Below are 144,179 nucleotides of genomic sequence, written 5' to 3' on the forward strand. Positions count from 1 at the left end.
AACCAAGGCAGAACAGGCTTGTAGCTGCAGCCAGTGCAGCTCTGTGTAGTTTGGCCTCTTTCCCAAGACACAGTGCTCTACCTCATGGTGGGCAATGACCTGCAATGACCTGCATCTCCAGGGAAGTTGTCAGATGCTTCCTCTGCCCCACTGAAGGAGACTACCATGGCTAAAGTGCTGGAGGATGGTGCATGCTTATAAAACAGTGTTATGCCACTGCTTATTTGTGTTTATGGATTCTAGCTGTACCCCATGCATAATGCTCACTCTTCTTCCTCTGCCACTCTATTATTGCAGAGCATGCACCCAACTGGACACACCTTACATCATACAATCCCCTCAGGCTTAGGTAAATACTGTGAAGAATTAGTCCACTCATGTTATTCATCGCCAAGTACATCCAGACCCTCCAGTCACGGGATACTACCCTTGTTGAGAATGTGCAAGTTGTAAATTTACCAGTCCCATATAATTCTTTCTAATTGAGGACAGACAATAGAACCAGTGTGGACAGACTAATTGTAAAAATAAGGGGGTCATTTACTACATAGAATGCCATGCAGACTTTGTTATACTGGCCAAACCTCACGTAAAGCCAACCAATGAATCTCCGAGCACAGGTACAGAATCAGATGCAACAATATGTCTGCTTCACGGGTCCAATGTTACTTGAAAAATGGCCACACTGAAAATTACCTTTTTGTAGTGGCTTGTTCATCATGTTTATCCAGGCATAATTATGGGAAGTAATCGTAACTATAAATAATCAATTTGGATTTTTAGAATGAAATCCGACCAGTTTGGCCTCATTGAACAAATGGAATGGTCAGTTAGTGCTGCACTGGGGTGTCTGGTGTTTGTGATTTCACAAATCACTTAACTGCCAATAGATAAAGATTTCTATGACACACTACTAGGTATCATTGTGATAGGTCAAGAAGGAAGCCAATGGATATGGCTGTAGTTTGTTTTGTTTTTTCATGGGTAAGGGTATGTATTTACCAACTGATCAATTGTGAATCAACAAAGATTGTTATTTAGGAAGGTGTTACTAACAATCAGAAAATGTCAATTGTATGTACATTATGAATGTGATTTTTTTGTAGAAATTGTTCAAATTAAAAAATGACATATTTTTTCAAGATGTTGTGCCCGCAAGGAGAAAATAAGAAAGAAGATATTCATTAAACAACACGAAGATATTCATTAAACAACACAGAGTTTAGGGACAGGAAGCTGTTTTTGTTGGAACCTTTATCTTTTAGATTGTCAGTTCTGGGACAATAAGAATAAGACTTCCAGATATCTACCTATCGGTTTAGTGGAGCGCAACATCTAAGTGTATAAACATATAGTTAAAGTGACATTCTGGTCCTTAGGATGATCCTCCTTCTTTTTCATAAGCAGGATGATAGGCTAGAAGACTAGACTGTAACACCACTGTGCTCAATGGGAACACAGCCTAATTGATAATGTGGACCTGCTTACACGACGGCCAACCTTTCACGTCATCAAATTAATAAATCACTAGCATGTAATGATGTCATTAACACGCCACATTTATTGTTGCAGAAATTTCAGGATGGCTCATGCATTTTTGAGGAAGCCAGAAGCATGCTGTCTCATGGGTAAGTCTCAGAGTGTTTCCATTATTTTGCGCAAACTAAAAGAGGCCACCTTGACTAATTAGGACTCAAATTAGGACATGCATTTTTTTTTACTTAGATTGATGCCAGTGCACAAACAGCATGTTCACTAATTAATTGACCAACCTCACACTATACATTCTGATGGGAAAATATATCAATCAAGTGAAGAACATAAGCCATGTATCTGCATTAATTTAACTTATCTAGTATTTGCAGATTTTTTTAAGTTTTAAAAGTTGACATTCTCTTCTTTCTGTCATATATTATTAATTTCACTGCCACAATAAACCATGTGGAAGCAAACACTATTTTATATTTACAACAATCAATTGATTTTTCAGGCAGAAAATCCTTCTTGCACATATCTTGGAGAGTGATCCACATCAAATTATTTGTACAACTTGAATTACAGTTAGCTGAGTGTTATGGGTCCTGAGGAAGGCTAGTTAGTTCATTGCCAAATGCTTAAACGTAGCTAGGCGACATTCATGTGAGGCTATGCCGACCAGAATTATGCATTGCTTTGTTTCTTTGTCCTATCTCTTTTCATAAGTGAGCACGTTGTACTGACCCTTATTAAGGATTCACTGCAACTTCAATGGTTGATCCATAATTCAGTTATAGGTTTTCAGATCATAATCAAACATATGCCTTTTTGATACAAATATTTGCTTTGAACTATTTGCCAAATAATTTCTTTTTAATTCATCACCCTTTCGGTTTGTATGTAAATTGTGCATTTCTGACCATGATGATTCTCTGTGATTTATGTATGTCTTTCATTTATTTTCTTGTAATTTGTAGGTATTAACATATGAAGTACCTTTTACCTAATGCTTCCATGACAATAGTGAGAATAGTTAATTTATTGTTCAGGTTAGTCTCTATCTGACTGCCGTACTAACACTGCATGCATTGCTCATTGCTTGCTGGAATCGAAATCACTTACTATGGAGTAGAAAAATCTTCCAACTAGGACAAAACCCACGTTTTGCAAAATACAGGAATCTATAAAATGTTGGGAACACCTCCTCTTCCCCCTCCCCTGGCACCTGCCCCTCTTCACACTGCCCCATGTCCTTATCTTCCTCATGCCATTCTTCCAACGCCTGCTGGGACTCCTTCTCTTGATACTCATCTGTGCAAAGCTTGCCATGATTTAACTATGCGTATGGATTTACCACACGTTTGTGCTGTGTATGGGTATCGTGAATCTCTAGTATTTAGCATTTATGTATTACCTGTGATAGAGGGCTTTGTAAGCCATATTAATGATGTTAGATACTCCATCACTGGTCAGGATCTCTTTGAAATGTTACTATTTATAAGACTTGCGTAAGTGTGTTGTTTAATGTGGCAATTAGGAGGGTCTAAAGAGTGAGCCAGAAAGCTATATCACTTTCAGTGTAGAGCTGATAGGTTTCTGTCATTTTGTTGGTAATACAATTTGGTTCAAGAAGTCAAGTTGCATTCAAAACGATATCTTTAAGTTCTACCCTCCTGACTTGGAGTGTGGGTGTGTGTGTTAAGTTATTTTGTCAAGTTGGGGGATGGCTATCGGTTGAACATGGAGAGAGTGTTAACCGTGAGTGGTCCAGGGTGTGGGCATGGTAAGGCCAACAACATTTGACTACTGACATTGTGGGAAACCAAAGGTCGAGATCCTCAGAGGGATGCTTTTGGACCAATGTGATGGTGCTTGTTTTTAAATGCTCTATGATAGCATGGTGGTCTTAACAGTTGGTATTTTCGTGAGCCGTTGTGAAGAATGATATCTTAACAAGGAGGTGCCACCACAGATGAGTGTAGATAGCTATGTGGTTAGTGGTTTCAGAATATTCAAAGATGGATACAGCGTGCCACATCCTCAGACTAATGCTGCAACTCCTAAAACACCTAGCCGATTGAATGATTATATATTTTATCTAAGAGAACTTCATGTTTGCCTCTTTAGAAAACTCCTGAAGACACACCTGTTTAGGTAAATCAGGAGTCCCCAGCTACTGTCTTAGGTTACTTAGTTAGACACAGGAGGTCTTTTATTTAGCTTTGTGTTTGTCTTGTGGTAGGAATGCCCTCCAGGACCGAAGCTCAAGTATGGCCAAACTTCTAAAATGCTTTGTGCCTTTGACCCAAATTTGGATTTAGGAGGGCTGGCTACACTCCAGTAAGCAGCCCAAGAGATCAGGTACATGGGTGGGTGCTGAGGGTGGTGATGAGAGAGCACTAGTGCAGGAGAACCAGGTGTACCCAGCTAGACCGAATTTGTCATAGATTGGTGCTGTATTTGAATGCCATAGGTGTTGAGGCAAGTTTGGTGCTTCTGTGCAAATAGTGATGTGGCCTGCTACACCGGATTTTTCATAGCTATAGTTACATTTTAGAGTGCGTGGATGGAAAGCAGTGGCTAGGAAATTGTCCACAAAAGTGGCGTGTTTATACAAACCTTAATCTCGGAAGGAGTTTATCTTTGATGTCGCTGTGTTAGATTGTTTTTTTTGTTTTTTTTTTAGGGCATTGTGGCGTTGTGACACTAGTTCCTAATGCACCCAGTGTATGTATTTATGAATTATAGAGGATATATTATGTGTCTGTTTTAATTGTATAAAGGCAACAAAATACTGTAATGTGGGTTCTGCGGAACATAAAATATAAAGCAGCAGTACATGGAGGTGAGGATGGCTGATGTGCGGCACAGCAGATGGCTGTCACAACGGTCTTAACGGTGTGGCTGTTGAATCTTGGATTGTACTGTTTCTTTTTCTCTTCGTCATTGTCACTTGACAAATACAAACCAACGAAAGATAAAAAAAAAGTTTGAAAGCTTTCAGTTTTTAAAGCTTCTTCAACTTCAGAAGGTTTTGAACTCCCTCCCAGAGTCATGCTGCCATTTACTGACACTCTGACAAAGTGTTTCTTACACCCAATATAATATTGATTACACAAGCTGTGGCTTGCTTTTTCTCGGCTCTTACATTTAAAAGCTGACACTACAGTGACTGATCATCTGAAATTATTGTACACATCTGGGTTCACAGAGCCACTTCAATGGATCATTTAATGTTCTTTGTGAAATGATCAAATGGCAACAAAAGGACATACGAGAAAAGGATTGGAAAACGGGGTAAATGGAAAGGCGGTGCCACTATAACATTCTCTGGAACATCTCTTTCTCGCTGTAATTTTGCTTTCAGCAACTTCTTGATACTATGAAATCCGTCTCCACTTTCCTTTGGTACAATCTTCAAAAATATCATGTTTGTTCCTTCAGCACTTGGATATTGTGTGGCAATCTTTGAAAGTATGACAAGAAATATGAACATGTATTATTCTCCCAAAAATTAAATGTACTATTTAAAATGCCAGGAATGAAGGATCCCTGGAGATGTGTGTAAGCGCACCTTTGCAAAACATGAGTTTGCAATATACAAAATGCAAGAAATCCCAGAAACTATTATGTGACAGACCTCTCACTGCTTAAAATGCATGTCAGAAAGCATATTACAGCCCCAGTAAGATGAGGATGTGACAATGCACATTCATATTCACTGTTACTAAGATAAATAAATACATAAATGCATAAAACACAAATGAATAAATGCATCACTGATCGAGAAGGCGATTCTGATGAAAGACATCAGGTTCATGGTTCATGGCAGTCAGTTTTCTGATGCTTTCACGGCACAGGAAGTGCCCTAATCGATTTACAGACACAGATGCTGACCATGTTGGAAAGAAGTAGATCGAGGCTGCTGGTTTTACTCGATCTATAGGCAGCCTTCGATTTACTAGACCACAAGATCCTATTGGAGAGACTGGCTACTACGGGGGCCTCTCAGAGGAGGTGGTCAGAAGGATGAAATCATTTTTGGAGGGCTGTAGATTTAGGGTTCCCTGGGAAGATACCTTTTCCAGGGCAGAAATTACCATTTGTGGAGTCCTCCAGGGGGCATGCTTGTCGCCATTACTCTTAAAAAAAATAATTATATATATATATATATATATATATATATATATATATATATATATATATATATATATATATATATATATATATACACACAGGGTAATTCATAGAATTTCGTAGAAAAGTGTCGCAAGCGGCTGGCGCAGTGTCCGCGTGCGATTGTCTGCGCCAGGCACGTGCGCTAAAACCGATTTCCGCGCACAGCGTATTCATGGATTTCAGGCTCCCAAACCAGCCGTGGCGCAGAGTATCGCAGCGACCCTGCAGCAGCGCCAGTAACGCCCCCAAGAACGCCCTCGCGCAAGGAAAAGCCATCAAAATCGCTAAATCATCGCAAAGGGCTGCGCTAACCCTGGACCAGTCTACAGGGCTGCCAAACAAGGAACGCAAAGCGGGTAACGTGCATATCAGGGGTATGCGTGAAGTTATACACGCGATTAGCCAGGGTACGTGTATTACAGGGGTACGGGAAGTTCTACACGCGATTGGCCAGGGTACGTGTATTACAGGGGTACGCGTGAAGTTTTACACGCGATTAGCCAGGGCACGTGTATCACAGGGGTACGCAGGAATTATCACACACGATTTGGCTGGGTACGTGTATTACAGGGGTACACGGGAAGTTCTACACGCGATTCGGCTGGGTACGTGTATTACAGGGGTGCGCGGGAATTCTCACATGCGATTTGGCCAGGTACGTGTATTACAGGGGTGCGCGGGAATTATCACACGCGATTTGGCTTGGTACGTGTATTACAGGGGTGCGTGGGAAGTTCTACACGCGATTGGCCAGGGTACGTGTATTACAGGGGTACGTGGGAATTATCACATGCGATTTGGCTGGGTACGTGTATTACAGGGGTACACGGGAAGTTCTACACGCGATTCGGCTGGGTACGTGTATTACAGGGGTGCGCGGGAATTCTCACAGGCGATTTGGCTTGGTACGTGTATTACAGGGGTGCGCGGGAATTATCACACGCGATTTGGCTTGGTACGTGTATTACAGGGGTGCGTGGGAAGTTCTACACGTGATTGGCCAGGGTACGTGTATTACAGGGGTACGTGGGAATTATCACATGCGATTTGGCTGGGTACGTGTATTACAGGGGAACACGGGAAGTTCTACACGCGATTCGGCTGGGTACGTGTATTACAGGGGTGCGTGGGAAGTTCTACACGCGATTCGGCTGGGTACGTGTATTACAGGGGTGCGCGGGAATTCTCACATGCGATTTGGCCAGGTACGTGTATTACAGGGGTGTGCGGGAATTATCACACGCGATTAGGCTGGGTGGGTCCTCACAGGTGTTCCCTGTACACCCTCCACGGCCCCTGCAGGCAGCCCACAAAACAGGGGACTACCCTGCACACCTGCTCATGTCCCCCTGCACCCCCACCCCCCAGCAGTGCAGGGGCAGCCTCCACCAGGCCCCCACCCATGTCTCCCAACACCCCCACCCCCCAGCAGTGCAGGGGCAGCCTCCACCAGGCCCCCACTCATGTCTCCAACCACCCCCACCCCCCAGCATCCAGGGGCACCCTCCACCAGGCCCCCACCCATGTCTCCCACCACCCCCAACCCCCAGCCACCAGGGGCACCCTCCACCAGGCCCCCACTCATGTCTCCCACCACCCCCACACCCCAGCATCCAGGGGCACCCTCCACCAGGCCGCCACCCATGTCTCCCACCACCCCCACCCCCCAGCATCCAGGGGCACCCTCCACCAGGCTCCCACCCATGTCTCCCACCACCCCCACCCCCCAGCAGTGCAGGGGCACTCTCCACCAGGCCCCCACCCATGTCCCCTATCACCCCCACCCCTCAGCAGTGCAGGGGCACCCACCATCAGGCCCCCACCCATGTCCCCTATCACCCCCACCCCCCTGCCACCAGGGGCACCCTCCACCAGGCCCCCATCCATGTCTCCCACCACCCCCACCCCCCAGCAGTGCAGGGGCACCCTCCACCAGGCCCCCACTCATGTCCCCTATCACCCCCACCCCCCAGCATCCAGGGGCACCCTCCACCAGGCCCCCACCCATGTCTCTCACCACCCCCACCCCCCAGCCACCAGGGGCAACCTCCACCAGCCCCCATCCATGTCTCCTACCACCCCCACCCCCCAGCAGTGCAGGGGCACCCTCCACCAGGCCCCCACCAATGTCCGCTATCACCCCCACCCCCCTGCCACCAGGGGCACCCTCCACCAGGCCCCCATCCATGTCTCCCACCACCCCCACCCCCCAGCCACCAGGGGCAACCTCCACCAGGCCCCCACCCATGTCCCCTATCACCCCCACCCCCCAGCAGTGCAGGGGCACCCTCCACCAGGCCCCCACTCATGTCCCCTATCACCCCCACCCCCCTGCCACCAGGGGCACCCTCCACGTGCAGGGGCACCCTCCACCAGGCCCCCACTCATGTCTCCCAGCGTGCTACGTGTATTTCAGGGGTGCGCGGGAAGTCCCACTCGCGAATAGCCTGGGCGCGTGTATTTCAGGGGTGCGCGGGAAGTTCCACACGCGAATAGCCTGGTCGCATGCATTTCAGGGGTGCGCGGGAAGTTTTACACGCGACTTCAGCAGGGTACGTGTATTTCAGGTATGCGCGGGAATTCTCACACGCGATTTGGCTTGGTACGTGTATTACAGGGGTGCGTGGGAAGTTACACACGCGATTAGGCTGGGTGGGTCCTCACAGGTGTTCCCTGTACACCCTCCACGGCCCCTGCAGGCAGCCCACAAAACAGGGGACTACCCTGCACACCTGCTCATGTCCCCCTGCACCCCCACCCCCCAGCCACCAGGGGCAGCCTCCACCAGGCCCCCACCCATGTCTACCACCACCCCCGCCCCCCAGCCACCAGGGGCAGCCTCCACCAGGCCCCCACTCATGTCACCCTGCACCCCCATACCCCAGCCACCAGGGGCAGCCTCCACCAGGCCCCCACTCATGTCTCCCACCACCCCCACACCCCAGCCACCAGGGGCACCCTCCACCATGCCCCCACTCATGTCTCCCACCACCCCCACCCCCCAGCAGTGCAGGGGCACCAGGCAGTCGGGCAGCAGCAGGTGGGAGCGTGCTCGGGCTCTGGGGGGCAGTAGTTCGGCCTTCCGGGCAGGAGCGTGGAATTCCGTGTGCGTACGGAGTGATTTTGCACGTGAAAATCCTGCACGTCAGCGTGAAAACTGAGGAAAGGCCCTCAGCGCGTAAACGCGTCTGTGACGTGACCCGCACAGGTGTTTCCCACACAGCACGTGATGACAGAGCACACGTGGAAAGACTGCACGTCAGAGTGTAATCGCGTGTGATTGGTGGAAATGGCCCTACACGCAGAAGTGACAAAGCGTGTAATTGGTGGAAATGGCCCTAGCGCGTACACGCTGCGTAAGTGACGCTGGACGTGTGGGCCTGTATAAAAGGTACGTGTAGAACACGTTTTCCTTGTACGTGCTTTTCGTGGAGAGCGAGTGGGTGAATTCTGTACTTCTTGTCGTTTCACACGCGATTTACTTCACGGCGTTTCTAGTTCGTATTCCCTGTTACCTCTGACAGCTTTTTCTCTTTTTTCTCCTTTACTGGTTTACCTGGGCCTGTTCCCTCAAACAGTGTTCCCTTCTACTGTTGTCCTGTCTCCTCAGACAGCGGACAAATCTTCTTTTGGCGGGGGTGTTGCCAACCAAACGTGCTCCTTTTACACGCTCGTTTACCTGGCAGACGGTGAGTCACGCACGTATCTAACATCTGTGCTAGCCCCGTGTGTAGCCTACCCCTTCAGAGGTCATTCTAGGCTGCGTGTGACATGCATACGTTCATTCTTGTGTTTCTGGGTGCCACAGCGTAGTGCAGGTTTTTCTTTCTGCACACGTGGTCTAGGAGGGGTTGCGTGCACGTCATCTCCCTTTTTTGGGCCTCCTGTGCGTTGCGTGACCCGTCATCTTTCCCCAGGGGTTACATTCAGCCTTGCTAGAGCACTAGGGTACAATTACCATCTCGTACCCAACCCCTTTGACCCCCAATTGCCCAGGACAATAGTCTACATCCACTCCCATACGCACATTAACATCAGTGCCATGGCTGGGAGGCGAGGATTCCGTAAGGGTGGCAAAGGTGGAAGAGCCACAAGTGGTGGCCGTGGTGGATCCGGTAGGGGACGTGGTCGTAACTTGCAGGGTGAGCCTGTCCCCCCATGTGTGGAGGACCAGTCACGGGCACCCATAATCCGCCCCCCCCTCCCATTGAGGCTGATGTGGCTGACACCATCCATGCTCAGCCCTTGTTGGACCAGCCCATTGTGGCACCAGACCTGGCTGACTCCATGGCTGACTTCCAGGTCAGCAGGGCTACGACACGTGCGCTGGTGCATGTTGATGCCATCATGCCACGTGGATCTGGGGCAGCAAGGTCATCTGCTGCACCAAGTAGGCAGGGCGGAGAGGCTGCAGGGGCAGCTGCGGCTCCATCCACCCCAGCCCCCACACACCCATCCAGGACAGTGTCGGTCCTAGTCCATGCTGCTGACATTCCCCCTGACACCATCACACTAGAGCTAATGCCTGCACCAACTCCCATGCTGAGTGTGCAATCCCACACTCCTGATACACCTACCACCCCTAACACCAACCAGGGATTCACCTTCGAAAACGTAACCGCACTAGAAGTGCAAAAAATCATAACTTCCCTCAAACCATCAAACTGCAAAGGGGACAGCTGCCCTGCACAGATCATAAAAGATGCTGCTAGAGACCTCGCCCCCTTCATTTCCAAGCTCATAAACGCATCCTTCTCCACTAATTCGGTACCCAACAATCTGAAACAATCATGGGTCCTCCCGCTACTAAAAAAACAGACTCTGGATCCCTCCATCCCCACAAATTACAGGCCCATTACAACTGTTCCCTTCTTGCTAAAAATACTCGATAGAGTTGCTTACCTGCAAATTCAGCATTACCTAGAGTCTAACCAATTACTCGGATTGCGTCAGTCTGGCTTCCGGCCTCAGCATGGAACCGAAACTGCTCTTGTCGACCTTAAAAGTCAGATTGACGAAATCAAAGATAAGGGTAAGGCTGCCATCCTACTCCTATTAGATCTCTCAGCGGCCTTCGACCTGGTTGACCATAAAATACTCTGTAACCACCTCTCCTCTGCCGCCCACTTCTCCCCCTCTGCTGTCTCGTGGATACAGTCCTTCCTAGCCAACAGAACTATGAGGGTCTTCTCTCTGGAGGCAGCAGCAGACCCTATCCCCATATCCTGTGGTGTCCCACAAGGATCATGTGTCTCACCCACCCTCTACAATATCTTTACAAAGCCCCTCTTCGATAAACTAGACCGCCTGGGTGTCATTTATACAAATTACGCGGATGACACCCAGATACTCCTCACTATCTCGGGCAACTACGATACTGATGTAGCTAGGATCAATGAAATCTTCTCCGTCATCCAGGCATGGATGGCCACACATGGCCTCTGCCTCAATGACGAGAAGACCGAACTGCTCATTGTTGGCTCACCGAATAACCTACAAAAATTAAGTCCTAACTACTCGAACATCATAATCGATGGCAACACCATCCCGGTCGCCAAAAATGTGAAAACACTTGGCTTCTATCTCGATGCCAACGTTAACTTCACCAAACAAATTAATGCTACTGCCTCTGCCACGGCATATACCGGAAAACTCATTAGAGCCTGTAGACCATTTCTCTCCCCTAACAGTTGCCTCATACTATCCAGAGGCCTTATACAATCTAAACTAGACTATTGCAATAGTCTCTACCTAGGTGCCAATCAAGCGTCAATTAACAAGCTCCAAGTCCTTCAAAACAATGCACTTCGGGCAGCGCTAAATATCCCCAGACGTGAGCACATCTCAGCCACCAGAACGGCATGCAGATGGCTCACTATCCAACATAAAATCGACCTAAAAACACTTTGCCTGACGTATAAAGCTCTCAACAATCTAGCACCCCCATACCTGACCGACAAACTCACCATGAAACCGTCCGTTAGAACCACGAGATCTTCTAACACCTTATGCCTTGCAGTGCCTAGATTTAACTCCAAAAGAGCCGGAGGCTCGAGTTTTACTGTCCTCGCCCCCCAACTCTGGAACTCCTTGCCACTGAGCATTAAAGCATCCAACTCCTTCCAGTCATTTAGGAAACTGGTCATTGGGTGGCTACTGACAAATAGCCAACTTTGAAGTCAGACCTAGTTCTAGAATGTATTGACTGTTTATTCCTCACTTATGTCACTACCGCGTGCTCTCACCCTCACTGCCTGTATATAACTGTTATTTAAATTGTTCTAGCTTCACTGTTTATTACCCTGTACCGTGCCTTGTAACCTTGTACTAAGCGCCCCTATACTCCTGGGTCCGGAGCGCTATAGAAATAAATAAACAAACAAAACAAACAAACAGAGTCCACCAGGGCTCCTGCCCCTAGTGTCCAGAGCGGCGCAGGACACTCAGGATCACCACCACCTTCCAAGCGGAAGAGGAAGAGTGCTCGTCCGGCACAGGCTGATGCCCCAGACACGGCTACACAGTCCGGCCCGTCCAGGAAGCCCAGCTTCACGGATGACGAACTGAATGCACTTGTCGAGTATGTGTCCGGACATGACAACGAGATGGTCATTGTTGCAGGATCCAAGACCACACCTGCACAACGCCAGGCACACTGGCAGACCGTTGCGGACATCGTAAGTGCCCTTGGAATTGTGAGGCGCACAGCCAATGATTGCTATAAGCGCTGGAATAACCTAAAGCGCAGGGCAAAGAGTAAGCTGGCCTCAAGTCATGCCGCAACTCTAGTGACTGGAGGTGGGTCTCCAGTAGTAGACATGGAACTCACTCCACATGAGTCAGTCGCTGGGACCTACGTCACGGAGGAACAGATCCAAGGCGTGGGAGATCTGGCTGATTACGAGGCATTGTCCGGTGAGTGCACATGCATGTGTGTGTCATCCATGTGCATGGTGTGTGTGTGAGGGCTTCTGTTCGGGTGCCAGGTGAGAGTGTGTGCGCCTGAGTCGTATGGGTCAGCCATGTGCTTCATGCAATCCTTCCTGCGCAGCTGCAATCCTTCCTGCGCAGCTGCACTTGGCCATAGCAGTATCCCTTCTGCCAACAGTAGACATCTAGCCCAACTGCACGCCAGTTGCCCTTGAAGTGTCACCTTGCCACAACATATTTGCTTCTTCTTCACTGTTCATTCAGTCAGTTTGTTTGCATTCCACCACTTTCACTAGGCATGTCGCTGTCCACTAGTCACATGTCTGACATGGGTATGGTAAAGTGGAGTGACTTTGTTACCTGGATATCATTTGTACACACATGTCCCTGTGCAATTGGACCATTTCAGACTGGCAGCTCCAGGTGAAAAATCTGACCTGTTAGAAATAGAAAAGCTATTACATGCGGGAACTGGACTGAATGAATAGGTGCAGCCCTCCTCTCCATCTTCACTCAATAGCAATGGTACATGCCATCTGTGTGATGGCATGTGTGTTTCACCTGCCAATCACAGGCCAATGTGTGATGCCACTGCCAGGCAGCATGCAGAAAATGTGTTCATCTTCCATCTTGGTGTCATCAGTGTGTGCCATTTGCCTGGACTTCATACGCAGTGAGGGTGCATGCATGGGAGGGTTTTAGTCATGTGGGACATGTGTCAATCAAGTACTGGTTCTCTTGCTTCTCAGCCCTCAATGTGTGCCATGGTGCTAATGCCTGTTTCCATTTCTTTGTTTTCATGTCTTTGCAGGGGAAGACGCACCTGATACTGCTGGGGTTGTGGAGGTGGTGCAGACCCAGGAGGGGTCCGAGGGCCGACCAACCACCAGTGAGGGACGTGGTGTGGTGGTGGGGGAGAACCCACAAGTGCTGCAGGTCGTGCTCTCAAGGGGTGTCTCTGGCTGCACCTCCCCCGAGCTGTACTCAGGTGTTGATTCGGATGAGACCTACGTGCCGTCGCAGGTGAGTGTTCCAGGGAGGGATTCTGTTCTGTCTCACCCACCTGCACCAGGGTCAGAACCCTCCATGGGGATGTCAGTGTTGGCAGCTACGCCTTCGGTGGTTACGGATGCAGGGTCACACTCCGCGACATCTGATCCTGTTCCTGGGCCAGCAGATCAGAGGGGGAATGCAGCCCTGCAGCCTCAGGCAGTGCCGGCACAGCAAGGCGCAGTTCGCCTTGCCCCAGACAGGTGTGGTGCCCGCCGACGTGGTGGCCGTACGCCACCCGGCAATACCGCATGGGAGCAATCCATTTACGGTATGGCAACCCAACAGGCTGCATCATCCGAGATGATGGCTCAGGCCATGGATAGGGTGGCCACTTCCATTGTCCCCCCAGAAAGGCTGATGGAGCGACTAGAGCAGGCAACCGACTCCATCTGCCAGTCACACAGGGAGGACATGTTGGGGTCCAACAGGGACAGGCGGGCGGCACTGGCGACTCTGCAGGAGGCCATCTCCATTGAGTCCCAGGGCCACAGGGAAGCCCTGAGGCAGGAGCTCCTTCACCTCAGGACGACTCTTGTTGAGCTTGAGGCTTCAACACACCAAAGGACAGAACAGCAGCTGGAGCGTCTCACCCGTACGCTCTCAGCTGAGATGCAGGCAACGAGGGCGGAGGTCCGGGCATCCCGTGAGTTGTTGCATGGGGACCTCCGCACACTCATCCTCCAGAACCAGACCTACCACACCCGCATGCTTGCAGCCATGGAGGAGCAGACTAGGGCCTTGCGTGGGCTGCCTCCCATAGTGCAACCACCTCCGGATGCAGCTGCACAGGGTGATAATAGCGACAGCAGTGATACTCCCACAATAGGGTAGCCGTGTGGGCCATGAGCCCATGGAGGTGTTTTATCTTCCCAGGATCCACGCAGGTGGGTTCTGGTGTGCATCCTGTCCTCGGACCTCCTGGGTGGCCTCCCCAACCCCCCCGGGCCCATCAATGGCCATTTTTGATTGTTTCTTATTTTTATTTTTATTTTGATTTCTTTTATTCCCAATTTTTTTGGGACGATCTGTTGGCTTCCGTGGTTCCTGTGGGCATACGCTGCATTGTGGCTGGGCACATGCAGGCTTGTAATGTATTTGGTTCAGATGCTTGGGTTTGAGTCACACACACCCCTCCTGCTTCCCGTTTCCATGGGCTTGTAAAGGGTGTGCCCAAGTGACAGTGAATTACACAGTGACGTTGGACTCCCATGAGCTGTGTGGGCAGTCTGTAGTCAATACTGTGTATACATTCCTAGTGCATATTGCTGTTGTGTTGTACACTGCATGTTGCATTGATGTGTAACTCTTCTTCTGTGTCTACCTCCCAATTTGCAGGTCCCTTCCTCATGTCCACACAAGGACCTCTAGTCTGGAGATGGGGTCCATGTTGGCAGCAGTGCACCTACAACACTGCACAGTTGGTAGTGGTGGGAGTGCAGGCATTTCCAGGTGGTGAGACTACTAATATGTAACATTTGTGATGTCATGTTAATGGTACTACGTGCTCAAGTATGTTGTTGGTCCGGCATTGCTGTGAGCATTTCAGGTGTTGCAGGTTTCTAATAGTGCCACTGTACATAGTGAGACTGATGTCATGTTGTGGGGATTACTTTGTTTACCTGCAATTAGCATGACATGGCACGGTGTGTCGTGTGGCGGTGCTGGGGTTGGGTTGGCTGACATGGCACTGTCCTCTTGTTGCATTTTGCAAGTGGGTATTCATTTTAGCTGCTTCAATGTGTAACTTCACAAAACTGCATTGGTGGTGTCTGTGTGGGTAGGGATGCACACATTGTGACACTTCCAGGTGAACAATCTCAGGCTGATATGGTTTTGACGGTTCATTCTCCAGACATTCAGGATCAGTGTCAGGTTGAGTCATCATTGATTGTCAGATGGAATGTGCCAGGGCAGTGTGCACTCCACAGGGGTGTGATTTCTATGTGAAGTAATTAGCCACTAGCTGTGTACGGGCTGCCTCCCCCCGTGCCCTTTCCCCTCCCATGCGCAGCGGCTGTGCATGTGGTTGGGGATGTGGGGCCACCACCATGTCCACGGCCAGGCCCCGGCGTGTTGCAACGTTGTGCAGGACACATGCTGCCACTATGATCCTGCACACTACTGGGGGAGCCTATAACAGCTGCCCGCCAGAACGGTCAAGGGAGCGAAAGCGTGACTTTAGCACTCCGAATGTGCGCTCCACTATGCCCCTGGTTGTAATGTGGGCTGTGTTATATCTTACCTGGGGTGGCGTGGTGGGGTTCCGAATTGGCGTCATCATGTGGGGGCTGAGAGGGTAGGCACTGTCCCCTGTGGAGGTGGTGATTGGTATCATTGGTGGGGTTGTGACCTTGCTCAGTATCCAACATGCATGCATGTGCAGTGGCATACATACTCACCAAGCAGCCATGTATCGCCATGCCGCCCAGCTTCTAGGTCCCGGCTTAGGGTGGACATTCGGTAAATGAAGCTGTCGTGGGTGGAGCCGGGATAGTTGGCATATACTGAGGTGATGATTCCCTTGGCATTACATGCTACCTGCACGTTGATGGAATGCCAGTGCTTGCGGTTCCTATAGATGTGCTCAGATGCCCTGGGGGGACGTAGAGCCACATGGGTGCAGTCGATGGCACCTAGCACTTTGGGGAATCGTGCCACAGCGTAAAAATCCAGGGCGGCAGCATGCCTTTCTGCAGGTGTTCTGGGCAGGTATATGTGCCTGCGGACTGATGGCCGTGCAGTGATGATGTTCAAGACCTGGTGTAGGCAGCGTGACTGGGTGGCCTGTGACACCCCACCCACTATGGCACTTGTCCGCTGAAATGATCCAGTGGCTAAGAAGTGCAGTACATTGAGGACCTTCTCCAGGGGGCTGAGTGCTTGGGAGCACAGGGTGGGTGATGTGAGGTCATCCTCCCACTCACTCACCAGGTCCAGTATAATGTGTGGTGGAAACCTGTACCTCCCATACACCTGGTCATCAGGCATCCCGAAAAGGCTGGTTCTGGGTGTGAATATTCTGGCCCTGACTATCCTCCTCCTCCTCCTTTGGTAGCCCACTGCCACTGCTGCTAGGAACGGTATGTTCATCCTGGCGTCTGAGCTTGTTATTGTTAAAGTGCGCAAATTTATGCTTTGCGCGTGTTCTAGGCGAGCGTGTGACCCGCGCACCCCTGGAATCCAGTTCCCAGTCCAATAGCGTGTGGAAATTCACACGCACCACGGGATACAGCGTGTGACCCCCGCACCCCTGGAATCCAGTTCCCAGTCCAATAGCGTGTGGAAATTCACACGCACCACGGGATACAGGTTCGCTGACGTACTTGCGTATGTAAGTGCCCGCGCACCCATTAAATACACGTACATAGGCCAATCGCGTGTACGCGCACTTTTGTCCAATTACACGCGATGACACTCTGACGTGCAGTATCTCCACGTGTGCCCCATCATCACGTGCTGAGTGGGGAACACCCGTGCGGGTCACGTCACAGACGCGCTTACGCGCTGAGGGACTCTGGTCCAATAGAATCGCGTATGCGTGCTGACGCGCTTACGCGCTAAGGGCCTTTCCTCGGATTTCACGCTGACGTGCAGGATTTTCACGTGCCAAATCACTCCGTATCAAGCTGGCCATGCGAAAACACACGGAAAGACCACGCTCCTGCCCAGAAGGCCGAGTTACTGCCCCCCGTGCCCCGAGCAGCCTCCCACGTGCCATCTGCTGCTGCCTGCCTGCCTGCCTGCCTGCTGCCACCGTGCCCTGCCATTTGGTGCCTGCACATCAGCCATCTGCAGGGGTCCAGTTGCTGTGTCCACCCCTGCTGGAACTGAAGACTCCCGACTGGGATTACATCGCTCCACAGCCCAGCCCCAGGACCCAGTTGCCCACCCACACCTGCCTCTGGGGTTGCCATGTCGGGCACTTCCACATCTGGCACCAGTGGCAACCCCAGGCCAGAGGGGCACCAGCTTCACTGTCACCGAAGTTGGTGTCCTGGTGGAGCATGTCCTGGGGCAGTATGATGCCCTCTTTGGATCGTCCCGCGCCAGCAAGGAAGGACGGCAGAGGATCTGGGCCGACTGTGTGGTTGCCACCAACGCGGAGGGGGTGGCAACCCGCGACGTCCTGAAGATCAAGAAGCGCTGGGAGGACTTGAGGTCCAGGACCCTTGTGAAGGCCCGGCGCCTCGTGGAGGGGGGCCGGGGCCGCATGAGTTCCATCCAGATGAGGGTCCTGGAACGCGTACGCCCAGCGCTCCACGCCCAGATCCTTGAGAGGGAGGCCCGTCTGGAGTTGAGCGGTAAGTGTCCATGCATTACTGTGGGAGACAGGGCATGTTGCGGTGTGCTGGTTCTATGATACTTGCCTGTATGTGTGCCATAGGCCATGTATGCATGTATGTGTGCAGGGACATCATGGTAATGCATGTGCGACCAGTGATGTGTGACCCACATGGTTGTTGCATGTGTTGAAATGCCGCATGGGGAGCCCTATGCAGATTTTGAACATGAGAGCATGCCAGTCTCTGTACCTGGACATGGGTGGGGGTGAGGGATGGGTGCCGATGCCAGGTACATATATGGTAGCCATGTCTGTGTGCCTGACCTGCGTGTCTGTGACTTGTGCATGCCATGGATGCATGACACATGTGTGTGACAATGCACCGATTCAGTAAAGCAGCCAAATTACCCTTGTATCCGCTGTGTTTGGTGTGTTTGGGGCCAGATGGATGTGACTGAGGTGAAGTGTGTGCATGTGATAGGCATGAGCCATGATGCATGTGAGTTACATATCATTGAATGTTCCAGGAGTCCATTGGACATGCATGGAAATGTCCATGGCATGCACCATGCCTGTTACTGTGTGTGTTTTGCCTGGACTGACCCATGTGTTGTGGAGGGACATGATGGAAGTGTACTTTGACAGTGGTGCTCATCTGCTATTGCTTCCTGTCTAGGGGACCATTGTACAGTGCCCTGATGATTGTGTTCTTTGTCTCCCTCTACGCAGCGGCTAGTGAAGAGGAGGGCGGAGACAGCGCTGTGGAGCAAGGCGGCGGGGATGCCCCCACGGCTGCAGCGGAAGGGGTGGGTGAGCCCCCACAGGGGCCTGCTACGGTGGGAGACGGTGAGGAGCCATCCAGGTTGGTGGTTTGCACAGAGGAGGAGGAGGCCGCCACTGGGGCACACATGGGGCCTGGTGGGGGCATCCCTGCTGGTGCAAGTGGTGCAGTCCAGGGCCAGGGGCAGGAGGCAGCACAGGTCACCGTGGAGGGGCCTGTGCATGTCGCTGTCCCTGACCCTGTGAGTGCACCACCATGCACCAGCAGGGATGCCCCGTCCCAGGCCTGTCCGCAGGTAGAGGGGATGTCCATGTCACCTGACTCCCCTCCACCTTCCACCTACGGACGTGGGAACCCCTGGCCGTGCGGAGAAGGTCCTGATTGGGGTCGCGATGCGCACGGCTGTGATTCGTGATGCCGTGCGTGCTTCCCGGGAGGAGCACGCACGGCATCACGAAGTGCACCGTGCCGACGTGGCCCAATTGGGATCGGCCATGTTCGGGGGTTTCCTGCATGTGTTGGCCAATGTGGCGGCCCTCTCCTCCTCTGTGCAGGCTATCAACCAGTCGTTCTCCTTGCCGTCTTCCAGCCCAGATGCCACCAGGGCCCCCTGTGGACCTGCCCCGACCAATGCAGCCAGCTCGGTGGGGATCCCATCCCTGCCACAGTCGGGAGTCAGTGATCCAGCAGGGGTGGACACCAGAGCAACTGGACCCCAGCAGATGGAGGATGTGACGGCATCATCGGGCAGGGCACGTGCACAACGGCGTCGGTGGTTTCCATCAGCCTGGATGCCGTCGTGCTGGCACAGGCAGTTGCGTCGGAGGCAGCAGCAGGCTCAACGTGGGAGGCATCATGGCTCGGGGCCATCAACATCAGGGGTGCAGGCATCGGCCGGAGGGCAGGAGAACCCTGGAATGGGAGTGGCTTCCGTGTGGCCAGGGAACATGCCCGCCTCCAAGCCATTGACCAGGAGTTCGATGATGCCCTGGCCCATGACAACAACCAGTGAGCCGTCCGAATAGCCCGCTGCCTTTGTATATAGTTGTATAGTTAGGTTTAGGTTTCCTTTGTTTTTTTGATTTTTTTTGGTAGCGATTGGACAATGCACCACTTTTTTGTATATAGTTCAGTTTTTAGTTAGTAGTCATAGTTAGGTTTAATTTGGTTGGGCTCATGGACCCAGGATGATCTTCTTCATGGTTCTTCGTTGGCTTATTTTTATTTTTCAGATATTTTCTTGGACATTCATCTTGTTTTGTTTGATTTGCTTTGTGTTTTTTCTTATTTCATTTCCATTCTACTTGCTGTTCAATACATTATTTTTTTTATTCTTCAATGTGTCGTATCATCTCATTGCTTTCAGGCATGTCATGTTGGGTGTTTTGTCATTCACTTGCAGCCATTGTGTGTGACAGACATGTGTTCAATTGCATTATTTAAATTGGGGGTGTAACATGTAATTGCCTTTGATATGTGGGTGGGTGTGATAGTTGGTTGGGCCTTTTGGCAGGGGAGGATGGGCATTACGGACATGATTGGGGAATGTTGGGACCCAGGTGAAGGGGGGCATGGATTGGACATGGGTGGGGGCCTGCTGGCAGGTGCCCCACAGTGCTGGGGGGTGGGGGTGGTGGGAGACATGAGTGGGGGCCTGGTGGAGGGTGCCCCTGGTGGCTGGGGGGTGGGGGTGGTGGGAGACATGAGTTGGACATGGGTGGGGGCCTGCTGGCAGGTGCCCCACAGTGCTGGGGGGTGGGGGTGGTGGGAGACATGGGTGGGGGCCTGGTGGAGGCTGCCCCTGGTGGCTGGGGGGTGGGGGTGGTGGGAGACATGAGTGGGGGCCTGGTGGAGGGTGACTTTGCACTGCTGGGGTTTGGGGGTGGTGGGAGACATGAGTGGGGGCCTGGTGGAGGGTGACCCTGGTGGCTGGGGGGTGGGGGTGGTGGGAGACATGAGTGGGGGCCTGGTGGAGGGTGCCCCTGGTGGCTGGGGGGTGGGGGTGGTGGGAGACATGAGTGGGGGCCTGGTGGAGGGTGACCCTGGTGGCTGGGGGGTGGGGGTGGTGGGAGACATGAGTGGGGGCCTGGTGGAGGGTGACCCTGCACTGCTGGGGTTTGGGGTGGTGGGAGACATGAGTGGGGGCCTGGTGGAGGGTGACCCTGGTGGCTGGGGGGTGGGGGTGGTGGGAGACATGAGTGGGGGCCTGGTGGAGGCTGCCCCTGCACTGCTGGGGTGTGGGGGTGGTGGGTGACATGAGTGGGGGCCTGGTGGAGGGTGACTCTGCACTGCTGGGGTTTGGGGGTGGTGGGAGACATGAGTGGGGGCCTGGTGGAGGGTGACCCTGGTGGCTGGGGGGTGGGGGTGGTGGGAGACATGAGTGGGGGCCTGGTGGAGGGTGCACCTGGTGGCTGGGGGGTGGGGGTGGTGGGAGACATGAGTGGGGGCCTGGTGGAGGGTGACCCTGCACTGCTGGGGTTTGGGGGTGGTGGGAGACATGAGTGGGGGCCTGGTGGAGGGTGACCCTGGTGGCTGGGGGGTGGGGGTGGTGGGGGACATGAGTTGGACATGGGTGGGGGCCTGCTGGCAGGTGCCCCACAGTGCTGGGGGGTGGGGCTGGTGGGGGACATGAGTTGGACATGGGTGGGGGCCTGCTGGCAGGTGCCCCACAGTGCTGGGGGTGGGGGTGGTGGGGGACATGAGTTGGTGTTCATTACTTCAAGGAGACATGTGCCTTTGCTGGGGGGCATGCCCATGGTGGGTGGGCTGCCTGCGGGACATGACAAGGGATGCAGGGTAGTCCCCTGTGGTGTGGGCTGCCTGCAGGGGCCGTGGAGGGTGTACAGGGTACACCTGGGAGGACCCACACTGTCAAATCACATGTGGAACTTCCCGCGCACCCCTGAAATACACGCGCCCCGGCTATTCGCGTGTGGAACTTCCCGCGCACCCCTGAAATACACGCGCCCAGGCTATTCGCGTGTGGAACTTCCCGCGCACCCCTGAAATACACGCGCCCCCAGGCTATTCGCGTGTGGAACTTCCCGCGCACCCCTGAAATACACGCGCCCAGGCTATTCGCGTGTGGAACTTCCCGCGCACCCCTGAAATACACGCGCCCAGGCTATTCGCGTGTGGAACTTCCCGCGCACCCCTGAAATACACGCGCCCAGGCTATTCGCGTGTAGAACTTCCCGCGCACCCCTGAAATACACGCGCCCAGGCTATTCGCGTGTGGAACTTCCCGCGCACCCCTGAAATACACGCGCCCAGGCTATTCGCGTGTGGAACTTCCCGCGCACCCCTGAAATACACGCGCCCAGGCTATTCGCGTGTGGAACTTCCCGCGCACCCCTGAAATACACGCGCCCAGGCTATTCGCGTGTAGAACTTCCCGCGCACCCCTGAAATACACGCGCCCAGGCTATTCGCGTGTGGAACTTCCCGCGCACCCCTGAAATACACGCGCCCAGGCTATTCGCGTGTGGAACTTCCCGCGCACCCCTGAAATACACGCGCCCAGGCTATTCGCGTGTGGAACTTCCCGCGCACCCCTGAAATACACGCGCCCCCAGGCTATTCGCGTGTGGAACTTCCCGCGCACCCCTGAAATACACGCGCCCAGGCTATTCGCGTGTGGAACTTCCCGCGCACCCCTGAAATACACGCGCCCAGGCTATTCGCGTGTGGAACTTCCCGCGCACCCCTGAAATACACGCGCCCAGGCTATTCGCGTGTAGAACTTCCCGCGCACCCCTGAAATACACGCGCCCAGGCTATTCGCGTGTGGAACTTCCCGCGCACCCCTGAAATACACGCGCCCAGGCTATTCGCGTGTGGAACTTCCCGCGCACCCCTGAAATACACGCGCCCCCAGGCTATTCGCGTGTGGAACTTCCCGCGCACCCCTGAAATACACGCGCCCAGGCTATTCGCGTGTGGAACTTCCCGCGCACCCCTGAAATACACGCGCCCAGGCTATTCGCGTGTGGAACTTCCCGCGCACCCCTGAAATACACGCGCCCAGGCTATTCGCGTGTAGAACTTCCCGCGCACCCCTGAAATACACGCGCCCAGGCTATTCGCGTGTGGAACTTCCCGCGCACCCCTGAAATACACGCACCCCCAGGCTATTCGCGTGTGGAACTTCCCGCGCACCCCTGAAATACACGCGCCCAGGCTATTCGCGTGTGGAACTTCCCGCGCACCCCTGAAATACACGCGCCCAGGCTATTCGCGTGTGGAACTTCCCGCGCACCCCTGAAATACACGCGCCCAGGCTATTCGCGTGTAGAACTTCCCGCGCACCCCTGAAATACACGCGCCCAGGCTATTCGCGTGTGGAACTTCCCGCGCACCCCTGGAATACACGCGCCCCCAGGCTATTCGCGTGTGGAACTTCCCGCGCACCCCTGAAATACACGCGCCCAGGCTATTCGCGTGTGGAACTTCCCGCGCACCCCTGAAATACACGCGCCCAGGCTATTCGCGTGTGGAACTTCCCGCGCACCCCTGAAATACACGCGCCCAGGCTATTCGCGTGTGGAACTTCCCGCGCACCCCTGAAATACACGCGCCCAGGCTATTCGCGTGTGGAACTTCCCGCGCACCCCTGGAATACACGCGCCCCCAGGCTATTCGCGTGTGGAACTTCCCGCGCACCCCTGAAATACACGCGCCCAGGCTATTCGCGTGTGGAACTTCACGCGCACCCCTGGAATACACGTAGCCCGCTCCCCCAGGCCCGATCGCGTGAGGAACTTCACGCGAACCCCTGTAATACACGTAGCCCGCTACTCCAGGCCCGATCGCGTGAGGAACTTCACGCGAACCCCTGTAATACACGTAGCCCGCTCCCCCAGGCCCGATCGCGTGAGGAACTTCACGCGAACCCCTGTGATGCACGTACCCTGCTGAAATCGCGTGTTAGACTTCCCGCGCACCCCGGTATACACGCACACGTATTTTTTGTCAGCGGGTGTCCGTGTTTGTGGGTACCCCTTTGCACGTCATTTTTCCTGGAGGGCCACAGTATGGGACATTCATCATGGCAGTATATAGGTGCTATTTGTTGGCGCACCTTTTGGCGCACATTTCTTACAGCCGCAGAGACTCTACCGCCTGCTTTCTTGTGGCGGTCGTGTTTGTGCCTGTGCGCTGGTTTGAGCGTGCGCTTTTTTGCCCTATTCTATTCCATGAATACGTGTTTTAGGCGAGCGTGTGGGCGTTCCGCGCACTTGTGCCCTGTACTTCCCCCGTGACGCCCACGTTTTGGCAAGTTGTTCCCCATTCCGAGTGTTACGCCCGTGTTCCGCCTACTTTTGTTGCGTGCGCCGCGCTATGTGCGAATTTCGCTGTGGCCTGTGCGATTTTCGCTGTGACCTGGCACACGCTGTTAGATGGCCTGTGCGCCAACGTGCGCCGCACACTTTTTTATCGCACATCCGCTGGTTTTCTCGCGCACGGCCTTCCATGAATCGATGTGTGCTGCTTTTCGTGCGATTTTCGCAATTGCACTGCGATTTTCGCTATTCCACTGCGATTCGCACGTTTTTGCCCACTTGCGCCGCGCTAATTATTCCATGAATCGGCCTGATAGTACCTTTGTGCATGGAGTTAGAAAAACTAGGACTCTTTTTCACTAACTATGCAGATGATTTTCAGCTGTTCATGGAGATCACTGGGGATTATGCATAGGTCCAGGAGAAGTTAAACAATACTTATCGGATAATTGGATGTCTGCTAACTGGCTATGTTTGAACGCCGGGAAGACCGAGTTAATGATTTAAGGGTCAGGGAAAGTCTTGATCAGGCATTTGACAGATTTCTGATTGAGGGCAGCCGGACAGCAGTGGCCACCAAAGTAAAGACCCTCGGCACCCACATGGAGGCCAACCTGAATGCAGGCACCCATGTGGATGCTATCGTACAAAATACAAACTACCACCTAAGAGTCATAAGACTGGTCGCCCCCATGATCCCTAAAGACAATCGGGCAAAGTTAGACAGGGCGGTCATACTCCCCAGACTGGACTATTGCAATTCCCTTTTGGGCGGTGCTAGTGAAGATGACATTAAAAAACTACAGAAAGTTCAAAATGAAGCCATTTGTATCGCACACCAAATGGCACGAAATGAACCAACATCCATAGCCCGGAAGGAGCTGCAATGGTTACCGGTATCAGCCAGGATTTTGTTCAAGTTGCTGACACTAGGTCATAAATGTGTTTTTGGAACAGCTCCTCAGTATCTCAAAGAAAGGCTGACCATCCACCATCCAACTAGGGATCTCCGATGTGCTAAGGCCTGCCTCCTTAGAGTAGACCGTGTAAAAAGAGCCCGGCGTAGTTTACGCTCTTTTCCTGTACTGGCGGCACAGGCCTGGAACGAGTTGCCAGAAGCACACCAAAAAGAGGACAATCATATGGTTTTTAGAAGATCTTTAAAAACCAGAGTGTTCATGTAAACACTCTGATACATTGGCTGTTTCTGTCCGCCTAACTTTGTACTCTCTGTTTCAGCGCGTGGCTGCCTTAGGGCTGTGGCGCTATACAAATTAAATAACATAACATAACTATGCAGTTTTTGCATTCTTCTCTCCCGGATACAGACATACCTTCTGTTTTGTCTTGACACATATTTGATTTTATGAGGCAATATTGAGGTATTTTTGCACACATGCAAACAATATTTGGATGGGCTAACACTAAGCATGCACAATCACATCACTATAAGTGAAAATTCACATGAGCTTACTTGATTGCAGATGTGCAAATGTATTTTGGGAGGTAAAACGTTACCACAACATCAACCAATATGTATTGCCGTTGTGAACTCTCTCTGTGCACCATATACTAGTTTTATTTGAATTGATCTTTTTCGTATATGTATAAAGAAATCCGTGAAAGCACAGTAAAAGGCATGTGCTATACCTTGCAGAACTCTAAAGTGGAACCTGAAGCAGTGGTGGAGCCAGAGGGGTCAAGGGGTAGCTCCCGTCTCTGGGGACCTCTTCCATGCCTGGTGCACCCCACCTGGCTCCAGCACAGATGGCATTCGCAGATTACTTACATTCATTTTAATTTAAGTATTAGCTCAAAATAAAGCTTGCATGCACTAGAGTATTATGCATAGCATGTGTGTTGGCCCCCATAGTGCTAAGAACCCAAGTTGAGGAGATGGTATGTTTTTTGTGTTCAGGTCCTTCAACATCGTAGTGATGATTTGTGAGTTAATTCCCACCTGGCACCCGTGGCACTCCCACCTGCTTGAAGAGAAGATTGAGCAGCACTGATAAGCATAGGATGTAAAGGAAATGTGTTTCTGTACGATATACATAAAGGCATGCATGCTCAAATGTGATGCTAGCAGTGTGTCCATGTGTGTGCAGAAGAGGTTCAAGTGAGTCTATGCATTTGTGTATGTGTGTTTATGTTAGTATTACATTGTGTGTGAAGCGTGAGTGTTTGAGCATGGGTTTGACTGAGTGTGCAGCTGTCTGGGAATGAGTGTGAATGCTAATGGAGATCCTGTATGTGTTTGAATGGTGGGGGAATGGGGTCCATAAACAATTCTGATCATATCTAATTATTGGCCTCATCTTTATGAAAGTGATGTACTGTGAACAATTACTGGCAAGTTAGACTGTGACCCCAACTTCATGAAAGTGATTTACAATTACCTTTACTGGCATAGATAGATTGTGGCCACAGCATTACGTTCGTGATTTATCATCATGCAAGATTACATTAAGCTGTCCGACTGTTCTCTTAAGTTGTTGAACAAGGTAACATTTGTATGGTATGTTTTTGGCCTTTGTTCATAGAACCTCAGATTAGCTGAGGCATACGTGCCATGAATTACCATCTTATGGTCCTTGGGCAAACAAGATAATTCTTGTTTGAAATCTCATTGTGCCACTCTAATATGGTCTAAAGCTAAATACTTCAACAGACTTTGTGTAGGTTATACCAAGAAGATATTCAATGATTACACATGTGCCTGCACTGTCATAAAGAGTGATAGGTGAGATCACTTCACTCTAGCTCAAAAGAGAATTCACTGCCTTCCCATCTGTTCTCGAATCAAGTTCAACATTCTGATTCAAATGCGGAAGGCTCTACATGGTACTCTCCTCTTTATTTGAGACATCATGTATGGCATAGCTCAGCACAACCTTTGCTATTGCATGCTACTCTTGTGCCAAAATTTAGGGAAAATAGTGCTTTTGATAAGTCACATATGGTCTTAGGGTAGGTATAGACTTCCTCTGAGAATGAGGGAAATAGCTTACCTTTTATAATTCACAAAGAGATTTAAGATTTTTTTGGTTTAAGCAGTAGTAGTAAAATGCCTCTACTGTATGATGTTCCTTCTCTTCCTTTATCATATTTATTGCTGGTTCTTTAGCACTGAGAAACCTTCTGACAGTAGTGCCAACGATTACTGAAATTTTATTAAAAGTAACCATTACTGTCATAGATAGGTGTGGCTGCAACCTCATGCAAGTGATTCACACTGATCATTGCTGGCATCAAAAGGTTGTGCCAGTAGCCTCATGAAAACGTTAGAAACATTCTCCTGTGTTCTGTCAATGACATGGCATTTACTGTTGCCCTAGAGGACACATTGTACATTGTATGGCTTTTTACATATTTTGTTCAAATATTGTGCTGTAAAATGCACCATTTCAACACATCATTTAAAAAATGTTTACATGTGAATCATGGCATTTACCAGGTTTTTACATGCATAGACCATAGAAAAACAATTATAAATTAAAATGCATAGTACCATATTTTTCTCAAAAATGTAAACTATAAAATGCACAATTTCAACACGCTGAATTTTTGACGACTCTCACTATGCTAATTTGGGGAAATATGGAAATATATTTGCAACTCCATTGAAAATATTAATCCACTGTGACTGACAGGAATTATTTAATATCATGATGCCTTCTGCCTCCTGGGCACAGTGATTTGTGTCTGCTAAAGCCCTGAAGACTGCTCCACTGATAACCTACGCTTCCGCGGACAGCACCCCGGTTGGCCCAGCGGCTTGCGTCATGTCCGAACGGACATGCGATGTGTTCGCTGATTGGGCGGCGGTGCGGTGCGTGATGCGCGTCAGATTTTCTGTCGCGCCCGTCATCTTGCATTTGCGGACGTCCTCAGACAGCGCGGTGAAAGTTTGTTCAAAATGTGTATTTAGTAGAGTGTGTTGGTGTGTAGAAGTCTTTGGGGAGGATGGGGGAGTGTGAGATAGGTTCAAAGTTGTATTTTATTTATGTGCTAGATGCTTTTGTTGTGTTCGATTTGTCTGCGGACAACTCGGCTGTTCTGGAATGTTCGTAAATAAACAGAATGGATTTGGTGTCAACTTGAAAGAACACTCGTGGGGTCTTGGAATGTTTGCAGGGGGTGTCCTGGAGACGTTGTCTGTATTGTTCGTTGGCAAGGTGAAAATGTTTTAAGAACAATCGCGGTGTCCTGAAATGTTCGTACATAAAGAAAATGGGGGTGTCCTGAGGACGCTGTTTGTATTTTCCTCTGGCAAGTTGAATGTGTCCTAGGGCCTTCCCCCTGTCCGCGGACATAAAAATGGTTGTAATGCTTGCATCTATGGGTGTGATATGCTGCGGTGGTTGTGGCCAGGGTATAGAATGTTGGGTGCATGGCCATTTGGCCATGCACCCAAGAGTGTATGCCCTGGCCACAACCACCGCAGCATATCACACCCATAGTGGCTTTTAACTTTGGGTCAAAAGCTAATTTATAAGGAACAATGTTGTAAGCTGGTATGGGTGCGATATGCTGCGATGGTTGTATTTATCTTGTTATACGTACTATTTGGTTTAGTAACGGGAGTCCATGTTTTTCTTGTTCATTTCTGTAGTAAAAGAAAATAGCATGTTAGTATTAGTATTTTATAATGACTTCTTACATTGTACAATCAACATTTTCTTCTTTTTATTGACCCTCATATTTAGTAGATTACAAACCAGAGTACTGTGCAATTTGCAAAGTTTCTGTGTTTGTTGCTAAAATCATTGGTCTGTGGGAGAAAAAAAATCCATGTTGGATTAAAAAAAAAACCTTTTTCTGTTATGCTACAGTTTATTTATTTGTTTGTTTTCCGCGTTTACTTGTTCTTTCTGCCTAATGCTGTATGCATTGGATTGTTTCAGTTTTTGTGAGCAGTAAGATATTAGGTATTTGTTTGGATATTGTAAAATTTTGGCCCAGTAGGCATATTCTAACTGTTTATGTTTTGATATAATTTCGTGGTATTGATTTATCTGTTTGCATATTTGTAAATTTTGAGACAGTTAGATACCAATTGGCGTATTCTAAGTGTCTATTTTTTGCTCTATTTGAGTGGTATTCATTTATCTCATTAGTTGTTGTAGAATCTTTGGGCAGTTAGATAGGCTTTGAAATATTGTGACAGTTTATATTTTTTTACTACACGTGTACTTAAGGTTTAAGTACAGTTCAGTTATCAAATTTTGGTTTTAAGAACATTAAATACGCGTTTGTAAGATTAGCTGGTAATCTCTGCTTTAGAGTAACGGTACTATCATTACATTCAAACCATCCACATTTTTTTATATATATGCAGTGTAGTGCCCTGAGTTGGTTGTGGCTCCTGCGTGGTAGATTATACCTATTGTTGTGAAGGTTTTCCTACCAAGTGATATTTGACCATGTGTGAATCCAGTCAGCTTGCAGTTGTTTTTCGTACCATCTGCATTGTAACGTAGAAGCATTAGTATTATGTATTTACTATGTGTTTGTATTAGTAATGTGGAGCGATTATCCGAATTGCAGGTAGAACATAATCTACTGTGGTTTGCATTTTGTACAAGCTGCTGAAATGGAACGGATTCACAATTAGGTATTGATATATAGACAAAGCGCTCATTGGGGATTTGTTCTTGTGTCACATTGTTGCAGAGAGTGCATGTATGTTTCCACATGTATGAAATCTGGAAGATTTCATTTATAGGTATGTTTTTGTTTTCCAGTACTAATAGTAAGTTCATTAGAAATTCTTGTGGATCTTCCTGTGAGTTTATAGTGAATTTCACCATTCCAGCACAGTAGTCCAATTGTTGTCTTATTCCAAAAACACTATAAGTGTTGTCAGGATTGTTTGCTGCATTTCTGTGAAGTACTAACATTTGCAAACACAATGGGTCTGTACTGTGTAAGTAAATGTTGTCAACTATTGGTGGTAATTGAAATAGAATATTCATTGCTACATTTGCGTAGCAACTTACACCAACTATATTTGAGAATTTAAATGATCCAGGTAGTTCTGTATCTAACTGCTTTTTTTGGAGTTTGTCTCCCTTCTTTAAAGAAGTACCTGGTTTACTTTCCCTAATTGACTCTTTTTTGCTTGTGGTACTTGATGAAGTTTTAGTTTCTTTTAGTCTCTTTGGAGGATTTGCAGGGACATCCTGTTGCATTTCTGTTTGATTTAGTTTTATTTTAGAACATTTTCCTTTTTGTGGAAGAGGATATGTTTGTAGATGGGGGGTGTATAGTGAACGAAGTCTATTGTATTCTAAAATGTAAGGAATATCAGCGTTTACTTTACTTGCATCAAAGTTTATTAGAAATAGACTTTCAATTGTACGTAGGCCTGACAGTGCTACGTAGCTCATGCCTTCTTTAAAGACTGTGTTACCAATGTCATTGCTTTGTCTAGAGTAAGACCTTGTGATTTATGAATGGTGACTGTGTATGCAAGAGTTAGAGAAAATTGTTCTCTGCGTACATACATGTCTTTGAAGAGAAGAAATCGAGCTGTTGAGCGTCCTATTCTTCTTACTTCTGAAAGTTTGTCAAAGAGAATATTGACAAACTGAATTTTGTTGTCACGTGGGTATGTTTGAAAGCCAACAACTGTACCCAGTGCTCCATTAACTAGTCCTTGGTCCACGTCAAGGTTACGTTTAAGCATTACTCTGCAATTTAAGGATAATTTTAATATCTTTTCCAAGCCTGCTGTGTTTGAGATTGATTTTTCTAAACTATTTAGTCTTGTTGTGGCTTGGTCACACATGGGTAGTGTCATTCCATGTACATCTAGTTTGTCTGTGTTGCTAATTTCCATAATTGGTTGCATTTCTTTGCTTAACATTATTTCATTGAATTTGAAACAGCTTGCAAGAGTTGGCATTAGGGCCATACAATTGACATTTTTGTGGGCTAATTGTTCCATAACATCTGTAGTACATGCATTATCACCATAAAGTGCATGAATGTGCCGGGTTTTCAATATTGCTTCTGCTTCTCTAGAAAGTATACCAACTCTGATACTTTTTAAGATGTTGCCATAAGTGAGATCTGTAGATTGGCACATTTTTTCTGTTAATTCTCTGTATTGGAAATGTTGGCAAAGGTTGACATTTCCAATGCTGCCAACAGTTTTACTGCAGAGTTTGTGTCCTAATGTTTTAAAAATAGGCTCACCTTTTACAGGTGTCAATTGAAGAAGATCTCCGAAAACAATGTGTTTTCCTGCAAAGAGCTTTTCTTTTTTTTTAAATTTCACTTTTATTGATTTTGAAAAGTTCGGCAGTCGCATAAATGCAGCTTACATCTCTTGGTTACAACAAAAAAGCGAGCATGTAAGTAGTATAACAATCAGTTATATCGCATACCTGAGAGAAAAGAAGAGAAAAAAAAAAAAAAAAAAAACCCAAACCATTGCATCCAAACATATCCCACCCCTAGTTCCCACCCCCCGCACATGATATCAAACCAGAACTTAGAGAGAGCATTGAACAACACCAATTAACCGTCATTTCAGTCATGGCAGTGGGCATAAAAGTCGCGCATTGATTTAACAGACACGTACTCGAGTCAATCCAAGCGTTAGGCCTTCATAGCTTTAGACATAGCGTGTGTCAGACACACTTTACAACGCATATATGGAGCGAAACTCCGACCAGGCGTTCTCTACCGTGGAACGATCCCCATGCAATGCCGCAGTCAGGCACTCCATTCTGTAAATGCTCAGTGCGACTGCTCGCCATTCACTCTTGCTGGGGAGCGTGGGTCTCTTCCATGTCATAGTAAGACATGCTCGAGCAGCCATCAATAGACCCTGCACCATTTTGCATGCCACCACTATTCTATCCCCTTCCTCAGTTAAAGAAAACAAAACGAGCAGTGGATGCATCTCTCTTTCCTCCCCGTCAAGGTCCCTGATCCAGCTAAGGACTTCTGACCAATAGAATTGGACCTTTGCGCATCCCCACCACATATGCCAATAATCGGCCCGCCTCCCACATCCCCTCCAGCAGTTCGGGCTCACTCCCTGGTACATCTTGGCCAGCCGGGCAGGGTCGTATTGCCATCTGTATAGTAATTTGGTAGCATGTAATTTATATTGGCACGAAAGGGAAGAATTCGCCGTCCTTCTGCACATTTGTAACCATAGTTTTGGGGAGATTTGCCTGCCCATATCAGCTTCCCATTTGCTCTTAAGTGTCAAGGAGGGTTTAATATCGATTTCAATGAGTGCGAGGTACATAGCACTGATCAGACCTTTGGAGCTAGTGCATAAATCAAGGATCTTTTCAAACGGTGTGAGGTCTCTTTGTAACTGTTGCTTCCATATGGGTCTGGTCATTACCCCCTTGAGTCTAAGATACAGGAAGACCGAGAGGCTACCTATGCCGAGGGCTTCCTGCAACTCCTGAATGGTAATAAAGGAGTCATTGCGGCGCAGACGTCCTGCCCTTTCTAGCCCCGCCTGGTACCATGCTTCATAACTCCCTGGTTCCGGAATAGCGTCGCGGATCCCTGGTGACCAGAGATGCCCCAGTGGGGCGGGCCACGTTGTGACACCCACCATTTTCCTCCCTGGTTTCCATATCGACCATATCGTGCCTATGATGGGATGGGATTTGACAGTGTTACGTAGTTGTGGTCCAGGCACCCATAGCCATTCACTCATGATAAAGGGACGGAGGTGGTAATTATCAAGCGCTATCCACTGGGGTTCTGACTGCTGTCTGAAATGTGGGACAAGAACCCTAAGCTGAGTGGCTCTGTAGTATGTCTCAATATCTGGGAGGCCCACCCCAGCGTTATCCTTTCTAAGTTGAAGGAGGGATCTCGGGATTCTTGGCTTTTGGCCTTGCCATAAAAAGGTTAATATCAATTTCCTTGTGTCTGTAAAGTAGTCTGGGGGCATTTGAACAGGGAGCATTTGAAATAAGTACAATATTTTAGGGAGCAGGACCATTTTTACAGCATTCAGACGCCCTAGCCACGAGATGGTAAGTTTGGACCACCTTTGGACATCTTTCTGGAGAGCAAGGGACATTGGGGGGAAGTTGGCCTCATACAGGGATCCAAGGTCTCGGGTGACGTTAATGCCCAGGTATCGGAGCGTAGTGAGGCTGACCTTAACGCCCAAGGGGGCGAAGCGCTCGACATCCGCGTCTCTGCGGGTGTCTATTGGAAGGACGACAGACTTGCCCGTATTGATTTTCAGTCCCGCCAGCGCTCCATACTCCTCAATAATACTAAATGCTGCCGGGATCGAGTCTAAAGGGTCGGTCACATGTAGCAAAATATCATCTGCGTATAGGCCCAATTTATATTCCCGGTCGCCCACCGTGATACCCTTAACTCTGGCGTCATTTCTCAGTTTTTGTGCCAACGGTTCCAGAGACAACACAAATAGGATGGCCGACAGTGGGCAGCCTTGCCTTGTGCCTCTCTCAAGGGGAAACCAACGAGAGTATCCCCCGTTCACCGCCACGGACGTCACGGGGGAGCTATAAAGTGCTTTAATGGCACGGGAGAGCTGTGGTCCCAGCCCGTATGAACTCAATACCCTCTCCAGGAATTCCCAAGAGACCCGGTCAAAGGCCTTCTCGGCATCCAAAGACAGAAGAGACGGGTCTCCCTCCATCTCCTTTGCTTCGTGGATTAGATGCAGCGTTTTTCTCATTGTATCCGCGCCCTGTCTGCCAAGGACAAAGCCAACTTGGTCGGAGTTTATCAGCCTAGGGAGGAATGTCTCTAACCGGGCTGCAATCACTCTGGCATAAATCTTCGCATCGATATTAAGCAAGGAGATGGGGCGGTAAGAGCTACAGTGTCTGGGGTCACGGCCCTCTTTTGGGATGACCGCGAGGAGGGCTTGCGAAAAGGATGGAGGTGCCTGGCCTGTGATAAAGATGTGGTTAAATAGTGATGTAAGAAAGGGAGCAATGAAGGGGGAGAACGTTTTATAGAACCCAGGCGTGAATCCATCGTCCCCTGGGGCTTTGCCTGTTTTCAACCTCTTGATGGCCTCTATGACTTCCTCTTCAAGAACAGGCATGTCTAAGGAATCCGCTTCAGTGGGTGATAGTGTGGGGATCTGCAATTCCTTCAGATATGCATCTATACTTCCTACGGGGGGGGCGGGTCACATGTATATAGGTCTTCATAAAAATAAGCAAATGCTTCCTGTATGTCCTCAGGGGCCGTGACTACCGTGTCTGTGAGAGTGCCATCAAGTCTCTCGATCGTTTCAACCCATCTCTCCGCTTTTTGCGCGCAGAGGCGGGCCGCCAAGAGAGCGTCGGCCCTGTCACCCTTCTCATAGAACTTCTGCTTGAGATACTGTAGGGTCTGTGCCGTCTTACCGGCGATGAGTATTCTCAACTCCTCCCTGAGGCGGCGGACTTCGGCAATGTGTGCAGCCCTCTCAGATGGGGATGACTGTGCCATGGCCTGGGCCCTCCCAAGCCTTTCCCCTATATCCGTCTCCACCAGGGCACGTTCACGTTTTTTATCGGCTCCCTCTTTTATTAATATTCCCCTCAGCGTCGCTTTGGCGGCCTCCCAGACGTGTAACTTCCCCACCTCCCCTGTATCATTTATAAGGAAAAACTGTTTTATTTCATTTTCCAGGTTTTCTCTGAAGACCAAATCGGCCCATAGAGAATCGTTGCATCTCCATTTGGAGTTTCGTGGGGCTAGATCGTGCCAGGGTATGTCCACCGTCACCATATCATGATCCGTCCAGGCGGAGGTATGTATACTAGCTGCCTGCATTATACGTATGAGATGTTCTGAGAGAAAAATGTAATCAATGCGCGTAAGCGTGTCATGGGGGAGGGAATGGAAGGTGAAGCCTCTCTCCAACGGGTGTAAGTGACGCCAGGAGTCAGTGAGGCCAAAGAGGTCAAGGGTCAGCTTGATGCTCGCCTCGTTTGATATACCGGGTGGGTCTGATGCGTCTGCTTTGGATTGTCTATCTAAGGAGCTGTCCATCCACGTATTAAAATCCCCGCCGAGGACCGTGTGTCCTTTGGCCATTCCAAAGACCTTTTCACTGATTCTATGCAGAAATCTGTTCTGCCCCTGGTTAGGTGCGTAGAGTGTGGCGAGGGTGACTATCGTGCCCCTTATGTTAGCAATGACTATGAGAGCCCTCCCCTCCTGATCTGTCCATGTCTCCATAATAGTGCTCCGCAGGCTCTTGCGGATTATGATTCCAACCCCCGCTTTCTTCAAAGCGCCCGAGCTCCAGAAGGTGGGCACAACCTCCCGTGATGGAATCATTCTCTCCTCACCCTTCCGATATCTCGTTTCCTGAAGAAAGAGAATGTCGATCTTCGATCTCTTAAATTCCCTGGCCACCATAGATCTTTTGGTGGGGGAGTTCAGCCCCTTAACATTAAGCGTGCAGATACGTATGGTATCTGTGGAAAGTGTGTGTGTCATTTTAGGTCATATACGTGTGTATGCACCTCGAGTGTGCCTGCGATAGCGCCAATTCCGTGTGTAAAGCCCTCGTGTACGTGGATATTGTGCTATTTCTCCCTTCAAATCTGAGTTGTGGTCGATTAAATGTTGCCCATCCGCCCCACCCTCCCCACCCTCCCCCATCCCCTTTATGATCGGCGCCCGACCCGCCTGGGTTGACCTCACCCAGTCGAATTCGGACCATCAGCGGGGACCGCAAGAACAAGCAGTCCCGTCCCATTACAAGCAAACATAACAGTGAGCCCCCAACAGACAAATCACACAAAAACCTGAGTAAACCACAGCTCCGAAACAATACTATCGACTCCCCCCAGAATGTCTATACTGCATGGATATTACCTCATATCCATCACCAAGTTCACCGTGCAAACAGAATCGAGTGCTCCATACGTAGGTTGATATATTGCAGTCAAGGAGCGCCTCGAGGAAGGCGTGTGCATCCATGATCCTCAATGAGCAAATAACACCTCAGTCGACCCCTCGGCCCATCGGGCGGGGCCCCAAATGAAGCGATCGGGGTAAAGCGCCCATCTGAGGGAGCCATTTTTCCCCAGTAATTGAGCACACACAACCCCTGTCCAAGTTAGTGCTCCATGTCACGCGAGTCATTCATCCTCCGAAATTTCCTGGACCCCTGGATACGTCTCCGACGGGGGCCCTTTATGCGCCATTCAGCTTCCTTTATATTTGGATCCCCCTGGGAGGGCTCCCCTGCGTGATCGCCCAGGAGATCAGCTGTGCAGTCTGCAATTTCCTTCTCCGATGCGAGCTTTATCGTCGAGCCTTGCCACTCGAAGGTGAGAGAGAACGGGTACCCCCATCGATATCTGCTTCCCTTGTCTTTCAGCATCCTCGTAATTGGGATACATTTTCTTCTCAGAGCAAGCGTGAGGGATGATAAATCCTGGTAAAGAGAGACAGTCGCGTCACCCATGGTGAGTGGTGGGGCATTTCTAGCTTTTTCCAAGATGCGGGCCCTGTCAGCGTAGTTGTGAAATCTGACTAGGACCGAACGCGGACCTCCTGCCCTGCCTCCTGCCCTGTGGACGCGGTCGATTTTGGGTTTGTCTATCAGATCGTCCTTAAAGAGGAGTTTCAGGATGTTGTGGATGGATTGCTTCAAATCAAGATCAGTCTCCCCTTCTTTTTCGGGAATGCCATGCACACGTATGTTGTTACGACGTTCTCTATTTTCAAGATCGTCCACCTTCAGCTTTATTTCCTCTTCCCTATGCTCTAACTCTGCAATACGAAGGTCCATCTGCGTTTCCAGCGTATTTAAGGAGGTTTGATTGTGTTCGAGCTGTTCCACTCTGTCATCCATTTTATCCATCCTTTGCGTAATCTTGTCAATCCGACTCCCTATGTCTGCTCTCATGCTTCTCATTTCTTTGAGTAGGTCAGCAACGTCCCCTTTAGTTGCTGCGGCCTCAGATCCTTGGGAGGCCATCATTTGCTCGTCCGGGCCTCGGGGGTCGTCTTGCGATGGGGTAAACTTGTATTTTGCCAGTTTGTCCATAGGGTCCTTGGGTAGTGGGGTCACAACCACACAATGGAGTGCTCTCAGGACAGCGTCTGCACGTGGTGGTGTCTTGCGGGCCAGATAGGTTCCGTGTCGTTGAGGCCCGTGGCCGTGTCCGGAGATCCCCGGCCAGGCGAAGTGACAGTTCGATGGGACCAGCAGGAGCAGTGGCCGACAACGGAGGCCGAGGAGGGCACACGCCCTGGAGTCCAGGGGCCCAACCCTCAGCCCACTGCAGCCCGGAGGAAAGGGAAGCGCGTAGCGCCGATATCCCCGGAGTGCATTTTTTCCACCAGAAGAACTGTGAGCTCGGGGGAGGGTTCGGTATATCCCCGTAGAGAAGGCCTTCCTCCGCTGTCGCCCTGGCGGGGACCCGCGCACCGGGCGCGGCCTAAAGTCTGGGACCGTGTCTTACGCAGATCAGGTGAGGCCTGTGCGTCTTTCAAGTTGCACGCACCTTCTCGCAGGATTCAGCCGAGTCGAGGGTCCACGAAGTCGCCAGTTTCCTGGGGCCGTGTCAGCGCAGCGTGTGCTGGGAGCTTCCAGGCCTCGCGCGTCCTCCTTCCGTATGACGCAGGAGAGTATTTCTCCGGAATGCAAGGTCCGATTTTGATCGGAGTTGGAACCAGACGGTGCCTGGGTGATTCCGACACCAGGTTCCGACGCTCTTTTAGCCAGCGGGGGTCTCGTGGTGGGGGCTCAACCCACTTTTTGGGACCCTTGCGCGGAGCTCACACGGAGAACGTCTCCATCCGTGCGCCCCCTGGTGGCCGGTCTGCAAAGAGCTTTTCATAGTTTGTTTTGAGTACTTCTTGTAATCTCAGGTGAATCAAAGCTAACATTAGGTTGGACAAAATCACTTCATCTATTAGTAGCATTTGCATTTGTTTCAATACTCTGCGTAGTTCAATTGCAGCTTCTGCAGAAAGTTTGTAATAATCTAGCTTGTTTTGGTGTTCTACTGGCAGGAGTAGTAATCGGTGTAAAGTGACACCACCTATGTTGTAGGCAGCTAAACCTGTGGAGGCAGTGACAACAGCTGACAGTTTGTTGTTTGTCAATTGTTGAAGGAACTTACTGATGATTTTGATTAGAAATGTTTTGCCAGAACCAGCTTCACCACTGACATACAATAGTATAGGTTTGTAATTTTGGCAGGTGCATTCTTTGTTTTCATGTTGCACACCATGTGCAATTTCTTTTGTTATTTCTTGAAAAATGCTACATTGCTCTTTGTTTAGTTTTGATTGTAGTGTAGTTAAGTCTTCTTTATCTTCATAGTGACACATGGTGTTTTCTACTTCTATCATAGCTAATTCTGCCTCATTTGTTATTAGTGGTTCTCCCAGTGGTTCTTGGCTTCCTGTGACAGAAGGTTCACTACTGTCAGGAGTGTCCTTATCTAGTTGGGCCTGGAGTTCCTCTTCGTGTTGCTGTTCATTGTGCAACATTGTTTTGTAATGTGCAAAGTTTACATCAGTTATACTGCTTTCATTGACTTTGAAAGCATCTTCATATGAGTCATAGGTATCTAGTATTACTTCTTCTTTTCTCAATGGTTTGAAGAGTTGTAGCAGGGACATGTAATATATTTCTTTATGTTGAGGAGTCTTTAATGACAATTTGATATGATTAATTAAATTTGGTTTGGTGAGTTTTACTAAGCTGCCATCACAGTTTGTCACTTTGTATTTACGGATTTGCTCATCAGGTTTTATATTATTTTTGTATGTGTAGTTTTGGGCTATGTGGTATAGACACATGGTTTCCAAAGTGGTACTCCTGTTTGGGTAGTATGTGTCCAATACATTGTTTTTTAAAATGTCTTGGCTGTTGGGATCATGTTTGGCTATTGTTTCTATATCTTCATATGATTTTAGAACTCTTTTTCTAGATTTAGCTGGACCAAGACTTAGCCATAGTATATTTGCAGATTTACCATACAGTGCAGTACCAGTTAATCAGTTAATCAGGATCCACATTCTCTATGGGACAGCATTTATATGCCCAAGCTGTATAATTTCTGAGACACTGTTTTATCTGATGACAGGTCATTCCAGAGGTCTTGGAGCTCTGTCTTTTCTGATTTGGTTAAGTATGCTGTGACATATCATGCAACTGCAGTAGAATTGTCTGCAATGCACTGCACATCTATGTTTGCATTCCACAACTGGGCAGTAATTGCATTGTAATCGTTGATATATTTTTCTTCTTCTTTTCTTTTTATGCAATATGTATTTTTAGGTGACTTACCTTTAACACTATTTCTAACTGAAGACATGAGGTTGTTCACTTGACCTTTATTTGTAACTGGTCTAGGGAAACCAAATTGGCATTTGGTGTAGTATTTCCCTTTGTTTTTGTATTTGCGACGACGATATTTGCCACATTTGTGTCTTTGGAATTGTAAGATTTTTGCATGAAGATCACTATTTGTGGATTCTGACGGAATTTCACAAGTGACATATTTTTCAATAAACTGTAAAACAGTGGCATCAGTGTCTTGACCAAATTTAGGAGCATCTTCAGTCCATAAAAGCATGTGGACATGTGGCGCTCCTTTGGCTTGGTATTCTTTTCTCCAAAAGAAGTGTTGCACTTCTCCAAGGGGAGGAACAGTTTTATTACAAATAAAATGTAGCATAGCAATGAAGCGATGGTGAAAATATCTAGAAACATTAACAGGATCCTGAGAACAAAGTTCTCCAGGTGTTAGTATATCTATGTTTGTTTTGTTTTCATTTGATATGCGTAGGAAAGCATGTAAATCTTCCCATGCATATTCTGCGCAACTTAATGTAACAAACCAAGTGTGTGGGCCAAGGTTTCTGATCATACAACGTACATCTCCATGGCGTCGAAACCAGTACTCTTTAGTACCTCGCATATTTGCTAATAGATTTGTAAGATTTGCCTGTAAAACCTCATCTTTTTGTTGAACTTTTTGTAATAATTGTGTGGCTGTCATATTTTGAAAGTGTGATCCTGATCTTAATATGTGTGCAACTCCGTAACATAAAGTTGCTAGTTCACTTTCAAAGAGTAGGTGGAATATGTATTCCACATTTTGTCGAAATCTGGGATCTTCAGAATACATTCGTAATGAGCGATATTCTGATGCTGATATTTGAACAGGTCTATCATCGTATCTTCCTCCTTTGCCAGTAGGAAAGAGTAGAGGAAAAGTATGTGCTTCTATACTTTTTTCCCATATGCTGATTGGTGATCCTTTTGTTTGACGCATTTGGTACGTTTCTAGTGCATCTGCTATGGTGTCATTAGAGTGCAATGGGTGAATTGTATAATGGTCTAAAGTGTTTGCTATTGTAGCAGGATCTAGGAGGTCAAATTGACCAGTTTCTTGTGTCTCTTGAATTATTTCAGTTGTATCTTTCAAGTTTTCCTCGATATTAATTTCTTTGTAATAATCATTATTCTCTTTGAGATATTGCAGGGCTTCTCTAACTTTATGTAAATCTACCAGTTGTTGCCATTTTTTTTTGTCTTTTGTAGGTACTCCATTTACCAAGATAATTAAAGATTGTTGCATTGGACGTTGCACTCCTAGAGTGTGCACATTTTCTTTTAGATCTAATGGTAAATACACTACTTTTCCACAAATACATTTCACTAATTCAGAGGGAGGTAATTTTGCAGTTTTTGGTTGAAGGCATATTATTGCTTGAAATGGATGAACTGTTTGAATTATGATGCTCTCATATAAATTAAGTTGTTGAAGGAGTTTTGGTAGTGGATGTAATTCCAAGTTATTTGAGATAGCACGTGAAGGAGTTTGGTTGTTGTCAAGTTTGGTAGTGCAGTAACTGCAAAGTATTATGGGGTCAGTTATTTCGTATTTGTTTTCTGCTATAAGGTAGAGAGCTAATTCAAACCATTTAGAATCTTCATTGTCTTCTATTTTGTATGAAAGGTCTATAGTTTTTGTGTTACTTTTATAACACGTTCTGCGGCAACATACACACACGTGGTTTGGTACTTCAGCTGAAGTGCTTTGAAATTTTAGTGTTTCTTTTTTGTATGTGTGTAGTGAAAGGTTGCCATGTGCATATTTGTTATGAAGCTAATTCATCTTGTAAGTGGGTTTCATTTCCAAAATATTTTTTCTGTATATGCTCGATTTCTTCTAGTAGGTCTTTTGGTGTACCATGTAGAAGAATGTTATTTAAATTGGCTAGTGCTAAAGCAGGACTTTTTGCATAATACAGTTTATAAACTAGATTTCTTATACTTGCATGATGTGTTGATATCCTTTTGATATCATGGAAGGTTGTTTTGCAAGTAGCTCCTGATATGCAGGCCAACAAATGTCCCTGCAGTCCTGTGTGCTTGCGTACTGGACAAGCATCCATACTTTGCAGTATTTTAATTTTGATTTTGTCTTTGCTTTTCACATATTGATTGAGGAATAGGCGTAAAGATTTGAACATTTTTTTGGGAATGTTACACATTGACGTGCATGGCCATGTGTAAATAAGATGTTCTGATTCAGTCGAATGGAGGGGTAAATCTAAGTTTTCAGGGCATATTTTGGTAAGGAGTACTTCTTGTTCCATTATGGTATTATTAACTTTTTCATAACCTCGACCACTGCTATGTATGGCAATTGTATTTGTTTGCTTTTGTTTGTACGCTTCTTCATTAAAGTATGGTTCTGTGCTTGTAATGTGACTCCATTCACCTCCACAGATATTTAAGAAGTTATTTCTGTTCACATTTCGTTTATTAAGAAGTCATTTTTGAAATTTAGTTATTAGTTTTGTTAGTGGTTTAATTCTGTTTAACACAACAATAAATATGTTTCTTTTGAGAAGAATTGCACTGTCTATCAACGCTTCTAAGATTACTTTCCTATGATAGGTTTGAAGTGTTGAACCTGGTTTCTCTCTTGTTTTTATCAGATTTTGAAGGACTTTGTGACGGAACATTTTGGCTAATATACTTTTCTTGGTATGCTTACTTTGTACTATATCAAGATTTATAGAAGATGTTTTATTTGTAGTGATAGTTGATTTTCTGTTAATAGTTTTTTGGGTCGTTTTACTTTGTGATAGAGGAGGCAAAGTTTTTGCACTAGAAACGTCTTCTGTTTCACAACATGACTGTATTAGCTGTTGTGTTTCAACGTTTTTTACAAATTCTGCTATAGATGGGTGTTTATGTTGGAGAATTTTCTTTTCATTTGCTCTACTTCTGCGTCCCTTTCTACGGAGTTGCTTTTTGGTGGGCATTCTTTAGCGTCTGTTGAAAAAAATACAGAAGGTATGGGTTGGGGTTTTCTGCAATGCATGTGTGTTGTGTGCATGATTGTTTGAGTAAGATGATAAAGATGTATGTAATGGTGTGTGATTGTGAATTGGGAAGTTGAACTACTAGGGATGGGTATTCTTCAATTAATGTGTTACTAAACTGGGGTTCAGATGACAGAAAATAGTAAGCCGGTGGTGTGGAGAAGAATAAATAATATAGGTAAAGCTATACAATTAAAACAGTTGTTTGTTCTACAACATCTACATTCCAGCGGCTGAGTTGGGTAATTTGCGTGCTGAAAAATAGGAATTTGAGGGCCATTCTGACAGGAGATCACTGTTTAAGACGGGGGGATTTTTGGTCAGAATGGTGCAGAATCTCTATTTTTAGGCACAGAAATACCATGAATGCACCGTACAGTGCGTGTGAGTTATAAATCAAATATTATGGTAACAATCTACTTACTTTTTTTTCAAAAATGAGTAGTTTGCTTCTTAGTTGTTCTTTGTAAATCAAAATCAGCTGCTTCTATTCAGGAGAATGGGCTTCACTGCAATTGTAAAAGAAAGAGATTAGTAATATGGTTGCTATATAGCACTGTTTTCATTTTAGACATAGATTTTTTTAAATTGAAATGCTCAGCGCCTTCCTGAAAACCATTAAATCTATATTATGACTAAGAGTAGGAAAGAAAATATCTTTACTATGGTTTGTGGAATTCATAATCTACCAACGTATACCACTATTCTTGTAACTAAGCTTTTCCACGTAATAGTGAGTCATTGTCATCATAGCTCTCAACCATGTGTGTCGCAAAGGCGGGTGAAATTACCTGATTTTTGGCGGGTGAGACGCCCATTGGAATGAATGGGCGTGCAGGAGGCTTGGCGGGTGAGTCAGTCCTTTACAAGACGGGTGACACCCGCCAAAAGCGTGTGAGTTGAGAGCTATGTGTCATAGCCTGCTTTTGCACGTAACAGTGAGTGAATGTCATAGTCTGCTTGTCCTATATAAATGTATGTAAGTACTTATATAAACAAAAAAAACTAAAACCAATTATGTGTTTGTACAAATATTATTGTTTGAGATTTGATCATAGAGTGTGTATGTTATTTTGTGTGATTATATGTTGTGTATATATTTTATTTCAAAAATGTTAGTTTAATAGTATTTGCATGTGTGTGTGTGTGTGTGTATGAAGAAATTAAACCATATAAAGGTTTGTAAGTGACAGGTCATTTTAGGACAATGAAACAATGATCGTCCATTCATTTTTCAGATTATAGAAGGTAAAAGTCGGTTAGAAAATGTGTTCATGTACTGTGTAGAAAATATGCATACATATACTTTCTGTTCATGTATATGGATAAGGATCAAGCTGCAAGTAGAAATATTGGAGATTTGTATAGTATTTCTCGTAGATCGTGGTTGTCAATGGTATGAGACTTGTACTCCGAGAGATACACCGTACATTTGTAGTGCTGCTCTATGATGATGCAGTTACATGCAGAGTTATTGGATTTGATTGGTGGATGGTCATGTGATTGCTTAGCTACATCCAATGAGGGAATGGCACAGAGAGTGAAATCGAAATGGTAGAAGGGCTGTACATGTTACGATACGTTCGCGGACATGGCGGTAGTTCTAGGACACCGCGTATTACATCTGGGGAATCTGGGGAGGGGAGGTATGGAAATGAGAATGGATGAAGCAAGGGATTGGTCAGTAAAGTTTAGTGAGTTTGTTGTGCTAGGAGAGGTTTTCTCAGATATTGTTTTTGCAGAGAGAAGAACAGATAGCTATGGCTGAGTGTTTCAAAACACAGATTGTATGGATTTTGGGAGACTCGTGGATTCATTGGTTGAAGGTGCACGCAGAAAGCTGTGGAGTATCTATAGATCTTGGATTCCCACATGTGGAAGTGCACTGGCATGGAGTGTGTGGAATGAAGTGGTTGGACTTGCTACCTTTCTGTGCAACTTTGAAGATAGAGGAACATCCAGACATAATTGTAATTCATTGTGGAGGGAACGGTTTAGGACATGTGTCTGGAATTTCTTTGCAATTTGCAATGAAAGAAGGACTTCAGAAGGTAATGGACATGTTTCCAAACTATAAAATAATTTTTTCACGGATTGTCCAGAGACAAGTGTGGCTTCGTTCTTTCTCATGTTGTCCACAAATGGAGAAAGCAAGGCGTAATGCTAATACGGCTGTTTGTGCCTTCCTAAGAGATTTTGGCATGTCCTCTTTTAACAATGAAAATATTTTGTTTCGTAGTACATACATTTTTCGCAAAGATGGAGTCCATCTTACTTATGCTGGCAATCAGATTTTTCTGAGAAATGTACAAAATGCATTGCGACCTTTTTTAGAAATACAGCATTAGTTTTGAAGTATGTCTTACGTAGTTAAAATGTTTTACATTCAAAAACCTCCCAAAGGCTCTTTTCAGAGCCACCACTTCCTGTTAGAGAAAAATGCATTGGTTTCAATAGGGTAGCAATGCAATTGTTTTTCTGTTCGCGGACCGTCCGCGGACTTTCACGAATTGGAAATGGCTATGCTTTATGTATGTTCACTTCTATTTTTTAACTGTGAAAGGCGGCTCTGAAAAGAGCCTTATTTTATTTTTTGATTTGTGTTATTTTGTATTTTTTTGTTCTTTTTTATACACGACACACTAGGAGAGGAGGGAAAGGACGGTAAAGGGAGGGGGACACCAACCAAAGGGATAAGAAAGGGCGAGCTGAGAGAGGAAGATGTAGAGTGAGTTTTATTTGGGTAGTGAGCAGGTCTTCTGGTGCTCTGAGACGATCGTCTCAAAAGCACTCCAAAGTCGCTCCCCCCTGCAGAGTACTGTGTCACAGTACACACATACAACTGTGACCCTCGAAAGGTAAGGGTCATCAGAATTCTGTATGGCCTGTGAGGCAGCTTGAGGAAGACGCTGTCCCACAGAGGTGTTCCTTGTGGTGACAGGATCAGGAACGGAGGATGAAGTAGAGGCAATCAACCTACCACGCTTCTCGCAAGGTACAACCTTGCGAATGGCCCCAGTGTGGAATGAGCGCAGGTGTCGCTTCATGGTAGTGGTCCCAAAGCTATACGAACCATGCTTCCCGCGACTGAGTACCATTTTGCACTCATTACAGGTGACATGGTTCGCATGAGACTTAGGACCGTTTCCATGAACGGTAAACAACCTCCAAACCCAAGATTCACGCCGACGGCGGGTAGTAGGGATTTCCTCTACCTCATTCCCGTCATCCTCTTCTTCCTCCTCTGTATCCTCACTCCTGTTCTCCTCTTCAGGCCCTTGGGGAAATGGTGGTGGTGGAGGGGGTGGGGGTGGTGCTGAGGCAGATGTAGCACCATGTGGTAATAGTCGAGCCATGGATGTCATAGGCTTGGAGATGGAAATCTCAAAATCTGCAAAGTATGCAGCAAAATGCAGTGTGCTCTGTGGAATAGTCAGAAACACAATGAGAATGCGCTCTAGGGCGTGGTCTTATATCGGGGTGCTTGTGCGCAGGTCGCAGACATGCGTGCCATCCGCAAGACAGATCGAACATCAAAAAAGGTTCAAAAAGTCACAAAAACTATGTGGAAAGTTAGGATTAGTATGTGGGATTTGTGGTATGGTGATTTTTTAATGAGAAATATTGTGGATTACTTGGAAATATACTTTTAAACTGGTCGGGGACACAAACAGTGTCCGCATTTAGAGCACGAGATGAGCGTGGGCGCGGTCAAATGATTGTTTTGTGAGCATGTTCGCTAAGGTAGCGGTCGTCCGCAGGACACCCAATGTACGGACATTGTTTTGCGCATGCGTGTTGATGTTCTACGGACAGTGTTCGGGTCCTGAACTAATTAAAAGTGTATCACATGTAAAACGAACAGTTACGGACAGCCGTTTGTTCTTAGCACAGTTTAATTTATTTGCACACCTCCATTTTCGTTTATTTACGAACAATTCAGGACACCATGAGTGTTCTTAGAACAGTTTCTGCTTGCTATCGAACACTACGAATAGGCATAGTGTTCTTAAGGGCACCTCAATTTTTGTTTATTTACGAACATTTCAGGACACTACGAGTGTTCTTAGAACATTTTCAACTTGCATGAGAACATTACAGACAGATATAGTGTCCTCAGGACAGTTACATTTTCGTTTCTTTACGAACATTTCCGAACAACCGCGGTGTCCGTGGACACCTAAATTGGTTTTATCACAAGGAACTGAAAGTAATTACAACACAATATAAGAAAAGTAACTTTATTTCATATATATATACAATTATGACTGGGAAGGTGGGGCAGAAACGGAAACAAAAACAGGAGAATTAGGGATTTCTAGATAACTGGGATCAGGTGAAGAAGGGACGGTCCATAGACAGGGTTTGGGGTTAACTGCGTGGGATAGGGTGAGGGGGGACAAGTGCAGGTTGGACAATGGTGTGTTGTTGGGGGTTTCACATAATTTTCCACAAAGTTTTTCAAATCCATAAAATTTTGCATAAGGTCGTCCATTTTTTGATTAATCTGCTGTAGAGTGATATCCTCTGATTGTTGTTGTGAGATGCTTGGAATTTTTGTATGGTCTGTAATAAAAAAAATGTATATGTTAAATGTATACAAAATGACATCATATGTGCATTTACTTTTCATGAAACTCTGTAGAAGGGATTCTTATTGTAATATTAACAAAAAAGTGTCAAGGATCATTGGAATAAATATCATGAGCTAATTAGTGCATTAAGGAATGTGTTGATATAAATAGCATTCTATTATGAAGTTCTATCCAGTATACTAAGCTATTCATGCAGAAACATAAGCAGTGTGTGCAGCAAAAATGATGAAGGTGCAATATTCATAATCATGCCATGTTGAATACTGAAATGATAACTGCTTTTTTATTAGAGTTTTGCATAATGTGAAACATGTAATAGATAGCTAATAAAACCCAATTACTACATTATTGCATTACTGCACACCAAACACAAACAGACAATAACACATACAAATAGAGCATATACAGGGAAAGTGAAGTAAACAAAAAAACAGCAGTATTACCCGACAATTTTCATAACGTAACTGATTATCTTCATGCACAGAAATGATCGCTCTGCTTCGAAGCTACTACTTCCCTATGTATAACTATCACATATTGTGACTAGACCCTAATGAAAGTAGTGTACGTGCAATGGTACAAATATGAGCATATTCAGGGAAAGTACAGTAATAAAAAAACAACAGAACTATAACACAGTGTTGATAACCGTACTAATCATCTTCATACATAGAAAGCATTGTTGTCTTCCAAGTCTGTGTTTTCTCCCTTGTATATGGTTCATATGCTTTGAGTGGACCCTAAGTGAATTACTGTGAGAACATATTTGTAGTATAAGTCTACAAACATAGTACTTTGTATTATAGTATAGTGAATTTTTAGTTCCTGATTGTAACTGGCCTAGATATATCAGTAAAGGAAAAAAGAGGGAGCCAGACATGTGATGTCATCAGTGATGTCATCAATGACATTTGTGATGTCATCGTTGATGTCCTGGGTGTTAGTCTTAGCAGTGCATGGTTGCTTATCTTACCATAACTGCCGAATTTCAGGGGTTTTTCGGTTTTACTTTGAACCATAACGTCCCTTTAACAACGTTTTTTCACTGAATATATATATGTATATATATATATTCAGTGAAAAAACTTTTTAAAGGGACGATATGGTTAAGTTGTGCTACTAAAAACCTATGAAATTCAGTGAAAAAACTTTGTTAAAGGGACGTTATGGTTCATGGTAAAACTGAAAAACCTCTAACATTTGCCAGTTATGGTAAGCTAAGCAACCATAACTCGTGCCACCACTATGCACTGCTAAGAATAACACCCACGACATCAAAGATGACATCACAAATGGTGCGAGTTAGGGTTGGTTAGTTTACCGTAACTGGTGACTTTCAGGGGTTTTTCGGTTTTACTTGGAACCATAATGTCCCTTTAACAACTTTTTTTCACTGAATTGCATAGATTTTTAGTAGCGCAACTTAACCATAACGTCCCTTTAACAAAGTTTTTTCACCGAATTTCATAGGTTTTTAGTGGCGCAACTTAACAATAATAACTCTGACTCTATGTACATGTAATATGGAACATACTGAACCCCCCTCTACTGAATTTGATGTCCGCAAACTCTTTTAATGTCCGCGGACATGTTCGGACACAGCACCACTACCCAAAAAGTCTGGAGGGGTCTGTTTAATTGTTATGTCATAACATATGAACATTTTACAAATTCACAAACCAGCACACATACACATTATATTTAGTAATAAATAAGAAGTGTAACCCATATATATAACACACTAACCATTCATTTAAAAGCAATATTTTCTAAAATGGAATATACCAAAAGAAGAAAGATAGGCTTCCAACATGATTACCGCACAGAAACTCCACAACTAAGAACAACAGCAGATCTACAGACCACTCAGAACACACCGTACCTGAAATAGTATGAGTATTGCATTTTACTCATATATTTATAAACTTTCTGTATTAGATACAAAAAAGAATGATATTATGTTTTTTTTCTCACATAAATGTCTAGTACTCTGGAGTGGCTAGAGGAGCATTTCCCACGTGAGGAAATGTCAGAAGATAGTGAATCTAATGGTAGACACTTTACTATATAAACCAATTAAATAATATTATTTTATATACATTTAACATATATATTTTTTTTGTACAGACCATACAAAAATTGAAAATACTAATGAAAAAGCTGTATTGGATGAGACTCTTCAGCACATAGAAGAAAAAATGGACCTACTCTTGGCAAATTTTAATAATTTGAACAACTTTGTGGAGGATCACTTCAAACAATCAACTACATACCATTGTCCCACATGTACCGGTCCTCCTCACCATATCCCAGCCAATTATCCCCAAACCCTCTCCATGAACCAAAACGTTTTGATGAGACTTCCATCCCTTCTTCACCTCATATAAATCCTATTGAAACCCCTACTTCTCCTGTTTTTGTTTAAGTTTCTGCCTCACCTTCTCTGTCATAATTTAACATATATGTAAAATAAAGTAAAATTATTATATTGTGTCTTAATTCATTTCTTGTTTTTTTTTTAAAAGCAATTCAGGTGTCCGCGGACAGCTCGGGTATCCAGAATGTCCGTGAAGAAACGAAAATGGAGGTGTCCTAAGAACACTATATCTGTCCGTACTGTTCGCTAGCAAGTTAAAACTGTTCTAAGAACACACGCGGTGTCCTGAAATGTTCGTCATTGGACGAAATGTGGGTGTCCTGACGACGCTGTCTGTATTTTTCGCTGGCAAGATGAAAGTGTTCTTAGAACATATTATGTGTCCTGGGGTGTTCGTAAATAAACAAAATGGGGGTGTCCTGAGGACACTATGCCTGTCCGTACTGTTCGTACACAGATTGAAACTGTTCTCAGAACACATCAAGTGTCCGAAATGTTCGTAACTAAACAAAATTAGTGTATCCTGAGGACGCTATGCCTGTCCGTATTGTTCCAGGGAAGTTGAAACTGTTCTACGAACACAGGCTGTGTCCTAAAATGTTTGTAAAGAAACAAAATGGAAGTGTCCTGAGGACGCAATGCCTGTCCGTATTGTTCGCAGACAAGTTGAAACTGTTCTAAGAACACAGGCTGTGTCCTAAAATGTTTGTAAAGAAACAAAATGGGAGTGTCCGGAGGACGCAATGCCTGTCCGTATTTTTTGCAGACAAGTTGAAACTGTTCTAAGAACACAGGCTGTGTCCTAAAATGTTCGTAAAGAAACAAAATAGTAGTGTCCTAGGACGCTATGCCTGTCCGTATTATTCGCAGGCAAGTTGAAACTGTTCTAAGAACACAGGCTGTGTCCTAAAATGTTCGTAAAGAAACAAAATGGAAGTGTCCTTAGGACGCTAGGCCTGTCGATAATGTTCAGAGGCAAGTTGAAACTGTTCGTAGAACACATGCGGTGTCCTGAAATGTTAGTCAATGGACGAAATGTGGGTGTCCTGACGACGCTGTCCATATTGTTCGCTGGCAAGATGAAAGTGTTCTTAGAACATATTATGTGTCCTGGGATGTTCGTAAATAAACAAAATGGGGGTGTCCTTAGAATGCTATGCCTGTCCGTATTGTTCGCAGGCAAGTTGAAATTGTTCTAAGAACACAGGCTGTGTCTTAAAATGTTCATAAAGAAACAAAATGGGAGTCTCCTGAGGATGCTCTGCCTGTACGTATTGTTCACAAGCAAGTTTAAACTCTTCTAAGAACACACGCGGTGTCCTGAAATGTTTGTCAATCGACGAAATGTGGGTGTCCTGAGGACGCTGTCCATATTGTTCACTGGCAAGATGAAAGTGTTTTTGGAACATATTATGTGTCCTGGGGTGTTCGTAAATAAACAAAATGGGGGTGTCCTGAGGACGCTATGCCTGTCCGTACTGTTCACAGGCAGATTGAAACTGTTCTCAGAACACATCAAGTGTCCGAAATGTGCATAAATAAAGAAAAATGCGGGTATCCTGAGGACGCTATGCCTGTCCGTATTGTTCGCAGAAAAGTTGAAACTGTTCTAAGAACAAACGCCTGTCCGTAACTGTTTGTTTCACTTGTGACGCACTTTTTTTTTTTAAAAATATTTTTATTGTCATTTCTTAGGTATTAACATCGGGACTCAACATTGTCCCCAACTTCCCTTTCCCACCCCCCTCCCTCCCCACCGGTATTAGTTTCTCTGCCGTTCCTAATGTCCCATATTTGCTTCGAGCTTAGTTTGTGAACATATCTAAGATACGTATGTTATGAGGGCACCATTGGAGCATGTAATCGCTTTGCAGGTATTCTATGGTGTGACCCCAGTCTGTAGCGAATCGCTGTCTGTTCCCTTGTAGATTATACGTTATTTTTTCCATCGTTACATATGTCCATATCCTGTGGAGCCATTCTTGCGTCGTTGGGGGGGTCTTTTGTTTCCATTTCTGTGCTATTGCCAACCAGGCCGCTATGAGGAACCCCATAAAGTTTCGTTTCTGTATCTTATTTAGAGTTCTATCTTTGGGATCCCACATTCCGCACATCCAAACTTCTTCCTCTAGGTTGTCCGTTCCCTTGAACATTTCCTGCATCTTGTCTTTGACTTCCGTCCAGTATTGTTGTAGTTCCGGACAGTCCCACCAGATATGTCTCCAGGTGCCCACTGTGTCACATCCCCTCCAGCAGCTATCTTGAGTTGTCGGGAACATTTTGTGTAGCCTTTCCGGCGTGTGGTGCCATTGGATCATCACCTTGATCCATGCTTCTTTTGTTTGGATTGCTCGCGTCCATTTGGGGATTATGTACCATAGGTGCGTCCATTGCGTGCTCGGGATTTGTTTCCCTAACGTGATTTCCCATTTTTTCATGTAGTGCCATGTGATGTTTTCATCTTGGACATTGATGAATTTGTAAAGAGAGGAGACGAATTTCTTTTCTCCCGTTTGGGTTAGTATATAGGTCTCAAAGGGGGTTAGGTCTCTTGTCAGCGCCTTCATAATTCTGGGGGTTGTGAGCCAGTGATGAATTTGCTCGTAGTGAAACCTGTCCTTCTCCGTGAGGGCTAGTAGATCCTGGCAGTCTGTAAATGATCTTATCTGCCCTTTTTCAAACATGTCGCCCACTTTTGTACACTCTGAGTCCCTCCATTTCTGGAATGCGCCTTTTTCTACCCCTGGGGGGAAGTCTGGATTGTCTAAGATTGGGATGAACGGGGCCGGGTCTATTGTTAGGGTTTCTCTTTTGGTGGCTCTGTCCCAGATTTCCATAGTGGTGCTCATAACTTCACTTATGTCGATGTTGTGATGTCTGTGTGCTGGTCTCTTCCACAACAGGTGCTGCAGGTTAGACCTCGCCACCGCTCGATCCTGTGCCATCCACCACTTATCTGAAGTATCCGTGATCCATTCATGTAGTACCCACAGTTGTGCCGCTTCATAGTACTTCCTGAAATGGGGAAGTGCCATCCCCCCGTCTGATTTTTGTGCGGTAAGTGCCTGGTGTGAAATTCTCGGTGTCTTGTTTTGCCAAATATATTTGGTAATTGCTTTTGTGAGTGATTTAAAGAAGGATGTTGGGACTTTTATGGGGAGTGCTTGGAAGAAGTAGAGCAATCTAGGTAAGATCGTCATCTTAATGACCGTTAACCTGCCCCACCAGGACACCTTCAGAGGGTTCCATCCGCTCAGGTCTGCGGTGACTTGTTCCATAAGCTTTATGTAGTTCCCTGTGTATAGATCTCTTATTTTTGGTGTGAGGGTCACTCCTAAGTATCTTACTCCTTCCTCTGACGTCTGGAGACGTAGGTCTTTCGTTATCCTGTGGATCTCATCCTTGTTACCGGCCATTGTCATTACCGACGACTTCTGCTTGTTGATTTTCAGGCCTGATATTTCCCCGTATTCATCTATCAGCTGGATCAGGTGTGGAAGCGATCTGCTCGGGTCCGTGATGGTCATCAGCATGTCGTCGGCGTAGGCGGCTGTTTTGTGTGTATGTCCGCCCATTTCTATCCCCTTTATTTCTGGCGTCGCTCTGATCTTTTCCAATAGGGGTTCGAGAAAGATTGCATAGAGTAGGGGCGACAAGGGGCATCCCTGTTTGGTGCCCCTTCCTATTCTGATAGGATTCGATAGTTCTCGGTTGACTGCAATCCTGGCTGTCGGTGCGTTGTAGATGGCTTTGATCATGTTGATGAAGTCGTTCCCCATTCCCATTTTTTTGAGTGTTGCAAAGAGCATTGTCCATTCGACTCGATCGAATGCTTTCTCGGCATCCAACGATATTATTGCTGATGGGAGTTTCACGATGCCTGCCTTTTCGATGAGGTGTATTATTCTTCTTATGTTATCGTGGGTTTTTCTGGTGGGGATGAATCCCGCTTGTTCCTGGTGGATTAGTTTGGGGAGTAGTGGCGCCAGTCGGTTCGCTAGGGCTTTCGTATAAAGTTTGGCGTCTACGTTAATTAGGGCTATTGGGCGGTATGAGCTCGGGTTTTCTGGGTCTTTCCCCTTTTTATGGAAGACTAGAATCTTTGCTTCGTTCATCGATGGGGTGATGTTATTCTGTGTCCTGAAGGTGTTAAATAGCGTGGTCAAATGTGGAATCAGGGTTTCCGCGTATGTTTTGTAGAAGGTTGCGGTGAATCCGTCCGGGCCCGGGGCTTTATTTTTTGGCAGATCTCTAATTGCCTTCCTCACTTCTTCTGGCGTTATTGGCGCCTCCAGGGCCTCTTTTTCTGAGGGGGAGACTGTTGGTAGGGTGATGCCTCTGAGGAAGGCCTCCTGATCTTGCTCCTTCGGGTGTTGAGAGGAATATAGGTGCTGGTAGTAGTTTCTGAAAATTTCTTTAATGTCTTTTGTCTGGGTTTTCATTATTCCTTGTTCATCTTTAATGGATTGTATCGTCTGTTCCTGTTTTCTGCCCTTCAGTTGTCTCGCCAGCAATTTGTCTGCTTTGTTCGATTTCATTGCGTACCAGTGTTTCGTGTGCAGCAGCTGTGTTTCTGCTCTTTTTGTTCTTATCAGGTCTAACTGACTCTGTATGTGTCTGTATGCTCTCTTGATCTTCCTGGAGGAGTTTTTTGTCATTTGTTCTCTTGTCTCTTCCAGTTTTGTTTCCAGTTCTTCTTCCCATTTGTGTGTGATCCTATCTCTTTGCGCTTTTAGCGCTATAAAGTGGCCCCTCGTCACCGCTTTGAAGGCTTCCCATGTTGTACTTGGGGAGATTTCCGGGGAGTTATTGTCCTCGAAGTATTCCTCAATTTTTTCTCTGATGGATTCTTTTGCCACTGGATCTTGTATCACCTCTCTGGGGAGGGTCCATCTCCATAGGTTCGATTTTTTCGTGAATTTTGGGATTGTGATCCACACCGGGGCGTGGTCTGAGAGTGAGATATGGCCTTTTTCGATGTCCTGTATTTCCCCCACTAGGGTCCCCGTTGCCCATATGTAGTCTATTCTGGAGCTTGAGTTGTGTACATGCGAGTGGTAGGTGTATCCTTTAGTCGTTCCCTTGAGTCTTCTCCAGACGTCCTCCAGGGCTAAGTTGTGCATTGCTTTCTTCAGCGCCGGCGAAGGGGTCCCCTGCTGGTTGCCCTTAGGGTTTGATCGGTCTTCCGTGTTGTTCCATGCCAGGTTAAAGTCTCCGGTCAGGACTGTTTCCCCCTCCGCGAAGGATTCTAATTTGTTTATTGTGTCTTTGATGAATCCCTCCTGGCCTGTGTTAGGCGCATACAAGGTGGCTATTGTTAGTTGACGGTTGTCGATCTGGGCCTTTGCGAATACATATCGCCCTTCCTTGTCTGTTTGCGTCTCTTTGATTTTAACTTGTAGGTGGTTTGCGAAAGCAAGAAGTACTCCTTTCTTTTTCTCTTCATCGTTTGATTGTAGGATTAAGTTGTAGCCTTTTATCTTGAACTGCCCTCTCCTTTTTTTTTGTATGTGCGTTTCTTGGAGCGAGATTATGTCGTATTTGTCTTTGTGCAGAAAGTGTTCTATTTTCTTGCGTTTCACTGGTGAATTCAGCCCTCTAACATTGTACGTTAAGATTTTCAGCCCCATTCCTTTAGGTCAATCTGTATTTCCATTTTGTTTCCGCCTCGTGGGACTGTGTTATGTGTGTTAATACCGGTGTTGGAGTTTCTCCCCCTTCGAACTTTCCCTTCCCCTTTCCCCCCATCCCTCCTCCCCTCTCCCTCCCTCCTCCCCCCAACTTTGTCCCTGAGGAGGGCACTGGGCCCTATGGTTGCTCCGGCGTGGTGCCTTTGCTCCATGCCCTCTAACTTCTCAGGGGTAACGGTTCGCAGGGGGTCCTAAACCCTGCTTGTGTTGTGGATTCCATGGCCTGCCCCCGGCTCGGCCGCGCTCAAGGCCACCCTCTGTCCTGAGCCTCTCGTCCTTATGGTTACTGCCTTCCCTCTAGGTGCGCCCTGTCTCGTGTAGATTGTTTCTGGAGGCTTAGCGATCTTCTGGTTTCCGGGATTGAAGTCTCGTTTTCCTTTTCTCCGTTTGCCACCCCTTCGGTTGTCTCCTTTGTCTTCGGGGTTCGCTATCATTCGGCTTCTCTGATTCCTGGTCTCCCAGTATTTTAAGGCCTTCTTCGCGGGTTGTTATTCGGTGTTGTCTTTCTTCCCATGAGAATAGGAGGCCGAATGGGAAAGTCCATTTATATCGAATTTGTTTTTCGGAGAGGATTTTCGTTATCTGGCTCATTTCTCTTCTTTTTCTTAGCGTTGATTGGGCGAGGTCTTGGTATAGCTGAATTTCCTTTCCGTTCATTCTTATTTGCCCCGTAGTTCTGGCCCTCCTTAGGATTTGTTCTTTTTGAGTATATCTGGTCATGGCCACTAGTACGTCTCTTGGGCGGGATCCGGGCTCTCCTGTTCTGCGGGGACCTACTCTGTGTATTCTGTCGATTTGGATGTCTTCCTCGGTTCCCTCCTGTAGGATTTCTTGGAACACTTGTTGTGCTGCCGTACGGAGGTCTTTATCTTCTACTGTTTCCGCCATATTTTTAATTCTGATGTTCGATCTTCTCGATCTGTTCTCCAGATCCTCGCATTGGGATTCCAGTTCCAGCGCCAAGCGTGCGAGTATGTCTTGTGCTTCCGCTTGTTGTAGTGCTTCCTCGTCTATGTTCTGGACCGTCCTTTCTAAATTGTCTGTTCTCTCTCCGAGGTCTTTTATGTCTTTTTTTAATTCTTGAATTGCTTGTTTCATTTCGCCTTTCATATTGTCAAATTGCGCCTGGGTAGATGCGATGAACTGGTCCTGAAGTTCCTTGAACCAGGATTTCATATCGTCCCTCGAGGCCATATCTGCCTTTTCTATCTGTTCTGGAGGGTCGCCTGCTTTGTTTTTCTGTTTGTTCGAGCTCTTGGGGATCTTGTTCCCTATTCCCCAGATTTGGGTCAGGTCTTGGTCTTGCCTGGGCCCGGCTTTCTCCGCCCCCGTAGATTGTGGCCCACCCTTCGTTTTGATTTTTGACATGTGTTTGGGCCTTTTCGCTTGGGTTTCTTCTCGATGTTCTCTCTTCGGATTTAGCGGGATTTTGGCTAGCTTCTGTGGTTTTTCAATTTTGGGTTGGTGCGTTGGCTCTTTTGAGGGTCTTTATTGGGCTTACGGTTCTCTTCTGGGGGTTTCGGTTCTCCTTTTGGTTCCCTTATCTCCTGTTCGTTTATTGGGGATCCGTGTTTGTGGTATCCTGAGGGCTTTTGCGTGTTTCCCTCGAGAGTCCTGCTTCGATCCCCAGTTTTAAGTTCCTTGCTGAGTTGCCCTCCTCTTACTATATGGTCCTCTTTGTGCTGTTTGTCGTTGCCCGGGCCGTTTCCTGTTTTTGTGTTCGGAGGGTATGGGTCTGCCGCTATTGTTCTGGAGACCCCCAGCCCCCGGCCCCCTCGGACCTGTTGTGGCGCAGGGTTAAATGTCCGCTTCCTGTTTGAGGGGGGGTGCGCGCTTTCGTTTTCTTCCGCTCAGGTTGTCGGGTGGGGGGGGGGGGTCCTCGCCGCCAAAATCTACTGTGGGGATGTCTCCTTCCCGCTTGCCCTCCGTTCTTCCCCCCGCCTCGTACCTTTCATCCGTTATTGCTTCTGCGGGCTTGCCGACCGTCTTTTTCCCGCTTCTGGCTTCCGTTTTCTTTCCGGGGATCGCTTCGCGTGCAGAGCGGGGGCGGCTCTCTCCGTCTGGTCCCGTTCTTCTTGCGGGTTCTTTCCTCAGGCTTGGGGTTCCCTCGATCTGCCCGATCTGCTGCTCACTGCTGGCGTCGGGCCCGGGGTGGCAGCGCGATTCCCGGCTCCGTAGTGTGGAGGGGCGGGTCTGGTCCTCTGCTCGCTCTCGTTCTGCCTCCGGCGCTCTTCGAGGGGGATTGTTCCTTTTTCCTCCCAGTCTGGGGGGAAACGCTTCTCAGAGGCTCGGTGGGTCCTCAAATTGAGGTGCTTTTTTGTTGCGGCCCGGGCCGGGGGACGGAGCTACGCTCACGCACGTCTGCTCGGCTCGGCCGCCATCTTGGAATCTTGTGACGCACTTTTAATCACTCCAGGACCCGAACAGTGTCCGTAGAAAACCAACGCGCATGCGCAAAATAGTTTCAATGCATTTGGTGTCCTGTGGACACTCGCTCCCTTCGCAGACATGTTCGCGAAGCTATCATGTGACCACGCCCACGATCAGCGTATGTACTGATTGCGAACACTGTTCGTGTCCCTGAACAATTTAAAACTACATTTTCAAGTAATCTATAATATTTTCCAACAAAAACTCACCGTAGAACAAATCCCACATAGTAATCCTGAGTTTCTACATACTTTTTGTGACTTTTTGAAACCTTTTTTCTGTTCGATCTGTCCGCGGACAGCAAGCAATGCCGCGAACCACGCAAAAGCACCCCTATAAAAGACCACACCCTAGAGCTCATTCTCATTGTGTTTCTGGCTATCCTACAGAGCACGGCAAATTTTGCTGCCAATTTGCAGATTTTCAACACCACGATGATGGCTTCCGTGGCTCCACTATTGCCACCTGGTGCTGCATCTGCCTCAGTACCACCCCCATCCCCTCCACCACCACCTCCCCAAGGGCCTGAAGAGGGGAACCGGAGTGAGGATGCACAGGAGGAAGAAGGGGATGATGAGAATGAGGTAGTGGAAGTCCCTACTACCAGCACTCGGCGTGAGTCTTGGGTGTGGCAGTTATTTACCATTTGTGGTAATGGTCCTAAGGCGCGTGCGAACCAAGTCACCTGCAATGAGTGCAAAATGGTACTCAGTCGCGGGAGGCATGGTTCATACAGCTTTGGGACAACTACCATGAAGTGACACCTAAAGTCATTCCACTCGGGTGCCGTTCGCAAAGTTGTACTTTGCGAGGAGCGTAGCAGGTTGACTTCCTCTACTTCATCCTCTGTTTCCGATCCTGTCACCACAAGGAACACTCCTGTGGGACAGCGTATTCCTCAAGCTGCCTCACAGGCCATACGCAATGCTGATGACCCTTGCCTTTCGAGGGTCACAGTTGTTGTATGTACTGCGACGCAGTACTGTGCAGGGGGAAAAGACTTCGTAGTGCTTTTGAAGCTATCGTTTCAGAGCACGAAAAGTCTGCTCACTACCCAAATGAAATCCACTCTACAACGTCCTCTCTCAGCTCGCCCTTTCCTATCCCTGTGGTTGGTGTCCCCCCTTACCCTCCTTTCCGCTCCTCTCCGCTCCTCTCCTAGTGTGTCTTGTATAAAAAAACAAAAATAATTTAAAACAATAAAAATAAAAAAGGCTCTTTTCAGAGCCGCCTTTTACAGTTAAAAATAGAAGTGAAAATAAATGAAGCAGGGCTCTGTGTATTTTTTAGAAGTCCGTGGACAGTCCGCGGACATCTACAGTGTTGGGGTGCTACCCTATCATAACCATTGCAGTTTTATCTGGGAGGAAGTGGTGGCTCGGAAAAGAGCCTTTTGGTGGTGTTTATTTGTGTTTGAAAAATTTAAAATGCTCAACACCTACTATAAAATAGATGCTGTAATTCCCAAAAAGGTCGCAATGCATTTAGTAAATTTCTCAAAAAAATCTGATTGCCAGCATAAGTAAGATGGACTCCATCTCTGCGAAAAATGTATGTACTACGAAACATAATATTTTCATTGTGAAAAGAGGACATGCCAAAATCTCTAAGAAAGGCACAAACAGCCGTATTGACATTGCGCCTTGCTTTCTCCATTAGTGGACCAAATGAAGAAGAATGAAAACACATTTGTCTCTGCGCAATCCATGAAAAAATTACTTGAGAATTTGGAAACATGTCCATGACCTTCCCAAGTCCTTCTTTCATTGCAAATTGCAAACAATTCCAGACACATGTCCTAAACAGTTACTTCCACAATGAATTACAATTATGCCTGGATGTTGCTCTGTCTCCAAAGTAGCACAGAGAGGTAGCAAGTCCAACCACTTCATTCCACGAACTCCATGCCAGTGCACTTCCACATGTGGGAATCCAAGATCTACAGCTACTCCACAGCTTTCTGCATGCACCTTCAGCCAATGTATCCACGAGTCTCCCACAATACAAACAATCTGTTTTTTGAAACACAAAGCCATAGCTATCTGTTCTTCTCTCAGCAAAAAGAGTATCTGAAAAACTCTCTCCTGGCACAACACACCCACTAAACTTTCCTGACCAATCCCTTTCTCTGCTCATTCTCATTTGCATGGCTCCCCAACCCAAAGATCCCCAGATGTAACACCCGATGTCCGCGGACTACCGCCATGTCCGCGGACATATCGTAACCTGAACATTCCTTCTACCATTTCCTTTTCACTTTCTGTGCCATTCCTTCATTGGATATAGCTAAGAAGTCACATGAATATCCACCAATCACATCCAAGACCTCTACATCTAACTGCATCATCTTAGATCACCACTTTAAATGTCTCTGAGTACAAGTGTCATATCATAAGAAAGCACCTTCTACAAGAAATACTGTACAAGTCTCCAAGATTTCTGCTTGCAGCTGCATGCATATCCATATGCATGAACACAAACTACAGGTATGCATATTTTCTATTTAGTACATGTACAATTATTATAGATTCATATAAACAGATTAACTGACTTTTAGCTTTTATAATCTATAAAATGAATTTACTGTCATTTTTTTCCATCTCCTAAAATCAACTATCACTTCCAAACGTATCTGCTATTTAATTTCTTTTTACACACACATTTTCAAAGCATGTTGAACTAACATATTTAAAGCACAATGGGAAGAGTTAACATACTCAAATAAAATTGCATGCACACTGTATGTTTAAAAATCTAACAACAATACTTGTACAAAAATGTAAACATTTATTTACTTATATTTATATACTGCGCAAGCAGCCCATGGCATTGAGGCGCTGTTACTTACAAGAGCTTAGTTACAGAAATAGTGGTATTCAGTGGTATATTATGAATTCCACAAGGCATACAAATGATATTTTGGTTGGTAAAGTTCGTCATTACGATACAGTTTATGCATTAAGAACATATGATATGTATTCAACTGGTGTGACACATCTTATGTGAATAAGATAGTTTTCATGATTTTGAGGAAGGCACTGAGGGTCAATGTCAATTAAAAAAATCAATGTCTAAATTAAAAACAATGCTATATACAAACAGAATTCCTTATTTGTTTCCTTTACAATTGCAGTGAAGACCATTCTCCTGAAACAAAGCAGCCGAATTTGAAGTACAAAGAACAACTAAGAAGAAACCTGCTCATTTTAAAAAAAAAGTAAGTTGAATACCACCATATTATTTGTACTATTATTCAAACACACTGTAATGTTAATTCATGCTATTTCTGTGTCTAAAAATAGAGATTGTGCACCATTCTGTCTACAAATCCCCATTTCTTAAACACAGATTTACAGACAGAATGACACACAATTTCTTAGTTTTCGACACACAAATAACCCAACTCAACCCCTAGCATTTTCATATTATAGAACAAACAACTGTTTTAATTGTATACCATTAGATTTACTATTTCTACTTATCATCTGAACCCCAGTTTAGTATAACATCAATTCAAGAATAGCCATCCCACCTAGTTGTAGTTGCCCAATGCACAATCACACACCATTACACACATCTTTATTATCTTACTCACACACTCATGTAAACAGCACACATACATTAAGAACACCCCAACCCATACCTTCTTTATTTTTTCAACAGACCCTAAAGAATGCCTACCAAAAATCAAGTCCATAGAAAGCAACGCAGAAACAGGGCAAATGAAAATAGAAGTGTCCAAACAAGCATACATCTCTAGCAGAATTTGTAAAAAAAAGTTAAAACAATACAGCTAATACAGTCATTTAGCGAAACAAAACAAGCTTCAAGTACAGAAATGTTGCATCCTCTATCAAAATTTTAAACAAACCACAAAACAATTAATAAAAAATCAGCTACCACTACAGATGAAACTGCTCCTATAAATCTTGATATAGTGCAAACTAAGCATACCAAAAAAAGTATTTTAGCAAAAATGTTCCGTCACAGAGTCCTGCAAAATCTTATAAAAACAGGAGAGAAATCAAACTCAACCCTTAAAACCTATTGTAGGAAATTAATCTTAGAAGCATTGATAGATAGTGTAATCCTTCTCAAAAGAAACTTATTTATTTTAGTGTTAAACAAAATGAAACCACTAACAAAACTAATGACTAAATAACAAAAAAGACTTTTCAATAAACGAAATGTCAACAGAAATAACTTCTTAAGTATCTGTGGAGGTGAATGGAGTCACACTACGAGCACAGAACCATACTTTAATGATGAAGCATACAAACAAAAGCAAAGAAATACAATTGCCATACATAGCAGTGGACGAGGTTATGAAAAAGTTAATAATACTATAATGGAACAAGAAATACTACTTACAAAAATATCCCCAGAAAACTTAGACTTACCTCTCCATTGAACTGAATCAGAACGTCTACTATACAAATGGCCATGCACGTCAATGTGTAACATTCCCAAAGAATCTTTCAAGTCTTTACGCCAGTTCCTCAATCAATATGTGAAAGGCAAAGACAAAATGAAAATTAAACTACTGCAAAATATGGATACCTGTCGAGTGCGCAAGTACATAGGACTACAAGGACATTCATTGGCCTGCATTTCAGGACCTACTTGCAAAACCACCTTCCATTATATCAAAATGATATCAAAACATTATTCAACTATAAGAATTCTAAAAGTCCTGCTTTACCACTAGCCAATTTAAATAACATTCTTCTACATGGTACAGCAAAAGACCCACTTGAAGAAATCGACTGTATCCAGAAAAAATATTTTGCACGTGAAAGCCACTTACAGAATGAAATAGCTTTAAAGCAAATTAGCAACAATTCTATGCATGACAACCTTTTACTACACACATACAAAAAAGAAATACTGAAATTTAAAAGTACATCTGCTGAAATACCGAACCATGTGTGTGTATGTTGCCGTAGAACTTTCTATAAAAGTAACACAAAAACTTTAGACCTAACACATAAAATAGAAAACAATAAATATTCTAAATGGTTTGAATTAGCTTTCTACCTTATAGCAGAAAACAAATAAGAAATAACTGACCCCTTAATATTTTGCAGTTACTGGACTACAAAACTTGACAACAACCAAACTCCTTCACATGCTATCACAAATAATTTGGAATTATATCCACTACCAAAACCCCTACAACAACTCAATTTATATGAGAGCATCAAAAGTCAAACAGTGCACCCCTTTCAAGCAATAATATGCCTTCAACCAAAAACAGCAACATTACCTCCCTCTGAATTAGTGAAAGGTATTCGTGGAAAAGTACTGTATTTACCATTAGATCTAAACGAAAATGTGCACACTCTAGGAGTGCAACGTCCAATGGAGCAATCTTTAATTATAGTGTACCTACAAAAGACAAAAAAAAATGGTAACAACTGGTAGATTTACATAAAGTTAGACAAGCTTTGCAATATCTAAAAGACAATAATGAATACCACAAAGAAATTAATATTGAAGAAAACTTGAAGGATACCACTGAAATAATTCAAGAGACACAAGAAGCTGGTCAATTTGAGCTCCTAGATCCTGCTACAATATCCAATACTTTAGACCATTATACAATTCACTCATTGCATTCTAATGACACCGTAGAAGATGCACTAGAAACGTACCAAATACATCAAACAAAAGGATCACCAATCAGCATATGGGAAAAAAGTATTGAAGCACATGCTTTTCCTCTACTTTTTCCTACTGGCAAAGGAGGAAGGTACGATGATAGACCTATTCAAATAAAAGCATCAGAATGTCGCTCATTACGGATGTATTATGAAGATCCCAGATTTATACAAAATGTGGAATACATATTCCACCTACTCTTTGAAAGTGAACTGGCAACTTAATGTTGCGGAGTTGCACACACATGAAAATCAGGATCCCACTTTCAAAATATGTCAGCTAGACAATTATTACAAAAGGTGCAACAAAAAGATGAGGTTTTACAATCAAATATTACAAATCTATTAGCAAATATGTGTGGTACTAAAGAATACTGGTTTTGACGTCACAGAGATGTACGTTGTATGATAAGAAACCTTGGCCCACCCACTTGGTTTGTTACATTAAGTTGTGCAGAATATGCATGGGAAGATTTACATGATTTCCTACGCATATCAAACAAAAACAAAACAAACATAGATATACTACCACCTGGAGAACTTTGTTCTCTAGATCCTGTCAATGTTTCAAGATATTTTCACCATCGCTTCATTGCTATGCTACACTTTATTTGTAATAAAACTGCTCCTCCCCTTGGAGAAGTGCAACAATTCTTTTGGAGAAAAGAATACCAAGCCAGAGGAGCACCACATATCCACATGAGTTTATGGATTAAAGATGCTCCTAAATTTGGTCAAGACAGTGACGCCACTGTTTTACAGTCAATTGAAAAATATGTCACTTGTCAAATTCCATCAGGAGCAACAAATAGTGATCTCCAAGCACAAATTTTACAATTTCAAAGACACAAATGTGGCAAATATTGCCGTCGCAAATACAAAAACAAAGGGAAATACTACACCAAATGCCGCTTTGGTTTCTCTAGACCGGTTACAAAAACAGGTCAAGTGAACAGCTTCATGTCTTCAGTTAGACATAGTGTTAAAGGCAAATCACCTAAAAATACATATTACATAAAAAGAACAGAAGAAGAAAAACATATCAATGATTACAATGCAATCATTGCCCACTTATGGAATGCAAACATAGATGTGCAGTACTTTGCAGACAATTCCACTGCAGTTGCACAATATGTTACAGCATACTTAACCAAATCAGTAAAAACAGAGCTACAAGACCTCTGGAATGACCTGTCATCAAACAAAACACTGTCTCAAAAATTATACAACTTGGGCATAAAAATGCTCTCCCATAGAGAATGGTCCTCCTATGAAGCAGCAGATCGTTTAACTGGTACTGCTTTGTATGGAAAATCTGAAAATATAGTACAGCTAAGTCTTGGTCCTGCTAAATCTAGAAAAAGAGTTCTAAAATCATACGAAGATATAGAAACAATAGCCAAACATGATCCCAACAGCCAAGACATTTTAAAAAACAATTTGCTGGACACATGCTACCCAAACAGAAGTATCACTTTGGAAACCATGGGTCTATACCACATAGCCCAAAACTTCACATACAAAAATAATATAAAACCTGATGAAAAAAAGGTAAATACAGAGTGTCAAATGGTGAAGGCAGCTTAGTAAAACTCACCAAACCAAATTTAATTAATCATATCAAATTGTCATTAAAGACTCCTCAACATAAAGAACTATATTACATGTCCCTGATACAACTCTTAAAACCATGGAGAAAGGAAGAAGAAATACTAGATAACTATGACTCAAAGCAAATGAAAGCACTATAACTGATGTAAACTTTACACAGTACAAAACAATGTTGCACAATGAACAGCAACACGAAGAAGAACTGCAGGCCCAACTAGATAAGGACACTCCTGACAGTAGTCAACCTTCTGTAACAGGAAGCCAAGAACCACTGAAAGAGCCACTAATAACAAATGAGGCAGAATTAGCTATGACAGAAGTAGAAAACACCTTGTGTCACTATGAAGAAGATACAGAAGACTTAACTGTACTACAATCAAAACTAAACAAAGAGCAGTGCACCATTTTTGAAGAATTAACAAAAGAAATTGCACTTGGTGTACAACATGAAAACAAAGAATGCACCTGCCAAAATTACAAACCTATACTACTGTACGTCAGTGGTGAAGATGGTTCTGGCAGAACATTCTTAATCAAAATCATCAGTACATTCCTTCAACAATTGACAAACAACAAACTGTCAGCTGTTGTCACTGCCCCCACCGGTTTAGCTGCCTATAACATAGTCAGTGTCACTTTACACCGATTACTACTCCTGCCAGTAGAACACCAAAACAAATTAGACTATTACAAACTTTCTACAGAAGCTGCAATGGAACTCCGCAGAGTATTAAAACAAATGAAAATGCTACTAATAGATGAAGAGAGCATGGTCTCCAACCTAATGTTGGCCTTGATTCACTTCAGATTACAAGAAGTACTCAAACAAACTACGAAGAGCTCTTTGGAGGAAAACACATTATTGTTTTCGGAGATCTTCTTCAATTAACACCAGTGAAATGTGAGCCTATTTTTAAAACCTTAGGACACAAAATCTGCCGTAAAACTGTTGGCAGCATTGGAAATGTCAACCTTTGGCAACATTTCCAATACAGAGAATTAACAGAAAATATGCGGCAATCTGCAGATCTCCCTTATGCCAACATCTTAAAAAAGTATTAGAGTTGGTATATTATCTCAAGAAGCACAAACAATATTGAAAACCCGGCACATTCATGCACTTTATGGCCAAAATGCATGTGCTATGGATGTTATGGAACAATTAGCCCACAAAAATGTAAATTGTATGGCCTTAATGCCAACTCTTGCAAGCTGTTTCAAATTCAATTAAACAATGTTAAAAAAATAAATGCAACCAATAATTGAAATTAGTGCCACAGATAAACTAGACATACATGGTATGACACTACCCATGTGTGAACAAGCCACAACTAGACTAAATAGTTTACAAAATTCAATCTCCAACACAGCTGGATTGGAAAAAATATTAAAAGTGTACTTAAATTGGTGGCCTGCGAGCGCGGGATGGAGACGTGATCCCAGAGCGCTCTCATGGCCGCCCGAAATATCCTGGAAAATCCTTTGCTTCAGGAACTCGTTCAGATGAAATAAAGACATTTTTGTGCAGCGGAACCTGGCGACAGCAAATGACCAAGGTTTAGACCAAAAACGAGGCGCGGTGAACGAAATATCTGCATTGAAGAAACGAAGGGAAACCCCGCCGGCAAAGCAAGATGGCCGCCGCGTCGGAGAGTGGCTAGAGACACAGCGAAGGCCCCGAGTCCGATCCACTGAAGGAACCCGAGGGGGGGAGAATAACCCCCACCCACCCTGCGCCACTCCCTCGACAAGGGCCCGAGAAGCGACGGACCGACTAGAACGGAGTCACCGCGGACACAACCGCGCACACAAACAAACCGGGCGGACAACCTGGGCCACGTCCGGCGCGTCCGGTGCAATTGCAAGCTCGAGGACAAGGAGAGAATAACGGGAGGGTACCGTGTATTTCTTTGGTAAGCCGACGCCCTCACCGGACCACAGCTGCAGGCAGACCCGCAACGAGAGACTCTAGTGGGAGCGTATTGATACGCTGAAACGGACGTGCCATCGAACGCCGATGCTGGCCGGTGGTATCTCCCGGTGCCTTTGCCCTACTAACAAGCCAACAAAAGGGACGACCCACAGCAAGTAGGCGCTCCCCACACGTCGGGCTTCGAGCATAATCCACAAGCTCTTGAGACCCCGGGGAAGACGAAGATACAATCGACCAAGTAACAACACAACGGGTGTGAGGCAGGGGCGGCAGGGTAACGCGAGAAGGCCCTGACGACGCCGTGGGAGGATAAGACGCTTTACCCCTCACGTCCATAACCCTGAGGATCTCCCACATCATGGGGAAGGAAAGATTCAAGAAGAACGCAACGCAGAGCACCATGGATCAGTATGCAACAAACTCACAACCGGCACAAACCGCGGAGAACATTGAAACAAACACCACCCCCCCGATGGAAGAGACCCTCTCACTAAAAGACGTCATGGCGGCAATCGCCAACTCACGCTCTTCGGTGGAACAAAAAGTGGACGCTATCTCCACCGAGGTCTCATTTCTTCGCCAAGACCTCCAAAAATTGTCTTCTAGAACAGGAGAAGCAGAGCAGCGAATATCCAATGTGGAGGACGACATGGGGGGTGTGCACCAACAACTCACGCAATCACTAACCCGCCTGAAAACCTTAGAAGCCCGAGTGGAGGAGGGAGAGGGCAGGTCACGACGCAATAACATCCGCATTTTGGGCCTGCCGGAGCGCACAGAAGGCCCCAGTATGGAACTCTTTTTGGAGCAATGGCTAGCGGACCTGTTCGCCCCAAAGACCTTCTCGAATTTCTTCTCGGTGGAACGTGCGCACCGGGTACCCACCGGTCGACCAACTCCAGGAGCTCCCCCAAGAACGGTTATTGCAAAAATTCTCAATTACCGCGATAGAGATGCCATTTTACAGATGGCCAGGACACAAGGGACAGTAACATATAATGGCTCCAGGATCGCCTTTTTTCCGGATTACACCCGAGAAGTCCAGAGGGCCAGACAGTCCTTTGAACATCTGAAAAGGAAGCTGCACTCGATGAACGTGAAATACGGACTGTTGTTCCCGGCACAGTTGAAAATCCAACACGAAGGCAAGACAATCCACTTCACTGACCCACAGGAGGCATGGAGATGGGCCGAAACCCACATCGTGGGAGACTGGACCAGGACTGAGAGAAACCGGGGGGAAAGACCGAGACCAAGACCAAGGGAGAATGGACCTGCTCAATACCCCGCGCAGGGAAACCACGACGAACCAAATGGGGATCCCTGACCCAGAAAGAAGTTAACAGAGTCAATCGCAAAACCAAAGAACAGATGGAAACCGGGATAGAACGCATCAACCAACGGCCCAGTAGGTGGGCCATGGCGACATCCTCCTTATTTGAACAGTCACTAGAGTGAGGTCATAGCCGCCGCTGCACGAAGGATCAAACGCAACGTACTTAATCAGAAGCAACACAACAGACCACCGGCGACCACCACGCCCCCGACCCAAGGCTCCGGACACTTGAATCAGTAAGGAGTAGTGGGCCAGAGGGAAAGAAATAACAGTTTAAGTTTAAGTTAATCTGGCCGCATAGTTTTCTCTAGCGCCAGTAAAGTTCGGGCGACAGATACTTCATGTTGGGGAGGAGTATGGGGAGGGGGGACAGGGAGTTGTTATATGTTAAAATTTATCCGGGACACGACACCAAACCAATTCCCACCGAGAAGCTAAGATGCACCTCACACCCAATATCCACGCACCCGAAGGGCATGCCCACCGCATCCTTACACCCGCATACATCACATACATATCTGATACAACAATCTAGACCTGTAGACAGGAATGGCCACACAACAACATAACGGCGGCTCAGATGAAGAAACACATGCCCCAAGGGAACTTAATACTCGGCACAGAGCCTTAAAACTCCTCACATGGAATGTGAATGGCATGGGCTCAAGCATAAAACGCCGACTTATAATGCAATTCCTTAACAGGCGTTCTCCTGACATAGCTCTCCTTACAGAGACGCACCTGGCGGGCACGACCTGCCAATTTTTCCGCAGAACGAACTATCGCCAGGCGCATCACGCAGGGTACACGATGGGTTCCCGAGGAGTCCTGATTCTTTTACATAAGAGGCTCCCCTTTACACTGTCGGAAGTGAAACTAGACCCCGGGGGCCGTTTTGTGCTGGTTGAAGGCACCCTATGGGAGGAGAAGGTGGCCATCCTGGCAATATACTCCCCGCCGGGACTGGGGGATACTCTCCTAGGGGATGTCACGGCACTGATAGTACAACAACAGCCAGACTTATGGATCCTGGGAGGGGACTTCAATGATGTGATGTGCAATACACGGGACCGAACTCATATACGAAATCGAGACCCAAATAAACCCACCCGATTAGCGACCTTTGCAACAGCTCTGGGGCTGAGTGACGTATGGAGAGACCTCCACCCCTTAGATCAGGGGTTCTCCTTCCACTCAGGGGCTCATGGATCCCTGTCCAGATTGGATCACTTCTTCCTCCCGACCCCCGAAGCATATAGGGTTAAGACAGCGGAACTCCTTCCCCGCGGTATCTCTGACCATTCTCCCCTGGAATTAATGCTCCAGGTGGATAAACCACTGCCCCCCAAGACCTGGCGGTTAAATAGTTATTACCTGGGTCTGCCAGAGTTCGTGAAACACATCACGGAAAAATCCGACGAATTCTTCGAAATAAACACAGGCTCTGTAGAAAGCCCGGTGACGCTATGGGAATCCCATAAGGCGGTACTTAGAGGGGAAATAATGGCATGGACGTGTAATAAAAGGAAAGAACAAAACAAAAAAATCACGGAGGCGGAGGTAGCCGCAAAGGAATGGGAAACTAGATATGTCACCAGTCCCAGCCCCGAGGTCCACCGCTCCCTTATGAAAGCCAGAGCAACTCTTCATAACGCAGCGTTAGATAATGCAAAACAGGCACACAGAGAGACCAGGACCAGAGTTTATGAGTATGGTGACAAAGCCGGCAAACTACTGGCCTGGCTGGAACGCCGTGAGGAAGGGCACCGGCATGTCAGACAGATAACGGAGAACCCCAACACCCCCGCCAAAACAGACCCAGAAATAGCGGAGGCATTCGCCAACTTCTATGCCACACTTTACGCTGCCCCGACATTACCAATGGATCCGTCCCTGCTGGATGAGATCGCAATCCCACGCCTCTCGGAACAGCAAAAAACACATCTAGACAGAGAACTGGACGAAGTAGAGATCGCAGAGGCCATGTCCCAGTTACAATCTGGGAAGACACCAGGTCCTAACGGCTTTCCGGCCGAGACCTGGAAAAAACTAGGCAGTAACAAAATGGCGACCCCCCTTCGAGAACTATTCCTAGCAGCCAAAGACCTGGGCACCCTCCCGAGGGACCTACGAACAGCAAATATTGTGGTTATTCCGAAACAGGGTAAACCCCCTGACCAATGCACGTCATATCGACCCATATCGCTTATTAATAGTGAGGCGAAGATCCTTGCCAAGGCGCTGGCCAATAGACTCCAACAGGCCATACCCACATTGGTCCACCCGGATCAATGCGGCTTTATGCCGCAGAGATCCACTAGAATGAATCTACGCAGGCTACATTTACTCTTGGAAAAAGCCCCGAGCATAGAAGCGCCACTAGCTCTCCTAGCTATTGATTTTGAGAAGGCTTTCGACTCGGTAGTGTGGGAAAGCTTATGGGCGGTGATGAGACGCATGAACATAGGTGAGGCTTTTCTCGGTTGGATACGGCTCCTATACGAAGCCCCAATGGCGACGGTTAGGGTAAATGGCTGGACCTCGAAAGCCTTCCCATTGGGCAGAGGCACCCGACAGGGATGCCCTCTTTCCCCCCTCCTATTTGCCCTGGCGATCGAACCACTGGCCCAATGGCTCAGACAAGTCACCACATGGTCTGGATTCCGATGGCCGGATGGAAGAGAGGACAAAGTGTCTCTTTACGCTGACGATCTACTACTTTACCTCAGCGATCCAGAGCACGCATGCCCAATCATAACCCAAATGCTGACGACTTTTGGGGAGTTCAGTGGACTAAGGGTCAACTGGGATAAATCGGTCCTGTTCCCGGTGAGGGGGGGGGACATGGCAATTCCCCGAGGCATCCCATACCGAGTAGAAAGGGAGGGCTTCCGTTATCTGGGCATATGGATCTCCGGGATCCTCTCGGAATATGTGACCCACAACCTGCACCCACTAGTAGATCGTTTCGCAGAGGACGTAAGACATTGGATGCTCCTCCCTCTTACGCTCATGGGCAGATCGGCCCTCTTTAAAATGATGGCGCTCCCGCGCTTTCTTTATGTGCTACAGAACGCCCCACTGACCATACCAAACTCAGAGTTCACTCAAATAGAACGCCTGGTTGGAAAACTGATATGGAAGGGCGGGCAGCCCCGAATTGCATTAACCACACTACAACGATCCATCTGGGAGGGGGGTATAGGTCTCCCACATCTAAGATCCTACTACTGGGCCTCTCAACTAAACGTAGTCAACGACCTCCTCCACGGAGATCCCGGACAACCACATATAAGAGCGGAGGAACCCATTACCCGGGGCAGCCCGCCACTGGAAATACTATACCAGACCCTAGCCAGGCCCCCCGCACAAACAATGTCCACCCATATCGCGACGGTATGGAGGCAGGCACATACCCACATAGGTTGGGGAAAACAAGTTACCATGGCACAACCACTCTGGCACAACCATAGGTTGAAGGAGGTGAGGAAGCTGAATGCATGGACCAGGTGGGTGGAGGCTGGGATATCCACAATAGGAGACATCGTTACGGATGGCTCAATCCTCCCATTCGAAACCCTGCAGCAAACATATGGATTGCCAGAAACAGAAAATTACCACTATTTGCAATTAACACACGCCATTGGTGCACATAGGCTAGAGCTTGACGAGCTAGCAGACTACACACCCCTGGAACGTAACCTCCTGGTACAACACATTCCTGCAAAAGTCACCACTACCCTGTATAAGGCGATTAATGCCTTTGCCACCCCGGAGCTGACTAGCCTTAAGAACAAATGGGAGCGTGACGTGGGGCCTATTGAACCAGAGAACTGGATCCAAATACTTATGCACCCACGCGAAATAGCAATTAATTCCAGGATCAGACTGGTACAACTAAAAATACTACATAGGGTGTACTACCCGCGAAAGGCCCTATTTAGCTGGGGAAGAGCAGAGGACCCCAACTGCCGGAAATGTGGAAGGGAGGAGGGCACTTTCATCCACCTCCTCTGGGGATGCTCTGAAATTAAGACTTTCTGGGAGCAATGCTGTCAACAACTCACAAAAGCCCTGGGGCGCACGATAACCCCAGAACCTGCTATAATGATATTGGGGGCCCCAGACGAGAGCATCTCGAACAGGTGGGAGGGTATCTTTCTTTCCAATGCAATGGGTTTAATAAAACGGGATATAGCACAAAAATGGGGAGCCCCGGAAAGCCCATCCGTGAATCAATGGTCGAATGAAATGGACATTTGCGCAGCACAGGAGCATAGAATATACACAGCACGGGGATGCCCGGCAAAGGCGCACAAGATCTGGGGGAAATGGGAGGACTGTGTGTGGTAGAAATTGCCGGTGAAGTGGAGGGGTAAGAAGATGGACACATTCCGCATACGAGACATGAAAAGAAACACAAGCCTCGGAAACAATGGTGCGGAAGAGCAATGACTGGAATCAAGGGGTGTACCAACCGGAATGTTGAAGGGAGGGTGGAGGGGGGGGGGGGTAAGGTAGATGTATTGTATGTATGTTTAAAACCAATAAAATATGTTATTAAAAAAAAAAAGTGTACTTAAATTGCAGAGTAATGCTTAAACGTAACCTTGACGTGGATCAAGGACTAGTTAATGGAGTACTGGGTACAGTTGTTGGCTTTCAAACATACCCACATGACAACAACATTCAGTTTGTCAGTATTCTCTTTGACAAACTTTCAGAAGTGAAAAGGATAGGACGCTCAACAGCTCGAGTCCTTCCCTTCAAAGACATGTATGTATGAAGAGAACAATTTTCTCTAACTCTTGCATACGCAGTCACCATTCATAAAGCACAAGGTCTTACCCTAGACTAAGCAGTGATAGACATTGGTAACACAGTAAGTAAAATAAAGGCTGATATTCCTTGCATTTCAGAATACAATAGACTTTGTTCACTATACACCCCCATCTAAAAACCTATCCTATTCCACACAAAGTAAAATGTTCTAAAAGAAAACTAAATCAAACAGAAATGCAACAGGATGTCACTGCAAATCCTCCAAAGAGATTAAAAGAAACTAATACTTCATCAAGTACCACAGTCAAAAAAAAACCTATTAGGGAAAGTAAACCAGGTACTTCTTCAAAAAAGGAAGACAAACTCCAAAAAAAGCACTCAGATACAGAACTACCTGGTCCATTTAAACTTTCAAATGTAAATGGTGTAAGTTGCTACGCAAATGTAGCAATGAATATTCTATTTCAATTACCACCAATAGTTACTTACACAGTACAGACCAATTGTGTTTGCAAATGTTAGTGCTTTATAGAAACGCAACAAACAATCCTGACAACACGTATAGTGTTTAATGAATAAGACAACAATTGGACTACTGTGCTGGAATGGTGAAATTCACTATAAACTCACAGGAAGATCCACAAGAATGTCTAATGTACTTACTACAAGTACTGGAAAACAAAAAGATACCTATAAATTAAATCTTCCAGATTTCATACATGTGGAAACATACATGCACTCTGTGCAACAATGTGACACAAGAACACATCCCCAATGAGCGCGTTGTGTATGTATCAATACCTAATTGTGAATCCGTTCCATTTCAGCAACTTGTACGAAATGCAAACCATGGTAGATTATGTACTACCTGCAATTCGGATAATCGCTCCACCTTACTAATACAAACACATAGTAAATATGTAATACTAATGCTTCTACGTTACAATGCAAATGGTACCAAAAACAACTGCAAGCTGACTGGATTACCACATGGTCAAGTATCACTTGGTAAAAAAACCTTCACAACAATAGGTATAATCTACCACACAGGAGCCACAACCAATGCAGGTCACTATACTGCATATATAAAAAAGAATTGTGGATGGTTCGAATGTAATGATAGTACCATTACTCTAAAGCAGAGATTAACTGCAAATATTACAAATGCTTATTTAATCTTCTTAAAACAAAAATTAATTAACTAAACTGTACTTAAACATTAACTAAACATTTATTAGAAAACTATAAACTGTTACAATATGCCAACAGCTATATACCTTCCCCAAGATTCTACAACACCTAAACAGATAAATGAATACCACTAAATTATATAAAAAAATAAACAGTTATAATACGCCAACTGGTATCTAACTATCCCAAGATTTTCAATAACCAAACAGATAAATCAATACCACTACATTATAACAAAAAATAGACAGTTACAATACGCCAAATTGTATCTAACTAACCCAAAATTTTACAATATCCAAATAGATAAATCAATGCCACATCATTATAACAAAAAATAGACTGTTAGAATATGTCAACAGGTATCTAACTGCTCCAAAAATCTGCAACAAGCCAATATATACAGCATTAGACAGAAACAACAAGTGAACACTGAAAACAAACACACAAATAGACTGTAGCATAACAAAAAAACGTTTTTTTTTAAACCAACATGGATTTTTTTTTCTCCCACACACCCAATGATTTTAGCAACAAACACAGAAACTGAGCGAATTGCACAGTACACTGGTTTGTAATCTACTAAATATGAGGGTAAAAAAAAAAAATGTTGATTATTCAATGGTATACGTTGTTACAAAATACCAATACTAACATGATATTTTCTTTTATCACAGAAATAAACAAGAAATACATGTACTACAGTTACTAAACCAAACAGTAAGTATATTATATTAAGTACAACCATCACAGCAAATCACACCCATAGTGATTTATAACTTTGCTGCCTATAAATTTGATCTTGTCCATGCACCCAAGACTATACACCCTGCCCACAACCAACACAGCATATCACACCCATAGTGGCTTATAACTTTGCTGCTTATGAATTTGTTCTTGGATCCAAAAGTTATAAGCCACTATGGGTGTGATATGCCATGCACCCAAGACTCTATGCCCTGGGCACAACCACCGCAGCATATCACACCCATAGAGTCAAACATTTTAACTATGCCACATAGACACTTTTAATGTCCGCGGACATCATGAGTGTTCTTAGAACAGTTTCAACTTTGCTGCGTATACATTTGATCTAGTCCATGCACCCAAGACTGCAGGCCTTGCCCACAACCACCACAGCATATCACACCCATAGTGGCGTATAACTTTGTTGCTTATAAATTTGTTCTTGGATCCCAAAGTTATAAACCACTATGGGTGTGATATGCTGTAGTAGTTGTGGCCAGGGCATAGAGTCTTGGGTGCATGGCCATATGGCCATGCACCATCGCATCATATCACACCCATAGAATCAAACATTTCAATTATGCCACATGGACACTTTTAATGTCCGCGGATATCATGAGTGTCCTTAGAACAGTTTCAACTTGCCTACGAACAGTATGGACAGACATAGCGTCCTCAGGACAACCCCATTTTATTTATTGACGAACATCCCAGGACACATGATGTGTTCTTAGAACACTTTCAGCTTGTTTGCGAACAATACAGACAGGAGTAGTGTCCTCAGAACACCCCCATTTCGTTTATTTAGAACATTTTAGAACATTCGCGTTGTCCGCAGACAAAGCGAACACAACGGGGGGTCTACCACCTAAATAAATAAAAAATTTAACCCATTTCTTACTCCCCCACCCTTCCCAAACTCTTTCACACAATACACTGTACTAAATAGTATTTTTCAACAAAGTTTCACCGTGCTGTCCGCGGACGTCCGCGAATCCAAGATGGCGGGCGTTCCCGAAAATCTGACGCACTACACGCTCTTCACCGTCTAATCAACGAACACGTTGCATGTCCGCAGACATGACGCAAGCCGATTGGCCAATCAGGACACCATCCACGGAGCGAACAGGGAAGTGTGACCGCGGACTGAACATAGATATCACTAATTTTTTTTGACCTATTTTTTGCTCATTTTATAAAAAACTACTAGACAGATTTTCACCAAATTTGCAAAGGCACGCTTTCGGGACCAAGCCGCTGCTCCTGGTCCAAATTTGGTGAAAATCCGTCCAGCGGTTTGGGCTGTAAACGTGAGTAAAGTGTTTTCCCCATTCAGTCTATGGGAAAAAATACGTTTTGGGACCCCCCTTATAACTTACACTTAAATACCCAATAGGAGCTTCATCACAAACTTCTTACTGGCATGGCCTTGCATTCAAATTACTATTGCTGTTTGTATTCACCACTCTAATTCTGAAACTATGGTGTTATGCCGCCATCCTCAAAACCTGTAGCATAATCCTTGCTGTCTTGTTGCACAATTTATCTCATTATTATGATTCCATTTTTTTGTTGCATTTAGTATAAAGAAAGAAACAGACCAGTAAAGAGTCTGCATGGAGGTCACTGGGACGAAATGGTATTTGTATTGACAGAAACCTTGAAACACTTGTGCATAGGCGCGTTATGAAAGTCATATCGTATCGTATCATATTTTATCATATCATATCATATTAGATGCTCTATAATTGCAAATACTGCTGGGCATTCCTTGGTTAACAGTACACAATGCATAGATTGATTGGGGAAGAAGAACAGTGGAGTCTGACTCAGTGTTCTTCCAGTGCCAATGTTTAACAGGGCACCCTCCCAAAACATTTTGTAGAGAAGCAATTATGAGTTTTTTGGGCACGAAAGGCAGTAGATGAACATTCAGTGGGTGCAACAGTGGGAATTATGCCAGATTATCAGGACTTTGAAGAGGCTTTTAGTAAGCAAGAAGCAAGCGAATTACCACTGCATCGTCCTTATGATTGTAAAATTGATTTAGAAGAGGGAGCCCTGATTCCATGTAGCCAAATCTGTGCATTAACTGAGAATGATAATGAACATCTAAAGGTGTATTTAGAGGAACACTTGACCAAGGAGCTCATTAGACACTCACAGTATCCTGCAGCATATCCTTTATTTTTTGTGCCGAAGAGGGATAAAACTATGCCAACTTGCATTGAATATGGAATCTTAAACAGATTGCAATTAAGAACCACTGCCATCTCCCTTTGATATCTGTAATGTTAGATTTCAGGGGCAAATATTTTCATAAAATTGGACCTCAGAGGGCTTATCACTTTATTAGAGTCTGTAAAGGAGATGAATGGAAGACAGCGTTCAGAACCAGGTTCAGCTTTTTTGTTCACCAAGTGATGCTATTCGGCCTTTGTAGTGCTCCTGCTGCACTCATTTTTTTATGAATGAAATACTCAGAGAATTCCTGGACATTGTTGTAGATGTCTATATTGCTGATGTTCTGATTTTCTCAAAAGAGTTAACACACTATGAGGAGCACTTGCAGAATGTCTTAGAGAAGTTGAAGGAGAACAATTTGTTTGCAAAATTGAAAGAAAATCAGTTTCACACAGAAATCATTTTTGGGCTTTGTAATTTTGAAGGCTGGCTGGGAATGGACAAGAGTAAGGTCCAAGCAGTGATGATATGATATGATATAGCATTAATAAGACGCCTATACACAGGTGGATTGGCCAATACCTACCTGTGTAAAAGAAATCCAAAGTTTCATTGGGTTTGCACATTTTTATTGAAGGTTTATATGAGACTTCTCGCTGGCTGTGACACCCCTTACTAGATTATTGAAGAAGGGGTGAAGTTTGATTTGAGCATAGAAGCACAGAAAACATTCCAGTTCCATAAGGAGAAATTGACTACCAGGCCGATGCTGTTACATCCAGACGCTGAACAACCTTACTTTGTTGAAGCAGATGTGTTGGATGCTGCAATTGGTGCAGTGCTATCACAAAAGACATATGGTTATGAGTCTTTTTCTCCCAAAAATGTTCTCCAGGAGAAAGGAACCACACTATTTCAGTTGGCTGTCTAATATGCATTTGAGGAATGGAGACATTGGACCTCATCACGGAATGAGCAAAGAAGTAAAAATGTGCTGCTAATGCTATCACCGCTGTATTACCGCTCCGCCCCATCCCAATGGCACAATTAACACTGTGGTAATAGCACACAAAATGCTGCATTGGGTCCAATAGACAAATGGGAATGGGGACTTACCACCCCCACCGCAACTCGCAATAGCGCCAGGCTGAGTTACATTAAAACTATTTGCATTGGTCGGTATCCTGGCGGATTCACCACTGGATACCACCCAACTTCTGGTGAGGCCTTTATCTCTTCGGAGTCTGACATAGAGTGATCTCCGAAATGTGATGTTTTTGTTCTCAGCAAAGACCTTAATGCCACATCAACTCCGTTGCTGAGCATGAATGTATCATCATGTTCAATTCTGGTTGTCAGAATGGCAAGGCCGTCGCTCTGTCCAGATGTCAGCCTGAGAGCGAAGAGGTGAATTAATTTTGCCCAACTTCTCTTGTAGGAGGAAAGGAATTTTTTTGTAGGTGAGGTTCGATGAACCACAGAGTTCTGAGAAAATAATTGCCATCAGATGAGAGGAGTGGTAAGGGAAGATCCTGTGAGGACGATCAAGGAGCCTTCCATATTCAGTTTCCAAGTTATACTTACCTTTTGAGAATTTGCAAGAAGAAGCTTTCAGACAGTGCCATGACTCACTGCTGGCTGGTCATTCAGGTTATACAAAAACACTCAAGTTGCTTCAACAATAATTATGGTTAACGCGAATGAGAAAAGATTTTTTGAATTATGTAAATACTTGTGAAACATGTGCTGGAGCAAAGACAGAGAACAAGAATCCTGTAGATTTCTTAAATCCGGCACCGATTCAACCTTGCACGTGGCACACAGTTTCAATGGATTACATTGTGGATCTTCCTCCAGACCTGGGTTGTACCACCATATTAGTTATTGTGGACGTGTTAACTAAGGTGGGGCACTTCATATCAATCCAGGGGACTGCGACTGTTCCTTCATTAGCACAAGCTTTACCACAGAATATAGTTTTGCTCAACGGTTTGACTAAGGATGAAATTTCAGATAGAGGTACACAATTTGTTTCCAAGTTTTGCCAAGCATTTTGCAAGAAGTTGTCAATAGATGTCCAACTGACCACAAGTTATCATCCTGAGGCTAACTGTCAAACAGGGAGAGTCAACTAGGAACTAGAGAAGTATTTACATTGTTATTTAAGACCTGGAGAAGGCTGGGTTAAGTTATTATGGCTAGAAGAATTTTGGAATCTGGTTAATCCTTTTAAGATGGGGCATGGTGAGCAGAGTCTCTATACCAAGACAGTGCCCCCAAGTGATACGGATTTAGGACTCAGGACCCATAATTGTCGATATGATAACATCCTTGTCTGTGAATTACGGTTTTGATCCTCACTTTCTGAGCGAGGTTGGTGTGGAGGAGGTTAAAGTCCCAGATGTGGAAAGCAGGTTAAGGGTCATAGGAGAGAACTTGAAAAAAGGCTGTAGGATCCTTTCAAAGACGCAGGTTAATGTATTAAGAATTTGCAGATTTAAAAACACAGAGCACCTCCTGCTTATCAGGCGACGATTCAGTTCGGTTATTTCCCAAAAACATTTGAAAGGGAGGAATAAGTTTAGTACATGCTTTACTGGCCTGTTTGAGATAGAAAAGGTAATGTCCCCAGTAACTGTGAAATTGAATTTACCACAAGATTTAAAGATTCATCCAATGTTTCATATTAGCCTGTTGAAGCCATGTTTACAGAAAACCAGGTTCCATGGCCAGTATCTCTGAGGCTTCTGGGGATGAGTATGAAGTGCAGGTGATTTTGGATTCTAGGATGGTTCGAGGACGGTTGCAATATTTAGTGGGTTGGAAGGATTTTGGAAAAGAGGAAAGATTGTGTGAGGTGGCTGAAGATGTGCATGCTTCTAGGCTGGTGAATGGTTTCCATTGTAGGTGTCCAGAAAAAGCTTATGCATGGGACATGGCCTTAAGGGGGGCATACTGTCAGGGTCCTGCAGGGAAGACATATATTTATTCTCCATTGTTTATTGTTTAAAGCATGTTCAACCCTAGCAATGATACAATAAAAGAGGAAAACAGATGTAAGAAATACATTGCATGAATAAATACATTATTTCATTACATTACAATTTATCAAGATACAAATTATTGGGAAACCCTCAAGAAACATGAAAACAGATAAAACTCCTATAACTGTAATTATTTCAAATCTTTTTGTGCAAACCTACAGTATGATCTCATCAAGTCCAATCCAACCTGCATTCTTCTTAATAACATCATCTTTTGTTTGTTAAATATAATTCTGGTAAACGTCTTTAGTAACAGAATTTTTTTTTTAAACTTGTAGCAGCTATAAACAACTCCTATCTATTCTGATTTTTCATTTCTCTCCAAGCGCAAACTGTTAAAAAAATATAAAGATGTTATCAGGGCTGCCTTAATTGGAAATGCCAGGTATATCAGGTTGATCAATTTATCCAAGGTGGTTTCCTTCAGAGACCAACTCATGGCAGCACTTTTTTTTCCTTCTTGTTATTGATAAATGTTTTGTTTTCCCCACATTTATTTTTAAAAAGTTTACACCTGCATAGCTATAAAAAGCAGACTAAAGTTCCTGAAACCCTATATCAGTGAAATCTGCTAAAATAAAATCATTGTTGTAGGCCAATCAGCAAATAGACAACTTTCTGAGTCTAGATGTAACAAAGTCGGCGTGGTCCAGAAATGTATCTACATCTGATAAGTACAGATTAAAAATATAGTGTGAAAAAATGCCCTCCACTGCCTTAAGCCCTTACTGGTTACAATTTGCAGAGACAGGACCCCCTAATGGTCAGCCGCACTTGCACGTTGGAGTCCTCCTGCACCATGATTACCAATTTAAACAAGCCCACTGGGATTCCCCAACGAGCAATTTTTGCCACAGTCGACTCCGACAGACCATGTCAAATGCAGACAATTAGTCGATGGCTTTTAGATGTATAACTTCAAACTTTCCTTTATTGAATAAGTCCTGGTCGCACCCTATAATAAACCCATTGAGGTTAGTCCCATGTAGGTTTCTAAACCCAGTTTGTTTTTTATTTATTCTTCTGGTACGTGTTTTTTGGGTCCTATCTTTTACCACGTTTGAATGTAGGTATAATCCAGGATGTCTGTCAGGTGCCTGAAAGTTCCCACTCTTCGAGATGCTATCAAAAAGTAGTTTTAGTATTACAGCACATGTTCTCAGATCGCCCTTGAATAACCTGTTTGATGTATGACTAGGTCCAGGTGCTCTGGAATTACTGGCACCCATGATGATACCATATACATCCTCTACATCATATTCAAGGATGTTATCATATCGACAATTATGGATCCTGAGTCATATGTCCGTATCACTTGGGTTGCACTGTCTTGGCATAGAGACTCTGCTCACCATGCCCCATCTTCAAAGGATTAACCAGATTCCAAAAGGATATTTTGTCCTTTGAACAAACATTAGACAACAATTCCTCTGCATCGGCTTGTGAGATCGATGATTTGTGATTTCTCAACCAATTTTTGAATCGCTGCTTAGCCTTATTTATTCTCTCCATTTGTACTCTCTCATTTATTTCATCCTTTTAATGTACCTGATAACCGCCCTCATTTTTTTTCTCCGTTGGACTAAGCAATGATTGTACTAATGGGTCTTTTTAGGTACAATCAAAGGTTGAGCGCTCCCACTTTTATTTCACCCTAGAGACTTTTCTATAACATCAACAAGAAATGTGTTAAAATTAATATAGGTAAACGTGAGCAGCTTCCAGTCATAGGAGGAAGATCCCACAACCCCTGCCAATTCCTTATTAGCACTTTCAATTTGATTTCCATTCCATGTGACTCTGTTCAAGGCAGCATTAGGAGTTACCTCTTCCATATAATAATCATTAGAGGAATGCAATGTCCAATTAAATGAGCACTTTGACATGCAGTGGTCACTCCACATAGTCTTACTAATTTCCAACATTTTACGCTTGCCAAAGAGAAATCCATCCACAAAAATGTAATCCATTCTAGACAAAGTGACTCCACTATACCATGTTGGATGACCCTCCAAGTCGCCTTCTATTGTGCCATTCAAATTATATAGGCCGCCATCACTAAGTTCTTTCAACCATTTTCTGCCATTTTAAAATATAACTGAGTTATTTTTGTATAAATTATAAAAATACAGCAATCCTCTACATCTCATTTCTGACTCCACTTTTCCTTCTGGACAAGATTAATTAAATGTCCAAGAACCAGCACATGTCCATTAACATGTTTACCCATTCAGCAGGATATAGGTTCCATCAGAATTACCAAGAATATTTCCATTTGGCATACTCTGATATGCCAGTAGATATTACACAATAAGAATTGCATGAAAATGCCCCTCTCTTTTAATCAATACTTCATTGCCAACAACCCCTCTCCGGTATCGGACTTCTTAATATCAGCAAGCCCATATTCTGATTTTAAGATAATTACCAGTCCCCCATTCATTCTTCCCGGGAAGCCTTTGGTGGCAGGCCGTGTACCCATCCCATAGTTCCCATTCCGTCAGCCAGGATTATTGCAAACAGATCATTTCAACATTTCTTAACAATAACACTAACTCAGGGTTTGTAAATAACTGTATATGGCCTGTGGAATTCCGTGATACTAAAGTCAGAACGTTTGGTGCTAGAGTCTTTTTCAGAGAGTTTGGTGCTAGAGTATTTTTGGGAAATACACTGTAAATCTTTGTTTAACTAGGGATCAAGCTAACCAGGACCAGCCTTGGTCTTTATGATAATTACTGGTCTCACTCCCCCATAATATGCTGTCCTTGGTAAGGGAAAGCCATTGTTTACAGACAGTACTTACTACTTTCAAGGCTTCTCTACTCAGCTTCCCTTTATTCATCGTACCAGATTCAAAAGGAGACACGTAGAACCCAATTTGCCTCAAAGTTGACGCCTCCTTCAAAAAAAGCTCATAAATGACTCTGGAATCGAAAATGAGGAGCACCTTGTCTGTTCTCTCTCCATCTAAAAATTCCACCCTTGGCGCGCTGGCGCCTGTTTGCCTCTGTTCACTTATAGGCTGTTATTACATAATGCCAAATGGGGGATTATACTGCATACAGCATTGGGTAGCTGGGGAAAACACATTCATTTCAAAGCCTAGCTCTAGTAAGGCCTCTGCATTAGAGCAAATACGCCCTACCACAATCTGGGAGATGTACATTACTAGAGACCAGTTCACATTACTTCCCATAAAAGGGAGCTCCAATTTTTATATGTCATTGGAGGATATTGTGCATAGGTCAGGGACGAGGTGCAGCAGTTCAAGCAGCACGAGCCAGGAACGATTAAATAAAGGGCTCACATCAGTCGGTTCAGTTTCCACAAAGTTTACATACAGGAGGTCAGTGAACCATGCTGAATCCATTGGTTGCCCTCCAGAGTTCAGGCGTTTTGGTCTTAAGATATCCACTTGTGCCATCTAGTCTTCATTCCTGAAAGCCCTTTGTGGTTCTACTTGACCTCCCGTCTTTGAGACCTGGGATTCTGCAAGATGCAATGGCCTTTTTTCCCTCACCTGGCCTTTATGTCCCCTATTTGCCTCTTTTCCCCTTAAGTCAGGTTGTATCCACGGGAGAGTTGCTTTGCCCCTTTTTCCTGGAAAAGGGGGGGGCGTGAAGTGGAGGAGGTGGTTGGGATGTGTCTATTTTCTGTTGGAGGTTGTTGCTGATGGAGCGGGGGCAGATTTGTCTGGGACGTAACATGTCCAGTGGCAGATCTGTCAGTTCAGACAGAAGCTTTGATGTTTTTGCCCAACACTGGGGCCGGCTCTCTGCTAAGCCTGGTGACACATTGGCCCAGTGGCCCTGTAGATGAACTTGCTGCACTTCCCCATTACCCACCATACATGTCACCAGTTTAGAGCTATCTTTGGCTGTTGTCATCCTATGGGCTGCTTTCTTTGGCTGCTTTCTCTTGGAGTCATCCCTTTTTGATGCTGACTGTGCCATTTCCCCAGAGGGACATTAAGGGGTGAAGGGCACAGGCTTATGTGATTATTTAGAAAGGAGATCTCGCTGCACAATGCCTCCAGGGCATCACTCTCTGTCTCTGCCAGCACATATGCCACCTCTTGGGGCCGTTCTTCCCGCCTAGGTGAGGACATTATCTGTACTGTGCCTGACAATCCTCTCCGCTTCGCCCTTTTCATTTCCCCCTTTCTACTCCTCTGCGGTTTGTGCACCTCTCCTGTTGATTCCGTCAAGTCCACCACTTGGGTGCATCTGGAACATTGGTTGCCAAATTGCTTTCTTTTCCCTTCCATCCTTTTCGGCATATCTTCTTTTAAAGCCAGCTGCACTGCCACAATATTAGCACAACAATAAGAGTGCATCCACTTTGGCGTCCAAGGCCCCGAGGGTAGCTTCCAAGAAGGAGCCATTTTTAGCATTTTCCGGGACACAGGGCATCTCTGCCTCTGAGAACTCTTCCTCAGAATCACTTTAAATGGATACAGATTCTGACATTGTTATTGATTTTTGTAGATCCGGCCTGCAGGAAATATTAGAGGAGAGTCTGTTGTCAGATACAAAATCTCATAGAATTATCGAGTTCCTTTGAATCCCATGACAGAGTTTTAACAAAGAACCATTGTTGTCAATTGTTCATATCCAGACCAAACTCCTCTTCATTTTCTAGCTGTGTGCCGGGATTCATTGTCTCGTTCACCACTGGCTTCTCAGTTACTGTGTTTCCAAAGAATGTCTTTATCTTTGGTTGGTGTAAGTCGACTGCCAGCTTAGGATTTTTATATTTCTTTTACAGCTGGAAGTTGTCCTTATACCCTGTGTACTCCGTGAGCATTTCCCCCTTCAACGTGTGTCGCTTTACAGTGTTACTTCCTTGGGCGTTTTGTTATTTCTTACGTTTGGCATTTCTTCACCAAGGAGAAGGAGAACAGCATTAGACACGAGAAGCCGAATGTTCTGCTTTCAATCTTACGCAGTACCACGCCAGTGACACCAAGCTCTCAGCTCCTCCCTTTGCTGCAAAATGACGCTGTAGTGCAAAGGCGGGAGCCGAGGTACATTCAAGGAGGGAAACACGAGTTTTCCAAAGAGATAGCAATGCAGAAGTGGAGATCATGCAGAGCTCAAAGGTGGAAACCTGCAGTCATACTAATGCCACATCTGTGTAGAATTCTGCGTGGAATATAGCATTATATATGGTCGCCTCTCAGAGAATTTCAAATACTCTGGATAGTTCAGCACACTTATGTTTTGAGTGCCCAATCACATGCAATTGTTCTCCTTGCTCACACAATAACGGGCCAGACAGGCCTATGAGACTGATTCTGAGACCGACACTCCCATAAATCCCACAAAGCAAAATTCAAATCACACCGCCAGCAGAGAATCTATTAGCCTGCTGGCTGTGGGGTATTACTCAGCTATCTCAGCCGTATACTGCTGCTTACTGCTACTGCTTATCGCTGATGAAAGCCAGATCTGCATCAAGGCAGCAGGGGCTGTGCTTGGCAGTACTTGGCAGTGGGCTGCAACTGACACCAGCACTGGCACAGACCTCCAGTTTGTGCCACGGTAAATTGGTATAAACTGTTATGCCCGTGGTGCTTCTGCCTGTCACCACACAGCACTCCACAAGCTGCAGCAAGCTTGCTCTTTCCACCTTCAATTTTAGAGGCAAGCACCTGAAGAAACGTAGTCACGTCAAGTGTCTTTAGATTCTCTTACCAATTCTTCATGCGTGGATGACACCCACATCTTCTGTTTCCCTAAACTCTCCCCTGTCATTTAATATTGCATGGTTCCCATTCTCTGATGTAAAACTCTTCCCCTGACTATCCAGTTCCCACCTGACACTGTCCCATACTTTTCTTCAGCTGGAAAACTTGGTGTCATCTATGACCCTTCTCACACCTTCTCTAATCTCATCTCCAATACTGCAACAGCAGCTCTCCTCAACCTCCTAAATATTGGGAAAATCAGGCCCCTCCTTCCTTTCAACACTGCCAAGTATCTCTTAACCACACTTGTATTCTCTAAGCTGATCTGCTGTACCAGCATTCTCTTTGGTCTCCCCAGCTATGCTTTCTGTCCTCTCGTCAAGATCATTAACATTGCTACCGGGACTGTTTTTGAACTCCCTCACTTCACACCTACTTCCTCATACCATCACCAGACTGAATGGCTGACAACGCAAAACAGGGACATATGTGCATTTCTGCTCCTTGTTCACAAATCTATGCATGGAAAGGCACAACTGAATCTATTTGAATCTATCCAACTCTAAAAGTGTTCCTGTAATCTCTGTTCTGCCTCTGCTCTGCCTCCTTGACTACCCTTGTGGCACTCGCCCTCCCTGTGCTTCCTCTTTCTTTTGCTCTATCTCTCTTCTTGCTCCACTTGCATGAAATTCTCCACTACCAGACATCCGAGAAACAGCCCACATGATTTGTTCAAAACCAAATTAAAAGCCTACCTTCTCGCCTCGAAAATAACCTCTTAACCAACCTCTCTTCTACCTGCTAGCTAACATTTTCCCTCTCTTGTAGCCTACCTCTGTCCCTCTCTACTGCCTCCACTCTCCCACTTCATCCATCATGGTCACATCTCTAACACAGCTGACCGTTCGGCCCCCCCATCTGCACTTAAAAATGCCTAATGTTGGTTGTCCTTAATCTTTGTATGCCCACCCATGTGTTGTCTATGGTGACTGTTCCATTTACTCCTTCCCACAACTTGGTCAGAATGTCACTAGAACACACTCCATTGTAAGAAGCTCAATGATTTCCATCCAATCAATTTTCTTATGTATTGTGCATTGCTTTGTGAGCAAAATACATGCATTAAAAAAATAGACACATCTCATTTACAAGATATGTAAATGCTGCAGTCCAGTTTCTTATACAAAATCACATTAACAGTAGGGCTTCCATGATAGTGCTAATCTCCCACCTCTCTGCATGAATGAAAGTATTATTATTATTATTATTATTATTATTATTATTATTATTATTATGACCTCCACATCAGTTACTTTGTAAATACGTTAATTGAAGAAGGCTAGTCTATCTATTTCGATAAGCTGAGGTTTGACTCACATATTAAGGATTCCTCTTGAACCAGTAAGGAGTGCCCAGACACAGTTAACCCCATTTTAAATGAGGGTACATAAAATGACGGTGTACAAATTATTGTATGCCTACATTTAATGTGGCACTTCATTCTACTGCACTGATTAGATGGAGCAGGGGCAAGGGGCAGAGATAAGATCTCTGAAGTGCTCATCTCCTCCAACCTGTGAGCTTGCTTCGCTGTATGGCTGCATGCAATGTTCATGCAGGTATACAACAAATGGATTCATATGGGATGCCCCTCAGTTTTGCAGCTGGTCAAGAGCAGGCAGAACGTGTAGGAATTCATTTTAAATGCTGCTTGCAAGTCTTATTTGCATGGCAGCATTTCCATTTTCACACGATGGCGTAGAAAAATGAAAGAGTAAATGTGAGTTTTCCATGCTTTTACTCATTCCTTGTCCACTCCACTTGGTGGACATTTAAAATTGCATGCAGTTCCTCTGTATGCAGCTTATGATTTATTTTCAATATGAGGTTTAGCACTTCTTCTTCTTGCTCTTCTTTTTCTTTCCTTCTCGTTCTTCTCCTTAGTCTTTTTCTCCTTATACTTCTTCTTCTTCTTCTTCTTTTTCTTTTTCTTCTCCTTCTCATTCTTCCCCTTAGTCTTTTCCTCCTTCTTCTTCTGCTCCTCCTTAATGTCCTTCTTCTTCTTCTTCTTTTTCTTCTTTTTCTTCTTCATCTTCCCCCTCTTGTTCTCCTCTTTCTCTTTCTTCTTAGTTTTCTTCTCCTTCTTCTTCTCCACCTTCTTCTTCTAAATCTTCTTCTCCTCTTCCTCATTCTTCTTCTTCTTCCTCGTCTTCTTCTTCTTCTTCTCCTTCTTCTCCTATGCATTCTTCTTCTTCTTCTTCTTCTTCTTCTTCTTCTTCTTCTTCTTCTTCTTCTTCTTCTTCTTCTTCTTCTTCTTCTTCTTTCCCTTTCTCCTAGTATCACAAAACTCAATTTCCATAGACTAGTGTTTCCGTGAATAAACGTCACTCATGGTCCCAAAAACACAAAAGATAATACATTCCCATGCCAGAAAGGGCCTGACACTTTTGAATACTGAGAGCATTCCACATGACAGGATACAGAAAGTATCCTAAAACATAACTCAGAACACTTGTGTGTTAATGTCAATGTTGTGTGAGTTGAAATACAACTTGAAGTTTCAACACATAATTGTTATAATTTAGTAGCTTGAGAAAATAACGAGATGATCAACTTAACTTCCTCCTCTGAAGTCTTGTTATCATCTGATGTTAGGACATCCTCCAAAGGACTGTTGCCTCTGATCACACTGGAACTTGTTCAAGATATATGAGAACACACATTTGTGCATCAGTTAGATCAGTGCTATAAATTGTAAATATGACAAGGGAATATACATGCTCTGAAAAAATGAGAAAGATAAACTCTCAATGGTCAACAGTATTCTTTCCATGTATTACAATGTTCTGCAGAAAATGTTCAGAAGGAAAAAGATCCTCAGAAATCACTGTCTCTATTCAGTCAACAGCAAAGGAGTAGATGGATCAAATTAATTTGAAAATTATCATTTTAATTTTTGTTTAGCATCACATGCTTAAGATTTCCATTATGCAAATCATTCCCCCACTGTTCGTTTCTTTGTGGCCACATTGGGAGCTTATCCCTATATCACTGGGTCAGACAAGTCTTGCTCTCTGTCTTAATGTCCAGTGTTTAATAGGGTATGTTGGGGGAATCTTCACCTCTGTTTCCAGGTTGCAGAACAATTAACATTCTCACAGTTATCAATTATCCCTGTTACACGCATGGGCACCTTACCTAACAGATAGAGGGTGCAGAATAGGTTTCTCTCTTTCTCCCAGTGTTCAGTTGAATCTATTTTCTGCTTGGCACCTTACAATCCCTATTCTGTTTCTGTTGCACTCTGGGGACACGTTATTTCAAGTTCCAGAATGCAGCAACATTGCTTCTAGTTATGGTAATGTGCTGTTGAACCTTCATTCTAGATGTGTTTAATGTTGTGCTTGTAGGAACCTTCATTCCATGTTGCAATACTCTTCTGCTCCTGGGCACATTGCATCCAAGTTTCAAGATGCAGACCTATAGTTCTTACTCTCCCTCAAAGTACCCTGATTACAGCTATAAACTTGAGAACACTCATTCCAGGTGTTGTTATTGTAGAGCACTGTTGAGCACTTAGGGACCTTCAATCCAGGTTTCTGCATTGCTGTACTGCCGGAAACCCTCCCTTCAGCTTCCAGGATGCAGTACAGTTGATCTTTCTCTTGCTTTATGTTAGCTTGTAACTGCTGAATTCCTGACATCCATCGCTCAAGGTTTCAGGCTCTAGGGTAGATTTACTTTCTCTCTCAGAATGGTCACTGTTTACTGTTGCATGCTCAGGAACCTCACTTGGTGTCCCATGATACAATTTGGGTTCTATTCCTTTCTCACAATGTGTGCTTGTTACTGTTGCATGCTTGTTAGCCTTCACTGGTGGTTCCAGGATGGATTGCAGCCTCTCCCTTCTGTCCTCTTTCCAGCATTAGTGTTTCTTGGCTTTCAGTTGGGCGGTGGGAAGCAAAATTGTTATTGGGTGTCCCTTATGCTGATAGAATCCATAAAGTATGTAGCCACACAAATATTAAATGCAGAGAGGGTTTGCTTTTTTTACTTGAGTGATGTAGAGACATATGATAGTGTTTTCAATGGAAGCAACAAAATGGGTGTAGATGTGTACTAATGACAGTGTTTTTAAAAGCAGCGAGTAAAATGGGTGCTCATTTGAAAAAGCACTCAACAAAACGTGTGCAGATGCAGTCAGTAAAATGAGTGCTCACTTTAAGAAACACCCAACAAAATATGCAGTCATTTCTCAATTCAAATGGGTGCACCTGGGAGTAGGTTAGACATACATGTCAGCATTTTTGTGGGATTAATTTAAATGCAGAAAAGACATGGGGAATTATATGAAGCAGGTACAATGCCACATTGGGTCATTGGGACAGTGGGACAGTGAATTAGGCTTTCCATAATAGAGCAGAGTCTAGTGCAATATATAAAACAGTATTCACATTTGTGTAAGATTGCATTACAGAAATAAACCTATACTAACTAACGTTCCCTATTGACAATACCCCAATAACTAATTAATCCCCTGATTAATATTACAATGCAATGTCAATGCACACAGATGGAAGTTCTGTTTTAGTGTTATTTCCATGGAAGGAGTAATATGCACGGTAGAAAACGAATGAGCTGTTTTTTCATGCATTCTAAGAGTCCTTTGTGTGTGAAGCAAGTAGGAAGAGCCAGTTGATACATATACCAGCTCCTGCAGATGATTGGTCAGTGGGGTCAGGAAAATAGGGGGTGGAAAGCACATCAAGAGAAAGACAGGGCTACTCTTGATTGAAAGACTGGTCTGGCTCTACAGTCTGCATGAAAAAGTGCAGAGAGAGGTGAAGCCACCCGGGCATTGAAGCTTGCTGTGATCTCAACGCTGACTCGAAGGCAGTGCGGGTGCTGTGATACTTCTGCACAGATAAGCCACGACAGAAAGAGCTTATCCAGACGAAATACAGAAGCTCCATGAATAATTGTAAGTGAACTTTAACTTGAGGAGAGTGTGGGATGAACACCATTTATTAGCAGTCAGCACAAGAATCTATTTTTAAAACAAAGTGCTTGATGTTTTCTATTCGCATGCACTAAATGACAAGGGGCTGAATGCCATGTTCCATGTATTGCAATCTTTCTTTTATTGTCTCCCTTAGGTGAATGCAGCAGTACTGATGTGGGTAAGAGCTTGGGAACATATTATTGTTAATTGAATTATGTTTATTGTAAATCACATGGTATTTAAAAGAATTATAAAAAAAACATTTAGACTGGTTTGGTGTCAGGATTTTTCTTTTATGTCTCTAAAGCTTCAGACTTCAACTGGGGAAAGCGCTGTGGTGTTCACATCACAGTGGTAGAAATAAAATAACGCCAGTGGTTAAATCAGGCAAAAGCGGAAATGTATACATAGGAAAGCTAGAGAGTTTGGATGTTGGTATGAATGTGCTCCACTCTGCATGCTAAAGGGGGAGCAGAACCCTCCCAGGGCATACGTCGTTGGTGTAGATAAATTATAGACAAAATCTATACGTGAATTGACATTATTTATGATCTTGCTGGGTTCCCTATAATTGCTAAACCTGGATGGATGTTTACAGTCAACCCGAAGTGTGTCATATTTATAAAAGGGGAAGGTTTGTCTTATCATAGGGCAGTGTTAGAAAAGTTATATGCGCATGGGGTGTGGTCATCAGACAATGTCATACAGTGGCATGAGCGCATTTGTGGAGAAGTACAGAAAAAACAACTGGACAGCATTTTTGAAGAGGGCAGCATAATTCAGGTCTGTCTTCTGAGACTATTTACAGCTACTGACAAACATTCTGAGAGAGACTGCTTGATAAGGCTCTGTGCCAAAATCTGGTTCATTTTATATAGATCTCTACGAATGCAGACTAAAAATCAAATTAGATGCAACTAATGAGCTGGAGAAAAAGTTAAGATCAGAACTTGAGTTATGTCAAAAAGAAATACAATCAAAATGCAATGAATTCGACACCCAACTATCTCAGAGAAGGAAGCTGTAATAATGTGCAGGACCACAGAATACTTAACAGAATGTTGGTCTTTATAAAAAAAACAGAGACTTTTAGGTTTTTTATATCAAAGTTCTTAGGAAATTCCTTTTCCTCTTGGGGAAAACCAAGTTAAAGCAAAGACCAAAAAAATTTAAATGCTCAAAGTCTCTTATGGGTTTTTCCAGTATAAGGGTGAACTCTCTAGCTTCTTTTTCTCCTAGTCCGCATAGGTCCAGCAAGGTTCAGGTGCTCTCCTCTCGGCCTCCTCTCCTCTCTGCAAAGGCACGGAAAAGACCACATTAGTCCTTCCTTAGTTTAAGCTTTAAATAGGGGCTGGTGGGCGATTAGCCAATCAGGGTAGAATATCCCACGAAGGTTACAAAAACATCCCCAAGTCCGGACACTTTCTTTTCCCCACCCGGTCCACTGTACTGCCTCGCCTTGCGGCGTCTGGTTTGGAATCCAAGAGTTCCCTCGCTTTATAGTGCAACTTTCTTGTGAGTATGTTGTGGGTTTTTGTATATATGAGGGCGGCAACTCCAAGTGTGCCGCAGGAGAGTGTGCTGCAGGAGGCAGCCCACGATATTGTATTGCTGAACCACTGTTATCTGGTACGGAGCCCCGTAGGTCCACCTGGTTGAGACGCACCAGTTTAAACACTGGGTGCTTGCGGCATACTGGTCGGCCTCCGGCGCTTCCCATGCCGAGCTCAGGATGACGAATGTTTTATCTCCTGCTTGCCAATATGTTTTCACTGTGGAGACTGCGTTCGGTCGCGGAACTCCTTCCCCGGGTTGGAATCTTTTTGTTTCCACTTCTGTGACCGCGTTCAGTTGCGGAACTCCTTTCCAGGGCTGGAATCCTTTTGTGTCTGCTTCACACTTACTTGGCTTCTCGAGCCGAACTGCTCTTTCATTTTCCTCAGTGTTGGTCCAAAGCGGCATTACTACTTCAGTTGTGCTTCCACTCGCTCTTCCTTCTAGGTTAGTAGGATGTGCCCACCATTCCTGTGCCGTTGATTCCTGTTCTCTGTCCATCATCGCTGCCGCGACATTACAGAAGCATTTTGAAGACAGTGAGCAAGAATCAAAACATCTGAAAGGGTTAGTAAGTGACATTAGACAAGACAAGGTCATCTTAGAGATGCAAACTCTACAGAGAGATAATATAGACAAAGAAGGTGAGCTCCAAGCTATTAAACAAGAAATAGCTCAAATGTTCCAGGAAAGGGACAAAAGGGACACAGAGTTCAATCAATGTCAAATGCAAATGAGTAAGATGCAGAATGTAATAAATAAGTTGGGTGATGACAATACTTATTTGGGTCAGGAGGCAGACCAACTCCACAAAAAATATAAAGATTTAGAACAGCAAATATGTCATTTTAAATCTCAGGAAAAAACAACAAAGCACCACATTCAATGGAATTGAGATTAGTCCCATCTCTACAAGAGGGATTAATGTCCCAATGGTTATGCAGTTGGCTGGGCCTGGTTGTAACGCAATTGGAGGGTTTGATTGACCCACTAGTGGCTACCACCGTACATTATTTCAGCCTTATGTACATTTTTCAGCTACACGACCAATTTGCATAAGTTTATAATTGCACTGTTATTGGTTTTGGAATTAAAACTTACCTAGCCTTTTTCTGTATATTTGGGTTGATTTTGCCATATCAAAAGGCCAATACTACTAGCCTTAAATTGGCTAGGGACAGCTAGCTATAGTCTGTTTTATAACCTATCTAGCACACTTAGCTTTATAGGCAGGCCTAAACTGCTGTCATACTGAGTGTGATCTGTTATATTCAGCTCTTGTTTTTTTTTCCTTCTCAAAGTCAAATGTATGTGTATATTACCAAGATGTTGTGAGTTTTGTAAATATTTGTAATTTTTTGTGTGATATTTTTCACTATTTTCTCTAGGCAGCAATGATGTAACTAAATGGAGTCCACACAAGATTTATAAATCTGTTTTCTTTCTTCATTGATAAATAATCACATTACTGTTTACACTATTATGTCTTTGTTGTTTTTTGTCAACAATATACTGCATAAGCAAAGTATGATAGGTGGTATATGATCATTTCTTTGCTAAATTATATGATTTAGTCGTGCCAACTCCTAGTAGAGTAATTGCTAGCAGCTTTTCAAACAGTTTCCTTATATTATCTACACGGGAACACGCTTTTGTTTGATGCCACCAGACCCATACACCCGAAAAAAGAATGAACAACAGAATAATGCAACTCCAAATATAGCGTCAAGTAGCCCTATCAAAATAATGAAATCAATCAAGGCCCTAGTTAAGCCATTCAAAAAGGTGGGTGATTGCTGTATAGAGGATCATCTGGAAGCAGTCCATGATATATATTTTTAAAGCCCTAAAGATACCCAAGCAACAGTTTATACAATACTTTCATTTAACTTTTGATGCTGCCACAGCGAGCGTCATCAGAGGATTGAATGAACACGAAAATATGTCATGGGCAGAATTTGAAAAGGAAGTTAGACATCATGTTTCACCATATCAGTCACTGCAGGATGCAAAGAAAGCTGCATATACAATGACAGCCAGGCCAAATGTGTCGCCTCGCAAGTTTCTCCAAGAGTTAAAACGAGCTTTCTCTCTCTTTGGTGTATCTTTTAGTCCTAATTCAGTTGAATTTAAGACTGACTATTGTTATGGCCTACAAAAAGATATTATATCACAATTGATTCGCGAGTTTGATTACGAGAAATCACTGGAGTGGATTGTAGATCAAGGGACCAAGCTATATGAGGTGCTCTATTGCCAGAGTGGAGAGGAAGATAGGATTAAAGAAACAAAGTCAAGATCTAAGGACTCCTCAGCAATGGTAATGGAGATAAAATCTACTAAAATGTCACTTGAATCAGCCCAAACCCCAGTCAGAAATAATATGACATCCGATCAGAGGGGTGCACCACATAGGCCACCATCCCAGGCACCGATGTTTCAGTCACATGATCCAAGCAATAGAGTTACATTGGTCCGACAAAATCAAGATCAAAGAAACAACAATCCCGACCAGACATTGGGGGCACAGAGCAGATTTGACCCCAATACTATGGTGTATGACAACCAGGACAGACCACGATATGTGGATAGGTTCATTGAGAATGGAAATCAGCATAGGGGACAGTTCCCACATAATGAAAGACAAATATGAACTATGCCCCACAACACTATAAGCAATCACCACCACCAATGGATCACAACCAACGAATGAGCCCACCACGTTCCCCACCCTCCATGAATCAAGAGTTCAGAAACAATTCAAATAGAAATCAATCTCCTGAGAGATACCAGAACAGATTTACCAGTGTGAAAGTAACCAATACCGGTCTAGGCCGAAAAGAGAAGATTCTAGAGAAATGGACAGATTTCAATGTCTTGAGGCCCAAGTAAAAATGTTGTCTGAACATATAGGGAAACTTTGTGCAGTTGAAAAACAGTCATCAAATGAATGGTTGGAAGGTAGCAGAAGCGATCTGGTGGCTTCTGATAACAAGTGACTAAACGCTAATGGCACATGCAATGATAAAAATACAGAATCCCATAAACCAGTTTTGTGTAACGGTCCTGAGTTGCTTGCTGATTTAAACATGAAGATGCCCGCAAATCAGAAGGAGGCAGGGATTGCAACCACACATAAAAAGGAAGTTGGTTTAATTTGGCATTGAATCGAACTATTTATGTATGTGCAAATGAAGAAGAGAAAGGAGAAAATAAATGGGGAATTCCAAAAGAGCAAAGAGGCAGATTCAAAACAGACCTCACATGCCCTGATAGAACCACTGATGGAGAAGTAGGTTTGACTGTTGCCAGATGCCAATAGGTGCACAGTGTCAGAAAATGACAGGTTACCATGTGATGTTTATGAGCATGTTCAATTGAAGAACTGCAGTGTGAACACTGATGGTCCCCGAACAGAGGGGCAAACAGTGTCTACACTCCAGATGATTTCTGAACGTGACAGGACAGACCAAGATTCCCGAGATGAGATGGCCAAAGAGGAGGGAAAGATATCCTTTCATTTACCCTTGTGCTTGGCAAAAAGTGAGAAGGGCCTGAGAAATGTGAGTCCTGAAATCAGCAGAAATTCACACTTTCTGTGTGCATTGGAAGAAATTGAGGACAGGTATTGTGCTCCAATTGCTCCCATTACTGTGGAAGAAAAGTGCAATATATTTGCAATGATTGACACAGGTGCACAGGCCACAATTATGTCCAAAGAGTTGGTCAAAAGAATCAATAAATGGAGATCCCCACAAAATAAGATCCGAGTAAAACAAAATGAAGGCCTGGTACATAATTTTAATGGCAAGGAGGTACCTTTCGAAGGTGTCACTGAGGTTGACATAAAGATAGGAAAACACAGAATGAGACAGGAATTATTGATCACATCTATCAGTGAAATTCCATTCCTGATGGGAACACATTGCCTGAAAAGGTTGTTGCCCCTCATTGATGGAGTGAATGGTGTGCTGTGGTCTGTGACAAAAACAACATTAAGGCCTAAGAGAATAAAGTCACAAAACAGCAGTGTAAATGAATGCCATACTGTTGCTAAATCAAATGATGCAGTGGAGGTATATCTTCAAAATGGCTGCGTGCCTACTGTCACTGTCATCCTGATGTGTCAGGGTGAAAAACAAAGTGAAAAGGAGAAACAATACATGCAGATTTATTTGGATTCTAGGAAAAAATGGCAAACTAAAAAAGTGCAAGCAGAATAATATCCCTGAGGCAACCACAGAAAAACATATCATAACCCTTTATGAAATACACATGGAAGAGGAGCATCCATGGATCCATATTGGTATAAATGGCCATTCTGAAATTGTAAAAGCTACGTTAGCATTTGAACAGGAAAGGAGTTTTATTAATGAGAAATTACTTCAGAGAATAATGGAAAGGGAGGAGATCCCAACATTCAGAATTAAAAACCAATATATTTCTTGGTTGGACAATCCAGACTTTGAATATAGAATTGCAGGAAGGTGCATGCTAAAAATTACCATTGGTCAGAAAACCATATACCACAATGTGCAGATAGTGAGTGGGACACAAAGTGATTTTTTATTTGGGAAATGACATTATAGACAGAATGTGTATGGTGTTGGATTTCCTTAATCAAAAAGTGTGGTCCCGACTAGGAGGACCTGCACCTGAATTTGAAGACAAGAGGCAGGCTTATCATTGTGCACAATTGGTGCCATATGCAATTGAGTTACAAGTAAAAAGGAGGTTAGCATTCCTTCATTCACCAGACTGGTCACTATAACACTAAAGCATAGAAATGGACAGCAGATGAAGGATTCTGATGCATGTGTGTGCTTAAATGAATCTAGGAAGCAGCAAGGCCTGAATATACACCATTGGTGGAGATCTGGGATGGGCCCATCAAAATCATGGTGGAAAACAAAGGGTGCTAAGACATTTATTTGGAGGAAAATGCTGTGTTAGGGATAGCAATACAAAGATCACATTACACCGCCTATTATTTGATTTAAATGAAGGTGAAACAGAAAATCAGCCAATTGAAGTTGAGGCTGATGTTCCAAAGTATTTAAAAGTAGCCACTCTGCAAAGAGATACAGCCACACAGTTATAAGAAAGCACAGAGGTTCCTCCATTGGAGGACTTCCATAATTTTTGGCTGAAGATATTCAAAATGTATTCACATTCTCATTTGATTAAACACAATACGCTTGGTCCAGAACACCATTTGGGTATGTTAATAGTGGGAGAGCGAATTTGGTATATTTTTGAGAAAAGCACTATCAGATGCGGCAGAAAGGGGAACCATAGTCTATGTGGTTGATATTCTGAATAAAAATGAAAGCCTAAAAGTCACTTTGATGAGATTAGACATGTGCTTGGCCAATTGCAGAAGGTGGGTGCCAAAGTATCTTTGCAGAAGGCTCAATGGTGCAAAAAGAAAGTAAACTTCTTAGGCCATGAAGTGACTGAGTATGGACAGAATCCACAAAAGAAAAAGGTGGAAGCAATACAGAAACTGAAAAATCCTACTAATATGAAAGGTCTAAAAAGTCTACTAGGGACGACAGGATATAACCGGAGGTTTTTTGGAGAATTATGCCGAAATCACTCAACCATTGACTAAATTATTGAAGCAAAATATACCTTTGAAATGGGAAAAAGAGAAATCTGAGGCGGTAACTAAATTGAAAAACTGTCTAATGAAAGCGCCATTCTTGGCCTATCCCATAATGAATCAGGATTTCTTTGTAGAAATAAGATTAACTGAACACTGTCAGCTGTGTTGTCTCAAAAGGATGATTTGAATTATAAAACTATTGCCTATGCGAGCAAGGCGTTATCTAAGGTTGAAACTAAATTCAGTGAATGTGAAAAGGCTCTCCTGACTACTGTTTGGGCATTGCAGCACTTCCGTCCCATCATTCAGGGAGAAAAAATAATCATTGAAAGGAACCATCAGCCTTTTTTACAAAGCAAAAGGATTAGATCAGGTAATTTTGCACAATCTAGAATCACTTCATGGACCTTAGCATTACAGGGATTCCCTGTAGAAGTAAGATATGGACAGAACAAAAAGAGCCCAATTGGTCAAGGGATAGCAGATCTGCATGACTGTGCAGCTGAATGTGTTTCAGATTAAATAGAAGTAGAGCCAAGTTTGAATGAATTTGAACAATCACTGCACAAAGTTTTTAATGAAAATGTGTGCAAAGATTTGCCAACCGTGTATGTAGATGGATGTGCTTATCACATTGAGAATGACAGGGATAAACAGCTGGTGGCAGGATAGGAAATGTCTGGATAAGCTGTGAATGCATTCCTAGCATAAGGATGAGAATTGAAGCCAGGAGAAGCCAAATAGCAGAGTTGGCTGCCATTTATAAGGCAGTTGCTACCACAATTGAAAACATATTTGAAGAAATTGTCCTTGTAACTGATTCTGAGTAAGCCCAACATAGATTTATAGAGTATTTACCTAGCTGGAAGGCAAAGGGTATGCTCACATATAATAAAAAGCCTCTCACACATGGGAAAATGATTGAAGCTATACATAAATTAGTATCAGAAAGTGATTTAATAATACACTAGAGGAAGATTTGTGGGCATTTGACGACACCAGGAGAAGATAAGGAGGGAAATGATAAAGCAGATCAATTGGCCAAAATTGGGGGTGTCATGGGGGAATTATTGCCCATTGAACACTTAATTAGTGAAATACAGGTGGATGCAGTTACATGCTCCAAAAGAAGTTGAACAACCTACTGTACAGTGGAGCTATGATACACCAGATCAGAATCTGATTAAGGCATAAAAAGAGGACCTAGTGTTGGGTGTTTTTTAGAATCATGTGGTTAACCCGAACAAAATCCCTTAACTGAAAATGATTGCAAAGGAAAGGAAGAACTGAGAATGTTGTCGAAAAACAAAAAAAGAATGACACTACAGGGTGGTCTGATTATTAGGGAATCTGTGACGGGTCAAATACAGTGGGTGGTGCCTCTTTCATTCAGAGGGTTAATGTTGCACCATGCACATGACAAAATAACTGCAGGACATAGTGGTTCACAAAAAACTTTAGAAATATTGAAGAAGTATGCTTACTGGCCAGATCCATGGTCAGATTTGCAAATCAACTATTTTGGGCCTATGAAAAGATCAACCAGAGGAAATACATATTTATTGATGGTGGTATGTCTAATGTCAAGGTGGGTGGAGTGCATTCCTGCACCAGACTGTAGTGCAAAAACAGCAGCCACATTATTGGTAAATCACGTATTTTCAAGGTTCGGGTTACCCCAAAGGATAGAATCAGACAGGGGAAGTCATTTTACGAATGCCTTGATGAGCAAGATATGGCAGATTTTGGGAGTAAAAAGGAAATTAAATACTTACTCTAGGGTGGCTTCTTCTGGTAATGTAGAGAGAAGTAACAGGTTCATCATGAGATACTAAAGAAATTTGTAGAAGAGGCAGGTTCCAGTTGGGATGTACAGTTACCTTTAGTATTAATGGCTATTAGATAAACTCCTGCAAAAGCAACAGGTATCAGTCCTCATGAGGTATTGACAGGAAGAGAAATGGTGCTGCCACAACATTTATTGTACAGGACAACTGAGGAAACACTTGTAAGTGCATCCACAGTTCACGAATATGTGGAAGGATTGAGGAAGCACTTGCAACATGTATTTGCATTTGCACATCGAAATCTGGAAAGAGCTGCTGAAAGTGCAAATACCTATTATGATAAAAACACATCTGGGAAAGACTATAAGATAGGTGATCCGGTATGTAAACATAACTTTGGAAAGAATAGACATAAAAATTTGACATTTCTCATGGCATGGCAAGGGCCATTTGAGATTGTAGATTAAGGATCCGCGGTAGTATATAAGATAACGAGGAAGGAAGGAGGGGGAGATAGTGACAGAGCAATTTGTTCATGTAAACCAAATTAAGCCCTGCCACCCAAAACATGAGGTCAAGAGACTTGAGCAGGTGGAGACCAGCTAAAGGTACTAATTGTGACAAAAATAAATCTAACAATAGGAGTAATGGAAAAAACACAGTAAGTTTATCTGTTGACGGGCACATTGATGAGTGACTATTTCATGATGCATGTAACCTAATGACATGAGAGCAGGTACAAGGCAACATGTATTTTACTCCTTGAATAATCAGAAGTATGCTCTGGTGAGTAGGCAAAAGCAAACAAAAATGCCACGTCTAGCCTTTAAAAGGGTGCAGTGTTTTCATGAAGGGCGCTAAATCAGACTAAACTGTTCTAATATTGTATGGTAAAATTGGGTGTGGTCTCAGATAGACAAAGAGACATGATGAACAGAGATGGAAATGTAAAATACTATAGAGGGGTGTGTATTTAGTTGGTAATTACTGTGATGCAAAGTGTAAAATATTGTGTATTTCTCTTTAATATGTGTTTAGTTGCAGGTGTCCAGAAGTGGCAAGTTCATGAAGCTATGGCATTTTGGACCACATTTTTCAAACCTTGTAGTGATAGAGGGATAGACAATTGTTCTATGCTATGCACTTAAGCTGTTTCTTTTCTATTGACTTTAGATTGGATTCAACTATTATCCTGGCAGGGCCGATTCCTGGAGACTACGGGATTGGAGTGCAAGGGATTGGAGGCCACGGGATTGGAGTCCACGAGAGGAAACGCCACGAAAGCCTCCGAACCGAAGTATGGGGGTGAAGATAAACAGCCCGAGATGCCAAAAAAGATGACTTCTGAGAAGGAAGATCCATGAAGTGCCAAGCCGGAGAGATTCCGCTGAGTAGAATACGGTTGTGGCAGTCTGGTTGTCAGGACATCTCAAAGGTGTGGTCCTGAGGTTTGTGGGTGGCAGGAATAGCACATAATTGACATCTGGTGCAAATAATTTTGCTTTCACAGTTATTGCTGGTGGAGCATACTAATGTGTTGTATTATACCAGTTGGGACTTGAACTGGGGACAATGGAAATTGTTTATTTTAATATTTTATTTTTGTGCATAGACGCTAAAAAGATGGTTACTTCATGAAATACATAGACAGAGACTATAATTCAGGAATGTGTTGGAGGCTGGAGGTTGAACAATCCATGGACATGTGAACTGTTAGATGTTTGCGTTTCAGTCAGAAGTGTGCACGTATGTTATTCTATCACACATGCATATGCATGTGAGGAATGATTACTATATTTATTATATTTCATTTTGATTTACACTTAAGCAATTATTCATTGTGAAATATTTATATGTTCATTTTCATTAATGTGATGTTATTTCAAAAATTATTCATCTGACAATAATGGGAAAGGAGAGATATCTGGTTCGGACAAATATGCTTTTGCCAGCAATCATAATAGTCTGAAAAGGAAGGACTCTGTAGAGACATATGATAGCGTTTTCAATGGAAGAAACAAAATGGGTGTAGAGGTGTACTAATGAAAGTGGTTTTAAAAGCAGCCAGTAAAATGGGTGTTCATTTTAAAAAGCACTCAACAAAACATGTTCAGATGCAGCTGGTAAAATTAGTGCTAACTTTATGAACATCCAACAAAATATGTTAAAATTCAAATGGGTGCACATGGTTGCAGTTTAGACATGCAGGTCAGCATTTTTGTGGGATTAGTTTAAATGCAGAAAAGACATGGGGAATGAAATGAAGCAGGTGAAATGCCACATTGGGTCATTAGAACAGTGGGACAGTGAATTAGGCTTTCCATAATAGAGCAGAGTGCAGAAACAAAACAGTGCATTCAAAGTGCAATATACAAAACAGCATTCCCATCTGTGTAAGATTACAATACAGAAAATAACCTATACTAACTAAAGTTCCCTATTGACAATACCACAATAACTAATTGATCCCCTGATTAACATTGCAATACGAAAAAGAATGAGCTGTTTTTTGCATTCTAAGAGTCCTGTGTGCATGAAGGAAGTAGGCAAAGCCAGTTGATACATATACCAGTTCCAGCTCCAGCAGAGGATTGGTCAGTGGGACCAGGGGAATAGGAGGTGGCAAGCACGTCAAGAGAAAGACAGGGCTACTCTTGATTGACAGACAGATAGAATACAGGGAGTTGAGCTGAAAGGCGTGGGCATTCTGTTCTGGCCCGGGCCACTGCTGGGAACTGGGTTTTGCTGGTCTGGCGCTGCAGTCTGCTTGATAGATTGCAGAGAGAGGTGAAGCCGGCCCTGGCATTGAAGCTTGCTCGGATCTCAAGGCTGAAAGGAAGGCAGTGGGGGTGCTGTGATACTTCTGTGGAGATAACCCACGACAGAAAGAGGTTATCCAGACAAAATATAGAAGCTCCAGGAATAATTGTAAGTAAATTTTAACTTTAGGTGAGTGTGGGATGAACGCAATATATTAGCAGTCAGCACAAGAATCTATTTTTAAAACAAAGTGCTTGATGTTCTTTTCGCATGCACTAACTGACAAGGGGATGAATGCCATGTTCCATGTATTGCAATGTTTCTTTTATTGTCACCCTTAGGTGAATGCAGAGGTATTGATGTGGGTAAGAGCTGGGGAACACATTATTGTTAATTGAATTATGTTTATTGTAAATCACATGGTATTTAACAGAATTATAAAAAAAAATTAGACTTGTTTGGAGTCAGGATTTTTCTTTTATGTCTCTAAAGCTTCATATTTCAACTGGGGAAAATAATTAGAAAGCGCTGTGGTGTTCACATCACAGTGGTAGAAATAAAATAACGCCAGAGGTAAAATTAGGGAAAAGCGGAAATGTATACATAGGTAAGCTAGATAGTTTGGATGTTGGTATGAATGTGCTCCACTCTTCCAGGGCGTAAGTCTTTGGGGAAGATAAACTATAGACACAATATATACGTGAATTGACATTGTTTATGATCTTGCTGGGTTCCCTAAAATTGTGCTAAGCCTGGGAGAGTATTTACAGTCAACCCAAAGTGTGTCATATTTATAAAAGGGGAAGGTTTGTGTTATCATAGGGCAGTGTTATAAAAGGTATGTTCACCACTAAAATTGACCGCCAAAATGAAGTAATGCCAATTTACGGCCAAAATACTATGATACTAAAATACCACCAAGTTAGGCATTTGCACTAAAAACAACATTTCTTACAGTGACTTTGATAAATGTACAGGTAATTTTATCCACAAAGGATATGAGGGTTGGGCAGCAGAGCAAGCGATGTACTGTCCAGCGCACTTGCATATATTAGTTTTTTTGCAAAGGCCATATATTTTTCATGCTAGTAATGGATATGCACTTGTGCATTACATCACTTTTATCCAACAACATTTTGATAAACAGCCCCTCAATGGGCCTCATTACATGTGTGCCGGTCGGAAACAATAGTGCCAGTAAGCATACCGGCACCCTTGTTTCCGGGGCAGCCACTACGGGTTTGCCTGCCTGAGCCACTGTGCCCAACAGGGCAGACCCTGCCGGACACAGCGGCATGGTAAGCAAACCGTAACGGAAGCACCAGCACCATTATTAACTGTGCTGGTTCTTCCATGTTCCGTGAATGGGGAATTACAATTTACTGGTGCCTGACCTTCTGGAACACTGGGGTTGTAATCCCCTGGTGCTACCGGCAAGCCAGGGACCGGTAAATCTTACAATTCCAGAGGCAACCTGTTGGTAGCACCAGCAAGGTTACTGCGGACTTGTAATGAGGCCCAGTGTCTTCCTACAGATTAGTTATTTAGGTTATTGGTTGTAGTTCTCCATCTTCATGGACCTGTACCAAGGGAGCTCCAATAGAAGTCATCACAGGAACACCAAAACAATCCAAAAAGGATTATACACTAAGCAAGAAGTAACGCAAATGTATTGTAACCAAACAGCTGGGAAGCACTGTTCAAACAGCCCTGTGAAGCTGTACTGAATGAAATGAGCTGTCAACGCCACTCACTGTGGCTAAACATATTATACCCAAATTACACAATTATCATATCACATTTTAGTTACATTTTCAGGGCAGGTCACAGGAGCTGATTGGTGGAAGTATGTCAAACCCCCTACATGCTGGTATATGTTAAGTGACCCTGATTGGGTAGAACATTTCTTTGGCAAAAAGTCACATTAACACCCCTTGTGATGTCCCAGACCTTCCCACACTGCCCCTGTACTACGTTATTGTGCTGATCAGTCCAAAACACTTGTTTTCCATTGGTTGGCAATGGCGTATATACAAAACGGCTTAAGATGGTAAGGGGCAAGACATTCACACTGAGTTTGTCCAATGATATGCCCCGCAGACATCAGCAAGGACACTGTACAATGTTGCATCCTAAGGACACCAAATCATCTCTCCGTTCATTGGTTCCCTGTCAGGCGCCCCATAACCCCTATCTCATTGCTCTGGCCCCCCAGCTCCCTTCTCACACTTTGCTGCCAAATGCAGTCTGAAAAAACGATATCACACAGTGGGTCAAGTTAATTTAACTGTATTTCATTTCTATTTCTGTGCCAATCCTCCTCATGCACCCAGATGCTGACCTCATTGAAATTGAAAGTATCTCTTAGAGTGACTTAAATGGGGCTGACTTCTCCTGGGAAACTTCACCCGTGCAACATTTCTACACATTGGTTCTGCTGAATGATCAATAAATACATACCGCTTGTCACAAAAAGGCCAGCAGCTCTTTTATTATGAGCTGTCTGCAAGAAATACTTTCCTAAAGTGGAACTACAAGAAAATGGTTTCTCTACTGTTCACATATTGCTCATAAGCCCTCTACTGTGTTACCTTCCTAAGGCCCCTTGTACCCCCACCCTGTGCCTGCTCTATACAACTACCCATTACTACGCCCAAAAGTACCCACACTTCATTGCGTTCCACCAAGGGAGCTCTCCCGCTGCGCCTGCTTCTGTGCCCCTTTATGCAAAAAGCACAACATCCACTGAGGTACCCACCACAGATGTCTCACCAACCACGTCTCTCTTGATGTCACCACATTACCAGCACAAGTCATCGATTTCCACCTGATTTGTCCTAAGTCCCTTAAATGTAGATGATTGTATTTATGCCCTATTTTTATAACAGCAGGGACTCATCAGACTAGGGATGCATTGAGCTTCTGTAAACTGTCTATTTGGTCTCATGGGGTATTTGCAACTGCGTGTTACATCCACATAAGCTGGAAACTCAGATCTAGAAGTCAGAAGTATATTAATGATCGATTAGAAAATGTATACATTTTTCTTAGGCACCAAGAGGTTCCTATTTTAGCTATTAATTCTAAATGTTCACTAGATTTTAGCACAATATGAGTTGATGTATTTAAAGTACATGTTTTAAATTGAATTGCATTTTTAAAATGTGTATTCAAATATTTCTGCTAGTTGGAGTTTTTAAAATTACTGTAGATGATTGTATTACTTATCGGATGTCAATAACATTAACTTTGTATCTAACATTTTAAGATGTTTTATGAAGATATGTTATGAAATTGGATGCTTTCATGCCCAGCTTTAAAATATTTGCTAGATGTCCCCAAACACTCTTTCTAGTGGGTGGACTCAATCTGAATAATAACTATCAAGCAAATGTTTATTTATAACGCAGCTTTATTAAGTTTGCTTATAAATACAAGTGTGAGCTCAATTACTAGAAATTAGGACTAAAATAGTCTGGAGCACTTAAAATAAATCAGTGTCGTAATCCTAGCAACTAACTATCAGAAGAACTGAAAAAGCAAAAGTGACCATTCACAGGGTCAGGCCTAACAGCTAATGGGAGAGCTGGAGGACCAAACGGTAGGTCTACGCCTATGGGGATACCCCCAAAGGTTAGTGGAATTAGCAGCAGGAGAATTACTGGGTCCAATGGCATTTTGGCTCCTAGTAGATAAGCCTTCTTCTGCGCCTCTCGAATAGTCTCTCTGAAGATTTTTTGGGGGAGAGAAAAAAAAGAAAGAAACTAAAATCATGTCATTTAAAATGGTTTTAAGAAAAACAAAATGAGACATTTGCGTGAAAAGTCTCTACAAAGTGGGGTGCATCATAAAAATGAGACAAACAGTGAAGGTCTTGTTTGTCCAATAAGGAGGCAAAAGCAAATACGTGGGGTGCATCAAGGGGACGTATTGGGGGAACAGTCTTGCAGGAAGTGAGGAAATGTCTCCCTCCACTGCTTCGTCTAGTGTTGCAATTTTGTGTTGCTGCTAGACGTAGAATGCGGGAGCACAGCAGTAAAGGTCTAACCAGGCACAAAGGGTTTGTAACAGAGCAAAGAGATGTGGACTTACAGTTGCTTGAATGCTACATGTGTAACATGGCTGACTATGGTTGTTGTTAATAAGGGATTCCTCGTTTTAAATGTAAATTATACCTGATTCTGGAGAACTTTGGCCCAGACAGGTCCATCCGGATGGGTGGAATCCGTTTTTACTGAAAGCCTAAACTATTTGAAGGGGTACTGTCCACGATGTAGCTGGCGAGGCAACAAATGATTGCTTCTGTATGTTTCCTTAGTGGAATCGTCCACTGGAAGAGAGAAGAGAATGGGCATGTCTTCGTTTGGCTGTGTGAGTTAAGTAACCAGTGAAAAGAAGTCCCGTGTGGGACTCAAAGAGTTAACAATTGCAAGCAAGTGTGTTCGCCGAAAACGGAATTACCTTAATTTAGTTAGGCATGTTTGGAGCTGCAAATCGGTGTGTCTGCCAGTATGGAATTCTCAGAGCTGTGTCATATTGATGCAGTGCTAATGCGCTATAGATTAGTGTCTCTAGGACTTACGCAGTTGTCTTGTTGGGTCGGTTGTCACGGGAACGCAGAAAAATGCATTCGTATTAGTGTTGCTGGCTTTATGCAAATTCATGAGCTTAACGTAAGGATGACCATATGGAATGTCTTTGTAGTTAAGACATGTAGTTATGCCAGGCATATGTAATATTAGTAAGCTAGAAGAAGATGGGTTGCATACAGACCAGCATAACATGGCTGGAGTGTCAGTCCTGTAATGGGTGTACAATGCATGCAACGTGGACACAGAGCTGTCCACCCGAAAGGGGAGGTTGCAGCCAGCTGGCGTGGAGGAGTACATGCCATAAATGTATGGGCTGCAGAGTTATCGTGGTTTGGGCCCAAAATATTGGTGTAACGTGCGTAAGGTTGAAAAATAAACTGAGCACAGAAAATAAAGCTTGACTGAACTGAACTGAACTTGTACAACTGGTACGTGCACCCCCCCTTAGCAGTGTTTAACCTGGACCAATAAAACAGACCTATCATGGATTAAACCAATTGTTCTTTTATTTTTCTGATGTTTAGGTTTAAGTTTACATTTCTGATGGCGTTCTCACCCAATAAGATCCATGCCATTGTGCTAATAGATTGTTGTCATTGTTGAGTTAGAAGGCCAGTCAGTACCTGATCACCTATTCATTTTGATTTAACCAAACAAATACACTGTGATCACATTTCCATTCATAGCACATTATACATTCCCCCTACAGTGTGCCCCTCACTCCCTGAAGCTCTCAATGTGCCTACCGCCTGGATAGACAGATCAGTTCTGCCTTGCCATTTTTTTATTTTATTTGTTTAGATGTATAAAGCACACAAATCGGCCCTGGGGCATCGTGGCACTGTTACAAAGGCTTACTTAGTTACATGAAAACAACCGGAACACCTGTCTGTGGTTCTTGGATACAGTGAACCTGATACAAGACAGTACATGGTTACAATGACATTTACATAGTGGGCAAAGTTACAGTCTCAATAGTTCCATGGTTACGGGTACAGAGGAGCAAGAGATAACTCAAGCTTTCCTAGGATGGATGTAGGTGTAGGCCTAGCGTGGTGGAGTGAGCTAATTGAATAGCTTAGTTTTGGATGATTTGCGGAAGGATGAGTGGGAGGTCTCATTCTTTAGGGTCGTAGCCCATACTTAGTCCCTTCAGGTGTACAACAGATTATTCTCCAGTTCATAAGCAAGTCCATCTTTCCATCTTCAGTGCTATCCATTTCTTCTTGTGCCATCCCATATATGTCCTAAGCGGGCTCCAAATATCCCTTGGCCTGCTTATGTCATTAGCGTTAGAGCATACTGTCTCCCGCACAATCATTCATACGATTTAGCTGATCCTGGAAGCTTAGTGCATATTTTCTCACCATCTGCTGGAAATTAGAGTGCACTCCTCAATGGAGGCCATACCCAGCTGTTTTTTATCATCCTGGCCTCCAACCTGTAAGGGTGCAGAAGTAAGGCTTGGACACAACTGTGACATAGTTCGGTCATACACTTTTATTAAAAAGTGAAAGGGCTTGAAAAATGACACCTCTAAAGCAAAGAGGGGTTTCGCCTCAAAGAAATATAAGTAAAACACCAGGATGTCAAATAAATAGTCAGCATCGTGTCCAAAAACCCTAATTCCGACCCTAACACTATTAACTTAAATCTAATGTACAATAATGCTACACTCTCAACTAAAGTTAGGATGAAAATGATTTGCCAACAGAAAGTACCCAATGCCTTGTGTTGTCAATAAACAAAACAAATGTTCCTTTTCCACAATGTGATGTTCCACTAACTAGGTATTAGCTCCTTTCCCCTGGATTCCTTTTTGTTCTACTTCACAAGTTAGAAGCTCATCTCCTCGTAGGTGGTCTCCTTGACTTTGAAAAATAACACATCACACCACATCTTTAGGCCAGAAGAAGCATTTCTCAGACCCTGGCTGTTACTAGGCCTTCAAATCTTACAACACAATGTTCACTCAGCCAGGGGACTTGTCTTCATTTCCTTGGACTTTCCAAACTTTCTTAATGATGCACAACAAAAGTTCTCAGGTTGTTCACAGAGAGCTTGTGTCTGATTTACTCTCCTGCCAAACATACCAGAGGAAATTATAACTGATAGTCCCTGCTAATCTGTTCCTTTTATCTCCTTGGGTTCCATATGCTGTGCTTTTTTGAATGAGTTCTGCCTTAATCTTAGACTTTCATATGGGTGCAGATCCCAGACTCGCATGATGTATTATAGCAGCTTGGTGTACTCTCCTGCCAAGCATATGTTTCTTTCTCATCTGTCCCTTTTCCTCTCAGGGTCCCAGACCTTCTTCTCTGGCTCTCATATGGGTGTGGGGCGCAGACTTGCAATCCATTATTGCAACAGCTTGGTTTACTCCCCTGCCAAGCATATACTTCTTTCTTGACTGTATATTTTTCCCCCAGGGACCCAGACCCTCTTATTCTCTGTCTTTCAGGGTCCCAAACCCTCTCATTCTGTTCTCCCTGCTTGTTCCCCGGCTTCCCTGGACCTCTAGCGACTCTCAGTCTGCCCACATACCTTTGTGCTTGGATCACATCTTCTGAGCAGTGGGATGTCAACGCGAGGATCCGGTACCGGTGGGGGACCTTGACTCCTTGGTCACAGGTTTGCGGCCTTCTGCATCTCCCATTATACTCCCGGGTCTGGCACTGATCCCACATTACTCTGAAAGAACTATTGCACGTCTTGTTCAATGTCATCTCTAATAACAGAGTCGTTTGGCGCTCGTCCTTTGAATCTCCACCTAAGGAATTTAGGTGCATGTATAGGTCTGGAGAAAGTAATCATCATGGGTGAATGGTCGTAAATTATACGGGAAAGTACTTTTGTATTGGTGAAATATCTGGCTATGTTCATTGTGATCTTGACATAATCTATATTGGATGCAATGTCATGTACCCCTGAGAAAAAAGTATATACCTTCACCCTGGGATTCCAGAAGTGGCTGACGTTGACCAGCCCACGATATTTGGATATATTGCCCCACATGGTGGCTGTTTTGGGGAGTTTATTCTGTGTCGTGGTAGCTTTACCCAGTTTCAATGAGAGAGAGACATCAAATCATCCACCCATATAATCCTGTATGTGGCAAGTATATGATTAAATGTGGGCATTACATAAAAACTCTGGAGTATCATAAGTATTTAAGGAGAATCATGTAGCACCCGTCCATGTTGCCTATCTAACATATGAAATTGAGTGACCTGTGTATATATGTTGCTACACCCACGGAATGTGATGAAAAAGATGAGCAATATCTGTGGATCAACAAGTGGGATTGGGGTTACCAGTTATGTGGGTGCTGTTTCAAATGTATAAAGGTTAATTGTATGTGAAGGTGTCTGCTGCAGATGGTGACTCACTAGGCTACCTCTGCCTAGCACATAGAAATTGACAATAGAGCAAGAAAACCACCATACATGCACTGTCATGAATTGGTAAAAAGAAATGTCAATATAGAGAATTCATTAAAGAAAACAATGTAATGATAATGTATTGGGTTTGTGCACATGGGTATCTGTGGATCCTCCGTCTTTACCCAAATGTGTCTCCTGGAGCAATAGAATCCTTGCCTGGTGTCATTTGGCCAGATTCATTATCAACCAAAACTTGAACCCCTGAATATTCCATGTTATAACTGTTATCGTATCACCCATTACTAATGAATGTATAAGTCAATCTGTGCCATGTTGCATTTGCCTTTCCCCAATCGTCACAGTGAGGTGCTACACCACCTCCCTTGGAACCATCAAGTATATCTATCATCAACAATAAACCCAAATGACATCCCTCACCCCCACCAGAAACACAAACATATCGGCTATCTCCCCACCCGTGCCCCCTAATGGAACTCTAAAACTCAAACAATTTAGCATTTGCAGTTAATGTGTGAACGGGGAAAAACTGTTGGATTCTACAGCTCTTTGTGACAGACAGCATCTCAACAGCATTTTCTTCCATTTGAAGCACATCAGGTCTCTGCTGTTGCATAATGATTGTTAGTGCATTCCATTTTGCACTTCCTAGCATTGCATAACTGTAGATGTATGCCCTCTATTCACAACTTTAGCTGGGAGATCTGAATGGAAGGAAGGAATATTTTGAACCCCCCTCGCCTATTCCTGCACTTCCTGGGTAGGCCCAATCACGGCTGCTTCAGGTTCAGGGCGCCAGCCCCAGAGCACCCGTGCGGGAATACCCCTGGAACTGTGACCCCCCTTGTGACGCCCCTCATAACATTATAAAACCAGAGATGGCTAGGACTCCATTTTGTAAAGCACCAACTCCATTTTGTAATATTAAGACAATCGAGAGATTCCAACGCGAGCCTGCAGCTCTCCCAGCCAGGCGCGCACAGCAAGCAAGTTCCTCCCCCACCTCCTCTCCCTTTTGCCGTCGCAGTTGTTCGGTTCCCATGAGAAGACTGTCTGCGAGAATGCAACAAAATACACACTGTATCTTCTGTCTTCCATCTTACTTCACTGACCCAGATACAGCCCTGAGCAGGGGCCAGGGAAAAAGCTATCTATCTCTATAAACCTGCCCAACACCCCCACAGACCCTGGCCATAAAAAATATGATACCTCGAGGATAGAGTCAACAGCTAAGAATGACCCTTGAGTTCATTTTGATCATTTATGCTCTAACATAGACAGAGCCAATATATCTCTTGCTAACGGGATCATGCAAACCTAATGTGGGCCAATGTGTATATGAGTGAACAATATAATATGTACGTATAACCAGAAATCCTCATATTAAACCTTAACGATGAACGTATGATGTATACTAACGCAGGACATAAGAATGTTCATGGAAATAAATTGTGACAATGCAATGCATAATCAATATAACATTGTACACACCAGCACGTAGCTACCTCATGTCCATTAGTCTATAAGTTCAAATGTAAATATATGTGTAACATTGTATAAGAATAATATAGTGGCTAGTCACTCCCAGCAAGCCATAATCTCTGCTAAAGGTGCGCAAACAGGCCGCAAGTCATGAACCGCCTCTTTTCCTTACATATGCAAAAGATGAACATTGATCCGAGTATGCGTTTTATTTCTTGAATGAACTCTGTTGTTTCACTTCATTGTAATAACAAATATCGAGCCAAATGGGAAATATAGTATGTTTTAAACTAGTATGACTTAAGTGCAACTCTGCAAGCCACGTGTAAAAAGCCTGTATGTACAACTGTGTTCTAAAAAGCTCTGTTTCGTTGTACAACAAGGAACTATACCGCAATGAAGTCTCGATTCTCCCATGCCAAAAGGGTGTCAAAATAGGTCAGCAGAGAGTTAATGATATTTGGTCACTTGATCATTGAGCCCCCACAATGAAATCTATACCCATAATGATATGTGCTTTCTGTGACCCAGTCATTTCAGCCATATATTTAGAATCCTCTTTGTTGTTACCTGGTGGAAACCCCAAACTATATAATGACCCCATGAGCTCTACCCCCAAGTAGTATATCCTGAATTGTTTAACCAGGTCAAGCTTAGAATTTAGCAGATGAAGCCTGATCTGTGACCGGTAATAAATAACATACCTTTGATTTCTGCTTTTGCAAGTATTAAGATACCGGTCTCGGAGGTTACCGGACAAACAAATCAAGGTAGTGAATGAATGGGAATGGGAATGTGTGGCCACAAGGGCAAATGTTACATGACTTCAATGATACAAGAAACATAAGTCTCAACGCGGCATACCAACATGATGAGCCCAGCTGACCGATTGACCCGGGATACAATGTGATCTCACCACGTGCCTTCAAGCCAATCGAGCACTTCCGACCCTATGGCACCTATAGGTGACCACTCTTAGGCCCTCATTCTGAGGTTGGTGCTAGTCATGGCGCTATTAGCCATTCCCATTTCCCATAGGGCTCAATGGGAAGGGGGAAGCCGTCAATAACGGTACCGCAAATTGCGGTACCGTTATTGACCCCGGTATCCCTTTTCGGGTCCCGTCCTTAATGCCTGGTAAAACCAGGCATTAAGGGAAGGACCCGCAAAGGGACCTCGGAATAGGGCGCAAAGGGATTACCGGCACCAGTGTCATTACCGGTGCCTGGTATCCCTTTGTGACCACCTTGTAATGAAGGCCTTAGTATCCAATCCCAACGACTTTTGTGCCCCCTAGGCCTTCCCGCAGCTGATGACATATTTTTGTGTATATAACTAAACTGTAACATGTTTTCTGCAGAGCGCTCTCGGCGTGAGCAGAGTAGATTCTGCTTGCCCTATTTTAGATAAAGCTTTCCTTCCCACCAGCACTTGGTCTTGGTCTCATTCCTTCCTGGGATGCATCATTATTGACTCCATTGGGAGATTTAACTGTATTTTTGGGGGTCTCTCACTTACATTGGTGACCCTGACGCGATAGCGTTCTTTTCCGTCCTTCTGACACGAGATGTCCCCCTGCTTTGACCCAGAGCGTGCTCCCTCAAGAGCTACCCGCCAACGGCAACTGGTACACCTAGATGTGCGCACGCAGAAGAGCGAGAGGGTGTGGGATCCCCCTTTACAAAACCCAACGTACCACTCGCCGGAGTCAGGCATGGTCTTTGAGTGAGGAGCAGGGCACTGACCGATCTGGTCCAGAGGGTCTCGGATCAAAACGGACACGTGAGTATCAAGTGCGGCTGGTACTGAAAGGTGGGTGGGAGTCAGATCAGAGGGTATTGGGTTAAATGACATAATTTTGGTGAAAAAGATGGGGAAAGTTAGAGCATAAGGGAAAAGAGTATAGGGTCTCAGGGCCACTTCTTTCTTCTCTATATTCCATCCTACTCTCATTCTATTGCATATGGCCATTAGTATTGTATAGTGAAAGGTGAAAAGAGGTTAAGGGATCATCTCTCCATTGGGGGGGTAGAAGGTGGCGCATAGTGCTATCTCGACTAGTACCGGATATATGAGTGTGGGAAAATTGAGGAAAATGAGGATAACATAGGGGTCTCAAAGGAGGACCCAGAGTAGTATTTAGAAACGCTTTTTTCTAACTTTGTCTTACCTATCCCTTTTTCTCTCCCTCTTGGGTGGGCTGGAACAAGTGAGGGGGGAGAGTTGCTTGGAGGGGGTGTAGTCAAGCAGAGGTAAAAGGGTGTATTAGAGACGGTGAGGTATAGTACACATTGTCTATGTTTTGGTTATATGTGGAGTTTGTTAAGTGTTGGTTTTTATGGAAAACAGTGTTGTTTTTGTGTGCGAGTATCAAATCCATATTGATGTTGTCTAGAAGTATCGAAAAGTAAGTGAACAGTTCCATTTGTTTAAGAAAAATGGCATAAGTGCATTGAGTTGGTCATACAAAAGGTGTGCGAGTATATGTAAGAATTGGCAATTGAATTACAATGACAGTAACGTACAATGGGAGCAGAGATGCCCCTCGCTCATATTTGTAAGACGCTGCCAGGGTATGCAGAAAAGATCAATAAGTACCATGACCAATCGGTCGTGGAGCTGAAGGGAGAAGGATTACCCCAGGTTTGGCCGGAGGGAGGGTCCTTTGATAAAGCGGTACTAGACATGGTTGCCACCTGCCTGTCCATTAAATATAAGGGGAAACAGTTGCAAAACAGGCGAGAAATATTGGACTTGTGGCACCTGTTTGAGGAAGTGCCCCCAGAAACACGCAATGAGAATAATGCATCTCCCCTGACAACAACTGGCAGTGAATGGCCGATCGCACAGAACAAGAAGATGATAGAGGTCACACATGTATATCCCTTATTGTCAAAACCAGTGTATTCGGGGGAGGGGGGACAGTGACCCTGTGCATGTAGCACAACCCACAATGCCTCCCATACTAAAACCGTCCATCACATCACCACCCCTTTACGAAAGCCAAAGGGTAGATAGACAGGTAAGTACCCCCCCACAATCGATATTGAAAAGCTCCCACAGGACCTGGACTCACAACTAACAATGGCTCGAACTGAGTTATCCCGCCTAAGAGCCATGGGAGAACAAGGGGGGTCACTCACCCCCCCGAGCAGAACGTGATGAGACGCCCCAGCCAAGTGTAGGCACAGGGGAAGATGGATGGAAGAAGGGAGAGATATTATTCTGAATAAATGACACCCCTAAGTGAATCATAGAAATACACACAGCTGACAGTGAACGCGAGGTAGAAGAGGGAGGGGTGGCATCAGATCAAGTGGAGGTATATTGGAGTGATTTAGAAGAGCAGGAGGAAGAAGGAAGAAGACTGGGAATTGCCACCGGTGGGGCTTCTTTGAGAGGGGGGTTGTCTCCCATGGAAGAATGGAGGGAAAGGTTAAGGAACAGAACAGGGCGCATGGCTGTGATTGGAACGAAAGGGAAAAAGGTGAGTACTACAAAGGGGGGGAAGGTTTTGAGTTGCTACTAATACACAGGGTGGCAGGGAGGCCAAATTACATACCATGGACTCAAATGGAAAAGGCCAACTTACTGAAACAGCTACCCCCACTGTCAGGAGGAGCCAGCAAGTGGATATATGCATTTGAGAAACAAACAGAGGGGAGTGCCCTTGGCGGTGGGGGATGTTAAAAGCCTGCTGGTATCTGCAGTGGGAGACCAAGCCAACAGGATCTGAGCCAAGGTGGGGTTCCCCGGAATAACATTAGACTGTGACCGCCATGATGGGGTATCGTTCAATACAGTGCGAGCACGTGTGTGGGATGGATTGAGAGAAACGTTCCCAGACACTCCAAATTTACAGTCAGTGATGCAATGTACAATGAATGATGAGGAAGATGCGATGTCTTTCATTCTCCGGGTGCAGGACATGTGGAGAGCGGAAACGGGTACAGCCTGGGATCAGTCAACATCCCTGTTCTACTTTATTATAAAGATTGGGCTCCCAAAGGAAGTGCAGAAGGCCCTTGATAAAATAGCTGCGATAGAAGCCAAGGGGTGGCCTGAAATTCAAAGCATCATAGTGCAGCACTGTAAAAGGATCAAAGAGAAGGAAAAGGAGAAAGCCCAGCGGCGGTTGGCAGACAAAACTAAATTAGTGCAAAGTAAACTACTGAAGGTCAGTGCAGTGGCGGCAAACAGCGCGGGAGGAAGGGAGCGGGAGGAGGAAGATGGCCAGATGGGAATACCAATGCAGATGGTGGCAAATTGGACAGGTAACGGCCAGGACCAATGGTCGGGGGAAAATCAATATGAGGGACCACAGTGGCCATCAAGAGGGGGGGCGAGGCAATAGAGGTGGGTTCAGCAGATCGAGAGGATGATGTGCAGGATATGGAGGGCCCCGAGGGGGAATGCAAGGACAGTGTTGGAATTGTGGGAGATGGGGACACTTTATGAGAGAGTGTTGAAGCAGGCCCAATAACCCTCAGCAGGCCCAATAACCCTTACCCAAATGAACACCAGATCGGGCACCCCCACCCAGGGAGCCGCTATGAAGAAGAAGAGACAGCTAGGCTGACACAAGATACATGAGTGAGCGCACAATGCCTACGCAAAATACATCTCCACACCCCCAGTGCCATGATAATACTACCCCCATGCTCAATAACGCTTACGCTACAACAGGCAACAACAACACCGTGTAGAGGAACAGCAATGGTAACAGGAAATGTTTTTGATGTGGATGAACTCCCATGGCATTCAGCATAGGACAGCCCACAGAGAGCACTTGCATGTCCAGTACTGTCGACGACCTGTAACGCAGCAGAGGAACCACTGGTGGGGACAGCGAAAGGAAACAAACAATTCATTTTTATGGTGGATTCGGGAGCGGAAAAATCATGCCTCTAGGGAGGCAGATTCCCGCTTTCTAATCGGACCTTGTGAAGAGGCCCCTGAGGGACCCTCGCGTATGAAAACAAGGCACAATCACCACACACAAACTAATACACCAGACACGAGGTTGTATTCCCAAAAGCTAGGGTTTATTGCAAAGCAAATAGTCTCAGTTGGCCAACTGGGTCCCAGGCCCCGCGATACGTGTTTCCAGACCCCGGGGGACGCAAGAGAGTGAGAATCGTACAACAGTTACATATAAACAAAGCAAGCCTATTACAATCAGTGGTGACACATTCAATACCGCCCATAATGTATTTCCTTTGAATTGGGCTTGATGATTGACAATTGTGACGAGTATGACACCTTCAGACATTTATTTAGCAACAGTTTGCAATTTCATGAGCCAGCAGACACAATTCTTTGTTATAAGAGCACACTGCTTCTGGTGCCTGCAAGCAAGCTGCGTGCAGCGGAGAGACACATTCCAGGCCTCACTATCTCCTAGTTTCCGTTCTTGTACGGGGGTCAACTTGCTCTCCGGGGCTCTACAGAGCTCAGGAAAGGGGGGCCGCAAAGAAGAGCATAATTCAAGCCATTTAATGTTCGCTTCGAACATTTCTACTGTATTAACGAGACTAGCTGGCACCTGTATACTGATTAAAATGCCTCGCTGCTTACTTCCAACGACTTGTGAGGGAGGAGACTGGGCATTTCTGTCTGGGTTGCTGCGTTATGTTTCAACAAGTCTCTCGCGGCCTTGCACTTTACATGAACAATAATGTACTAATGGGGCAGAATACGTTTTCAGCAAAGCAGTTTAAACAGAAAGCAAAAGGCAAACGTTAGAAAACAAAATGGCGATTTCAGTCACTTCAAAATGGCCGCACTTCAGTCAAGCTTACGGCTATATATTTCTAATACTAAGCACATGAGGTGGTTGGTCTTCAGCCAACAAAGTACATTGCCTCATGATTGAGAGGGTGTCTACTTTTTCTGGACTGACAAACCTTCCTTTTGGCCGTATGCCAAACACCTCATCCGTACATTGCATCCTCTTCCGACCAAGTATCTGATTCTAATTCTGAATCTTGCACACTACTGGTCTCCTCCTCATTGTCATCAATATTGATTGCCATGAATACTTTTGCTGTCTTCGATTCATCATTACCGTGAGTACTCGATTTAGTAGTGTTCTTTTTTTCTACCATCTGTACGCACTCCTCGCTTATTTCAGTACATACTATGGGTAAGCAGTGTATGCAACAATAACATGTCATGAATATTCCTAGCACTGCGACTAGGATCGCAAATAATTTCCATCCCCATGAGCGTAATACCTCCCAGAACCAGAAGCTTATGATTAATTCCCAACTCCCTTCAGGGGGGTGAAGGTCAGAGCTTAAAACGTGCAACTTTCTTATCGCTTTGAAAATCGTAGGGGAGGAGTCACTTACAAATACGCAACATGCTGATCCCACGATTTTGCAAACTCTGTCACGATCAACCAGGATTACATCAATGAAGCGGCCCCTGAGTGACCCTCGGATGTGGAAACAAGGCACAGTCACCAAACTCGAATAGATACGCCAGACACAAGGTTCCGTTCCCAAAATATAAGGTTTATTGCAATACAAAGAAGTCCCAGTTGTCCAAATGGTCCCACGCCCCGCGACGTGTGTCTAACAGACCTCGGGGGATGCAAGAGAGAGTGAAACGTACATCAGTTACATATATACAAAACGAGCACCTTACACTCAGCAATGACACAGTATGACATATTTGGTGCCGCCCCCAATACATTTCCCTTTTAATTAGAGGCGATGATTCACCAGTATGACAAATATGACACCTTAGACCACCATATTTAGTAACGGTTTGCAATCTTCAATTTTACAGACACCATTCTTAATTTGGGAGAGCACAGCGTTTCTGTTTTTCATGGCCAAGCTGCGCGTAGGAGACTGACACATACCAGACCTCACTATCTCTTAGTTTCGATTCTCGCTCTAGCGGTCAGCCCGCTCTCCGGGGCCTCACTGGGCTCAGAAAGGGGGGCCGTAAATAAGAGCATAATTCAACTCTTTAAATGCTAGTTTCGTACATTGCTATTCTTTCAGGAGACTCGCTGGCATTCATGTAATGATTAAATGCCTTGCTCCCTGTCTTCAAGGATATGTGAGGGAGGGAATCAGGCATTTCTTTCTGGCTCTCCAGTGTAATGTTTCAACATGTTTCTTAGCCTTGGACCATCGAAGCGAAATAATATCTACAGCAAAGCAGTTTTACATGAGGCAAAGTGGCAACGTTAGAGAGAGCAGAGAGAGAAAACAAAATGGCGATTATGGTCATCTTAACATGGCCTCACTCTAGTTGAACTAGTTGAACTAATAGCTACGTGATAACTAATGAATATATATTCTTAACACTGTAAATGAGGCGTTTGGTCTTCGGCCAACCGATTATCATTCATTTCCAGACCCGCAAGGGGTGTTTGGTTTTTCTGGACTGACAAACCCTCCTCTTGGCCGTAAGCCAAATGTCTCATCCATACATTGCATCCTCCTCCGACCAAGTATTTGGATTAGATTCGGAATCTGATTCAAATTCTGACTCATGTACACTTGTTGTCTCCTCGTTCTTATTATCAATATCAATTTCCATGAATTCTTTAATGGTTTCAGATTCGTTACTATGGCGAGTGCTTGATTTAGTAAAGTTTTTTAGTTTCATCGTTTGTACACACTTTTCGCTAATTTCAGTACATACTATGCGGAGACAATGTATTCAACAACAACATGTCACGAATATTCCTAGGATTGCTACTAGGATTGCAAATAGCTTCCATCTCCAGGACCGCAACACTTCCCAGAACCAGGAGCTTATGTTCAATTCTAGCCACCTTCAGGGGGGTGGAGATCAGAGATTAACACATGCAATTCTCTTATCGCCTCAAAAATCGTGGGGGAGGAGTCACTTACAAATACGCAACACGCTGATCCCACGATTTTGCAAACACTGCCGCAATCAACTAAGATTATATCAAGGGCCATTCTATTTTGCAGTGACATTAATCTAATTCCTTTTTCCTCGAGAGTAATATTATATAATATGTCAGTTGTTCCATTTATTGTTTCTTCTAATATCCTAGACAGTTGTCTTATGTTATAAGAGTTTATCGCCTGGCCCCAAAATGGTACAAATGATTTTGCTATGTCTTCTGCAATCAACCCGTCCCCACTATTCCGGCAAGGTCGTGACCTGGTCAGTTTAGCTATAACCACTGTTTTTGAAAGGAACACCCCAGGAAACAGGAAACCTAAAAACCACGTGCCTCCCCAGTTCCTAGGTAACCAAGGATATGCTTTTTCTCCACATATGAAATACACAGGATCTCCCACATATATTGGTTCCACTTCTTTATCAAGGAGTGCTATGTTCCTGCATCTGGTAAATGTTCCTACCTGGAAATAACCCTTTTTCTTTAAACAGAATGGGACAGAATGAGGATTATAATTCACTGTATATGAAGGGGGTTCCGCATCCTTATTCCCCTGTGGGTTCATGTGGAACGTAATCACAGAAGTTTTATAAGGTACATACAATCTATCCTGTGGCATTATTGCTGGTGTAATTAATCGTCTTTTATGGAATATGGAGCAACCCACCGGTTTCATAATCACTTCCTCGAATTCATTCATATTTGTTTTATCCATTTCCCATAATATAGGGCTCTCAGAGAGGCATAACATGTGGAAGTCAATGGCAGGGGCTATACATACCATCCTATTCCTTTGCCACGATGTTGAGGCAGATGAGCACAAACCCAGCAATTGTTTTTTCTTAGGATTGAGTGTGTCATATTCATTATTAATAGCAATGTGTTGTTTCCATATCCTTCCCTATGTCTTTCATCCATTGGGGACAAGTATAGGAAATCACATGGACTGGGCTTTCTGTTGTGGATATGTACATAATGGGCAAAAGTGCTTCAGAAGGGTGCATTTCCTCTAGGTACCATAATAGTGATATGGTCAACATTGGGGCTAATATACTCATTATGCACATTACTATGGTTAGACCCAGCATTATTTTTACCATGTCCTTTTTCCGCCTTTCTATATACTACGTTTAATTCTCTATCAACATTGGTGCAGGAGGGGGCATTTGCTGGTTCCGACATATCTTCTCTTCCTTCTTCTTCTGCTGTGCACGTCGTTAATATCTCTTGTTCATGTGCTTCCCAGGGTTTGCTATCTGCCTGGATTGCTTTTTCATTTGGCAAGTCCTTTGTGCATTTTCACATTGCCCTATAGTTTCAGAGCAGCTGCCTTTGTACCATGTGCGCCCCGCTTGTTCACTCGGGTTCCTGACACATGGATTTAGCACAGAGGAGTTGCGTTTCATGAGCTGTCTAACTTGGACAAATCTTACGCCACCCTCCTCTAGGCCTCCGGTTCCCACTTCATCCGAAAAAAGGAAACAGAGGCAAGAAATTCACCAAGAGATGAAAATGTGATCACTCCTTCTTTCTGCTCCGCAGGTTGTACCGATTTGCTCCTGGTACCGGGTGATCAACAAATAGTGCGGGTGCACTTCCGGTCTCGAGCTTGGAGTCAGTCTGGGGCACAATGGCAGATGATGATGGGTGCCCAGGCGACAATGCAGGCTGTGGCGCAACAGATGATGGTGGGTGCCACAGAGGTACTCGCTTGATGTCGGCCAGCAGAGATGCAGAATCTGCTGGACAACGTTGAGGCACTCTTTGCTCTTCCGTTTTTATGGCAATCTCATCAGGCTCTGTTTCATGATCAGGCAACTTCTGTGGCAAAGGACTGGCAATTACCTTTTTTTGTTTCTGGAACCGCTGCTGTCTCCTTCTGGTCTTTGTCCCGATCAGTTGACATGTCGAATGGCGATGGGACTTTCCTGGCGTGCGTGGAATGAATCCACGCCTTACGTCCATCCACGCGTATCGCTGTCTGTGTGTTCAGGTGTATTTGATATGGGCCACGCCACCTGGGTGCCAGTGATGTTTTCTGTTTGTAGTTTCTGACTAATACCCAGGTTCCTGGCTCCAATGCATGTCCTGCGCCAGTATACCGCACCAGTAATGCCTCCTGCACCTGCTGATGAATCAAACGCAGTTTTTTTACTAACAGATTACAATAAATGAGTATAGAGTATTCTACCTCTCTCATTCTCCTAGGCTAGGGTGCGCATCACACATTCGCCGGTCTCCCCTTTATGATTTCATAGGGGGAGAGCCCAGTTCTGGCCTGCACTGAGGTTCGCATACACAGCAACGCTATTGCTAATGCATCTACCCAACTTAGTTTGCTGCCTGCACAGATCTTACTGATTTTTGACTTCAAGATTCCGTTATGCCGTTCAATAAGACCGGCCAAACTCGGATGTCTCGAACAATGGAATCATTTATCGATCTGGAATCCTGCACAAATCTGCAGTATCACTGCACCTACAAAGTGCGGACCATTGTCCGACCATATGACATGGGGCAGACCAAAGCGAGACAAATACTCTTTTAGCATTACTTTCGCCGTGCTCATGGCGGTGCAGTCTTTCAATGGATATACTTCCACCCATTTGTTGAACGCACATATGATCAACAAAACATACTTCAGATTTTGGCATCTCTCCATTTCTATGAAGTCAAAGTGAATCACTTCTAATGGCATAGAGGGAGGTCCAAAAGTTCCTGTTGGAGTCACTGTTCCCTTTCCCACATTGTGCTGTAGGCATGTAATGCAGTTTTGTACCAGCCTTTCGGCATTCTTTTTTATGAGTGGATTTTCCCAGACTGTGGCTAAATGTTGGACTATTTTCTTCACACAGATGTGTGTGGGACTGTGAGCAATTGTAACCATTGCGTTTACATAAGCATTTGGCAACATCCAATTCCTGCTTTTCTTGTCCACCCAGCAACCCTCCAAATCCAATTCTGCAGAGCCTTTGGCCCATCCCTGTATTTCGTCGGCGGTAGCTTCTGCCTGCATCTCTTTGAAACTGGCAATTCCATTTTCTATCATGCAGGGCACTTCCTCAGAGTGTACTGTCAACATTTTAGTATTCAAATCAGTGGCAGTTTGCTTCGCAATTCTGTCTGCAAATGCATTTCCCTCTCCCACTTTACATATTACTTTTTTATGCGCCTCGCATTTCACTATTGCTAGGCGCTTCGGACACCTAAGTGCAGACAGTAATCGTACAATCAAAGGGCCATGTTGAATCCTGGCTCCATGTGATGTCAAGAAACCCCTCTCAGCCCAGAGTTTACCAAAGTTATGAACCATGCCAAAGGCGTATTGGCTGTCAGTATATATGTTCACACTCAAATTTTCGATATCTCACAGGCTCTGGTTAAAGCTATTATCTACGCGGCTTGTGCAAAGTTGTAGGGGATTCTTTTGCTTTCTACAATACTCTTCAACATAGTGATAGCATAGGCAGCAGTTGATGTGCCATCAGGTAATTTAAAACAGGAGCCGTCACAAAACAGTTCTCCATCTGGCTCTTTTTGTGGGGTATCTGTCAAATCAAGTTTTCCTTTTGTTTCTTCCTCAGTAACCATTAAGCAATCATGGGGAGGTGATTCGATTTTACCTAGTTCTTCCGTGGGCAGTGGCATTAATTCTGCAGGATTCAAAGCACTACACCTAATAATTTGGATGTGTGGCGCAAAAAGGACAATTTTGTATCTAGTCAATCTAGCAGAGGTGAGGTGTTGCGTATGCGTTCTATTTAATAGAACGTCTATGGCATGTGGCACCATCAAAATTAAGGCGTGCCCCAATACCATTCCTTCAGTTTGTTTTACTGATGCAGCAGCCTCTGCAACAGCTCACAAACAACGTGGTTGTGCACGTGCTACAGGGTCCAGCGCGGAAGAAAAATAGCCGCATGGCCTATTTCGTCCACCTTGTTCCTGTGTCAAAACAGCCAACGCGCAGCCCTCACTTTCATGCACAAACAATCTGAAAATGTTCTCATAATTTGGTGTGCACAAAACTAGAGCACAACACAATGCAGTTTTGAGCAGATCAAATGCTTTCTGACATTCTTCATTCCACTGCAAAGGCATCACAGCATCCTTTTTCGTCAATGCCACGATTGGCTTCACAATCAATGCAAAGTTTACAATCCACTGCCGGCAATATGAAGCCATGCCTATTATAGCTCTGACTCCTTTTTGTGTTTTTGGAATAGGCATACCAGAAATACTCTCAATTCTCTCTGGCATCAGTCTTCTCCCTTCTCTCGAAAGTAAGTAACCCAAATAAGCCACCTCCTTTCGACAATATTGGAATTTCTTTAAGCTTGCTTTATGGCCATGCTCTGCTAAATGTGTCAAAAATAAAACAGTACCTTTTTTACAAATCTCTTCAGTATCATCAGCGATTAATAGGTCATCTATATACATTGACAATACACAACCTGCCGGTAATTCTAGCATATCTAGATGTTCTTTCAATACGCTGCTGTAAATACTCTCTGTGTAGCCTTGTGGAATGTGCATGGATGTAAATGATTGTCCTCCTAATGTGAAGGCAAACAGATATCTACTTTCCTTGTGTACTGGAATACTGAAGAAGGCATTTTTCAAATCAATAACAATAAAATATTCTGCCGAGGCAGGAATCATTGTGAAAATTGTGGTGATGTCTGGAACCAATGGGAATTGAGGATCTACTACCTTGTTTAGTGCACGCAGATCAATTATGAAATTATATGGTACCTCATTACCTCCTTTCTTATACACCGGGAGAATAGGACTCTTATATGTACTGCCTGTAATCTCTTCAATCACCCCCAATTTTACCAAATCAGAAACAATACTTTTCAATCCTTTCTCTCCTTCTGCTGAAATGTTGTACTGTGGAATACGCAGTAACATTACTCCTTCTTTTAAAACAATCTTTACTGGCTCTATCTTCAAGCATCCCACATCATTGTCATTCATCACCCATATGCAAGTTGGCACTTCACTCAATTCTCCTGGAAAAGGCTTGGACAGAAATTTAGATACCGGTACATCCTGTGGCGAAATTGTCAAGAACACTCCATCCGGAGTGCAATGGATAACTGCACACAGTTTTTTCAATAAATTTAACCCCAAAAGATTTTCCCCACAATTTTCTGTTAAGAGAAATGGACAATATTCAGTGAATGGACCTAATGTCACTGCTACTGGTTGGGACACTGGATTGATCATTGGGGTACCTGCAAACACTACTGAAATATTTCTTTGCCCTGACAGTGGTATCTCCGGAACCAAGTGATGGTCTATCGATCACTTTTGTGCCCCATAGCTACGAGAAAGCTATGCTCTCTATTCCCGACTTTCATTTCTACATAGGGTCCTTTTTGATTCACAGGAATATACACTGGTTCCGACCCCTGTCTTGGGCTGTCCTATTGAGGGAACAACACATCATCTGATGTGTAATTGCTGCTATTACTATAGTACGTATTTGATTGGGTGTCAAAAATGTTCCCACCCCTTCCTCTATTTCCATTTTGCATGTTCTGATGGCTCTGATTCGGGGTAAAAGTAGTCTGATTCTGTGCTTGGTTCTGATTGTGGTTCTGATTGTGGGTACCATTTCCTTGGCTATTTTGGTGCTGCTGCATGTTTTTTCTATTCTGCCCATTTGTTTCTGGATGCCCCCTATGCTGTCTTCTCTGGCCATACCCATTTCTATTTTGTAAATGCGGACATTGCGCTCGCCAGTGACCTGCCTCTCTGCAATATGCTCACTGATTTAGTTCCAGAGGCCATCCATGCATATTTGAATTACCTCTGCCTTGTGCGTTTCCGTTTCCTCTTCCTCTATTGTGTCCCGCCACTTGCTGAAGTAGCACCCTCGCTTTCAAATTCGTCCTATCCTTCACCTCTTCCTCTTTCTCCGTCTTCACTCTGTTCTCATAGTATTGGGCCATAAGCAATACTTTGCTCAACTTTTTTGCTTGCCATGCACTTTCTGATGTCATATTAGGTTTTGAATTGGAAGTATTAACCCTCTCACATACTTATCGACAAATAGTCTTTTTCCTGCTTCTGTGTTTACATCCTGTCCACTAAAATCTGTAAATACTTCCTCAAATCTATTAAAATAATCTGTAGCTAACTCATCCTTGCCCTGAATGCATGCAGTCAATTTGTCCCATTGAATTCTTTTTTCTGGACCAATTTCTTTCAATCTTTGTATTATCCGTGCTGGTAACTCTGCCATATTTGCCCCCAGTTTTCCGCCTGCTTCTCTATTCTTATCCTACGCTACTAAATTCGCCCAAGTGGCGCCATAGGACGTCCCATCATCCACTTTTCTTATTTGCTTCCATATGTCTGCTGGCAGACCTACTGGGAATATTAGATCTATATCATCCATAGTGAACATGGACGATTTCAAATAGGACTCTATTTCCTTATAGAATCCTGCCGGATTCTTTCTTATATCGGGAATCATCTGTTTTATGTTATTCATTTCCAGTCTGGAGAAGGGGATGTGCACATATTGTGCTGTATAATGGGCTTCCGTTACTCGCGCTGGTTGGTTGCCTGCTGCAGGAATCTCTACCTTAGGCACGAAAGTAGGTGGGACTTCTCTCATGGGAAATACCGCACTCACTGTTCTGCCCCCTTCTCTCATATGCAATAATATTCCCAAATAAAGTGATAAGGCTGTTTCTCCTGTTCCACGTTCTAATGCTCTCTTGTGTATTGCCATCATTTCAGGGGGGCTGGCTTTCTTCTCATCTATATCTTTGGCTATCAAATATCCAACCATTGTCTGCAGTGCTTTTCTTTTCATGGGCAAGGGGTATTCATCAAAAATCTCAAGTATTTCCATTGTGGGACTACTAGGATCTGAAATCCTGCCTTTCTCCCACCCTGTACAACATCTTCACACGGCCCCTCTTCCTCATCCTCGACGCTATGGGTATCTCATACACTAACTATGCTGACGATACCCAGATCCTCCTTACCCTCACTGGCAACTACGACACTGACTCCTTGACCCTTAACAACCTCTACAACACCATTCAAGCCTGGATGGCAGACAATGGACTATGCCTCAATTCCGATAAGACTGAACTCCTCCTGGTAGGCTCCACCGACACACTAAGAAATCTAGACTCCCAATTCAGTCACTTCACCATCGACACCATCAAAATACCTGTCTCTGACTCAGTCAAAACCCTTGGAGTCTATTTGGATTCCAACCTATCCATGGAGAGAGAAGTCAATGCAATAGCCTCCTCAGCTGCATATCACGCTAAACTAATCAACGCAGTCAGGCCCTTTCTCTCCAAAGAGAACTGCACAAACATAGCCAGAGCCATCACTGGCTCCAGGCTAGACTACTGCAACGTACTCTTCCTAGGAACCTCCAACAAAAATCTGGAAAGGTTACAAGTCATACAGAACAGTGCTCTCCGTGCAGCCCAAGGCATTGCTAAAAGAGAACACATCTCGGAGGCCAGAAAACTAGCCCACTGGCTCCCAATTAAGGAAAGAATCGTCTTCGAAGCTCTTACACTGACCCACAAGTGCATTCACCTCACTGCTCCCGCTTACCTCTCCGAAAGGATCCACCCTGTCTCCTCCACAAGGCCAACCAGATCACCCTATACCAACATGCTCTATGTGCCACTAGTAAAAAGAGCCAGAGCGGGGGGTTCCAGCTTCCCATATCTTGCACCCACACACTGGAATGCCCTACCTCCCACTATCCGAGGTGAGGCCTCCCTCATCGCCTTCCGTAAAGCTATGAAAACCATCCTCTTCACATAAGGTCCCTCACATCAGCATGAATACTATACATTTTGACCCACTGCATAAGCTGGAATGTAATGACCAATCGCAGAAGCTGTAAGTATTGTTTTATGTCTGTAATACTTATAATGTGCCAACTGCTACCATTCCTGTACCTCTGTAACTAAGCTCTCACAAGTAACAGCGCCTCAATGCCCGTGGGCTGCTTGCGCGCTATATAAATCTAAATAAATAAATAAATAAATAAACACCTCTCGTATACATACTTTTAGTTTATCACTTGTCTGTCTTGACGATGGCAAAAATCGCCGCTGTATATATGGTGTCACCTAAATTCAAAAAGTCAGTCTACATGCTCCCTTATTTCTTCATCTCTCTCTCTCTACAACGTGCTAATGCATTCAAATCCAGCAACTGTTGAGGTGGTAGCCTTCCAATTAACTGTTCCATCTGCCCGTTAAATATTCCCCCATGCATTCCAACAATACCTGTCTTTCATTGCTCCTCCTGAAATCATACATCGAAGCTAGGATTGACGTTTCATCATTCCCGTTTATATACAGCTCTGCCTGTTCTTGCAACTCTCGTTTTCTCTCCTTGCTGATCGCACTACGGGTCACTCTCGCGCATCCACTTTGTCCGGTCCCCTCTCTCGTTTCAATGAGTTCAAGTTCAATTATTGGAGGGGCGGATGGGACAGAAACAATCTCTTGGGAGGAAGGTGCAGATGGGACAACGGGAACCGGAAGTGACTGTTGCAGCGCTGGCGGGCTAATGGGAGGCTCTGATTGTGTGGTCTGTGGCTGTGCTGGGATTTGATGAGTAGGGAGGGGCCGAGCAACTGGGGGGGCTGAGCAATAGTCACTGACGCAGTCTTTTTAGTCTCTCCCCTTGGGCCTCGCTTTGTATCAGTCAATATTTTATTTAGGGTTATAGTGAAGCAGCAGAAATAAATAAGGTTTTTGAGGAATTCTGGGGAAGATTTGTAGACTTAGATCTGGGTTAATTGTTGGGTAGGTTGGGAGTTCAGTACTGGTGATGCTCTTTGAGGGGTTGGGTATGTATAAGGAATGGGGATGATGGGATTTTTTTTTTTCTTTCTTCGTTCTGTATTTCAGTTGTTGTTTCTGAATGTGTCCATTATTTTGTATATTTCTATGCAATGTTAATAAAAAAAGGAAAAGAAAAAAAGAAAGGACCACTGATGTTCATGTCACTATCACAATGGCGTGATAAAAGACTGAGAAATATCAGCATTCCATAAGCAAGAAATGGGATCCCTTTTTGATCAAGGGGACTATTGCAGCCGTGCCACGCAGAACATGTTATTACATCTGAAGAGGGACTTACAGGTGAAAATGTATTGTAATTGTAACTTTTTATTTGTAAAGTGCTTACACAAAAATGAAGTGCTTCAAAGCGCTTCAAGGAGGGAAGGGAACAAGTGGCTATCATCGTCATTCTTAGGCCTTTAAGATTCTGAATGCTCTAACAGCAATAACTAGTACACTAGGCCAGGGCATTTCTACTAGTATAAGTGTGTGACAAAGAGTGGAGGAGAAAAAGTGGGGGGCTTTTCAATGACTTACGAGGGGAAAAGAAGTAAGGTGTTAATTACAAAAATGTATCTGTTATCTTTAATTCAATTGCAGAACATATGGAGTAAAATACTGATGCTTCAAAATCGTATCTGTTGCCCTATGTCTATTAACTCTTCATAATCAGAGCCATTTTCGGATGGGAGAGGTAGCTACCTATTGTTTTGAATAACGTGTTCAGATTGACCTTTCAGCAGATGAGCACAGATTTAAAGGACTTTCTGCTGATGGGACATTTTAATAAGAGAGCATGCCAGATCATCGGACGATGCAACAGCTACACTGCCTCGTCTGCGCCTACGCCTATTTTTGCAGATTAAAGCTAGTGGCTCTTCCAAAGTCCTGACACCAAACCAAATATTTGTTGTTACACCAAATCAAGTCTTTGTTATTCCTACTTGCTGACAACCGGACTCTGCAATCAGATCTTGGCACAAAAATCAGGATTTATTTAATGTTTGTTGGTGGAATACATTGTGGCATAACAACCTTTTAAAATGGGACCAAATCGCAGAGCTAATGGAACTTAAAATAACAGTTTAAAATCACACAACAAAGCCTATCAAGGAGCTCAAAATGAAGAGCGCTAGGTACTGGATTAGATCTTTGAAGTTATGCCATGATTAAAGGCGTCCTATTTACATCTAGATGTAATATGTCACGTTGTATACATGTATTTCTCGTTATGTGAGAAACTTTTATATAATCATCTTAGAGAAAATGGTATGTGCAAATGAGTTGTGTATTTAAAATTCTGGCTCCGCTGGTTATATAAATTAGAATATTAAAGGCCTCTTGTTTTGGGGATTTAATTAGGCATTGCTGCATTTTACAGAACTTAAAGTGTGCGCCTTGGTGGATGGCGGAATTACTGCCCTACTCCAAGGTAAGCGGGGCGGTAATTCCCCATTCACCAAGGCACTTCCCCATTCCCATTTTTGCCCCCATAGGGCTCAATGGGAATGGGGAAGGAGCTAATTACGGTACCGCAAATTGCGGTACCGTAATTAGCACCAAGGTCCCTTTGCGGGCCCGTTCCTTAACGGCTGGTAAAACCAGCCATTGAGGTCGAGTCCCGCAAAGGGACCTCGTAATAAGGCGGTAAGGGTTTACCAGTACCGGTGCCCTTAGCGGTACCGGTAAACCCTTACCGCATTCCGTGTAATGAGGCCCATTGTATTGAACTTTTTTTTCAAACCGATCATGCAATTTATTGGAAGAACAAGAAAAATAAACATCAGACATTACAGTACTTGACTACCGGTCTCCCTAGAAATGTATTAAGACGAGGGGGGAGGGAATTCACGTTCTATTTCCCTTAACTACTCAGAACAAACTTAGCAGACTGCGCTCTGTTTTGAATCATCTGCAACTTCAAACCCAATATTGAAATTCATTGATCATCACATCCTGTACTAGGAACAGCCTACCAACTATTCATACCATGTAATTCCATGCGAGTGCAGGGATCGTGGAGAAAGGGGGGACATGGTAGGGAGGTGATGGGGAAGTCAGGTTACTTGTATATGAGTACTTAATATGTAGAAATTGCTACAGTTGACTAAAAGATATTTTTTTGGGTCGACACATTACACTGTTTATTTATTTATTTATTGTTCACTTTTTAGGCGCTTAAACAGGAAGCAAATACTGTTTCATAGCACCCACAGGGCAACAGGGAAGGGACAGGGGATGATAGACAATGTAATTATAACGATGTTAAATAATGGATACAACAATATAAGAGGCGGCAATGGGGAGGGTGGAGGGTGAGCCGGGTTAAGTGCAAAGGATGGACAGCAGCTGGGATTATAAGATGTGGGAGGACAGGACCCAGAGGATGCATAAAGACCCTGAACACCAATAAAGCTAATGTGCAATTTGCAGGGGGCAGAGGGAGGGAAGGAAGAGGTAAAGAGGAAGGAAACATCTGTTTACATAGATGCTAACTCACCTTTTGTATCAAGTCTACCTTATTCACTGTCTGATTAGGGCTTGGACTCAACCTTGGCATCATCAAGAATGTTCAAGAAGAGGATCTCAGAAAATAGTAAAGTATTTCAGGTTGTGCCCCCATTATCCAAGACAGTGGCCCTCATTACGACCCTGGCGGAAAGGGGAAAACGATGGCGGAAATGCAATACCGCCATCGAATAGCGCTCGGTGCGACTATGACCCGTCACCGCAAAGTACGAAGCCATTAGCGACACCGTAGTGAACGCCAACGCTAACTGCACTAAGCACGCGCGCGCGCGCCATGCCAAACCGCAAACACCACCATGGTGCAACGGTACGCCAATTCCGACCCTAGCGGACATGTACCTAACGCCATCAGGCATGGCGGAATGGACCATTCCGCCATGGCGAGAAGTACGGCATCGCGAATCAACCGTAAACGGCCCCACTGAGTGCCTGTACACCGCTCCCTGCCCACAAAGTACAACTCCCTGTAGGTGCAATGAAGTCACAATGCAACCATTGAAATGTACAAAGCACCCATGCATGCCAACGAACAAAAGAAACACAACAGGGGCCAATGGGAGCTGCAGGGCACAGATGGCACGAATACAGAAGCCATCCCAATGGACATGACCACAGTCCCCCCCCCCGAAACGCACGCAAACACAGGCACCTGTGACCAGCAACATTCCGAAAATAACATCATTCCACCAGTCCACCTGGCTGACCGCCATCTGTCACACAAAACCCAATCCCCCGCCCCTGAGCATGACAACATCCAAACTGTCATATAGGCAGCCCCCATCCCTGACCTCACGGGCTCAGTAGGCAAACGCGCCCAGCACAGTACCACGCAACTAAACCCCGAAGCAGGAACCCAATGCAGATCTCCTCACAATACATCGCCCCACATATAGGCACATGCCACATCACTTGCAAAGAAAAACGCTACACGGCCCAAATCAGAATAGAAATTTAATGCACAACAAAATCACCAAGCCCATACAGCCATCAGGCCATGAACTCCAAAACACATTTCACCATTGTGGGCTGCATCCGCAAGAAAAGACCAGCCACTACTTGTGTGACGCCCTGTCCCATCATGGTACACAGAGCCACAATCACGTACGAAAAGGCAAAAAGGAAGCGCACACAACCGCAGGGCCGTCCCAATGGGGAGGCACTAGTCCAGCTGAAAGGCCGAAATGTTGCTCCGAGCCACCAGTACTGCGTAAGGGCATGTGGGCCACTGGCGATCGTCCCATAAGATCGTAATGCTGCTCCACCGATTAACACGAAGCAGCAGGTGTCGGGAGTAAAATCCATCTGCAGGAGTGGCATACAGATGGCAGTGGCAAAAGGGGAGGAGATACCTGTCAACCAAAAGAAAAGAACAAGAACAGAATGGCCATCAGAACTACATTCGAACAACTCACTTCAATGAGCACACGAAATCCACAGCCATATGCATGCCAGCCCACTCCAAAGGATCATCAACACCCCAAAGCCACTTGCGACTCATAACCATCTATACCTAGGTGTAAACACCATCACGAACGAGTGTACCTGTGCATGCGTCTGCAAAAACAGAATCCATCTGATGGGAATGTTAACGTGCATGGACACAAGTGTCTGAGGGCGCGTCGAGACAGGGAGGGCTCAACAAGGCCAGATAGACGATGGTCCCACTATGGCAGCCCTGCATCACATAGCGTAGGGGAGGCGGATAGATCCCAAGAAGCCCTGTACATGGCAAACTCTGCACCAAATCACCTGCCCATGCATCCATTCATCATTCCCTCATCCCGGGATCAAAACGCCTGAATAATTACTCACATGACATTAGAAACGTCCATTGAGTCTGTGCGTAATGCAGCCTGCTACATCCACAGTGCCCCAGCCCGTAAATCCAGTGTTGTGAAGTAACATGTATTTGGGAATGGCCGGCCTCATCGCCCACGTAGCTATTGCGCATCCCAAACTATTCATATCAATCATTGCTCCCTCGCCATGGGCCCTGTCTCAAGGACATAGAACAATAGAACGTTACATTTGCAGTCAGACCTGTGGGCATCTCCTCGCCGCTAGCTGGAAACCGAAAGCGCCGCCCTTCGAATTCCTCATTTGCAACATCACGTCGAAAAGGCATCTGTGGCCGTTTGAAATCACTAATTATTCCATCGAGTGCGGCTGTGTGTGAAAATGGCAACTGCCTTCACCCACAAATGGGACGCCCCGCCCGTCGTTGCAACTCGGTACAGTGATGCATGAGGGCCCACCGTTACTCGAGTACTACGTTCCACTGACCCTTCACAAGTCTGTTCGCGACTGCACAGATAGTATGGGAAACAATGGGACCACAGCAGAATGAACAGATCAACCAATCTTACACGCCCATCGGGTACAAATACATGATTGCAATAGCAAGATACCATTACCCGAATTGCAGCGTAGTGCGCGGGACGTGCTCGGCCAAAGGGGAGAGCCGTTTGCACAGGTGGAATCAATCACCACAGGTGGAGGCCATACAGCCTGAAAACACATAAATTGCACAGCCAGTCTCCTCCCACAACCACAGCGAAATGCTACCGGCAGGACTCGCGATGTTGGCCCTGGGGGACCTGATAGCACTGCAAGTGCTCCGACTCCAAGAAGAAGACGAACAACAACTACAACCAGCCGCACGGAGGAGACGCAGGAGGAGGAGGAGGCCAAGGCAGGGCCAGCAAGGCCCAGCAGCACAGCCACTACCACCACGCAGGCAGCCCGCAATCCCACGCCTCCGAGCACATCCGTTCAACCTCACTGATGAGCAGATCCACACCCTCTACCGTCTGGACCGGGGCACCATAGCCGCCATTGTGGACATGACACAGGCTGACCTAGTCAGCATGATAGATAGCCCAACCGCAATCCCACCCCTACTGAAGGTGGTGTCTGTACTCCACTTCCTGGCCACAGGCACCTACCAGCACACAGTCGGACAGTTGCATGGCATATCACAGCCACTGTTTTCACGGACACTATTCCAAGTGCTCGATGCCCTCCTGCAGCACGCAGACGACTACATCTCCCTACCACGCTCGGAGCAGGAAATTACGAACACAAAAGTGGGATTCCATGCACTTGCCGGCATACCGGGTTGCATTGGTGCCATCGACTGCACCCATGTTGAATTGGTCGTCCCACATGCCATGGAGGCCCAGTACCGCAACCGAAAACAATTTCATTCCCTGAATGTACAAATGGTGTGTGACTCCAACAGGATCATTACGCATTGTTGTGCCCGATTCCCTGGATCAACCCATGATTCCATGGTCTTGAGGAACTCTACCATACCACGCTACATGGAGCGACACGCAGGGTACAGATCCTGGCTACTCGGTGAGTCTCATTGCATGCATGATGATGTGGGGTATGTGATTTGGCAATGTACTGGCAGGAAGGGGGGGGGGGTGTGCGTACGTATCAATGGCATTCCACATCCTACGTTTATCGTCCACATACAGGTGATGCTGGATATCCACTGAAGAGATGGCTCCTCACACCAGTCCGGAACCCACGGGACCTGCATGAGGAGGACTACAACCATGCCCACTCACGTACCCGTGTAGTCATAGAACAGGCATTCGGCCTACTGAAGACTCGTTTCCGCTGCCTCAGCAGGTCTGGCGGGGCACTCCTGTACCGCCATGAGAAGGTTGCAAAGATGGTCATGGCATGTGTCATGCTCCACAACATGTGCGTACGTAGAAATGTGCCCATGCCCCCTGACGCTGAACTGCAAGCACCGGATGATGGTCATGATGAGGGTGGGGATGTGGCAGCACCTCAAGGAGTCTGCGAGGCACCGGAGGGCCGTGACATCCGTCAGCATCTCATTGATGTATGCTTCTAGCACTCACGCCTGGGGGCTGATACATGGACACGGGATTCGTGGCACTGCGTGTGTCTGGGACATGAACAATATGGACTGTACGCCTATGATGGCCTAGTACACAAAGATCAATGTCCACACATCTCATTGGGTGATCGTGCACTTTTTATGGCATATGTGATATCATGTTGAACACCCTATCGACCCGCCACCCAAGTGAGCCCAACACACCCCCTCCACCCTCCTACCTCCCACCCGAACACCAGTGTCCAAAGATGCTCATTGTCAGTGGCCTGTCGCTATTGCAAGCCCCCTCTGCGGGTATCAGGGGCACCCCTGCCTGTGGAGCGCAGGTTCCTCCCTGATCTACGTTGGGGGCTGCCCTGGACGGAACTTGCAACGGATGATGTGTCTGCCTGCTCACGTCCATGCATGTCCCTAAGGGTTTGCGAGAGCTCAGTGAGCACACGGCGCACTGCGGCAAGTTCGGCACATACGTCTTTGGACGTCGCATGCAGTTGCCCCCTCAGGCTCTCGGTGCTTCTCTCCATTTGTACTCTCAGGCTCTCGGTGCTACTCTCCATTTGGACTCTCAGGCTCTCGGTGCTACTCTCAATTTGTGCCCTTAGCGTCTCTGTACATCTCTCCATTTCTGCCCTAAGTGTCTCTGTTGATGTTTCTATGTCTGCCTTGGTGCCCCCACATTCATCGGCATGGTCCTTGAGGAGTGTGGCCATTTGCTGCTGTTGGACGATTAACTTGTCGAGGGACTGTTGCCTCTGCTGGGCCATGCCCATTTGCGGGGGTGTCACAGAGGGGCTGTTGTCCTCATGTTGCCTTGCCACAGGGCTTGGGGGGGATGGCCAGTCGTCGTCTTGTGGCTGCCCCTGCGTGGTATCCTCATGTTGTACGGGATGGGACAGACAGGGGGATTGGGACAGGTCATGGATGGATCTGACCTCGACATCCCCGTCTTCTGTGTCCGAGCATGCTGCCATCAATGGGGTGTCACCTATGGTGCTGCTGCCACCAGAGGCAGTGCCTTCTGTGGCATCCATTGGGGGGACCTGTGGTGGTGGTGTTGTGGCCATGCTGGCTGCTGGGGTGCCTGTTGATGTTCCCTCCTCTGTGCTACCACCTGATTTGTGCTGCTGCCGTGTCTTGATGCGTGCAGCTGAGGTGGAGGGTCTCTGGCCGTTGGTCTTGGCCCTCTTTGCAGGTGTGCTGGTAGGGGTGTCCTGTGGCTCGTCGTTTGGATCGGACCCTGTGGTGGAGTAAAGGAGGGCGAGGGTTATTGATGGGTCTGTGGGAATTGGAATGGCATTGTATCACATGCTTTGGGGTGGTACCTGAGGGTGATTTGGGTCGGGGCCTTGGAGGTGCTTTCATTTGTGTGTGGAGTGAGGGTGCAGTTGTTTGGCAGCCTGCAGTTTGGGTGTGCCTGCTGCACGTGTAGTGCGTGTATTAGGGGTTTTTAATTATTTATGTATTTATTGTGGGTTTTAACGTGCGCTATCAGGCCGATGTGTGTGGACGTTATCCTGGACATGTGTTTCTGTTGCACTATGTGGACGCATGGTGCTTCACATGGATGGACTGTGTGGCTTGTTATGTCTGGCCCACCTACCTGAATCTTCGGATGTCTGCACTCCTTTCTCCATCCCTCCGACTCCCTCAATGCTCTCCATTCCGATGGTGGAGGCACAGATTTCTTCCCAGGGGGTCAACTTGATGGGTGATTCAGGACCTCCCCCGGTGGCTGTGGCAATGTTGCGGTTGGCAGAGAGTATGCTGCGGACGCGTATCCGCAGGTCGTCCCATCGCTTGCGGCATTGCTGTGGGGTGCGGGGTGCGGTCCCCACCGCACTTACCCGCTGTGCCACCAGAGCCCATATGGCCTTCTTGTTTGCAAGTGCCGTCCTGGTCATTTGCGTGGAGAAGACGACGGCAGCATTCTCCTGGAGGGTCTCTGTTAGCACGGTGAGTTCCTCACGGGAGAAGTGGACCTGCCGCTTGCGGTCGCACGCTTTCTTCGCTGCTTTTCCCATTTTTCTTGGTTTCGCTAGGGTGGTTGACGGGGTGGGGTGTGTCTCAGGGTAGTGTTTTTAGTGGTTGTGTGGTTTTAGTGTATTTATAGGTGTACGCCGGGATGTTTCCCGTTCCGGGCCCGTGTTTTAACTTCCGTTTCCGTATATTTCCGGCCACCGTACTTTCCGGTAGGCGCACACTGCGGTGACCGCTAGGAGGGGTGGCGGTATTGCACCTGGGGCCCCGTACGGCGGCGGTGTGGGCCGTTTTGGGGTCTTTTACGCCATCGCGGACTTAGCACTTCCGCCATGCCGTGGTGCTCGTGCCCGATGGGTCGGAATAGGCCGCACTTTGCTCCTTCGTGCAATGGCGGAAACGCTATTTACGCTGTGGCGCTCCGGTCAGTCGATTTCCGCAAGGGTCGTAATGAGGGCCAGTATGTGTAATAGACAAATATGGTCGCAATAAGGGAGTTCATTAATACCCTCCACATTCTCAAGAAAGGCAGCAAGTATATCAAGGTTTCAACCAATTGGGTAGATAACAATATACTCAGACAAAACTGCACAGAGCCAAAGGGGCCAATCAGTGCGGATGTAAGTCTATCATGGAATACAAAGGGGGATAGTAATTGTCTCCACTCAATGGAATTATTTTCGTTGCATGACATAACGGGCCTGATTTGCACAGTACAGGCCTCTCTATGCCTCTATCTGCAGGAGCTATCGGCCTGTGAAGTGCTTCTAATAGGGGATTATGTTATTATATATAAATGGGCAAAATAGGAATCAAGGGGCCCTCCCAAGTGTGGCACATGCATAGGTGTAAAAACATTGTTCAAAAACGAAGACCCGCCTAATAGAAGTTACCTGCAATACAGTTGTTGTCTGTTGTGATTACTCCCTCCCTCGCCTCTCCCCGGATATGGGGCAGCATTAAATCTTCATGATGCATTTTTATGGTTCTGTGGGCTCAAAATTACCAGCAACACTAATTGAAGTTGTTCACGATTCTATCCAGATTTGCTTTTAGAAAACCCTTCCTACTAGTGGGGGACTTTAATTCTAAATGCCCCCACAGAAGCATAAATGGAAGGCAATGGCATCTGAGGCGGAATGCCATTTGCCCACTAGAAAATGATGTCTTTCAGTACAACACTTGTATCCTGAAGGGAAAGCATTGGATGAAGGCAGTTATGTTCTTACAGATGAGCAATTTAAATGAAAAAACAAAAGGCAATATTGCAGGTTACTTTACCCGATTTTCAGCCCAATATTCCTTCATAAATAACTATATATGTTTCCCTTAAAGACTGGCGATGTGCAAAAATATTTCATTGTTAGCCATAGAGCTGACAGGGATCGTTACTCGCTGACTCTGAGTTAGCAGTTGGGTTTAATTTTAGAGCCAATATTAGACAGTTATTCAAATCTGAAAAGCTGGGCTGAAACAACCGCTCAGGCTTCTTTTGTAAACCTAAATCAGTCAGCGAAATTGGCAACGAATGAATGCCCCAAAACAGTCCTAGAACTCAAATAGCAGCAATATCCTTGCTGAAAATAGACATTGGGCAGACTGGTTCTAAGTTGTAAGGCAGAAATTCCAACTGCAATCAACATAGTTGTATTAACCGTAATTGCTTCAAAAAAGGGCTTATTGCAGAGACAATGCGAAATGTATGCCCAATGTGTAGACTTTGGCGGCTTTTGAAAGGGGAAGTCTCCCCATAACTGTGGGGAAAATTGTGAAAATTGGGAATTGAACCCTTATTACTCGTGTGCATACAGTCTCTACATGAGGCCAGTGCTCTATAGTCCAGCTATGATTAGATAAAAGTTCAACTGAAATCAAAGAAATGCCTACCTATGGGGGGCGGGGAGGGAGCTAGGGTTGAAACAAGATTGCGCGTTGGCACCAACCTTATATACTCTATACATTGCAGACTTAAATCTGGTCAGATGCATTATGTGCAATTCGGAGGCTTTTCTATATCACCTGGTTAGCCTAAACTGATGATTTATTTATAATGAACACAGCAGAAGTTGTCTTCAGATATTACTGTATGTTCTGCAACATTTTTTAGATACAGATAATCTGTAACTATCAGCAAGATTATGTGATTTACTCCACATAGAAATACATTGAAATGTAGATGGCTTTTAAAACAACAAACAATACAGTGTGGCCTTAATTACAAGTTAGACATTCTGGTAATAAAGTGCCAGTAGCACTGTGTACCGGTATTATTACTGGACCGGCCTATTCACAGCCATGACGCTGGAAACACTGGCACCAGTATAACTACACATTTTGCTACCGGTTCTGGTAACACAGACAACTGTGGTAGTGGCACCCCCCTAGACACCTGCCGGTAATACTGGCATCACATGACCACAGGCACATTAAGAACATGGACATTCCGGTACTACTGGCAGAAAAATGCGGGTAGTTCTGGAAAATCCATGCCAGAAACACTGGCACCAGTGACCAGATGGTAAATTCCCCCCAGGTGCACCCAATACATTCAGGAACCGTAAGGCCCACACCCACACCCAGAACACTCCCCCAACACAACTATTCTGCCTCTCACCGCAGCAGCAATGGACATGGAGGTGCTGCATGCTGCAGTGCAGCTGAAAGAGCTGGAGCAGCACCAATGGCGACAGGAGGACAGGTAGAAGGAGGATGATGGCTAGGATGCAAGTGGCGAGGCGGAGGTGAACTGTCATACCCCGCACAAGGGCTACCCCCTTGGCTGTGACAGATGGGCAGATACATACCCTGTACCAGCTAACCAGGGAGACAATAGATGAACTACTGAACCTAATCCAGGGCGATATAGGGAGCAGGATTGACATCTGTACAGCCATACCACCACTGTTGAAGCTGATGTTGTTCCTGCACTTCCTTACAACAGGCACATTGCAGCACTCCGTGAGCCAGCTGCAAGGCGTATCACAGCCTGCCTTCTCCAGTGTGCTGGTGCTGGTACTGGAGGCCCTCCTGCACCATGTGGGCCAGCGCATCCCCCTCTCAACCACCCTGGCACAGGTAAATTCCATCAAGACTTACTTCTACGCACTTGCAGCCATGCCAAATGTGCTCAGTGCATGCATTGGACTGCCCACATGTAAAGCTGGTGGACCCCATGTGACAGAGTACCGTGTACAAGAACCAGGTGCAGTACCATTCCCTCAATGTCCAGATGAAATGTGATGCTGACCTGACCATCATGCGCTGCTGTGCCCGTTCCCAGGGTCAACCCGCGACCCCATGGACCTGCGGAACAGAACCCTGTCAGCATTCATGGCGAAGCACAGTGGTCAAAGGACCTGGATGTTGGGTGAGCACATACACAATTACACACACATTGCTGCATGGGTCACAGGCTAAACGGGGGGTCATGACATAACTGCATGTCCCACAACCATCATGCATTAGCAGGAACAACCAGCGCATGCCCAATTGTCAAGCCACAATACACCAGAGTATCACCAGACTGGTGTAGTGTCAGTCAATGACAAATCCATACCTAAACCATGAGGACAAAAAAGAGGCAACACACTACAGGTACCAGACTGCAACACTGCCACTCCACCAAATCAAGTTCTGCAGTACACTGTCCCACCCAAGCCCAGGAGGGCATGTCTTTGTCAGGTGCATGCATGCATACATACACTGAGTAGAACCTTTAATGACAGGAAACACCACTGCTGTGCATCATCTGTCATGCATGTCCATAGTCAATGTGAACATCAAAGGGCCACGTGTAGTGCACTACCACCACTTGCATGAACGCTCAGTGCTCAAGTGTGACTGCAATTTGACAAGCAGAGAGGTAGTAAGTCAGTGGGATTCAATGGAAGATGGCCAAAACGTCCATGTAGTGCCATTGCCAGGTTCAGTGATGCCAAACTTTTCATAGGTTAAGCCGTCATGCAGCATTGATGCATGTCACTGAATGTCCAGACTGCAGTACGGGTTTCATGTAGTGTGTGCAGACACTGTTGTGGAAGTAGCATTTTGATTACCACACCAGACCATAGGGATACGCATTCAGGGCCTGTCGGTAACTAGTGTAGTACCACCCTCGGCAATCCATCCCATGGAGTAGAACACAGCACAGTATGGATGACACACATTAGCCATCACATGGTGCAGCACAGTGTATGATGCACATAGATACCACAGTCCAAGATGCAATATGAAGCAAAAAATACACAGACGCGCTACGAGAACGACAGTCCGGCAACATGCTAACCTTGTATTCCCCCTCCCAACCGGTGATTCCGTAGCCGGATATAAGCTACTGCCCAGGCTAATGAATCCCCTAAGGGATCCGCAGATGCCGGAGGGGATGGTATACAATCGTGCCCATGTTCAAACCAGGGCAACCATTGGGCAGACCTTTGGACTATTGATGGCACATTTCAAATGCCTACACCAATCATGGGGTGCACTTATGTACAGGTCAGAGAAGGTGGGGAAGCTAGTCCTGGCCTGTGCAATGTTGCCTAACATCTGCATCAGACGAAGCATAGCCCTGCCCCCAGACCTGGACATGCCGCCAACAGGGGACACAGATGATGATGATGGCGAGGCAGCACCAGGCATGCACAGGCACATGCACAGGCACATACACACATACACATGGAAGCTAGGGATGGGCAAATTGTCTGACAAGAGCTCATAGACAACTTCTTCTTAAGCCTCCACCCTGTACCCTACACATGCTACATTACTGCATTTAATATGCTCAACCAATACATTCCAACACATGAATTAAGAATGTCCACTTGTTGCTGCAAGTGTTCAATGAAATGTATTGAAATTAACTATCATCTACAGATAACACCCCATGTCCACCCCCGTTCCCACAGACCTCCCTCCCCCTCCCAAACACCCACCTGCCCCCCCCACACACCCAGCTCCCTCCACACACCCAGCTCCTCCTCCCCAAACACCCACCTGCCCCCCACAAACCCCCAAATCCAAAGTTTCTAATGTGAATGTCCACAATACCACTGCCTGTGCCTTTTTTCATGCCATGGCCCTTGCCATGGGCCGGTGTGCTCGTGATTTGCTGGGGGTGGCGTCTTGTACTGCTCTGAACTGAGCTAACATGGTTGTTGGCACTGAAGGGGGGGGTCAGACCCCTCAGCCCCCATTCGCTCCTGATTGGCCTGCAGGGAGAGCGCTACTGACACTGCAAGTGCAGACACCCCCTCATTGCCCTCCTGGACCCCCTCTCTCTTAGTGGATGCACCAGTTAGGGTGAGATGAGGAAGCAGTTAGATACCTGTGTGTCACATTGACGCACTTGCATTACACAAATACCACATTGCATGTTCTCTGCCCTGGACATGATATCTGGGGTGCAATTTTGCACTGATGCGTGTATGCATACGTGTGTGGTGTGTACATTTTGGTGGTTGTTATGTCACGGTGGCTTGTCATCTTTGCATTGGGGATGTGCTAAATGTCTAGTTATGCCATTGTGCACATGGCCGGTGCTCATGTGGTTGGATGTATTCAGTGTATGATGCATTTGCATGGCTTTCTTTGACCCCTACCCCTGGCATCTATGTGTGCATGGTGACTTTTGATGTTGATGTCACAGTTAGTACCCCTTTCCTTGGACACATTTGGTTCACAATTTGTGTCATTATGGGCATTCTGGTGTGGCTTGTAGTACTCAGCCCCATCACCTTGGGTCCCTGCTCAGGCCTCATCAGATCCAACACCCTCAATCCCCTCGAGATACATGGCGGAACAGTATGTGTCTTCCCACAACATCAGCATTCCTGACTGTGTGCTGCCAATAGGTTGCACAATCGCAGGTGAAGGTCATCCCACCTTTTGTGGCAGTCTTTAGGAGTTTTGGGGACGGGGGACGGGTCCCACTGCAGTGACTTTGCGGGCAACCTCCTCCCATATGACCGTCTTGCGTTGCTGGCTTGTACGGCAGTTGTCCCACCCAAAGAGTGCTTCCGCACTGGCCACATTGCTATCTGTTAGGGTGGTTAGTCGTGCCTCAGTGAAGCATGGCTTGCAGAGCCGGACCGCAGTCAGCCTTGACTTTGACCCTCCAGACATCTTGCCAGTGTTTCCGTTGATGGATGGAAACAGGAAATGCCTGATTTTAAATGGAGTGAGTTTTCCAAAATGGCCACCGGCGAAACCCCAGGTCATGCAATGACACTGTTTCTGGTGCCGGTGAAACCGTTAACAGTGTTTCCGGCATCGGGTGAAATGCTGCTGATGTCTCTGCCACAATGAGCGTCCGAATTGCTGTTATCGCCATTTTTTCTCACAGTTGTACTAGCGTTTCTCACTTTTGCCAGTGTTTCCGTCACGCCGGTAACATCGTTTCTGGAATAGCTGGGTGCACACGCCCACACAGTTGGAATATGCCAGTGATTCCATCACTCCGGTAGACGGAAACGGTACTTCTGGATTGATGGAATCACCAGCATCAATCAGCAGAACTCGTAATGAGGGCTGTCTCTGATTCTGTTTATCTTGATGTGGCAAATAGTGATAGCCTGCAATGGCATAGACAACATTGTTACATTCAATTTACTGTACTCCAAGTAAGCAATGAAATGTGGGTGTCATGATGCCTACCCCCAAGGTGCCAGACCGTGCCCAGCAACCCCAGAGGCAGACATCATGTTCCCGAGGGAAGTCCCAGCGGCCCCAGGTAGGGGCCCTTTGGACTCAGTCCTGGCGCCTTTGGCGCCAGGCTCATGTTGGACAACAGTCCTGGCGCCATAGGCGCCAGGCTCATAAAGGATGACTTTGTGTGAAGAAGTGCTTTGTGTGAACTTACCTGATGCAGACCGTGCTGCAACATCCAGGCCACCTAGTGGCCTGAGTGGGACTATTTTACCTATGGGACTACTTTACCACACGGGTGTGGCCGGAGGAAGAATACATACCTTAGAGGAAGAATACATACCTGGAACTACTTTGAAGGCTATTTAAGCCACGCCCAAGCAGCAACTCATGCTTTGCGTTGTTCTGCACCTAGCAGCTGGATGCTCACCGTGTCTGCTCCTGCATCCGGACTCCAGCCACGCCCAACAGCATCCTGGAACACCTGTAAGGGAGAAGAGAACAGGAGAAAGAAGAGACATTACCTGCTTAATCCGCATTCCGGAGTCATCTCGCCGACGATCCTAAAGGGAAGACATTCATTTTTAAAAGCACATCGCATTGCTCGCTGCAGCGCCGCATTCCACTC

This window comes from Ambystoma mexicanum, chromosome 8 (genome assembly GCF_040938575.1).
Source record: "Ambystoma mexicanum isolate Mex_15411 chromosome 8, UKY_AmexF1_1, whole genome shotgun sequence".
Lineage (NCBI taxonomy): Eukaryota > Metazoa > Chordata > Amphibia > Caudata > Ambystomatidae > Ambystoma > Ambystoma mexicanum.